Here is a 144,179-nt window from a genome sequence, read left to right on the forward strand (position 1 = left end):
CTTTATGATTTTTTTTTTAGATTATATTTTTCTACACTTATCAGTTACAGCTAATATTACGGGAAAAAAAAAACAGATCAAGCTTCTTTCGTGCGTCTTTTATAGTGCTATTTTCGATTACGATTATTCCACCTGTTTTTGTGTCAGTATCGCTGTCGAAATTCCAAAAGAAAAGGGGAAATTTCGATTTCTGTGTGCAGCCCTACGGAAATCTTCAAAAAAAAAAAAAAAAAAAAAAAACGGAGGTTTTCCTGTTCTGAGGTCTTACTGCGTGTCGCAACAGGAACTCCGTCTACGGCTCACCTATCTTCCAATAGCGGCTGCAGTGAGCATGCAAGCCACCCCCAAACTAGGAAACAGCATTCTGCTGACAACCGAACGATAACTGCATTCCATACAGTGAACGCTCTTTTTACTGTTCCCAAAACGGTCACTATGGCAACGTGTTCCTTCTACGCACTCGTCATCACCAGCATTAAGGTTGTCGATTCTTCTAGCATTGTTGCTTAAGTTGAATATTTCAGAATGCATGTACAGCCTGCGTAAGGAAAGTGGGTACGAGATAAGAAACTTAGTGTGGAATTGATAACGTTCTGGTCACGTATTCATAGTGATCTATTCGGTAGATGGACCAGCTGCTTATATATTTCGGGAAAAGAAAGAATCTAGAATTACTAATGAAGATAGAAATTGCGTTCTCTAGTTATTCATGGGTGTGCGAAGTCCTGAAAAATATTCACAAGAATTTCAGTGAGAAAAAGAAAGAGAGAATTAATTAATTAAATAAATAAAGATTTTAAGATAGACTTCGTGGCTTTAAAATTGGGCAATACCAAGGCAACTCCGATGCCAAAGGTTTTGTTCTGGGTCAATTTTGAAACTTTTTAAGTTTAAAATTATGAAAAATGACGGATTTACGATATTTTTTTTTAATTTCCATACAGAGTTTTTGAATTTTTAGACCCCCTTCCGGGCCGAATAAAAACTTCTAACTAGGGTGTGAGGCGCCTGCCTTCCCAGAAAAGTAATAATAGTATAAGATCAGCAAAATAATGCATTTGTTATTTTCATATTAATTGGATCATTGGATCCGTGTCTTCTTGGAAATAAAGTTTGCTATAAATTTTATTTATAGAATAAAAAGAGATTAGTTTCTTAAGTTATCCAGTTTATCATAAAGGGCCAATTTTTGCCAGCCATTTCATTTAAGCTGCTATCGAAAATAAACCATTTTCGTACATCATAACTGTTGGTTAACATCCGTATTCAACAGATATAAACATGCATGTTCATTATTAAATAGTTTCCAAACTTTAAATGTTTTAGCAATGCTATATTTTCAAATACATTAATAATGCTACCATTTAATTACTTTATGCATTCTCTGATTTTTGAATTACGATAACAATGACATAAGACACTAATCCCTCTTTCTCGCCCGGTTGAATTCGAGAGCTCCGCTAACTTTTGAGCAGAATTATGAGCAGAATTTGTAGCATGTGGACAATCTAAGTTTTCGTATAATAAGAACAGTATTAATTTTTAAAAGAAAAAAAAAAGTTGATTCGGCTAATCTTCAGAACTTCGTATGGAAAAATTCATTCCTTCATTTTATACACAGATTTGTTTTTAAGTGCGTTTCGATAAATGTTTTATTCGTCAGTCCATCCTTCTGTGTGCATATAAATAACTACGCTTAGCTAAGAGATTAGTTAAGCTTAGCTAAGAGAGAGATTTCATTAGCTGAAATCTCTCTCTCTCTCTCTCTCTCTTTCTTTCTTTCTTTTGGTTTATACTGGGCTATTTTATTATTAAAAAGATGGCGTAAATCACAGCAAATAAATTGTATAGTCCAGTATGTCATTTATCGAAAATGGCTAGGTTTCATTAATAATCATTATACAAGAAGATGTTGCAAAAGTCATTTTTTTAAAAATATAATCCCTCAGATAATTTCCATTCTTGTTAAAAGTGACAAAAACCTTACAAATGTGTTATTCTGCATTTTCCATAAAACGTTTATCACCATAGATTGCCAAAGGAAAGACTTAAGAGTTTCAGTTCTACTCACTGACTACAGAAACTATTTTTCTAAACCTTTATCCCCCCCCGCCAAGTCGGTTCTCAAGTTAGTCGATCTTTGATGTATCATGTGAATCTCCCTTCTCCAGGTTTTGAGTCCTGAAACTAGGCAAAATTAACCACACACACACACACACACACACACGATATGGGTGCAAGCACTATTAAGTAGGATTACTAACTAGAGATGGCAGCAGTGTTCAACCGTATTCTAGTCGTTCTACTAATATTCTGGCAGACATGCATTCATATGCCAAGACAGATGGTGTAGACCTGTCCACTACCGATTTTCAAGGTTGGAATTTCTTCTATGATGCGAGAGCCTTTATATGGACTTTTCAGTTGAAGATGAATTTAATTAGGTTAGTCGGTCTCATGGAAGTGGATGATTTCCCTCCGGGAAATTAAAGATTTTTATTCCATAGATAGGGAAACAAGGCAGAAGAACACACAATTAACAGACATTATACGCTGTCCTCATAGACAGTTACTTGGGGCGTAATTCAAACCACACGATCTATAGAGAATTTTATTCTTTTTTTAATTGCTTATTTTTAAATCAAAGTTTTCAGGAAAAAATAAATAAAATAAATTGTTTTTAAAGTTGTTCTTTTCTCTTGTAAAAGCATCTATTCTTACACATTGTAATAAATAAAAAACGAAATTATTTGGTATCAGCTGAACACCCTACACTTCATTTATAATATAAAATACAATTAGAAGAGCTTCAGAAATGTGAATATAATAATAGAATTATCAACAAAAAACATTAAAATTCGTTTATTTATTTAGTTTAGTTTAGTTTACTTTATTTATTTTTTCTTAGTAGAAATCATGTAGGCTGAACCATTTCGTATTTCATTGCATGCAAAATCTGCATAAAGAAGTTTAAAAGAAAAATAACTAATATAATTTTTGAATAATTTGTGTCAGAGGATTTACTGACTTACTCATACATCATTGTTAATATATTTTGTTTCAAGAGATAAAAACTGAAACGATGAAGACGGAGAAGCAGCATACTGTATAACTTCGTGTTTGACTAGCAGTTGATAGGTAATTTACGCATGCGTATCATAAATTTGCAAAGGATGATTAATGACAAGTATATTGCTATAATGCTTCGTGATAGCACGGCTCTACAGATAAAACGCTATATTGTCTTTATCGTTCGCTATTAACTTAAAAAAAAAAAAAAAGATTCCAGCGGAATCTTTTTTTGAAGTTTTATCAGAAAAACCGTTAGTTTTAGATTTTTAATTTTAGCAGCAAATTTATTTACCTACGAAACCAACCATTATTTTAAGAAATCTTTTTTTTATTTCTGCTGTTCTTATAATTCTCTAGTAAATCAGTGGCGCCGCCCTGGTGTGTGCATTTGTAAACTTTACACATATTTCCATGACCACAAATTCCAACGCTGCAATATAAATTCAGTAATTTAGGAAAAAGATAAAAAAAAATAATGGTTATAAGAATGCCAAGTATTTTTTTCAGTACTCTGTACATATATTAAAAATAAAATCTAAAAAGCTATTTTCTTACAAAATTCGTCCAATATGTCATTTATAAAACTGTCAAGATGTTACTTAAGAAAGAAGGAGGAATAAGACGATTTTCTCATACATCCTTGCTCAGCAAGAAATCACGTCAACTATCAAATAATTCCTAACCACTATTGTAACTTTCTGACAGACCACGCATGACAGAAACCCATCTAAGTGGAAGACATGTTTCTGTACGGTATATACTTTTTTTTTTTTTTATAAAAAAAAAAAAAAAAAAAAAAAAAAAACCCTAACGGAAGAGCTTCAGCGCTGCAAATCACATAAGCGTGGCGAAAAGAATTGAAAACAATGCGGAAGAAAGGGCAAAAAATAATCGAGAGACTGTCAGTTTAAATTAAAAACAATATATTTACTTCGAAACAGAGTATCGGATATTAGGTTTGAGAGGCCAGGTTTGAAGTATTGATCGTTACGGGAAAGTTGACAGATTATTTTCTTCCTCTTCGTGCACAAATAGGATCTCATCAATTTATAAGTCCGCACATAAAATTGTAATCACCATCGGTTGTCACATTCAATATTTCCACTGCTCTGTCTGCAACTCTGCACATAACACGTAGCGAAATATTTTTGAAAAAAAAAGTCTAAAATAAAATTATTGGGCTTTTCTATTCAAGTGCAATAGTTTTGGTTCTTCTTCGAGTTTTGTCTTCCAAAGTTTTTATAACTGCCCAAGTTTTTGATTCTGTGTATCAACATTCACGTCTGATGTGTAGAACTGAAGCGCCCTCTTAGTGATGTAACGAAATCATTTATTTAATTATTTATTACTTTTTTTTATAAATAAAGAAAAATGTAGATTACAATATGATTATTTACTGGAAAGATAGCGACAATTATTTTGTCTTGAATTTATTTCACTTAATCAGTGCAATAAGTTAAGATTTTTTTGTGTCATAAATTTTTAGAAAACGTTAGATTCTGACAAATAGTTTGAATATTAGAAATTTCTATTTCTGGTATTTCTTTTTCTTCTTTCATAAAAAGAATAAAATACTATTTAAAAATAGCTATAGGAAGTCATATCAGAAAAGTTCGTGAACTGATTTATTTATTTTTATTTTTATTTTCACTTGCCCTTCCCCAATCAGTAAACATTAAACTAATAGTTAGGGCTACTGTCTCTATATAATAAAATAGTTTTGTTTGATTGACTAAGACGGATGTCTTCATATAATATAATGCTTCAGTTTTATCATGACAACAATAGGTTCTACTATAAGGGTTTACATACGAAAGGATCCATTGGGTGAAGTTTTTGCTGTTCTTACTTGATTTGCCAGTAATGTAAGAAACACATCGAAAGGTTGTGTAGACTTTCGATGCGTGGAATAAATGAAGGATTTCTTATTTTTAAGAAGGTAAGCAGCTATTCCGGTTTGAAATTGCAGATGTATACTATTAAGATCATTGACTTTTAAAGAGTACGCTGAACTTCATGCACGATTAGTCCAAAAATAATTTACACCGATGCAAAAGAATTAAGAAACAGACACAGTAAACAAAAATGAACAAAGAGTATAAAAAATACATCGCATGTCATCACTTTTAAGCCAAATTAGTCGAAAGATTGCTTAGATTATTGCAATTCAAACGAAGAGTAGACAACCACTCCTTTTAAGGATGCAATGTTTCTCTCATCATTGGAAGATTGTTTGTATAATCATCCTTACCAGTTCCCTTATTTCAGAGAATATTATTATCTTACGGAGAGGGAGTGGGAGTATATACACAACACATGCAATGAAGGACAACCAAATTATCAATGACGACTGCTCGATAAAAAAAAAATAATAATAATAATAATAAAAAAAAACATTTTATGAATGTTGAATAAATGAAGAAAGTATGATCTCGAATAGAAGTAATTTAAAACAAACTTGAAATGTCTTTAGTTTTCAAACAAGTTTAATAACTTTTTTACTTCATTTCGATGGTCGCTTATCTGAAATATGCTACGCAGCTTCAATTTTGTTTGGAACTACGCAAATAATGTTCCCAGAAATAAAGACTGAAGCGATAGTTGGTTGTCCGTTTATCAAAAAGAAGTTTAAGCTTTGTGAAATACCGTACAAGAATCCGGGAATGATTGATCATGGTCATCCCACGCGACCCCTTTATAGACTCCACTTGCTGCTTCATTGTACCAAATCGATCAGTTGCTGTTGGACAAGCGATCAGAAGTTTACCGGTGGCCTAACGAATTCCAAGGCCATGCTTCATGGTTGATTTATCTTTCGAAAAGTAAGCAACGAGATAAATCCTATTACAATGAGATTTTTCTTTACAGGAATTCTTTATAAAAGTAAAAGGTAAAGGGAGTTTTATTTTAGTGAATATAACTTTAACTTAAGGTAAAATATGATCACTTGAAAATGAGGGCTTGAATACTATTGGTTTATAACCTTTAGTGAATGAAATTAACATAAAAATTACCTTCATGACAATTAACAAAAATTAAGTTATTTACACTGTCAAATCAGTTTCAAAAAATCCCATAGTTTATGTTAAAGATGCCAAGCTATTTTAAACCTGGTTTTTACTTCATTTCCCAAGTAAGCAAACAGACAAATAAGTCAAGTTTGCGCCTGCACGTAGTGTGAGTCTAAGTGACCCGTAAAGTAGTGCAAGTCTAGGCAACTCGTGGTAAAGGTGGAATAAGCTCTGATCACTATTTTTAATATTTACCCTTAATGCAAAGCCTATCTCCTTGAGGAGATGCATGATGCTATGCATTAAAGGCAAGAGGCCACTACCCAGACCGGTTTCGACCTTTATTGAGGTCTCATTAGTTTGTTTGTTATTTGGCATTTCTAAGCCAGGCTTAGAAATGCCAAGGTTGAGTAATATAGAGCTTATAAGTATTTACCAACAAAAGTTACCAAAAGGTGCTTTGACCTTATTAAATAAAAATCTCAGGATGAGAGATAGATATAGAAAGTTTTATACCCAAGGTAAAAAACTTTCTTAATCCCATAGTTGTTTTAGCTAATGCTATTACACAGTATATACCACACGATGTACTTAATTTATGGTAAATAAATTAAATACATAATGATAATTTGGTTATATTGTAACCAAAGTATCATTATTAAATAAAAATGATGACACTAGATTACAATTACTTGTTTCCCATCAGCATTACTAATTCCGAAAAATCCAGAAAGATCGCACATGCTACAAAATAAGATATTTTAAAAAGAAATTTTCCAAGGAAAAAAATCTGAAAAGATTTTCTATTTTGAAAGCAACCAATAATATAAATATTTATATAAATATTTCTCGACAAGGGTTTTTCTAATATTACTATTTAATGCGTTTAGAGATTAACTCCAAATCTATTTTCTCTCTCATCTTCTATATTTCATCATTTATACAGTCCGCGGAAGTCACTGTATGAAGGAAATTACTGGCGCCATCTTTTGGCCTCATATGAAACTTAACGTTGATATGAGGTTTTATATGTAAATATTCTGTACATTGCGTTTTTCATTTGCAGGTTAGTAATAGAAAATATAATGATGAATAATGTATAATGATTCATATAATGAAACGAGTAGATTTTCTTTTTCTTTTTTATTTTATTTCTTTTTTTTAACTTATTTCATTGTGCGTATGCCAATTAAAATATTAATTTAGGCCTGAAAAATATTAGAAGAAATATGAATTATTACCAGATTCAAAAGTATCTATATTCTACATAAACATTCTGCGAATATGTAAACATTTTGAATCTTTGACTATCTTAAAAGAACAGGTAGAAGATTAGATAATAATTGCCAAATTTCAAAAGTAATGCAAAAAATAAAAAATAAAAAAGGAAAGACTTTTAATTAACTTGAAAAAATAATAAAAGTACTTCCTTCTTATTTTAAATAAAATCTAAGATTTATATAATAATAGTAATACTACTACTACTAATAATAATAATGTTTCTCCATTCAGATGTGCTGTTAAGGTCACTCCAGGCCGCCTGTCGTTCTGGACGTTCTTATTTCCTGTCTTTAAATGTTGATTTTTCCAAATCCAACTTTCCTAATAGCAGAGATTTCCTTGCAGATTTTAATATTCATAGCTCTAGCTAGTTTTCATTTCCCACTGTACTAATCCAGCAAGTAGAGATTGGGATGTTTACGATCGTTGAGATATCTAGATATTAAGACATCTATCATTAATGTTCCTTCTAATTATACTATAGGTTAAAGTTATTTATCCTCCGGGCAATTTAGGACACAGGTTCATAAATTTCCCACCTCAATGGTTCCTTTTTATCTCTTTAAAATATTCAATCCCTTTAAAATATTCATATAATAAATGTAATCATGCCCTTACGACTTTTATTTCTGCCATAAATTAAACAAATATACAATGAAAGGTTGTAATGTATAATAATTTAATAGTTCTATAATAAATATTTAATTTACTCATGTTTATTAATGTTTGCTGCGACTCACGAAGGAATCGAGACCCACAATTTAAGAACCGCTGATTCAGATCACAGTCCGGATTTATCCTGTGAGAAAAACACAACCATTCTTATTAGCGTGTCGACTGGCAACATGTGGATGAGAGTGGGCATAGAAATGCAAGGTGGGATAATTGTAAAGATTTCTGTGCTTCATTTCTTGGTTGAATTATTATTCTTAGTATTCTGATACAAACATTTGTACTGAACTGAAAGAATTCCTTAAGTATAAAAATATTAATTCACCAATCGATTTGAAATTTTCATCCCATAACGAAGATTTTGTCCATCAAGAAGGGCGTCAAGGTTGTGCATAATTTCTCAGCTAGCTTCATCAAAATTTCTGTTTTCTGTTTATAACAAAACTCTAAATATAAAATAAATAAATCCTATAATGCCCTTAATTCCATAAAGGGAGTAGACAGAGCTAATTGCCCAAACTAACTTTTTGAAAATTGGTCATAGCTGGTATCCATCTCTTCAATCTTCACTGACAGATGAACCCGAAACTATCAGTGAATCAAATTTTCAGATAACAGAGTAATACATTCAAGTGAGTATTTTTTCTTTCTGAAATACAAAAAAGCTATATAAACACGCGCTTTGAAGTTAATAAATCGGAAATGGGCTAGAAGAATTTCCTCTTGTCTGTGATTAGAATAGAAGTTTTTCTTCTAACGACCTAAAGAATTCCTACGGAATTGTCTTTAGGTTGTTAGAAGAAAGACTTCTTTCTTCTAACAAAAAGACTACTCAGCCTCTCATCCCTAAAGAGCTGTGAGCAAATTACATACACATTCAAAAACACTTTGAAAGGATTAAAAGTGGAAATTCATCATTCCAAATGACAACTGTCATGCTTTCTGGCATCCTCCCACAACTGTTGACCATAACTTTTTTTTTTTTTTCAATCTCCTATTTCTTTTTTCACTTGAATGATTCTATTACTATCGACTCAGAAAAATTTATTTCCTGGCTTCTTACTTTTCATGAAATTCTTTCCAACGATCTGAGTAAATATCTTGATATCATTCTAAATACAATATTCACTATTCCTTTTATTATTCGCTAGATAAAGGATGAGAACAATATTGAATGATATTCATCCTTTTCTGTTCCACTAGTGCAGCTTGTAAGTTAACTCATATTAAATCCCTTACTGTGAAGGACGATAAATCTTTACCATTCAGTTAGTATTCAATTTTTCACAATGAAGTCAGAAAAATTTGGACAACAATAACACTGTACTATAAAATGTGTTTTCGAGAAGGTCTTTGAGAAAGGAGAAAATCATTCTCTTCAAACGAATCAGAGACTAACTCAGAGCTGGAGATTAAAAAAAAAAAAACATCAAAAGGTAGCCATGTACTGATTATCTAACTGACCAATTCTGCTTTCATTTTCATCCTTTCTTTCAATTTTCATTTTTTAATTTAAATACACGAAAAATATCAACATATTGTACTTTGATAGACCACACAAGTCTGTTCTGTTCATAGTTGATACAATTAGATATGAGCAATCATTTTTGCTAGATAACCAATCAATGCTGATTACTTATCAAACTAGGTAATCTCTTGGAATGTATATTAAATGTAAAGAAATAACAACAATGACAATAATAATAACTATCAATACTTAACAGTAATACCAACATATTCACTTCTAATAGTTGCACTGCTGAACAGTGGTAGTTTATCTTTACCTACAGCATTTTCTAATAGCTCTCAATAAACTGAACAGTAACAACTAATTCCATAACCATTGGTGTAAAATGCGATGAAGTGAAAAACATAAATATTCAAAGCAGTAGCGCACTCAGGATTTAATCGGGGGGGGGCACTCGTGATTTAATCTTGGGGGGGCCGAGTTGAGTAGGCGATTTGAGAATGCACACTACATTGCATACGACCTATGACTGGGCATCTGCAGTGATCGCCAATGCATGATACCCGTGATCTCCTCTGACCTGGTTAGAGCAAACGAAGTAGCGCTCTGTCCTCAAGAGCACTACTTCGTTCGCCTTGCGTTCACAGCAGACGTGATTCCCGAGAGCTATACGTTATTCCCACCTTATGTGGCCGCTAATTCATAAGTAATATAGAAATAGAAGACACAACATAAATAAAAAAAAAAAGAATTTTAATTAGGAAAAGCTTTTTTTGAAAAATTTTCTAGTGTTTTTTCCTTTTCCTTTTCCTTTTTTTTGGGGGTGGGGCCCTTTGCCCCCCCCTCCCTGGGTGCGCCACTGATTCAAAGTTGTTGTTTTGATTTCTAATTTCTGCTAAAAGCTGTGTCTTATGTACCGCAACATTTTATTATTTTTGAAAGATGTCTTTAGGACCTCTATCTATCATCACACTTCAATTTATGAACTTATATTAAAATACAAAACACTTCAAGTGGTTTTACCATAACTATTACTCTTAAATGCAAATAAATATCTACACGTACTTGCAATGTAATACTAAAATTTACTTAAAACCAGTTCAGTAGAGTTATACTAATTCAGAGCAGGATTAATAAATTGACCAGTTAGGATCGAGAAATAGAGTAAATCGGATTTGTCTTGTGTGTGCGCATCTCGCGTGCTCTATTTCTGAATCCAGTTTAAATTTAATGTGTCAAGTAACCTGAGAGCAATACGGATATTGTTTATTATGCGCTTAATCGTATTTCTAGGGTTATTGTAATTTCTCCTTAATTAGATATTTATTTTTAAAAGTGTTACTCACAGTGAGTTTTCGATAAGGCATAAGAACTAAGACAAATAGTATTATGCCGTATTTGATGTCTCTACATAAACATCATTTGTTTACCAACTATTAAAGATGTTATGAATTGTCATTTGCTTATTAGAAATCAGTTAAAGGTCAAATGTTTCGATAAAGATTTTTCTCTTATATCTACAAATTACTCTCAGGGGCGCACTTTAGTGAGTACGGCCGTGGCAAACCCGAGGTACCTGATGCTGGACCATGCCTTACTTCATGTAATATACATCTGTTATATTATCTGTAGACTGGTCCCTCCTCTTCCTTCCTTGCTTCTTTCTTTCTTCTCTTCTTGCTCCTTCCCCCGAATGCTATTAGAGTATTCGAGGGGAATCTTTCCTATTTTGCTGTGTCATTTCGTCTTGTGCTAACAGGACATTATCAAACACTGTAACATGATCAGGCCATCAAAAAATGTTCATACCGCATCGTCCGTCGCGCGGGTTACCAAGGGACGCGTTCGGGTTTTAGGCAGAGGGATACGTTCGAAAAATATGTTACAGTCTCCCTTAGACACCACTCCTCAGCACTCTGGTAGAGGAAACTCCATCAATGGGCCCGCTACCCGTTTGGGGGGGGGGTGTTTAGGGGAAGCGCAAAGAAATGGTTCTGCAAAAGGACGGAAATGGCAACGACAACGGCACCAGACTATGGCTTTAGGCAACTGGAACATCTTCTCTCTGACAGGGAAGGAGTTGGAACTGGTCGAGGAAGCCAAGCGCTACCGGCTAGACTTAGTCGGGCTTTCTGCGACCAAGAGGAGAGGCTCTGGAACTGTCGACCTGGATAAGGGGTGGAAGCTCTACTACTCTGGTGTGAGCCCGACAATGTCTGCTCAGACGGGTGCGGGGATAATCACAAGCCCCCAGCTGTCAGACTGTGTTGCTGAGTGGATCCCATTGGGGAGACGGGTATGTGTGTTAAGGCTTCAGATGAAAAACCATGATTTGGCTATGGTGCAAGCCTATGCACCTAATCTAGAGTCAGAATACTCTGCCTTCCTAGAGAAAGTGGATGCTGCTTTTGACAGGGTGGCAGACATGGAATCAGTCCTGCTAATGGGTGACTTCAATGCACATGTTGGAACAGATGACCAGACATGGAGGGGTGTGGTTTGGAGGAACGGCGCCCCTGGCCTTAATGGGTTGAAATTATTGGACTTCTGCTGTACTAACAGCTAGTCCATAATGAATACCTTCTTCCAGCACCGAGAAGTCCATAAGTATACCTGGTACAGGGTTACACTAGAACAAAGGTCTCTGATTGACTTCTTTATAGTCTCAGCAGACCTATTTTCCTCAGTGTTGGACATTCCTGTGAGAAGAGAGGCAGAACTGTCAACTGACCACCACTTTGTTGTGTGCACTCTACGGCTTCAGAAACCAGATGCTACCATCAACGCTGGTAGGCCTAAGCGGCTATACTGCGTGAAATGGGAGACATTGGAAAATGAGGCTGTGAGGAAGAATTTTGCAGATGACATTTCCTCAAATGTCATCTGCAAAATTCAAAGAGATTCCCAGGCATACTGCAGATGTTGAGGAGGAGTGGAAGCTGTTCAGAACAGCTGTCACTGCCTCTGCACTCTCATGCTGTGGCAGAAAGCGGCTCGGAGTGGCAATGGACAGTGAGAAAAGGACACCTTGGTGGAACCAAGAAATCCAAAAAACTGTCTGGGCAAAAAAGGAGTCCTACCTAACATGGCTTAGGATCAGGTCACCTGAGATGCGTTTGCAGTATGCTGAGGCATGAAAAGCTGCTGCTGAGTCAGTAAAGACAGCAAAACAGAAGGCTTTGGAATCCTTTGTAGAAAGATTAGACTCATCCTATGCAAATGCAAACAAAGTATTCTGGCAGACCATCCGCCACCTTCGAGGGAGGAGATCGTGCACAGCAAGGGCAATTAAGGCCTCTGATGGTACACTTTTAACAACCGAGAAGGATATCCTCTACAGATGGAGGGAATACTTTGAGAGCCTTCTTAACCCGGGTGACCCAGCAGTTGTAGACATCCAAGAGGTGCAGATCGGGGAAATGACTAGTCTCACAGCAGAAGAGGTCCATTAAGCAATAAAATCGCTAAAATCGGGCAAGGCTGCTGGCGATGATGAAATTCGGCCCGAAATGATAAAAGCCTTAAATCGAGATGGTGTTCTCTAGCTGACTCGAGTGTGTCAGACTGCTTGGATATCTGGGCGAGCACCAAAGCAATGGCAGACAGACATAATACTACAAGTCTTCAAGAAGGGAGACCAGAAGTATTGCAGTACCTATCGTGGCATCTCTCTGCTCAGCCTGCCTGGGAAAGTGTATGCTAAGTGCTTGAAAAGACGGTGCAGGAGCATAGTTGAGTCAAAGTGCCAGGAAGAACAATGTGGCTTTCATCCTGGTAGAAGCACAACTGACCAAATCTTCACTTTAAGGCAAATCTTTGAGAAATCTTGGGAATATGCCAAGAATGTCTACACATCTTTTGTGGAATTGGAGACGGCATATGACCGGGTTCCTCGGGATAAGCTTTGGCAAGTAGTACAGGAGTATGGAGTGGATGGCCAACTATTAGCTGCCATCAAGTCCCTGTATGAATGCCCAGAGTTTTGTGTCAGGGTAAATAGCACCAAGTCTGAACCTTTCACAGTCTCTGTTGGCCTCCACCAAGGGTGTGTTCTGTCACCCCTCCTTTTCATAATATTTGTGGACTGGATTGATAGGCACAGCCGAGGCAGTGAGTGTATCAAAATTGGAAGATGTAGCATTGGACGTCTGCTTTTTTGCAGATGACCTGGTTCAGCTTAGCTCTTCCACAGATGACCTCCAGCGGACCCTGGATAGGTTTGTAGCTGTTTGTGCAGACGCCGGGATGAAGATCAGTGTGGTCAAAACTGAAACATTTGTGGTCTCAAGACAACCATCCCAGTGTACTCTAAATGTGAGTGGAGTCCCAATGAGGCAGGTGGAGAAGTTTAAATACCTTGGGTCCATATTCACGAATGGTGAATTAGTTACATGAGGAGTGCAAAGAGCAAGCAAGGAAGATCACTTACTTGGTAAGGGTAGCAAAAGTACAGTATGAGCAACAGTTAGCAAATGACGCTAAAAGAAATCCTAGAAAGTGTTTTTGATATGTGATGTGGGTAGTAAAAGTAAGAATAATTATGGGAGGATGAGGTTGGCCAGTGATAATGGGAGAATGATAAGCACTAAGGGGGATATAGTAGAGGTGTTAAATGGGCAGTTCATTAAAGTATTCTATCCTTGTGATTGTAACATAATGCAGAATTCGAGAGCAGTGGGAATGGGGGGGGGGAATGAATGACGGTGAGTGAGCAGGAGGTATATAAGGAATTGAGTAATCTTAATGTCAAACTTCGTCCAGCAGTGGACAGAACCGAAGGTTGAAGAAGAATGTCAACACGGCCACGGGACTTGATGGTATATCTCGGCACCTTGAGGGAATGTTCCAGGGAATTAAGAATATCTTTAAGGTACTTTTTCAACACAAATATTAGATTAGCCCAGGTCTTAAAAGAATGGGAAGGTAGCCAAATTATTCCACTTCATAAAGGATGTGATAAGACTATGGCTTGGAATTATAGGTCAATCAGCTTGTCTGGAGTTGTAGTCAAGGTGTTGGATAAGTTAATGAGGACAAGGATTCAGACCTGGATTGACTGCAGTAGAATACCCTTTAACGAATAGCATGGCTTGCTAAAGGAAGGTCGTGCTTTAGCAATCTGCTTACAAAATGACAAATAACAAAGTGACAAATACATTGAACAAGGGGGGGGATGCATATACAGTAGTATATTCAGATTTTGCAAAGGCTTTCGATAGATTACCTCATGACAAACTAGTAGTTAAACTAGAACAGATAGGGTTGAATAGTAGATTACTGCACTGGATTGGAGATTGGCTGTCTTTTAGGTATCAGCAGGTTGTGTATGAGTAAGTGATATCACAGAATATGAGAATCACTAGTGGAGTGCCCCAGAGGCCAGTTTGGGGGCAATTGTTGTTTCATTTTTATATAAATCACATTAGAAATGGCTTAAATTGTTACATACAGTTGTTTGCAGATGATGAAAAGTTGGGGTGAGATGGCAAGTAGAGGAGATGTTGTTTGTAGCTTACTAAGAGGACCTAAATAAGCTATCTAAATTGTGTGTGTGTGTGTGTGTGTGTGTGTGTGTGTGTGTGTGTGTGTGTGTGTGTGTGTGTGTGTGTGTGCGTGCGTGCGTGCGTGCGTGCGTGCGTGCGCGTTACAAAGCGTAAAGCATTAAAATTTGGGAAGTAAAAATGGGATGGAGAGTATAGGATTGGTAGGGATATTTTGCAAGAGGTGCAGGAGATGAAATTGGAGAATCTGGTGGATAGAGACTTGAAATTTCGTGGATATTTTGTTAAGATTGCGAAGTCGACACAGTAGATTATGGGAATGATGCGGAGAACACTGACATATAGAAGTAAAAATGTTTTGATTCCATTAAAAGACTTTGATCAGGCCGCATATGAATTACTATGCACAGATTTGGTCGCCAGGTTAGGTTTTCAAAAGGATGATGAGATGCTGTAGATACAGACAACAACAATAAGAAAATAATAATAAAATTAACAATAAATAAATAAATCTGCTAACATATTTATTTTCTATTTGGAGTAGGCAAAGCCGTTTTAGACATATCTAACTTTTGGAGACTGAGGAGGAAGTTCAGTCTTCACTGGTAACAAATCACAAAAACTGGCCAAAGACTATCACTAATTATAAACGATATAATGAAGAGAGGAAGAACGGCTGCTATTATGTGGTTCTTATCCCTAACACAATATTATTTGTGTGAAATAGTGTGGGTTCTTTGGTCGACTTTCTTGAGTTTATGGAAAGAAAAACCTGAATTTCAGGGACAAAAGATCTTCTGGCCATGCGCGAGATTAATTAACTACCGGAAACCGGCAGTTAATTCTTCAATTTCTTCTATTGGAAACCGGTAGAAGAAAAGATTTGAAAAATGCCTTTAGTTGGAAAATAATTCGAATGACTTTCTATGGGCAACCTAGCGCTATGGATGCAATCACGGTCATCATCATCATCATCATCATCATCACCACCACCACCACCACCACCACCACTAATAATAATAATAAATTTGCCAAGCGCCTTTTATTACCCTATTAAGAGTAGGCAAAGTCATTTTAGCCCAATCTAACTTTTGGAGATTGAGGGGAGTTCAATCTGAGCCAATCAAAGATAGCTTTCCAAAGCTATCCATAATTAGACAAGAATTAGAAACATGGCTAAATGACATTAACAATCACACAAGAGTACTTGTCCATATATGAAGTTCCTTTTATTATATGGAGTTATTATGAAATTCATATTAAACAACTTAAACAATCGAGGTATAGAAATTTCCCGAAATAACAAAATAAATACGCTATGATTTGCAGATGATCAGGTAATAATATCAGATAAGGAAGACAATTTACAAAGAGTCATATATAATTTAAACATTATAGTAGAACAGTTTGGAATGAAAATTTTCATAGATAAAACTAAAACAATGGCATTTTGTGGACAAACTCCAGTTAGAAGCAAAATAGTTATTAATAATAAAATAATAGAACAGATTAATACTTTCAGTTATCTTGGATAACTGAAATATCATACGAAGGAAAAAAAGACATAAAATTAAAAACTTCAAACTTTTTACAGATTATAGGCCTGATAAATAGAACACTCAACCCAAATTAGTACAGGTATCCCTTGATTAACGCGATTAATTAATCCCTCGATGTTATCGCGTATATCAAAATCCCGTTAATCAAATATAATAATCAATGGTAATAATTCCAATTCGTCCATGATCGATTATTGTATTAATAATTCGCTTTATATGGTACTCTTTTAGGAAAGATAAAAAATGAATGCAAAGTAAATGTTTAATAAAGGCTTCTACCTGCATTAGTTACTACAGTTTTTTTTTATCAAAAAAAGTTATCAAGAGTCGTTTGAACAGTTTGAACTTTTTTTCTCATTAGCATAAATTCTACGATAACAAACAAAATGACTTTCCAGACCTCGGCAAACAAGCATTCTTCGATTAACATCTGGATCCATATCCATTAGCTTGTTGCTTAAAACCGCGCTACCGGCGAAGACGTCTATAGACGTCAAGTTATCCTGGATGCGAAGTGCATATTAAAATTGTAATACCGTTGCTATTACATTGAAATATATGATGGATGCGAAGCGTATAAGGATACGTATTTGATCCATAATGGATGGTAAGGTGGTTAAGCAATTCTAAACTGCGAAATATTCCATCTAGTTAATTGAATGTGGAGATGAGGTTCCAAAGAAGATAACAATCAAAGAACTAGATGGAATATTTTTCAAGAAGACCATTGTCACTGAAATCTTTTGAATTTGAATCTAATAATTCTTTAACATCTTCTGCATCAACACCATCAAAACCAAAGTCTTCAACAATTGCAACGATTCTTCAGCCACATTGTTCACAGGATTTTGAAAACCACCTAAGTCATTAACGCATTCTGGTAAAAGGTTTTTCCAAACAGCTCTCATGCAGCTAGAAGACAAGTGTCTTCTAGCTCCCAAGAGTCATGAATGTTTTCAATTGCGTGTTTAATGTTAAAATTTTTCCAAAATTCTTGGAGCGTAATCGCATTTTCTTCCGTTGTTGTTTCTACTACCTTTGAGAATGCCTTTTTTAAGAAAATAGGCTTTAAATATAGGCCAGGAAACACTCCTCGAGGATTGCATGTTTTTGTTGATTAAATTTAAAGGCGCGTTAATTAAAACTCTTGACGCGTATATAAAGGGATAAAAATCAGCTAACGCCTTTTATTCCCTTATAGGGAATTAAAGGCTAACGCCTTTTATTCCCTATAAGGGAATTAAATCAATCTCCATCGGTAGCCAATCAGAGATAGCTGGCCCATGTCTATCACTAATTATAGGCGTCTACTGATGAAGAGACTAGCAACCAAGTGCTGCCATCTCTTTGTGCCTAACCCTAACAGGATATGTTATTGTCTGAAATAATGTGGGTACTACGGTCGATTTTCTTGAGTTTAGGGGACGAAAAACCCGAGTTTCCGGGAGGAAAAACCCGCTTGCCCGTGCCAGAGATCGACTAACTCGGGAACCGGTCGAAGATAGGCTTAGAAAAAGTTCCTCCAGTCAGCGACTAGACTTGAACCTAGGTCTAACTTCGAGCGGCCAAGAGCAGAGGACGCAAGCACCACTTCCACTGAGCTACACAGGCAGTTATATAAAGGGAATGTCGCAATTAATTTCGCAGCGTTAAGCAAGGGATACCTGTACAAAAAGAAACACGCTTGAAAATATACAATACTTTAGCAGTGCCCACATTATTATATGGCAGTGATATTTGGGCAATAAACAAACAAGATAAACAAAGAATAAAAACAAGTGAAGTGAGATTTATGAGAAGAACTGCAAAATACACATTATTAGATCAAAAAAGGAACGAAGACATTTTAAAAGAACTAAAAACAAAATCAATAAAAGAAAACAATTATAAACAAAAATGGATTGAACATGTAAACCGAATGGCCAACATCCGACATTCTAAAAAATACTAAAATATAAGCCAATTGGAAAGAGAAGGCAGAGTAGATCTCAAAAAAGGATAGCGGATGGATAATGAGACCAGAACAGACCAATATAGTATATACCCGTAATTAGTGTTATGATGATGATATTATATTGTAAAGTCTATCATGACATATAGTCAAGTTAAAATGAAAAGTACCGTACTCATAAAATGCATAGTTTTAATATGTGATTTATTTGATTAAAATTGCAATAGTTATATTTACTTTGAATGAAACAAAAATAATCGAAAAAGTTTGGTGGACGAATTCTGTTATAAATCCGCTAACCGGATTTATTTTTTCAGATTGTACTGTTATTTTTATATGGTCCCCGAATGTTCTCTAATATTTGCCTAGTCAGGAGAATGAACGCTATTCGTAGATGCGTACGCCACAACTGCCGGTAGTCGGTTGTTTGGCTACTCGATCAAATGACAACGTGTTTCTTGCGTATTTTTCGTTCCATTGGCATTTAAAAGATATTCTGTAAAATGTCTCACCAGACAGGAATACAAGGTAATTATTACATGGTCTGAAATCAGCTTACATGTGCCTGGTCAAAGCGATAACGGTTATTAAAATGCATAGTGCATAGTGTTCCAATATCAACTCTGAATCATCGTTTATAGCGTTATGTCAGAAAAATTAATAATGTGTATTAAAAATTGAAGTTACGCTCATCGAATTATGAGTTGAATTCTATTGGGTTTATCAAAGATAAATTCCACCAAGAATTGGTATCTAAAAAGAAATTAAATATGAGTGAAGAAAACATTTCTGAATACTACTGTTATTCAGAGTAGAACAAATAGATTTAGATGTCGCGGTGATGCTATAAAAGTTGTACGCCAGTTATTCAGTTCACTTAGCTAAAATTAGCATTCAGCGTTTTCTTTAGACTCAGAGCAAATAAAAGAAAATATGTTAGTTTTGTTTACGTCGAAAAGTAATCATAATAAACATTGGCTAAAAGTTTATTTTTTTTTAATAAAAGTTTATTTCTTGGTATGTGTATCTGTGTATAGCACCTCTGAAACAGGCCGTTGTAAATCAAGACATATGTATGTACATGTATTTTTTAATTGGGAAAGAGTTCTCATTGTCAGTGTAATATTCCAAGGGATATCTTGTAGTTTCAATAATTATAGCTTGAAGAGTCCTGTAATGTTTAGGTGGTAAATTTAATTCTCTGGTGGAAGGGTCACAATCTTACTTATTGGATGCCAGAAATCATTTGAAAAGGTACCATTTGGCAGAGCAGGATTTTTTGAAATATGTGATATTTAATTCACCTTTGTACTAATATACAATAAAATATTTAACCTTTTTGTTAAAAAAAAAAAGACAGAAAGAAAATAATAACAAAAATCACCACTAACTAACAAAACGTCACACTGGTTACAACATATTAGTGGTTGTCTAATAGATATCAAAGGGTTGTGTATGGAGGGGCAATACTGGGGGAAAGGAAAGTTACTAGTGGAATTTCTAAAGGCTCTGTGTGGGACTACTTTTCAACCTTAGACTTGAATTTCAAGATATTTAGTTGTTTGCAGATGACATGAAGCTGGGGAAGGTTATTGAGAGTAGTGCTGATGTAGTGTTTTTTTTGGAGGATATGAATAAGCTGGGAAAGTGAGCAGATGAATGTTGCTGAATGTAAGGTTTTGAATTTTGGGAACTGTAGATGGGATACTGCATACTATATGTGTGGAAGTATGCTGCAGGAAGTTAAGGAGGCACGAGATCTTAGGGTTATAGCAGATGGAAATTTGAAATTTAAGGGGGCATGTTGCAAAGGTGATTAAGACAACTCAGAGGATTCTGCAATATTGAGATGAACATTAATCAGCAGAAATAAAATGGTAGTGATTCCACTGTATAAGGGCCCTGATCAGGCTGCATCTGGACTGAAATCTGGTCACTGGGGTTTAGAGGTGATGAAGATACCTTGGAGAGAGTGCAGAGGTAGTTGACAAAATGATTTCAGGACTGTGTAATGTTAGCTATAAGGATAGATTGAAGTCATGTAATCTGCAGAACTTGGCTGATATAAGGTGAAGGAGTGATATGATTGAGAAATTTAAGCTCCTGAGAGGTATTTATCGGATATGATATGAGAGAGATTTTTCAGATAGTGGAAAATAAGGAACGGGTGAGAACCAGAGGCCATCCCTGGAAATTATGCAAGGGAGTGGTGAATAAGAGGGTGAGAAATATTTTGCCTAAGTATGTTGTGAATGCTAAGAGTGTGAATGAGCTGAAGTGTGATATATATATATTGCTAGCAGGAGAGATTTTCCATAAGTCTCTGGACTCTTGTAATATGTGTATACTTATTTTGTATTGTAATGTAATATAATGTATATTTCTTATAATTATAATTTCGTATGTAATTGTTGATGGTATAAATATCCTTCTCCCTCTCTGAGTCTTTGACTCCATGAAAGTTGATGTAATAATAATATAAGGTCTTTCTATAACTTTGTTGAATAAATTTTGTTGATCTGCATCACCACAATAATATAATAATGCAAAGAAGGAATCCAAATATTTAAGACTTCTTTTCTCTTAGATGATATTATACTAAAATTGTACTGTCTGACAATTTAGATGCTTGCTTTTGTCTAAAGCAATTATTTTACTATGTATTTGAAATGATTTAGTATATGATTAAAATGTGTGTGAAGATGACTTGGAGCAATCATCTTCTCACACATTGTTTTGTGATATTAACATAATTCTATTACTCAGTAGATCTTAGATGGATCTTGAATACTTCTCTGTTGATTTTATTTTAATTATCTTAGGTGGCGAAGAGCTGCGAAATTTTCTTGGAAAATGCAGAAGCGGGAAAATCAGAGTAATCAAAGTTGGAATCCATGATGGTAAGCAAAATCATTTTTAATTTATTGTAACAAAATTTCAAACCTTAAAGTTAGATATTGCACTGGATATCTGAGTGGTTTACTCTCTGCTTATCTTGGTTTAAATGTTGATAAAGTATTATTAAGGTTTCCATTCTTTCAAAGATCATTAACAATATTAAGTAATTTAAGTGCCTCCATAGCGCAATTGAAAGAACGATAGTACATTGCACTCTACAGTTGGAAAAGGCCTAATTCGATTCTCATCATGACGAGAGGAATCTTTATATGGATTTTTTCAGTTGAAAGTGAGTTAGCCGATCTCATATGGAGGCAGCAGGATTTTTTCATCTAGGAACTCATTTTTTTCATCCCACATACAGACAAATTGGCCATGAGAACACATGCAATTTACAAACAAAAAATACTAGTTGTGATTGTGTAGTAGATGATGTTGTGTGTAGATGATAGGAGACAGAATTCTAGAGTAATGTGCCTTCCCTCAATGAGCCCTGGGAGTAGTCACGTAATAATAATATAATAATTATGTAATCACATAATAATAATTATGTAATCACATAATAATAATAATTTATTCCACATTTCAGAATTTGGTTTCTACAACAGGATTCCAGTATTTTCTAACCCTTAACCTCCCTACCGGCCCTAATAGTGATACCAAATTGCACTTCTTATCCATGTTATTCATGTATAAGATTCATGGGTGTTAGAGAATCATATCCAGATTTAGCTGGACACCTATAGACATCGTGGCTGGTTGGGAGGGGGGGTAATCCACACTGTGGCACTAATGATATTATAGATGGGATTTTCAGAAAAAAGAATAAGTGTTTTGTGTGAATTTAGACTATTTCAGCTCACTGTACAAATAATAATACTTAATTAAAAAGGAAAAGATATCCATAATTCTTAACCAAGCAAGTCAGACCAATATTTTCACTAATTAACCATTGTTTTTTCTGGAAGTGATGTCATACCCAGTGGGTTTGCAATTTTTGTAATGAATTTCATTGGTATTTTGCTTTTAATGACACATCTGAAGATCATTTTATTTATTTTCTGAAGTATTACAGTGACTTTTTATTTATTTATTTTTTAATAATCAGACATGGGTATCTTCTTCTTCTTCTGCAGCTTCTCCCACTTAAGTGGGGTCACTGTTTGTTATGAGTCTCCTCCACACCTTCCTGTCTTGGGCTGTCACCACATCCAAGTTCTTCAAGTCCTCTTCTACCAGCTCCCTTCATCTCTTCTTTGGCCGCCCACGCTTCCGCCTTCCTTGCACATCCATCTGCATGACCCTTCTTCCCACATATTCGTCCTCCCTCCTCATCACATGACCAAACCATCTCAACCTTGCCTCCTGTATTTTTGCTCCTAAGTTCGTAACTTTCACTGTTCCCCTGACATAGTCATTTCTCAGATGATCCTTTCTGGTCACACCGCACATCCACCTAAGCATTCTCATCTCTGCTACTTCCATCCTGCTGATGTTATTTTTCCTCAGGGCTACAGTTTCTATACATATGTCATAGCTGGCCTCACTACTGTCCTATAAATTTTGCCTTTCAGATTGATCGGCACCCTCTTATCGCATAACACTCCAGCCATCTCCCTCCAGTTCCTCCAACCCGCTTGTATCCTGCATCCCACTTCCTTCTCAGCTCCTCCATCTTCTTCCACTGTTGAACCTAAGTATCTAAAGTCTCTCACCTTCCTGGTGACATTTCCTTCCAGCTCCAGATCTGTCTCCTGGCCGCCGCCGAACTGCGCAACACATATACTCGGTCTTACTTCTGCTCAGTCTCATACCCATCTCTCTTCCAGTACTTTTCTCCATCGTTCCAGTTTAGTTCCCGCTTCTTCTCTTGAATCTACACACAACAAGATGTCATCTGCATACAACATTGTCCAAGGTGCATCTTCTCTCACCTCCTCTGTTACCACCTCCATCACAATATTAAACAGAAACAGACTTAATGCTGACCCTTGATGCAAGCCAGCTGTTACTTGAAAACTTTCTGTCTGTCCCAAACAGGTCCGAACACTTGTCTTCACATTTCTGTACATTTCCCGCACCAACCTGACATATTTCTCCGGCACCTTCTTCTCCCTCAGACACCTCCAGACTTCTTGCCTTGGCACTCTATCGTATGCTTTCTCCAGATCAATAAATACCAGATGTAGCTCCCTTTTGTTTCTCTCGATATTTTTCCATCATCTGCCGTAACCCAAAGATAGCATCTGTTGTTGATCTACCAGGCATGAATCCAAATTGTTCCTTTGCAATCTCCACCTCCTTCCTCAATCTACCATCAAGAACCCTTTCTAGGATCTTCGTTGTGTGGGACATCAACTTTATTCCTCTGTAATTTTTACAGTCTTCTGCATCCCCTTTACCCTTGTAGATGGGGACAAGAGTACTCTCCCTCCATTCCTCCGGTATATTTTCCTGTTGGCAAACTTTCATGAACAGGTCCCACAGCAGGTCAATTTCCTCTTCCCCCAGTGCCTCCCATGCCTCCACTGGAATTCTGTCATGGGTATAAATCTGAAATTTGCAGTTGTAGAGATTATAATTTTCTATTCACTGAGGATCAGAACTTATCTTGAAAGAAGAGCAATTAAAAATAAATAAATAAATAAGCTTGACAATTATATTAAGTTGAAATATCTATCATAACCAAGGTAATCAAACTGTTTATACTAAAATAATTATCCAAAACCTTATCCAAACCTGGTTTTCTAAAAAATATGTCCCTGTAGTCAATGATAAAAATGCAGCATATGTTCAATAGCTTGAATCAAAAACACCAGCTTCTCATTCAACTTGTACTACAATTCCAAAGCAGACTTCATAAGAAAGGAATACAATAAGCCTGCCCCCCACTCAGCTGGCAGTCTTCTGCCCTTTCTTGTTCCCACTCTCTTACATTCTGATAGTACTATTATAACCTCATCCAAGATTAAGGGAGAAACCTCTTGGCATCACTACATCTCCCACACTATCACAAACTACCCATTGTTTGATATTCATTTGGTATCTACCCAACAGCATAAGCAAGCCTTTATCCAGCTTATACTGGATAAAAGTCAGCTACCAAACTTTCATCCCATTACTCCCACCTCAATATTCTCAAAAGTGATAGAGAAGTTTATCAACAACAAGTTCTTTTACTACCTTGGAGACCTATCATTTCATTAGTAATCACTACTGTGAATTCTACCATTCTTATTGAGCAGACCTCCTTACTGACCATATCCACCTTTGGAAACAGGCGATGGAAAGATTTGGAGAAACCCCATGTGGTCATTCGTAATATTTCAAAGGCATCTTACTTTGTTTGGTATCAAGGCCTTCTGAAAACAAGCTATCTTATAGCCTTCTTCCTGTGCTTTATAAGTAGATTTCAGCTTTCTCACTGGTCATTCATTGTATTATGGTTGTTGGCTTCCTCTCATCAGATTTCTTTATTGATGTTGATTATGTTCCAAGTTTTGGCATTCTCATCCACTCTCTTCCTCCTTTACATCAATGACCTTCTCTCTCTCTGACTTCAAATCCTACTCATAGTTTGGCTGATGACGGTACTGTACTCTTCATTTTCTCGTTTGAGAAACCATGTAGTGCTCGAATTGAAGCTTCAGGGTCTTCCATTATCAGTGACTTAAATACTGATCTTTTCACCATTCTCAAATGGGGTGAAGACAACTTAGTGTTTTTCATTGCTATAAAAAGTCAGGCCTGTCCTATTATCCAAGACAGGTCCTACTTCACTCCCACTTATATTTTGATAATGTTCCATCATCCTTTCAAGATCAATTTTCTCTTCTTTGGCTGACTGTTGCTTGCAGTTTATCCTGGTATAAATGTATTATATCCATAACCTCCTCAGCTTTTAAAAAAACATGATGTTGTGTTTTCATTCAAAACATTACTTCTCTTCTGCTCAACTCTTAACACTTTATAAAAGTTTCAGATCTGATCTTCCTTGGAATGCTTTCTGTAGGTACTTTTATGGGCACTGCTCTGTTGAATTGGCAATTACCATTCTTCCACTTTCTTCTAACCATGAGTAGGATTTGATCTGTCAAACTTCTTTCTTTCTACTTAATCACTTATCCACACATGGCACTGTTGTGTTATAGGGCTTGCGACCATTAATATATGGGGTCATTATTAAAAAAAGAAGAAAAAATAGCAGTCACTTTATTTTGCATTCCCTGTGTCTTTTTTTGTGAACTAGTTTCAAGATACTACTGTCTTCAATAACATAAGCACCTGTTTTGCCAACCTTTCCTTTCCCATTCTGTTTAAGTGACCATATCACCTTAGATTTGTTCTGCTCACACATTCCTGAATGCCAACAATGTCGAGTTCCTTCTAATATCGTAATTTTTGTATGATTCTGCCATTGATGCCATCTTTTTTTTTTTTTTTTATCTGATCCACACACGAAAGGCCACAAGACCTATAGCACATTAGTACCATGTGTGGACAACAGGAATAGAAGAAAGTAGGAATCTGTTCATTTTGCTTGAGCAGCTGAGGATTGTGGCCAATTCAGCAGAGCACTGTCCATGAAAGTATCTGTAGAAGAGGCACAAACCAGAAACTGGACATCTGAGAGAGAGAGGGATCATTAATTAGCCGGACTGCCCTCTTTTGGATAGAATCGAGCAATCTTAGAGAGAATTTTGGTGCACCATCCTAAACATGGGAGCAATATTCCATGTCTGATGGATCTGGGCTGTGTATGTATAATCACAGTTGTTGTTTTTTTTTCTTTATATATATATATATATATATATATATTTAAACATGTTGCTCTCCAGCCCCATTTAATTTTGTAACCTAATAGATAATAATAGGACTCTAGCTTTGTAGTAAAGGATTTTTTTTTTTTTCACCAGAGGTCAGGCCAATAATTGTTGTAATGGTTAGTCAGTAACTTTAGCAAACCATGTAGATTGTAGTGCAGCCTGTTTCTCTGTATATGTATGCTCCAGATGATGACCTAGATATGATGGTCGAAACGTCGAGTGTTCATTTTGGTTTATATTAAACTAAAGTTTTGCTCTAACACACTAGTTGTCTCCATAATTTTCCATAATGTAAAGAAAGGGCTTTGTATAGAATTAGTGGTTGTGAAGGTGTGAAGTAGTGTCTTGTGTGAAAAAGTAAAAGTTTTTTTTGGTGGCTGCAGAAGCCTTAATGAAATGTGGTTGTGCCAGGGAGGTGCTTGTCAGCCCAAGAAGAGAAATCTGATTGTGTTTGGATACCTCACTACTACTGAAGGTGAGGGGGGGGTGGAGGAATGCGAGCTCTTTCTTGTGAGAGATCATATAGGACTGAGTTTTGGTGGCATGAAAGTGTACAAAGTTGTCCTTGCACTATTGGGATATAGCTAGGAGATCTGAGTTCAGGTTACTGGTTCTGGTAGATCTTGAGGATTTTATTACTTGAGCACTGCAAGGTTTGTTGAATGAAAAGGAGGAATGGAGTCTACTGTCGTCAAAGCTATGGATAGGAATGAAAGTCTGTGAGAGCAGGTCATTTATATACAAGAGGAAGGGAGTCAGTGGAAGAACAGAACCATGGGGTACTCCTGCATCTGTTTTCTCCTCTAATTTTTCTTGAAAATGTTATATCTGTATTCTCCAATTTTTGATCAAGTCTGTTTTATTTCTAACCTAGCTCTCAGATCCACAAGTTACAACTGGTTTGAACACTACATTTATATTGCTAGTTTACTGTTTTGAATAATTTCTCTCTTATTCCATAAAAATTTATTCAGTTGACTTCCCAATATATCAGCTTTATTTATTTATCTGTTTCTATATTTAATTGCCATCTTCACTAAAACTTGCCCAGATAGCTGAAATCTTTTACTTCTTCTATAAATTCTTCATGTTTCTGTCTATTTTCATAGTTTTGGTCATTTTTATTGCTGTATTTGATATTCATGCTGTATTTGTTACAGCAGTTATTCAACGTGGTTAAGGAATCCTGAAAACTTGTACTGAATTTTACAGGCTTTTTCATCTAGTGTATTCAGCCAGTTCCCTTTGGTTGGAAAGACTGGGTTTAAATCCTGTTTACAATCAAATAACCTTTATCAGGACTTTTCAACTAAAGGTGAGGTGGCAAGATTTTTCCTCCCAGAAACTTGAATTTTTCATCCCACACAACCGATAAACCAGCTAGCAGAATGCACATTTACAGACATAATATGCTGGTCTCATAGCCTTAGTTACTTCAGCCAAAAAATCTAAAACAACAACAGTAACAACACATATTGTAAAGATGCATTAAATAAACTGAATGTTCACGATATAGCCACAAATCCAACTCTATTATTTAGAAACATGTCACCTGTTTTCCACTGATTGTGGAAAACAGGTGGAGCTAGCAAAGAAATTACAGAAATGGTATTCTGACCATGGGAAGTGTTGATTGATCAGAAACTAGTTGGATCTATGCATTCCTTACAAGCTACATGGAGATCTCCTCCCACTTATGTAGCTTTGACCATATATGTAATTATTAGTTAACTATCTTCAGGCTATTTTTTCCTAGAATTCTATATAGCATTTGAGCACTGTGTAGTTTTTTTTTTTTTAATTTCCTACATGTTATCCATGAAAATTACTTGTGATGTTAATAATTTTTCAGATCAACATAGTTGCTGTATTGGTATTTTTTTTATTGTCTTAAAACAGAGGTTCCCAAACTGTGAGGTGTACCCAGAGTCCAGGGGAGATGTGAAGAACCTTTTAGCTGTATGTTATTACAATAAATCCATCTTTCCCAAAATACTAGTTTCAAGCGAGTAACGTGGTAGTGGAAGAGGCACAAACATTGCTTTTGCTTATAGCCAGCTTGGCAAAGTCATACACCTACAAATCAATTTGGATTTGATGGATGATCAACCTGATAAGAAGAGGGATGAGCTCATTGAACTACAGAGAAAATCTTTGCTAAGGCAAAATTTCGTTGATCAAAATCTTAATGAATTGCTCATTGAACTACAGAGAAAATCTTTGCTAAGGCAAAATTTCGTTAATCAAAATCTTAATGAATTCTGGTCTTCCCAAATGGCTGCATACCAAGTTTTGGCAAGTAATGCTCTTTTATCCTTAATCTCATTTACTACAATTATCTATGCAAATCTGGATTTTCAGTATTGGTCAGTGTGAAGACACAATTTAGAAATCGATTGAGTGCTGGACATGATATTCCCCTACCTCTGTCAAAGACTGCTTCTTGATTTTCTATCCTAACTGGTCCAACATCCATTTCATTAAAGTGGTTATGAAAAATTAATATAACTATTTTATTATTATTTTTTTTTAAATATTTTTATTAGAAATAAAGTTCATTGTATTGTTTTCATTGATCATTTATGTTCATTTTAGTATTTGGATTTTCAAGAGAGGTGTCTACCTTAAGATTACAATAAAGGGAAGTGTGACAGGAAAAAGTTTGGGAACCATTGTCTTAAGAGAACTATTTGCTTTACTCTTTCAATGTAAGCAGAAATCTGTGTAGACATTTAATAATTCATTTCAAGTGATGAACAATGGAAGTGTTTGTATTGCACTGCACTGTCAGTGCTGTTTTAAGACCAAGGACTAAGATATTTATAAAGAAACACGAATACTGTACCTGTTCATTTCTTGTTAAGTAATCATCAGTTGAGGCTTCTGTATTATGTCCTAATTACATGTATTCTCTGGCCAGTAGGCAGAAGTTTTTCCCTCCTGTGAAAACTAGGGAGTTTCATTCCCTAGAATAGGCAAACTGGCCAGTGGAACATACACAATATAAAGACATCAGACATAATACACTGGCCTCATATCCTTAGTTTCTTTGACCCATAATTCCAAAGTACAGTCCTCTGTTTAGTTTGCTTGTTTTTGCTGGATTGAAACTCTAAATTTCCAAGAAAAAAATTCTTCATATAAGACTAGTTAATCACCATCAGTTGAAAAGCTCTTATGAAGTTTCTTTGCAACCAGAGATGGGATTCAAATCCATGTCTTTCGAACTGAAGGGCATCATTGCCACCAATCTATTTTGTTGATTAATACACAAATTCTGTTGAACACAGAATGGAAGATGTAAAAATGTTACCAATTAATTGTTTGTATATTTTAATCAATTAAGTTACTATTTAATGAACGATTACATGAAATTAAATTATGTTGAATAAAATAGTAAAAATCTATTAAAATAGAGAATACGGATTTAGTCATATTTTATAGCTAGATATAAACAATTTAATTTAAAAAATGTATTTTAGTAATAAAAAGTTCTTTTTAAATCAAAGAAAATTAATATTTTTTAAACTATATTATTTTTTGTGAATGGATGATTTAAGTCGTTTACATAAGAAATATGGATGATGGAAATATGCTGAAATGTCCTTGAGATGCCCCTCTATGGAACTCAAAATTCATATGTGATTGGTGGATTGAGTGCTGGAGATGGAGAGTTGTAGAGTAAGTTCCCTCCCTCGATGAGTCTTTGGAATCCCTAGTGTCACATAATAATAATATAATTTAGAACTTTCCAGAGGTTAATTTTTAAGTTTTGCAGTTTAGAAATCCTGTAATATATAATGTCAGTTAGAATATAATACTGCTGTGTAACACACACACACACACACGCGCACGCACGCACACACACACACACACACAAACCATATTTCTTTGAAAAAGTGCATGTTTTAGAATTGCATTTTAATGTCCCTGAATCAGATTGCATCTTACATTTAGTGTGATGTCAGAGTTACCAATTGTTAGTGTGAGAAGCAAGGATCAAGCACCAAACAAGAAAGGTAGAGGGTCACCAGCAGGAGGCATATAACTGTTACAATCATTACGTGTATACACTTTCTTAGTATCTGTTCATCCTATTGTTACTTCATTTTTGTGTTTTTGTTAACTTAACTAAAAATGTGGATTCCCAATTGCCATTTAAAACATCTTTAAAAAGAGCACACTGTGATACCACATTGAAAAGGTTGTCCCCATATTTAATTTTAAACTGGAAAATAATTCCTAAGAATAAGTTCTTCTCCAAATATGTTGCTAATGTGAGAAGATAAATAGAGCTAAAGCATCCAGGATCACTACATAACTTGGTATGTTATTTCTAAATCACTTAGGAAATTGAACAATGTAGATAAGAATATAAATTAAATTATACTTTAATAAATATCTCCGATATTTCGGCAACGTTACGTTGCTATTTTCAAAAGGAACTTACAAAAAAGGCACGTGCGCGCAGGCACTACAACACAGTAACTGAGAATGAAGATATGAAGCTATCGTTCTCCTAGAAATCCTAATGGTGCCCTCTAGCAGTCTAATAGGTGTTCTTGGCCATTGGGCTGAAGGTCTGCTGATGTATGCCTCCCAAATTTGGGGCAGTCGCATACAACCAAATTTGTTGAGGTTTGGGGAGTTTCTTAGGGCTAAGGCTGATTCCATAAATAGTCTTTCGAATTTGTATTTGCTACGGTGTATTACTGTAGCTTTCTTCCACCATATTCTGTGGCGTGTATATCCACAGCATGGTCTGTAAGACCAGAATGGCTGTACTTGTGAAACTGGATGTAGTCCTTGTGTTCAGAAATTCTGATATTCGTTGTCCTGCCTGTTTGGCCAAAGTACAACAGTTTACAACTGCAAGGGACCTGGCATACACCAGGTAGGTCTAGGGAAAGTGGTTGGTCTTTGGTGGAGCGGATAAGGGATGCCAATTTTCTGTAAGGCTTGTAACAGGAGGTGAAGTCATGTTTTTTTAAAATTTTGGTAATTTTTTCCGAGGTGCCTCGGATGTAGGGAATGGTGATGGATTTAGAGTAATCTTTGTTGTGGAGGGGGGGGGGCTGTGGTTTGTGGGTTTTAATATTTTTTGGATTTTGGGGGGGGGGGGTAGCCATTGGCTGAGAAAGTGTTGATGTGATTTGGTTCAATGTTTAGGGCCATGTCGTTAGAACAGATTAGTTTAGCCCTGTTGTATAGTGTTTTCACCACTCCATATTGTTGTGAAGGGGGTGGTGGGATTGTTGGTGAATGTATCTGCCTGTACAGGTGGGTTTTCTATAAACTGAGAAAACCACGGTTCCATCAGGCTGGCGGGTGACTAGTGTGTCTAGGAAAGGGAGGCTGTTGTTTTCCTCTTTTTCCAGGGTGAACTTGATTCTGGAGTGTTGGTTGTTTAAGTGTGTAAGGAAGGAGAGGAGTGTTTCAGAGCCATGTGGCCAAATAGCAAACACATCATCAACGTAGCAGAGCCATATGGTTGGTTTTTGTGGGGCAGAGGCTAAGGCTTTTTTTTTCAAAGGTCTCCATAAAGAAATTGACCAAGGGTGGGGAGAGTGGTGAACCCATGGCTGTCCCCTCTATTTGTTTGTAGAATTTTCCCTGCCAAACGAAATAGCCTGAGTTCATTGTGAACTGAAATAGGGCTGAGATATCGGGAGAAAATTTAGCTTGGATTAGCTTTAAAGTTTCCTTGAGTGGGACATTTGTGAATAAGGAGGAGACGTCAAAGCTGACCATTATGTCAGTATGTTGGAGTATAAGGTTTTCTATGATGGCTTTGAAAGTGGGCTGAGTTTTTTATGTGTGATGGCGAGTTGCCAGTATAGTGTGTGAGCTCTTTGGCCAAATGTTTAGTTAATTTGTATGTGGGGGGAATCAATGCCATCCACTATGCGACGTAATAGCACATTTTCTTTATGTATTTTTGGGAGTCCTTAAATACGGGGGGGGGTATAGAGTTAAACGGCTTTAATCTGTTGGTAACTTCTACATGCCAAGAAGTAACTTTCTTAAGGAGCCTGTGAAGTTTTCTGATTTGTGAGTTGGTGGGATTATATTCGATAGGGAGGTAAGTAGCCCGATCTAATAGAAGAGCATTAAGCTTACCTTTGTAGTCCTTTTGGTTAAGTACTACAGTTGCATTTCCCTTATCTGCTTTGGTGATAACTAATTCCTTATTATTCTTGATTTCCTGTAGAGCTTTAAATTCCTTGTTGGATATGTTGGTTTTTGGTGGTCTTGCTTTGGAAAGGACACAAGCTACATCCAGTCTTACACTGTTGGCGATTTGATGTGGAAGGTGACGAATTCCCCTTTCGATCTGGATCATGATATCCTCACTGGGTATTTTTCTGGGAGCAATGGCGACATTCTGGCTACGTGCAAGCGCGTTGAGTGCTTCAGGGTGACTGAAGAAAGGTTGATTACGGTGATGGTAGCAAGTTTTGGATTGACGGTAGAATTCTTTTTTAATTTTTCGAATTTTTTCATCTGTCGACCTCTTATTTTTTCAAATTCTTTGTCTGCAATGGTACACGAGATGTCATGTAAAATAGACCACAGTTCATGATTTAAAGTGCACAAAAGTTCATCTTCGAAAGCACGAATAGCTTACTTAATTTCTGCTAAGAGAAACCCCGTGGCGGTGATTTGTTCGTGAAGCAACGCGTAGCTAGCCCGGTTATATATATACGGAGAGCTTTTTGCGAGACAAAACGGTGCTTGAATTTTACACAGTTCGGGATTACTTTATTATCCCAGCAGCGTTTCAGGAAAGTTAGACGATTTAATTGTCTAGACAGCTTCAACTTCATTTTACCATATTGGTGAGCCTTCTGTGCGATAGTATCTCCATGGATAATGTTGATTCTCGTAGACAGGCTTATACGTTGGTTATGTATTTCTAAATCACTTAGGGAATTGAACAACGTAGATCAGAATATAAATTAAATTATACTTTAATAAATATCTCTGATATTTCGGCAACGTCACGTTGCCATTTTCAAAAGGAACTTACAAAAAAGGCACGTGCATGCAGGCACTACAACACAGTAACTGAGAATGAAGATATGAAGCTATCGTTCTCCTAGAAGTCCTGATGGTGCCCTCTAGCGGGCTACGCGTCAATCCAAAACTTGCTATCAACACCGTAATCAACCTTTCTTCAGTCAGCCTGAAGCACTCAGCGCGCTTGCATGTGGCCACAGCGTCGCCATTGCTCCCAGAAAAATACCCAGTGAGGATATTATGGTCCAGATCGAAAGGAGAATTCGCCACCTTCCACATCAAATCGCCAACAGTGTAAGACTGGATGTAGCTTGTGCCATTTTCAAAGCAAGACCACCAAAAACCAACATATCCAACAAGGAATTTAAAGCTCTACAGGAAATGAAGAATAATAAAGAATTAGTTATCACTAAAGCAGATAAGGGAAACAACTGTAGTACTTAACCAATAGGACTACAAAGGTAAGCTTAATGCTCTTCTATTAGATCGGGCTACTTACCTCCCTATCGAATATAATCCCACCAACTCACAAATCAGAAAACTTCACAGGCTCCTAAAGAAAGTTTCTTCTTGGCCTGTAGAAGTTACCAACAGATTAAAGCCGTTTAACTCTATATCCCCCCCGTATTTACGGACTCCCAAAAATACATAAAGAAAATGTGCCATTACGTCCCATAGTGGATGGCATTGATTCCCCCACATACAAATTAGCTAAACATTTGGCCAAAGAGCTCACACACTATACTGGCAACACACCATCACACATAAAAAAACTCAGCCCACTTCAAAGCCAGCATAGAAAACCTTACACGTCAACATACTGACATAATGGTCAGCTTTGACGTCTCCTCCTTATTCACAAATGTCCCACCCAAGGAAACTTTAAAGCTAATCCAAGCTAAATTTTCTCCCAATATCTCGGCCCTATTTCAGTTCACAATGAACTCAGGCTATTTCGTTTGGCAGGGAAAATTCTACAAACAAATAGAGGGGACAGCCATGGGTTCACCACTCTCCCCACCCTTGGCCAATTTCTTTATGGAGACCTTTGAAAAAAAAAGCCTTAGCCTCTGCCCCACAAAAACCAACCATGTGGCTCTGCTACGTTGATGATGTGTTCGCTATTTGGCCAAATGGCTCTGAAACACTCCTCTCCTTCCTTACACACTTAAACAACCAACACTCCAGAATCAAGTTCACCCTGGAAAAAGAGGAAAACAACAGCCTCCCTTTCCTAGACACACTAGTCACCCCCCAGCCAGATGGCTGGGGGGTGTACGGGTGGGTTTTCTATAAACTGAGAAAACCCACCCGTACAGGCAGATACATTCACCAACAATTCCCCCCCCCCTCCTCACAACAATATGGAGTGGTGAAAACACTATACAACAGGGCTAAACTAATCTGTTCTAACGACATGGCCCTAAACACTGAACTATATCACATCCTCAACACTTTCTCAGCCAATGGCTACCCCTCTCCAAAAAAAAAAATCCCAAAAGTATTAAAACCTACAAACCACAGCCCCCCCTCCACAACAAAGATTACTCTAAATCCATCACCATTCCCTACATCCGAGGCACCTCGGAAGAAATTACCAAAATTTTAAAAAACATGACCTCACCTCCTGTTATAAGCCTTACAGAAAATTGGTATCCCTTATCCGCTCCACCAAAGACCAACCACTTCCCCCTAGACCTACCTGGTGTATACCAGGTCCCTTGCAGTTGTAAACTGTTGTACTTTGGTCAAACAGGCAGGACAGCGAATATCAGAATTTCTGAACACAAGGACTACATTCGGTTTCAGAAGTACAGCCATTCTGTATAATAAATTTAGTTTAATCCTTTATCCAAGTGTGAGCAAACAAAGTTTGTGCCTGAAAGTATCTTCAGGATTAAACTAAATTTATTATACTCTAACCAAGTGAAAAATAAACTTTCTACAGCCATTCTGGTCTTGCAGACCATGCTCTGGATACATGCCACAGAATACGGTGGAAGAAAGCTGCAGTAATACACCGTAGCAAATATAAATTCGAAAGACTATTTATGGAATCAGCCTCAGCCCTAAGAAAACTCCCCAAACCTCAACAAATTTGGTTGTATGTGACTGCCCCAAATTTGGGAGGCATACATCAGCAGACCTTCAGCCCAACGGTTAAGAACACCTACTTAGCCCGCTAGAGGGCACCATCAGTACTTCTAGGAGAACGATAGCTTCATATCTTCATTCTCAGTTACTGTGTTGTAGTGCCTGCGTGCACGTGCCTTTTTTGTAAGTTCCTTTTGAAAATGGCAATGTGACGTTGCCAAAATATCGGAGATATTTATTAAAGTATAATTTAATTTATATTCTGATCTACGTTGTTCAATTCCCTAAGTGATTTAGAAATGCATAACCAACGTATAAGCTTGTCTACGAGAATCAACTTGGTATGTTAGTTCTTGATGCATTTTGTGGACATTTATCTGTGTAGTTAAAGAATACGCATGCCAAAAAGACTTGACTCGGTTGTTATTCCTAATAGCACGAATAGTCAACAAGCCTTTTAAGGAAGGAGCATGAGTCCTGATTATTGTCAGAAAATCTTTCTTTGACAGATTGAATGCTAACTGCTTGTTAAAAAAAAAAATAGAAACATTAGTGAAGCACTCATTTGAAAAATGCTCTGTCATCAATGCTTTGGATTTCACAGAGGGTGATATTTTTTATGAAGACATCAGCAACAAATTTAAAAGTGGATTCAGAAAAATCAAACTGAATGAACATGCTTTGGACTCTGATAGTGATACTATAGAAAAATGTGGAGTATAATATATACAAGGTCTATTCAAAACGTTTTGGACAATTATTATTATAAAGAAACTGGGAATACTAGCATATTGTTCTGTAAGCAGACATGTATATTATTATTATTACGGGCAACTCCAAGGAGTCCTTAGACTCATCGAGGGAGGCCCTAACATCATGTCAAGAACAACTATTCAACATTCACACAGTATCTATCATACTTTGCCTTGAACTCATTCACAGTCATGGCACCCACAACAGACTCTGGTAGCTTATTCCACTCATTTACCACTCTCCAAGTAAAAAACCTAGCTCTAACACCCCTGCTAACCACACTCTTGCCCAGTTTCCATGGATGGCCCCTAGTCCTCCCACCACCAGTCCTGTTCTCAAAAATATCCTCTGAATTAATCTTATAGAAACCCCTTCAGTAATTTGAATGTCTCAATCACATCATCCCTTTTCTGCCTATCAACCAATTTCTGCAATCCACAAATCTTCAACCTATTCTCATAAGGTTCATTCCATAGACCTGCTATCATCTTGGTCAGTCGCCTCTGGATCCTCTTCACCTACTCCCATCAAGAAGAAACCCTGGCACCCAAATCTGGGCACAGTAGTCAAGATGGGGTCTTATCAAGGCTCGATATGGAGGAACAATAACTTGCTTGTCTCTGCTCGTCAAAGTATTCTTCAGTAACCAAGTGATTTGATGAGCTGATTTAGCCACTTTTGCAATGTGTCCCCCTAAACGTCAACTGCCTATCCACCAACACTCCCAAATGTGGTATAAATGCAACTCCCTATCCACCAATGTGGTATACTACTGCTAATCTTTTCTCCCCAAAATGCATAACCTTACATTTTGCCACATTAAATTGACATCCATTCTCCTTAGCCCAGTCCTCCAATCTATCCAAATCATCCTGCATATATATATATATATATATATATATATATATATATATATATATATAGACATATCATTACATGATGAAACAAGCACGATATCATTGTATCACCTCAGTTACCTGCAGTGCTTCAATGAATGAATCCAAATTTTTTGAGTGACTTCATATTAGGAATTAAAACAATGCATGTGCATCAAACTTGCATTAAAATTGGCAAGAAAGCTATAGCAACTTATCAAATGCTTCATTTTGATTTCTGGAATAATGCCTTAAGCTGCTCAAAGATATTCAGTTCAAAAGATTTAAAGCTAGTGAACTTCAATTAAAGATGACTCTCACTCTGGATGAGAGTTAAGAGCTCAATTAGTTCTTTCAACTTGTGAGTTTCTGATTCAAAAGAACATTACAGTTGTACATCAACTATCCCATTTATCAGATTTCATCATCAAATTCCTGACATGCACCCTCAAGGGGTGTACAGGATATGATAGTACTACATGAAAAATTTACATCATTACTAACTTCCTACCTACAATTTTCTTCCAAATCAGTCTATTCCTTGTCAAGACTCCAGCATTATCAGATCTTATATTTCTATCGTCTAAGGCACTTTGTACCGTATCAATCCACATATATCTTGGTCTTCCTCTGGGTCATTTTCCTGCCAACCTGGCAGAGAACACTTGTTTTGCTAATCTTTCCTCGCCCATTCTGTTTAAGTGACCTGAGATTAGATCTGCTAATGCATTCCTGGATGCTGACAATGTCAAGTTCTTTCCTAATTTTTAATATGATATTGCCATTGATGCCATGTGTTCAGGACTCTCATGTCTACGGTCTCTAGTCTTTAGTCAAGTGTTTTACTTCTGATCAGATCCATAAGTTAAAACTGGTTTGAACACTGTCTTGTATACAGCTAATTTAGTGTTCTGACTAATTTCTCTCTTATTCTATATGAATTTATTCAGTTGACTTCCTACCATACAGCTTTGTTGATTCTATTGTCTATTTCCATATTTAATTTACTATCTTCAGTAAAAATCGTGCCTAAGTAGCTGAAATGTTTTACTTGTTCCACAGGTTCCCCGTTCACAACACAGTTGACATTTTCAATGATTCTACCTATTTTCATTGTCTTTGTCTTTTTAATGCTGACCTTCATACCAAATCTATTACAATAGTTATTCAATTTAGTCAGGGAATCTTGCAAACTTGTAGCGGATTTATTTAGAAGTATAACATCGTCTTCATAAAGCAAAGAGCTGACATTAACATCTCCAATTCTGATATCCTGTTTAATACCACTTTCCTTCATAATGTGATCCATATAGATAATGAATAACAGAGGGGATAATGGACATCCTTGTCTCACACCAGATTTAACGTTAAACATCTTCCTGTACTTCAATTCTAACTGCTGACTTACAACTCAAATAAAGACTTAAGTATTGCTTGATATAATGTCCCATTGACACCATATAACTGTAATGTATTGAATAGCTTCTCTCTTGGCACCTTGTCACATGCCTTTTCCAGATTGACAAAACTTAAATACAGATCTTTGTTATATTCCCATGCTTTCTCGACTATTTGTCGTAAAGTGAAGATCTGATCCTGACAATCTCTATTTGGCCTGAATCCAGCTTTTTTCTTCACCAAGCTTTTCTTCCATAATTCTTCTCAACCGTTTCTCAAGTATACTTGCATAGATCTTGCCAGGAACACTTAGTAGGGAAATACCTCTGTAATTCTCACATTCAGTTTTATTTCCCTTTTTATATATGGTTATTGTTAGAGCTCTACTCCAGCCATTAGGAATTCATTCCTCTATCCAGGCTTTATGAACGATGCAGTGTAGCCACTGTAACACTTTTATACCACCATACTTTGGCATTTCTGGTCGAATATCATCTACTCCTGTTGCCTTTCCACATTTTAAGCCTTTGATGGCTTTTTCTACTTAAAGTATGGATATGTATTCCTGACTATATGCCTGTTGAATGTTTTTTACCACTGCTATCACTGCTTGTTTCATTTAGCAATTATTCAAAGTAATTACTTCAAGGATATCTTTTTCTCCCATTTTCATGTCACTTTATCATCTCTAACTCCTTTTACAGCACTCTTTCCTCCATTTCTAAGCTTCAACAACCTCCAGAATATCTTACCACCTTATGGATATTTATTTTCTATGTTCTTGCCAAAGTCTTCCCATGACTTGTTTAGCTAGTTTTACACACTGTTTAGCTTTCTTACATTTGCCACTGTATTCTCTAAGAGCACAAGCTGACTTATTTGCCAGGAACTTTTGATATGCTTTCTTCTTTTCCTGCACTGCCTCTTTAACTTCCTGTATCCACCATGGAGTTATTTTAAATGCGATATGTTTCCATAGCTTATAAGCTTTGGAATATATTTTAAATATATTCAGTTTAAATGGCCAGCCTTGTTGGGCATGAATGTTTGTGATTGTCTTTCGATGGGAGATGAATTTCATCACCCAGTGTGAGATCACTGCCTTGCTTATTGGAGGCCTGAAGTGACGTGAAAAAGTTACATATTTGATCTCTAGAGTGGACCATGGAAAAAAACAAAATCTTTAGCCCACCCATGGTACAAAATATACTAGAGGTTTGCAAATAATCTTTCATGGATAGGAACAACATAAAAATAAAATAAATTATGTCCTAGAAAATGTATTTATGAACATAGTGTATGGTTAAATCTTTTCTGTTTTTTTTTTTCTTTGTTAGCAATACTAAAAATAATGGCCTATCTTAGAATCGAAGAATGTGTGTGGTGTATTCATAGTAAATCTTCATATAAGTGAATTATTCTATATGTAATTGTTCTAGGTGTCAAATGACATGCCCATTCAAGGATTGGTTTACTGAAGGTTGGGTAGTTGATGTCACTGTGTTTATAAATAAAGTGGTACTAAAATAATAGTTTGTAATTTTCAACCTCACATTAATGCAGCAGTCTAGTTTTATATTTAATGCTGAATATTTTGTTTTCTGCAATTTCTACAGAACAACTATGCTTAGATGAACATAAAGATGCAGATGGAACTTGGGAAGCTGGTATCCTTAAGTTTTTCCATGTATAATTTTTATTTTTTAGTACTGTTTTAAAATGCTTTATAAGTTATCATAAAAATTATTCAGATAATGTGCTAATTTAAAACACCTTGATAAATTATTATTATTATTTGTATGAGTACTCCATGGAGTCAAAAGACTCATCACTGGAGATATACACTATCCATTAATACAATACCTATCGTACATCTTAAACTTGTTCACTGTTGGGTTGTTCACAACCACCTCTGGCAATCCATGTCATTCATTCACCACTGTCCAAGTAAAGAACCTAGTCTGCACACCCTTACTAACCACACTCTAAGACAACTTACAAGTGTGGCCTCTTGTCCCCCCCCCCATGTATTGAAAAATTTATTTTGTGTCAGTTTTATAGAATTCTTTTAGTACCTTATAAGTTTCTATCATATCCTCTCTCCCTCTGCTTGTGAGCTAAATTCTACAACCCAGACATCTTCAATATATCCTCATAGGGTACTTTCCACAGACCTCTCACGAACTTTGCCACTTCCCTCTGAATCCTCTTCACCACCTCCCTATCCCCAAGAAACACAGGTGACCAAATCTTAGCATAGTAAACAACATTTGGTCAAATCATAGTCTTATAAAGAGGGATAATAACCTCCCTATCTTTATTTGTCAGTGCATTCTTCAACATTCAAGTAATCTGAGCTATTTTGCAATATGTCCTTTGAATTTCACATCTCTATCCCCCATTATCCCCAGATTCCTGGCCTCATCAATATGATACATCTAGTACTGTCATTAGCAAACAACTGAATACCTCCCCCCTCTCAAATCTTCTGCTATATCATTAATGTACAAATTAAAGAGTAGTGGCCCTATTACAAAGCCCTGGCACTCTACTAGTCATCCTCATTCACCTTGATTCCACTTCACCATATACCACCCTCTGATGTCTGTCTATCAGCCATCACTCCTGTCTACTCGTATGCCACCAACTTCATATCAATTCCCATTTGCTCTAACTTATATAATAATTTTCTATGCAGTATTCTGTCAAATGCCTTTGCAAAGTCCAGCAGTATCATAGTGTAGCCATTTCCTTTATCCAAGTCCACTATCACCTTATTATAAAATGTGAATAAATTACTAAGATAGGACCTACCTTTTACAAAGCATGCTACTATTCTCTATAATGAGTATCATATTCCTATACACCCATTCCTGAATTTTACTTTTACCTAACTTTTCCAATACTCTTTAACCACTGCTCCAGAGATACTAATTGATCTGTAATTTCTACTTCTGTCTTGGAGCCATCTTTATGTAATGGAACTATCTTTCACTCTTTTCACTCCCTTGGAACCTTGTCAGAGGCACTGCCATTTCACTTGCACATTCTCATAGTACATTAGATGACATACTGTCCAGGTCCACTGCTGTATTTGCATTGATATTTTTCAATATTCTGAATACCTCCAGTTCATCTACCTCACTTCTCACATCAGTCTCTGTCATGTCAGTAACTACAGAATCACCACCTCGATGATATACTTTTGCAAAGTGATAGTAACTAAACTATTTCTTTTGCTTCTGTCACTTTCCTACCATCAGCACTGAGTAAAGTTATTTTTCCATAATCATTCTTTCTCTTATTTACTGCATGGTAAAAAAGCTCTTTTGGATTTACTTTAGCCTGCTTAGCTAGAAAAGGCCAAAATCTGATTTGGCCTTTCTTACCATACTAGTTACCCTTGTTTGTGCTTTATATTGCTCGTGAGCATGCTGATCACTTTTTTGTTTATATTCCTTTTACAATTTTTTTATTTTTTTTTTGCAGCCCCAGCTTGATATTTGTTATTCATTCACTTTATACCTACTCGGTTTATTCTCCTTAACCTTGGTATGCAGTCTGATACTGCCTTGCTCAAACAATTCCTGACAGCTTCCCATGCACTAATGAATTCCATGTAGTTATACCATGGAACTGTTCCAAGTTGCCTCCTAAGTTTGTTGTAATCACCAGCTTTGTCATAAACCATTTCTTGACTGAAAATTCCACGCATTGAGCAACCTCCCAGGACAAAGACTGCATGATAACTTCCCCAATTGGAGATAGAGTTGCTACTGTAGTTATAGATAGATCTTCTGATGCCATTACCAGATCCAATACTCTCAAACCTCTGGTTCCTTCCATCTCATGCTGTTTCAGGTAATTATCCTTAGTAACTGTATAAATTTCATTTTGTCATGTGCTCTTTTCTCCTTTTAATCTATATCTCCATAGTTAGTCTGCCATGATAATTGCTTGGTCTGCATTCATTGTGCTAATCTGTTGATGCATGTCATCCACATTTTTTTTTTCCCTTCTTCTGGGCCACTCCAAGTCTATAGCAGCAACCAACAATATATTTTATCCTGTTGGCCTCAATCTCGCACCATATAGACTCAAATGAACAATTTCCCTTAGATCTACAATCTTCCTTAACTTCTATTTTTGTTGCTTGAAGTTCTTCAGCTATAATTAAAAGCACATTTCCTTTTATTTTTAACAACATATGCAAATAAAGTCGCTTTTGCTGCTAAATAAGAATTGCTATTATAAAACTACATGAGTATGCTAATATTAATAGCCAATAAGGAAAGAAATATGATAAAAATAAATAAAAGTTCATTTGTCAGTATAATTTCAGTTCTTGGAGATTATTCCAACATTATTCTAGATATTGCTCAATAGCAAAGTTGTGAACTATGGAGGATATCCTTCTATAACTAAATATTTCTGTGGTGAATTATCCAAGCATAATGTATGCTTGGGTCACTCAAGAGTCAAATCTAAATAACTGGGAAGAGACCTGCATATCACCCTTTAAGGAAAATGGAGAATCGGCCAGAGCTTCTGATCTAATGTCCATTTCTCACAGTCTTGTGGTGCAATCAATTAGTAGGTATCTACCTAGAATGAATGATAGGCTGACAATTTGGGATTTGGCCAACTAAATTTTATTGTATTAAACCAAAACAAAATGATGGGGCATTGCCCATTTAAACAAGGCACGTACTGTTTTCATCAGGGAACCATCAAAACATTAATTACTAGAACAAACTCCAAATTACCATCAGTGTAATTTGAATGACCCAACAGAAATTAAGTAAATAGGCAGAAGAATGAGAAGCATCAGGTCAGCATAATTATGTAAAACAAAACAAAAACAGGTGAGATTCTTTTAAATACAAGATGTTATATTCAGGCAGTAATGGTCAGAGAAAGGAAGGAATAGATATAATATCCAACACTAAACACGAAGATAATCTTGAATGGCAGGCAGCATCAACTAGTGATGTAGGCAAGTATCAAAATGGAGAATTGAATAATGAGACTTGTTTGTGGCTATGGAAGTATGTTAGTATAACCTTCCCACAGAAGGTTATACTAAGGAAGATGAGAATATTTTGAGTCATTAGAAAAATCAGCTAACAAAAGAAAAGGAATTAAAGATGCCAAGAAATTATATTCTTGGTTTCACCCTTTATTCAAGTGTAAGTAAATAAAGTTTGTGCATGAAGTAACTTCACAACCGGCTTACTTGTATATAGAGGCTAATGATCATCACTTGTCTTAGTATCCCATAATGCAAGTCACAAATCCTTACAGACATTTATAATGCATAGCATTATACAGTACATGTTTGAAAGAATATGTCTTCAGACTTGATGGGTATTTTGACAAAAAAAAAAAAAAAGTTCAAAAATGACTGATAGGGGAAATATGGCATTGTGAGCGCAAGAAAATTACATTAACGTGAACCTGATGGTACGTGATTGAGAAATGATTCAGAGTCAGTGACGAAGTTATTTGATGATGTCTCTTTCTCTCATTTCATAAAATAATGTGATACAAAAAACATCACATAGAGCTCACATGTTGCAAGGAGCTGTCAAGGAGATTTGGATGATCAATGGAAGTGACATTGAATGTGTTGACCTTTGTGCAGGACCAGTAGTTGATACTGCCAAAGCATTGTCTACAGAGTAACACAACTGATCCGTCGAAAGGTTTCATACATAATATGTGATTTTGTCTTTCAAATCTGCCAGGTGAAGAACTTTTCTCAGATACACTATTCGAGATGATGCCCCAAAGCAAAAAGTCATGGGGGTAGGGGGTATGAGGAATGTGATGGCCATTTCATAGAAAATGAGTGATTGATTAAGGATTATGTGAATTGCTGATGCAATAATTGTTGAACAAAAATTCTCTCACAGAAATCAAATTACATTTCTTTCATTTGGAGAGAGATGTGATTTGAAGAAAATTAATTGTTCAGAGGCAGAAGTATTTGTAATATGTTTATGCTAAGAAAAGAATCTCATCTTGTTTAGAATTTATAAATTATATATCAAGAAATTATATTATCAATAAATTTATTGATTATAAATTAAAGATGCCAAAGAATTTATATTCTTGGTTTCATCCTTTATCCAAGTGAAAGCAAACCTTGACTGGGTTACTTGTATATAGAGGCTAATGACTTCACATCATTTGCCTTAGTATCCCATAATGCAATGCACATATCCTTACGGACATGTATTATGCTGTGCATTATGGGAAGGGTCACTACCCAGCCAGTTTCAACATCCATCGAGGTCACTGGATCTGGTAGGAGCCAGACCCAGAAGTGATGCCAAGTGATACTGTTAACTTTTATGGCAAGATGGATGAAAATCCCTTGGATTTTTATCCTTTCAATCCTAAGGAGTTAATTAAATGAAGAAAAGATTATCGAGCACCTCGCTCGCCCAATTTAGGGCCGTGTGAGAGTGCTTGTACCGATGAGCAGCTGCCTTTGGGCATTTGTGTTTCCATCTCTCGTTCTCATCGTAGTTGGATGACTGTTGAATGAGTTGATTGGAGTGGAGAGCCGCCTGAGCGAAGTATGTAGAAGCTGTATCATGAAGTACCGTGGGTATATCTGGTATGTTAGCATCTCGATGGAGGAGAACATTTCTGACAAACCACAAACTCGTGAAAGAGGATTATATCTCCTTGTTTCCAGTGAGTGGGAAAATAATTGAATCTGAGCATTGCGTTTATAATGGCTACTAGATGCATAGCTGCTTTATGTGGGAGCGCCTTTATAGTTTTATTGGTAATCTCGTGGTCATGGAACCTTTTTATTGTTGAGTTTTTGATGATAGAATAAACTTTCCTAGGCAAAGTATGACAAATATTTTCACAGCTACAGGGCTGATGGAGTGCGCAGCAAACACCCCAGTAGATTTTTTTGATGAAAAGCAAATCCACATTCATGTAATTCAAACTACATTGTAGCCCCAAGGCGTCCACTAAAGCTTCTGCCTTTTTATTATCTCTGTAAGTTATGCCTCTTTATCCTTGAATGGGCTATATGTTGGAACAATCCGTGCAGAGAGCTTTAGCCAATTTCCACAGTGAGTTATCCTTGGCTTTAGGGAACACAGCTTCCTTTCCCACTGTTGGTTCCTGTGATCTTTGAGTGCATAGCAAACTAAATTGGTTGACTTTTTAGCTCTTGACGGTCCTGGGAAGATAATATTTTGTGATAACGGCGTCTGATTCTGTTTTTATTACAAATTAGATTTAGAATTTCTTCTGGAAGCAGGTTGGCTTGAGCTGGGGTGGTAACGGTGGAGGCTGCTGCCAAGCCAGCATGAATTGTATTTTCTAGATCATTGACCACTGCGTCTATTTCTTCACAGGCGGAGATAGTTGGTACAGAGCCTATAAGAGTGTGGAGTGTGACATTGAGTTTAGTGAAGCTTGTGCAGGTCTGATTGGGGATGAGTTCAGGATCCCCTCCTTGGCTTAGTAATACTGGGTTGTGGTCAGAACTAAGATCGTTAATCACCTGTAACTGGAATTGATGAGAGGTGTTCTTGAAAATGGCTATATCCAGTACATCAGGTCTGCCTTGCGGTCCATAGTGTGTTGGTTTAATCGGACCTGCAATGGCAATGTTTCTTAGCATAGCAAAGTTGTAAAGAATCATCCCATTATTATTGAAATTTTTACTGTTCCATAAGGGATGTTTTGAGTTGAGATCTCCTGCAATGATTGTTGCTTCATTAATATCAAGCAGTTGAGAGAGAGATCAGAGGGTAGGAGAGGTTTGCCAGGAGGGTTATAAACTGAGTATAGTTTTATGCTGCCTGTGTTATTGGTATGGATTTCAATACCAGTTTCTTCCAGATTTGTTGTAGTGGTCTTCTTGATTTCGTTATAACGTATGTTTTTCTTGACAAAAATAGCTGTGCCACCACCTCTGGCATTCAGCCTATCATTTCTGAGTAGTGAATAATATCTAAGTTTAGGGTTGTCGCAGGGCTGAAGATGCGTCTCACTAATTAAGAGAATATCAATTCTGAAGTGGTCTGCAAATTCTTGTTGCTCCAGGAGTTTGTTATTGAGACCATTATCATTCCGGAATGCAATCTGGAATTAATTGAGATAGTTGGGTATTTTTCAGGAATTTGTATCACTCTGGTTGGGGTTGGTTTTACTGAAAGCAGTTAGCATCTCCCCTAAGGTAGCAGCTAGAATAGCAGCAGAGTTTTGATTGCTTGGAGTGGCAGCTGCTGATTTTTTGCACGAGGCAACTGCTTCGGCAAATGACCTGTGAGTTGTAGTCCACAGAGGTCTTTTTGCTGCAGGAAGTGTTGTACGCTTCTGTGATGTTGGAACTCCTGATTTTCTAGCTTTCAGCAGGTTAGCTGGGTGTAGTGTGCAGCCTTTGCAGTTTGCCAGATGCAGACCACCACAATTTGTGCACATAGCAGGAGTAGTATGTGGTTTGGAACATGTATGAGAGAGGTGTTTGCCTCTGCATTTTACGCATCTGTACTCTGCTCTACAGTGCTTCTGCACATGCTCGTATTTCTGGCAGCGGTGACATTGACCTGCAGATGTTTTCCTTCTGAGTGGTTTAGTCTTTATCACTAGATTACAAACAGTCTTTAGATCATAGATCTCTCTCTCTCTGATCCTTGCTGATTTCCACTTGAACCAGAGGCATGGGACGTTTGTCTGCCTGATACATTTGCGAGACTTTTATCGGCTCTAGGCCTTGTGATTTTAGGTCATTGGCGATCTCTTCTGATGTTATTGTTTCCACTAGACCTCTGATAACAACCTTTAAGTTTTTCTCGCTCTTTAGCTGAAATGTATATTTATGGAATTTCCATAATTTCCATTTCGTCCATGAGTTTAGTAAGGCGATAGTAGTCCGATACTCCTTCAAGTTGAATACGAACTCCTTCATCGAAGTTTTTAGCTGAAGTGAACTTAATTTCAGAGTTCTTCATGACCTCCACAACTGTTGACCATTGTGATTTTGCTGTTAGAATTACCATTGGGACTCGCTCTCTGATCTGTGCCGCTGTGTTCATCGGTGATTCTGGCTCTACGGCTGGAGCCTCTTTCTGTCGCTTTTTGACTACCTGGTAGTTGTTAGGGTCTTCCAAGGACTGTGCATCAATTGTTGAGGCATTTTCTTTCCAGTTGTCTTGAGAAGTGCTGGTGAGAGGGTCAGAGGGGAGATATTCCTCTGATTCAATTGCCAGGATCTTATGGAGCTCTACTCTGCCCGGCCATTTGGTATGCTGCAATATTCCGACTTTTCTGAATACTGCGAACAGTTGTTTAAAGCTAGATCTTTGAACAGAAAGTCCATGTCTAGGCCTGACCTGTGATTTAATGGGTGGGTTTTGCATGGTTCAGGACCTGCCTTGTCCCTTTCTGCCACAAGTGTAGTCCGGCAATCAAAATCTCCTTCTAGAGGCGGAAGATTACTGATAGGCAGGGAGCAGGAGAGGGCCTGGGAGAGTTGCAATAAAAGTCATAATCTTACCTTGCACTGAACAATTACTGAAAAGAACCTACACTCACTCACTCTCTCAGTCAGTCACCATAGATCTCCTCTCACTACCACCAAGTGATACATAGAAGTAATGCAAATGTCATATTTCCATAATATACAATTAGCCAAGAAGTATCACACCTTATTACTAAAATACTCCTTCAGGATTAGAGATAGATGTTGGAAGTTATTTTCACTTGCTTATACTATAAATTATAAATACCAAGAAATTATATTCTTGGTTTCATCCTTTATCCAAGGATGAAAGGGTAAACAAATAAATTTGTGCATGAAGTCACTTCACAACCGGTTTATTGATTGAAACTTAAGGTTGTAGAATTTCAGGTGTTTTCATGAATATCAGTTCATGAAAATTTTTAAAAAATATCAGTATCTGTGTGAGGATTAAATGAGAAATAGGAGTGCAGTATGTTGTCATTAGCATAGCTGTATATTGAACTAGTAGCCAACTGGAGAAGGTTATCGATATGTATATAAAGGAATAGAGTAGGTGAAAGAACTGCACTTTCTGGAACAATCACAGCATTAGTTGTGACTATTTAAACAATCTTCTTCTTCTTCTTCTTTAGCCTGTTTTTCGCTGCTGGACATAGACATCCCCCTGCCAACCAACTGCATTCACCAAAGTTTAGTATATATGTACTCCACATTGTGAGTAAAGCAAACCTACACACTCATACAGATTTTACCTAGTTATGTGCTCATTTTGTGGTTAAATTTCTACAGAGTATTAATATTTCTAATTGTATATTGTGTGAGTAAGTTTTTATTTATAGAATGCACATATTGTATATGGATCAGATATTTTTAAATACTGAGTTTTATATCCAGTTGTTTTTTGATACATCTTTTTTCTTACACTTGTTTTTATGTACTATTTTTATAGTTATCTCACATGTTTCATCATGTTTCACACTCTAAAAATGAGTTTATAGTTTGTTTGTTTTTTTTGCTTAACTTTTGTTCAGATTTCGATAAATGTATTCTTCCTCTTGTTGAAGATAGACAGCCATGCTATTTATTCTATCGTTTAGATAGCATGAATGATACTGGATATGAATGGATTTTTATTAGTTGGTCACCAGACAATTCTCCGGTAAGAAATGAGACGTTTTGTTTGTACTTAATGTGTGCAATAATTATTTTAAATGTTCACTGTTGATATCCTGCTTGCATAGATTTTAACCAAATATAATAAATATTAGTGTATGCTGTGGTATAGGTAATGGACAAAAAAAAAAAAAAAATGGTAACACTGAGGCTATCTGGTCGCATTATTGGAAGTTACAATACAGTGTCTACGATGCATCAAACACAGATGTGATTGATGTGCAAATATTCTCCCGACATTCTGGGGACGTGTGTATAAGGCAAATGGAGGCCTGCTGCTGCTGTTTGGTGCATGTTAGAATAGAATCCAGAGAGAGGTGACTTTGAAATGGGTGTGATTGTTGGAGCCAGGCTCACAAGTGCATCTGTGACCAGAACAGCTGAAATTGCACATGTAAGTTGAGGAACAGTCTCGTGTCAGCATGGCAGTTAACAGGACAAACGTCATCAGTGAAATGCAATAGTGGATGAAAACTTACTGTAAGAGAGGGGGCATTCAAGCATTAGTGTGCTGTACCACAAAAAATAGGTGGGCTACTGCTGAGAAGTTGTGTGAAAAATTCAACACCAGTCATGAGAAACCCATTTCAACAAAAACTCTATGCAGGGAACTACACAGAGTTGGATATCACGGTCAGGTTGCTTTATAAGCCTTTGTTCACTCCCATCAACCATGTCATCTTGTCCAATGGTGCAAAGATCACAGGCAGTGGACTACAGTAGTGGAGGGATATGATATGATATTGTCTGATGAATTCACATTCACCCTTTTTGCTGCAAACAGATGAATATGGAGAGAAGCTACCAAAAAATGGATGAATATGTGGAAGATAAGCTACCAAAGGAAGCTTACCAGCCAGAGTGTTTCCAACTGTCAAAGGTTTTGATGGTTCTGTAATGGTCTGGGTGCATTCTCATGGCATGGTTTGAGTCCACTTGTTGTATTGGAAGGCAACGTGGATGCTGCACATTATCTTTTGATCATAAGTGATCATTTTCATTCCACGTTGACACACTTTTCTTCTATGCAGCCAGCTCAATGAATGGGAGCATTATCCTGTTGAAACATTATCATGTTTCAACAGGATAATGCTCCCATTCATTGAGCAAATGTAGTCACCCAGTGTTTTGCAGAACATGACTGTGAGGAGTTCTGCCATGGCCATCCCAATCACCAGACTTAAATCCTATAGAACATTTATGGGACATTTTGGAGTGAGCTCTCAGGCAATGTTTCCCACCTCCAAAGAACAAAGGCAAATTGATCCACTTTCTGTGGTGTAAAATTCCTTATGTTGATTTCCAAGTACTGATAGAATCTCTTCCTTGAAGAATACTGGCTGTACTAGACACCACGGCAGACCAGCATCATATTAATCAAAATGTGTCACGGTTTCCATTTTTTTTATCCATTACCTGTACATCATTCAAGTATGGTCCTTTATAATATACAAATTCTATTATTAGGTGAGAGAAAAAATGCTGTATGCTTCAACAAAAGCAACTTTAAAAAAAGAATTTGGTGGTGGGCAGATAAAGCATGACATGTTTGCCACAACAAAGGTAAGAATTATAGGTTTTTTTGTAAAGCTAAAATATTTTTAAAAGTTATTATAATACTGATGTTCCTTCATTCTTTTTTTTCCACAGAATGGCCTGTTTGTCCAAAGTATGTTAAATTACATTCACACGGTATCTGGTAAATGCCAGCTAATGATAGAGGTGACAGTTTGTCTTTTGTAGATGGCAACGAGTGAGAAATTTTGGTGATAGGAAAATATGTGGGAGTGAGATGATACTTCTTCAAAATTCTGCCGATCGGTTCTGAGATAACAGAAATATAAGGGATTGGAACTCTGCAGTCTGTTGAAAAATCCTGAGGTGTTGGAACATAGGAGTTAATTATCTGCTGGATTTGATTAGGATTGTAACCATTAAATTCTATTAACTTTTTGATAGTGAAAAGTTATTGTAAGCTTGAAGGAGAGGAGCACAATTTATGTGCTCTATTAATTAAAGACTTGATAACACCAATTTTTTGAGAGGTGTGATGAGCAGACTTTTGATGAATGTGTCTGCCAGTAAAGGTAGATTTTTGATAAATACTGGTTGATAAATTCCCAGAGGATGTGCGTGTACGAGGGAGTCCAAGAATGGTCAACTACCAGCCTTTTCTTTTTCCATTGTGAACTGAATGTGTGGGTGAAGGCTATTGATCTGTTGTAGGAATGAAGTAAGTTCCTCTTCAACATGCGGCCAAATAGCAAAGACATCATCGACATAATGAAACCAAAGAGAGGGTTGGGGATGAATGGATGAGAAGGTGTCTTCCAGATGGTTCAAAACATAGTTTGCCAAAGGTGGAGACAGAGAGTTACCCATGGCAGTATCTTCAACTTGTTTATAGATCTTGTTTTTCCATTGAAATATCCTGAATGTACAAGATCTGTAAACAAGTTGAAGGTACTGCCATGGTAGCCCTCTGTCTCCACCTTTGGCAAACTATGTTTTGAACCATCTGGAAGACATCTTCTTCTCATCCGTTTATCCCCAACCCTCCCTTTGGTTTCATTATGTCTATGATGTCTTTGCTATTTGGCCGCATGCCGAAGAGGAACTTACTACATTCTTACAACAGATCAATAACCTTCACCCATGCATTCGGTTCACCATGGAAAAAGAAAAGGCTAGTAGGTTACCATTCTTGGACATCCTTTTACATGCACAGCCTCTGGTAATTTATCAACCAGTGTTTATCGAAAACCTATGTTTACTGGCAGACACATTCATCAAAAGTCTGCTCATCACACCTCTCAAAAAATTGGTGTTATCAAGTCTTTAATTAATAGAGCACATAAAGTGTGCTCCTCTCCTTCAAGCTTACAACAAGAACTTTTAACTATCAAAATGTTAATAGAATTTAATGGTTATAACCTTAATCAAATCCAGCAGATAATTGACCCCTATGTTCCAATCCCTTATATTTCTGGCATCTCAGAACCGATTGGCAGAATTTTGAAGAAGTATCATCTTATTCCCACATATTTTCCTATCAACAAAATTTCTCACTCTTTGCCATCTACAAAAGACAAACTGGCACCTCTGTCATTAGGCTGGCATTAACCAGATACCGTGTGAATGTAATTTAACATATTTTGGACAAACAGTCCATTCTGTGGAAAAAATTAATGAAGGAACATCAGTATTATATCGAATACATGAAACCTCAAAAGTCTGGTCTGGCACAACATGGTATTGACACTAAACACAATATCCAGTAGGATAAAGCTTGTCTTCTCCATATGTGCAAGTTTAAATACGAAGAAAGTTGCGAAGCCCTTTTACATTGGTCAAATTTGAATCGAAATTATTGTCTCTCTCTCTCCCAAAATTTTGGGAAATCCTTATCTTATGTAACCATCAAAGAAATAGTTTTTAAGAATTATTTAATAATATTTTATTAATACTAATTTCTAGCACGCAGCAACAGTTTTTAATTTTTAATCCCCTGACTGTTATATACTTTGTATTCCATTTCTTTGAACTGTTTGTTGTCTACACTGATGTACTGTTAATTTCAGTACAAAATATTTTTAATATTTGTACTCATATATAAAAAGGGAAATAAAACCGAATGTGAGAATTACGAATTACAGAGGTATTTCCCTACTCAGTGTTCCTGGCAAGGTCTATGCAAGTATACTTGAGAAATGGTTGAGAAGAATTGTGGAAGAAAAGCTTGGTGAAGAACAAACTGGATTCAAGCCAAATAGAGGCTATCAAGATCAGATCTTCACTTTATGACAAATAGTTGAGAAATCATGGGAATATAACAAAGATCTGTATTTAAGTTTTGTAGATCTGGAAAAGGCATATGACAAGGTGCCAAGAGAGAAGCTATTCAAAATGCTACAGTTGTATGGTGTCGGTGGATCATTATATCAAGCAATACTTAGTCTTTATTCAAGTTGAAAGTCAGCAGTTAGAATTGAAGGAAATACAGGGAGATGGTTTAATGTTAAATCTGGTGTCAGACAAGGATGTCTATTATCACCTCTGTTATTCATTATCTATATGGATTACATTATGAAGGAAAGTGGTATTAAACCTGATATCAAAATTGGAGATGTTAATGTCAGCTCCTTGCTTTATGCAGATGATGTTATACTTCTAAATGAATCTGCTACAAGTCTGCAAGATTCCCTGACTAAATTGAATAACTGTTGTGATAGATATGGTATGAAAGTCAGCAATAACAGGACAAAGATAATGAAAATAGGCAGAAGCATTGAAAATATCAGCTGCATTGTGAATGGAGAACCTATAGAACAAGTAAAACATTTCAGCTACTTAAGCACGATTTTTAGTGAAGATGGTAAATTAAATATGGAAATAGACAACAGAATCAACAAAGCTGGTATGGTAGGAAGTCAACTGAATAAATTTATATGGAATAAGAAAGAAATTAGTCAAAACACTAAATTAGCGGTATACAATATATACAGTATACTTTCAAACCAGTTTTAACTTATGGATCCGAGAGCTGGGTCACAAGTAAAACACTTGACCAAAGTATAATAAATTTAGTTTAATCCTTTATCCAAGTGTGAGCAAACAAAGTTTGCACCTGAAAGTATCTTCAGGACTAGGGTAAGGTGGTACAACACTGGGAAACTCGTTGCAAAGGTGGAGCAAGCTAATATCACTCCTCTCTTAGTATCTCCCGTAATGCAAAACACATCTCCTTGAGGATGTGTATAATGGTCTCTTCAGTGGGAGCCAGGCCCAAGTGGAGATACAGTGTGCCACCTTACCCCAGTCCTGAAGATACTTTCAGGTGCAAACCTTGTTTGCTCACACTTGGATAAAGGATTAAACTGAATTTATTATAGTCTAACCAAGTGAAAAATAAACTTTCAACATCTTTCTCTAAATCCAGAGTAATTTAATAAAAAGGTGGCACACCGTTTGGCAACTTCTATAGGTAGAGATGACCTTGCTAATGCTTCTGCCTGGTATCTTCACTTGGGCCTGGCTCCCACTGAAGAGACCTCAATAAAGGTCGAAACTAGTCTGGGTAGTGGCCCTTCCATTAATGCATAACATTATACATATCCTCAAGGAGATGTGTTTTGCATTAATGGGAGATACAACACCGGGCAACTCGTTGCAAAGGTGGAGCAAGCTAATATCACTCCTCTCTCAGTATCTCCCATAATGCAAAACACATCTCCTTGAGGATGTGTATAATGGTCTCTTCAGTGGGAGCCAGGCCCAAGTGGAGATACAGTGTGCCACCTTACCCCAGTCCTGAAGATACTTTCAGGCGCAAACCTTGTTTGCTCACACTTGGATAAAGGATTAAACTGAATTTATTATAGTCTAACCAAGTGAAAAATAAACTTTCAACATCTTTCTCTAAATCCAGAGTAATTTAATAAAAAGGTGGCACACCGTTTGGCAACTTCTATAGGTAGAGATGACCTTGCTAATGCTTCTGCCTGGTATCTTCACTTGGGCCTGGCTCCCACTGAAGAGACCTCAATAAAGGTCGAAACTAGTCTGGGTAGTGGCCCTTCCATTAATGCATAACATTATACATATCCTCAAGGAGATGTGTTTTGCATTAATGGGAGATACAACTCGTTGCAAAGGTGGAGCAAGCTAATATCACTCCTCTCTCAGTATCTCCCATAATGCAAAACGCATCTCCTTGAGGATGTGTATAATGGTCTCTTCAGTGGGAGCCAGGCCCAAGTGGAGATACAGTGTGCCACCTTACCCCAGTCCTGAAGATACTTTCAGGCGCAAACCTTGTTTGCTCACACTTGGATAAAGGATTAAACTGAATTTATTATAGTCTAACCAATTGAAAAATAAACTTTCAACATCTTTCTCTAAATCCAGAGTAATTTAATAAAAAGGTGGCACACCGTTTGGCAACTTCTATAGGTAGAGATGACCTTGCTAATGCTTCTGCCTGGTATCTTCACTTGGGCTTGGCTCCCACTGAAGAGACCTCAATAAAGGTCGAAACTAGTCTGGGTAGTGGCCCTTCCATTAATGCATAACATTATACATATCCTCAAGGAGATGTGTTTTGCATTAATGGGAGATACTGAGAGAGGAGTGATATTAGCTTGCGCCACCTTTGCAACGAGTTGCCCGGTGTTGTACCACCTCACCCCAGTCCTGAAGATACTTTCAGGTATAAACCTTGTTTGCTCACACTTGGATAAAGGATTAAACTGAATTTATTATAGTCTAACCAAGTGAAAAATAAACTTTCAACATCTTTCTCTAAATCCAGAGTAATTTAATAAAAAGGTGGCACACCGTTTGGCAACTTCTATAGGTAAAGATGACCTTGCTAATGCTTCTGCCTGGTATCTTCACTTGGGCCTGGCTCCCACTGAAGAGACCTCAATAAAGGTCGAAACTAGTCTGGGTAGTGGCCATTCCATTAATGCATAACATTATACATATCCTCAAGGAGATGTGTTTTGCATTAATGGGAGATACTGAGAGAGGAGTGATATTAGCTTGCGCCACCTTTGCAACGAGTTACCCGGTGTTGTACCACCTTACCCCAGTCCTGAAGATACTTTCAGGTACAAACTTTGTTTGCTCACACTTGGATAAAGGATTAAACTAAATTTATTATAGTCTAACCAAGTGAAAAATAAACTTTCAACTTGACCAAAGACTAGAGACCGCAGACATAAGAGTCCTGAGAAAGATTAGGGGCGTGAACAGATGGCATCAATGGCAATATCATATTAAAAACGAGGATGTTAGGAAAGAACTTGACATTGTCAGCATCCAGGAATGCATTAGCAGAGCTAATCTCAGGTGGTATGGTCACTTTAATAGAATGGACAAGGAAAGATTAGCCAAACAAGTGTTCTCTGCCAGGTTGGCAGGAAAAAGACCCAGAGGAAGACCAAGATATAGGTGGATTGATACGGTAAAAAGTGCCTTAGAAGATAGATATATAAATATAAGATCTGACAATGTTGTAGCTTTGACAAATAACAGATTGATTTGGCAGATAATTGTAGGTAGGAAGTTAGTAATGATGTAAGTTTTTCATGTAGTATTATCATATCCTGTACACCCCCTTGAGGGTAAATGTCAGGAATTTGATGATGATGAATATTTGTACCTTTGATTTCTTTAAAGTTAATTACTGTTGTTGTCGTGTAATTTATTATTTATAAATTATTGTTTTTCATGTTGTTTATACTGAGAAGTAAGTACTGTTATGTATAATCATCAATAGCTTATCTCTAAATATGAGAGAGAGTAATAGATGTGGATCAGAGAGGATGAGGGGAGGGTATCATGTGTCAATTTGATTGCTGTCTTTTTGATAGCATCAAGCCTTCTTAGGAAAGTTTTAGGTGCCACCCCAAATATGTAAGCGGTATGTCAAAGTTGGATAGATTTGGTATTTATTCAGTGGTAGCATTTGTACTGATTGAAAATAATGCATTGCAGAAAAGTACACCTATTTTTTTTGGCTGAGATGGGTTTGTGTTGGGAAATACTAGAAGAGTAAGTCAACTGAAGAAGATAAATCTGATTATGTTCAGAAATCTGGGTATATTGTCAAGAGTTAGAAGTGAAGTAAGATTTTGTTTGCAAGAAATAAGAGACTATGTTTTGGTAGCATCAGAGTTCACTATATTATCCTTGTCTTACTGTACAGTATCAAGATTACAGTTTAAGCATTTGGCAATTGAAGAAGAGGAAGAGTACTGTCATCTGCAAAAACTAAGGATAGGATTTGAAGTCATTTAGTGGATGTCATTTATGTACAGGAAGAAGAGAGTGACTGAAAGTACAGAGTCCTAGGATACTCCAGCAGTGGTGGAGAAATAGAGGAAGCTGTTTACCGTGATATGTAGTAATTAGCTGTTGAGCAATATTCACCATTGAAGATGATATTAAAGTATAAATTCTGCAGCACTAGTTTATTTAGCACAGTAGATGACAGATGACTTATTGGTGTTTAAGCTGTTCAGGATTCTAATGATTTGTGTGTTAATGATTTCTTTCTGATTAAATACTGATGGAGGTATGCAGTGAACAGTTCTTAATACTGAAGGGCACTTCTCTTTGGTCATCGGTAATGGGAGTTGGAGAAGAATGATACCAGTAGGTTATCTTTGTGTTTGCTGATGTTACAAAAATAGTGTCATCTGGATGTGAGAGAAGTGGAAACATGGATGGACAAAAGTTACTCTCAGTGGCCTTGGCAAGGGACCAGAAGACTTGAGTGCCATTTGAACAGGAGGCAAGTTTCTTTGGTCCTTTCAAAATCTGACTTTTTTTTTTAAGCTGTTGCAAGTTGAGTATACATCTAGAGATTTTGTTATAAGCCACTTGTGTGACTCAAGTGCTGAATTTTTTTTCTTTGAGTACCTTGGCACACACTGGTGAACCAAAGCTTGTGTAATGGTCAGGAATTTTGAGTGAAATGAAGGCCTTCATCTAGAAAGAAAGAAAGAGAGACCATCCTATTTGGCATGCTCCTAATGACAAAGAACACAGGACTGAGAATAGCTGGGTGATGGGTGTTCCATAGTAAAGGAATTTGGATGAGGTTATGGCAGAGTTACAGAGAATGACTGATATCTATGTATTTGGAAGAAAAGCTTGTTAAGAGATGGTCAAGGATGTTAGTAGGATGGTGAGGATTTTCTTGTATTTTGGTGGATAGACGGACTGTCTGCGTTAAGTCATTGTTAACAGTAGACATCTTGGTATTCCCTGTCAGCTTGATCAGTGAAATTAGAAAGGAGAAGTTGGTTTGAGCTGTGGACATTGAAGTTCCCAAGGAAGACAACTTCAGTGTTTTGGTATTTGGACTGCAGAAAATTAAACTTTAGAAATAGATAACACTGGCCAACAAAAAAAAAAAATTTTTTCTGCTGATTATGATCTCACACTTGTTTTTTTACTAATTTGGGTGCGCTGATTTCAAATATCAAACCCATTTTTCTCTATCACGTCAAGTTTTTCCTCTATGGCATTTTCTTTTTGCTAATTTGTAAGTTTTTGATAGTTTAAGGAGGCAGTACTATTTAGAGGATCAAAAAAATCGATTTTTTAATAATATTATCTAAAAGTATGTACTTTTAAAAATCTGTTCCTAACTTTTTTTCATGAAATTAGAAAAATTCCCGAAGATATAGCCTATTATTCAAAGCGGTGCGCAGATCAGAATCGGAGCGCTCACCGCTCTCGCTTGTTAGTAAACGAATAAATGCGTAAGAACCTGCAACGGCATGTACTGGCACTTTGAATGCGAGAGAGGCCGATAACCGACCTAATACATTTAGGTGATGAAAAGTAGGCGATGACAACTGCCTAAAACAAATGAATACTGTATGCGTCATAGCAGACAAAGAACGATTGAAATCAGTCAATCGTTAATCGATAGTGAAAGTATGATGAGCGCTTATAACGTTTCAATAAAGTCTCTGGTTTTTTTTGTCTTGTTAATTGCATGTTAGTCGGCAGTGAAGAAAATACGTCATGTCTACTACTCGAAATTGTGTCAATAGTGTAGATTCCTTCTGCTACATTTGTGGCAGCTTTACTGTTCCCAGTCAAAGGACAAATATCACTGATTTCGTTAAGAAAGTGTACTTTGCATACTTTAACGTCAAAATTGCAGATCAGGACAAGTCATGGGCTCCAAATAAAGTGTGTAAGTCATGTGTAGAAAATTTACGACAGTGGAGCAAGGGAAAACGCCAAAAATTAGCTTTTGGCATTCCAATGATTTGCCGTGAACCAAAAAATCACGTAGATGATTGCTATTTTTGTTTAGTTCAGACTTCTGGTTATAATAAGAAGAATAAGAAAAAAATTGTGTATCCAAATCTCGACTCAGCATTTCGGCCAGTTGCTCATTCCAATGAAATAGCCATGCCAATTTATAAAGGACTTCCTTTACTTGAGAATGAGCATGATCGGGATATGCCAGATGTTCTTGAGGAGTAAGACCCAGATGTTGATTTAGACAATGAAAATTTAATTTCTAGTTCTGGACCACAACGTTTTACTCAAGCGGAATTGAATGACTTAGTAAGAGATTTGGGCCTATCAAAGAAATCATCGGAATTGTTAGCTTCGAGATTAAATGAAAAAAACTTACTGGAGCAAGATATGAAGATAACTTTTTATCGTAGCAGGGAAAGTAATCTTATACAATATTTTAAACACGAGCGTGGGTTTGTTTACTATAACAATGTGTCAGGTTTACTAACTGAAATGAGTGTTGTACAATATCATCCAAATGAGTGGTGTTTATTTATCGACAGTTCAAGCAGAAGTCTCAATGGGAATGTATATGGCTCAATTCCTATTGGCTATTCAGTCCACTTGAAGGAAACATATGAGGACATTAAAAAGGTTCTGAAGTTATTAAAATATACAGACCATAACTGGATCATCTGTGTGGATCTTAAAATTGTGAACTTTTTACTTGGCTTTCAAAGAGGATATACAAAGTTTCCGTGTTTTCTATGCTTCTGGGATAGTCGAGCTAGAAACCAACACTGGAGTCAGAAACATTGGCCTCTTAGAATATCCTTAAATGTTGGAGAACAGAATGTTATAAATCAACCTTTAATCGACAGAGAAAAAATCATTTTTCCACCTCTACACATCAAACCAGGTCTTATGAAGCAGTATGTTAAAGCTTTAGATTTACAAGGTGACTGTTTCCAATACATATGTGAAAAATTTCCATGGCTTAGTTATGAAAAAATTAAAGCCAGTGTATTTGATGGACCGCAAATTAGAACTTTAATGAGAGACCCAAATTTCATCAACTCTATGAACAAAATTGAGAAAGAGGCCTGGACTTCATTTACAATGGTTGCGAATAATTTTCTTGGAAACAAAAAAGCGTGCAATTACAAAGATCTAATGGAAACAATGCTTGAAAATTTCCAGCGCCTAGGTTGCAACATGCAACATGAACATAAAGCTTCATTTCCTATACAGTCATCTTGATAGATTTCCTGAGAATTTAGGTGCTGTAAGCGATGAACAAGGCAAAAGATTTCATCAAGACTTAAAAACTATGGAAGATCGGTACCAAGGAAGATGCGATTCTCACATGATGGCCGACTACTGTTGGAGTATTCAAAGGGATTGCCAAAACAGAACACACAGCAGAAATTGCTACAAACAAAAATTTATTCCCTGAAACTCGTGTAAGTAAAATTGTTATTTTTTTATAAATATTCTTGTAATTTCTGAATATTGTTAAGTAGTTATGTATCTAATTATCGGCCTCTCTCACATTCAAAGCACCAGCACGTGCCGTTGCAGGTTCTTACACATTTATTCGTTTACTTACAAGCAAGAGCGGTGAGTGCTCCGATTCTGATCTGCACACCGCTTTGAATAATAGGCTATATCTTTGGGAATTTTTCGAATTTCTTGATAAAAAGTTAGGAACAGATTTTTAAAAGTACATACTTTTAGAAAATAATATTAAAAAATCGATTTTTTTTGATCCTCTAAATAGTACTGCCTCCTTAAAACTATCAAAAACTTACAAATTAGCAAAAAGAAAATGCCATAGAGGAAAAACCTGACGTGATAGAGAAAAAAGGGTTTGGTATTTGAAATCAGCGCACCCAAATTAGTAAAAAACGCCTCATATAAAAGTCAGCAAAAATTGTGTTGGACTGTATAATCAGAGAGGTTAGAGTGGTTATCAGAATTTGGAGAGTGATAGATACAACAGTGAATACAATAAACTTTGGTAAGCATATGTTGAGCCAAAGAAGACCAAATGAATGATTTGATATTTGGCATTCTATGATATGGGATATCAATTCTGATAAATGCCCAAGTGCAGCCCTTGGTGGAAGGAGTTTTGACAATGGAATGGATGATAGTGGTTCCATTAAGAATAACATATCTAGTTTGGATTGGTTTAAGTGGCTATGCACACAATTTACACAGTGTGCCCGTTAAGTAATGAAATTGATTTTTTATAGGACAGTCCTTTGAATAAAAGTGACAAATGTGTTTATAGTTTTGACAACTAGAGCGTGTTGTAATCGCAGATGCAACAGTTTTCGTGTGGCAACCGTTGAAGTAAAAGTGTATGAGGGGAGTGTGTTAGAAATTGCATCATGAAGCAAAGAGCTGTAATAAAATTTTGCTATAAATTAGGAAAAACTGTTGCAGAAGTGTACCAAGACCTAAAAAAAAGTTTACAGAGATGACTGTCTGAGCCCTGCACAGATGTTCCACTGGTTTTCATTGTTTAAAGAGGGGAGGTAGTCTCTGGAGGATGAATGACACTGTGGACTGCCAGTTTCTGCACAGACAAATGAAATTGTGCTGAAAGCTAGAGAAATTGTTGATATGACAAGCAAATAACCACTAGTCTACTTGCTGTATGACTTGGTTCGGTAAGGAAAGGGCCAGATTAACCTTAGAAAGAGATTTACATAAGAGGAAGATATGTTTGAGGTTTGTATACAAATTTGTTTGTGAACAGAGAGAGCACACTGGGTTACATGTTATCAAAATTTCATTCATGGAGTTGATCAAAATCATGATGTATTGCAAAGAATTTTCATCAGGGGTGAAAGTTGATGTTTTCAGTATGATCTGGAAATGAAATTCCAGAGCATGGAATGACATGAAACATCTTCTCTCCAGCAGAAGAAAGTCAGGTTGCAAAAATCCTGTGTCAAGACAATGATCATTGTTTTTTTTTTTGACACTGCTGGAATTATTCACTGCGAATTTGTTCCTGAGGACACTAGTGAACAGTGAACATTATTTAGGAGTAATGCAACGTCTGTATGCCTGCATTGCCATGTCAGGAAAGAACTGTTCCACAGCAACAATTGGTTTCTGATGCACAACAATGTGCCCATGCACTGTGTCACTGCATATGAAGCAGTTTCAGGCATCAAAGTCAATTTGTGTGATTGAATCAAACATCCTCCCCCTTCTCCTGATTTCGCTCCCACAGACTTTTTCCTCTTCCCAAAGATCAAAGTGTGCCCTGAAAGGAGGCAAAGTGAAAGTTTGCCTTCAATGACATTGAGGACATCCTATGCAGAGTGACCCAGATACTGAAGGAGGTTATGACAGATGTAAATGTTGTGTGAAGTTGAAGGGAGATTATTTTAAATCTGTATAATTGACAATTCCAAATATAGTTCTTTGTTTTGATATTATAATTGTTGTCAGATTACTTAATGTGCACACTATATGTATTGCTGTTAAGGAAATGAATGCCAGTAAATTGGATTTTTTCATTTTGACTGCATGTGAGAAGGTAGAGAGAGTAACCAGAGCCCTTACTGGAAATCAAACATGGCAGCATGCCACAGCAGGCATCTAATAAGATAGTGATGGTGTATTTGGTATAGCCATCATTTGCAGAAATGGCTATACCAAATCTGTTAAAAATGCCGTATTGCAATGTGATTGCAATGAAATGTGCAGTATTTAGCTTCTTTTCACCGTGTACTTGATAATATATCTACTACCTGATTTTAATTGATAAAGTTCTTTTCTGTAATTTGTTTCCTTTTCTCTTCTCATTGCTGTGTATTGCTGAAAAAGTAGAAATACATTCTATTTACTGATGACTGCAATGCTTATGTTTAGCCTTTTTTATTTTAAAATCACTCCATAGATTTTAACATTGCATGTAGGCATACTGTGCTGAGAAGGAACATAGATATTATGAACAACTTCATTGTACATAAAGGCAAGAAATAAAATTAGGAAAACTTTTTTAAAAAAGTTATATGATTGCAAAGAAAGCCTAAAAGTTTTTTTTAGCGTTTCTACTCAAAAAAATCTTTTCCTAATCATCAGGAGTACCTCTTTGGCATGTTGAAAAAAAATGCATTTTTCTTAGTTGGAAAGAACTGGATTCAGATCCTATCACCGTTTTATTTTTCAGCTTTTCAAAACTCTTGGAAACTGATTTTTCTTATCATAAACAGACATTCCGACCTGAAAATGCATGTAGTTGACAGATATACATAATGTGCGGTTTAACATTTGGCCTTGGTTAACAAATTACTTTGTTGCTAATCCCGGCCACAGCTACAGTTGCATCATTAACATGTTCATGTCGGGACGATCAGAACTCTCTCACTGCTGTCTTGACCTTCTAGTGGGGCGAGAGAAAACACTGTGCCCTGCCACAGTTTCATGTGTGTGTCTGCAGATGCATCACATATTGTGACAGATTCTTTGATTGTAACCAAACCTGTCTAGAATTCATCACAATATGTGTGTAATGAATTTGAATTTCTAAATGAGTTTGAATTACTGAAAGTTGTAAATATTTGAATCATCATTAACAGGCCATGTAAGAATGGCAAATATAAGGGACAGAAGAGAAAGATTTGCATTTATGATGGGTATAATTAAAAAGAAAAAAAATGAGGAGAGGGGAAAAAGATTCATATGCAAAATATAAATAACTAATGAATAATATACAGCAGCTGTATGCATTTGGTAGTTTAGTAAATAACTCTAGGGAGGATCTAATCCAGTGAACTAATAATGTTGATCAATTGATTCAAATTAGGCATGCCAAGAATATGTGTGGGTTGATGAAGCAGCAAATCACTTTGTAGAATTTGTTTATGATTATTATAGGCTATTCCATGGAGTCTTAGACTCATCAAGGGAGCCCCTAAACATCTGCCAAGCACTATCCAACATTTGTGCAGTATCTATCATACTTTGCTTTGAACTCATTCACAGTCATAGCACCAACAGCAGACTTTGGTAACCTCTCCCACTCATTCACCACTCTCCAAGCAAAAAACCTAGTTCTAACACCCTTGCTAACCACACTCTTGCTCAGTTTCCAAGGACGGGCCCCTAGTTCTGTCACAACCAAACCTGTTCTGAAAAATTTCCTCTATATTAATCTTGTAAAAACCCTTCAATAATTTATATGTCTCAATCATATCACCCCTTTTATCACAGGCCTCTGTGACAAGTGGTGTGCCTTCTTCTGGACTCTACTCCTGAATAAGCTACTCTCTGATATCTCTCCATCAATCACCCTCCTATCCACTTCACCAACCCTGTATTCATCCCTATGTGCTGCAGTTTACTGATTAGAATTCCATGTGGTAACCAGAGATGTCATGAGAAATTTTGGTGCCTATGGCCAGGAAAGAAAATTGCACCATTCTAAAAAAAAAACTTTAAAAATCTCAATTTTTTATGTATGTAAAATTAGTGCCTATGGCCGGGGCCAGATTAGCCATAGCCCCACTACCTTTTCCTACTGTCAATGGCTTTTGCAAAGTCCAGCAGTATCATTGTAAACCTATTACCTTTTTCCAACTTGGCTTTCACTATATTATAAAACGTGAGCAAGTTACTGAGGCATGACCTACCCTTCACAAAACTATGTTGCCCCCCCATACTGTATTCCATTTCTGAATTTTGCTCTTGACCTACTTCTCCAGTACCTTGACAACAACAAGTCAGTAATTTGCTGCATCAGTCTTGGAGCCTCCTTGATGTAATGGAACTACATAAAATAGTTCCCACTAATTCCCACTTTTTACTATTTCCCACTCTTTCCCAAAGAGTGGAAAGAGGGGGGAAATAGTTCCATTTTCCCCTCTTTCCACCCTTTGGGACTAACCTAGAGCTGAGACTTAGATTAAACAGTGTGGTCAATGGCACTGATAATTCCCTAGCACCTTCACTTAGGCGTATTTATTTCTATGTTTTATTTATATTTGCTTTGTTTTTTAAGAATTTTATTTTATTCAGTGATGATTAGTATACACTTTTTACATAGTAATATATACATAAATAATTTCTGATTATCATCAGAATTATTCACCCTTTCACAGATCCTATGTTCATTACATAACTTTTTTTTTTTTTTTTTTGTCAGCATCTCTTGTGCCTTTTCCCATTTATTTGGGGTTGGCCTTTGTTTTTTACATGATGTGACTTTACGCATGCGATCCCAACCGACTTATCACAGAGCCTGATTGGGGGGGGGGGTTGTAGAAATGTATGTACAGGGCTGGTTTGCCTGTTCTAGGGGATGAAAAACCAGAGTTCCCAGGAGAAACTCCCCCTCCCCCCCTGTATGAGACCAGCTAACTCACCTTTAATCAAAAGAGACCAGATATAAAGCTCATGTCATGGATGAGAATTAAACTCAGGTCTTTCTGACCAGAGGGGCTCTGCAGAAGCAAGAAAAAAGTAGGTTTCATTGTGATGGAAGTTTTTTCCCTTGGCTATGCTACTAATTATATATTTGGTTTAATCCTTTATCCAAGTGTAAGCAAACAAAGTTTGCACCTGAAGTATTTTCAGGACTGGGGCAACTCGTGGCAAAGGTGATATAACTTCTCATCACTTTCCTTAGTATCCCATAATGCAAAGCACATCTCCTTGCAGATTACTTCCACCTTAGTATCACCACCTCTGGGTCTGGCTCCCACCAATAAAGATCGAAACCGGTCTGGGTAGTGACCCTTCCCTTAATGCATAGCATTATACATGTCCGCAAGGAGATGTGCTTTGCATTATGGGATACTAAGGCAAGTGATGAGAAGTTATACCACCTTTTCCACAAGTTACCCCAGTCCTGAAAATACTTCAGGTGCAAACTTTGTTTTCTTACACTTGAATAAAGGATTAAACCAAATATATAATTGGTAGGTTTCATTGTATCACTGAGTACAGTACAGAGACATTTATAGTCTTGTGTATCTAGGCGGAGGTGCTGGTTTACACTTATAATTAAATTTAATTAAATAAATACAGCACAGAGAAATTTACAATTAAACAACAAGTTTAATCACCACCTATTCTGTAAAAACTATAACATAATCATTATTAAAGATGACAAAGGTGATGCTACTGTTGTCCTCAATAACAATGATTATAATCACAAAGTGAATGTGCTGCTGAGAGACTGCACTACTTATCAACCACTAGATTTCTCAGAAAAAAAAAACATGAAAAAGGTCCTTAATAAATGTCACTTCTTGGCTCCCATTTCCATAAGTTGTTTAAAAAAATTCAAACCTTTAATCAATTTGAATTGCAATTGTCATTAAGATGGTTCAGTTCTTATTTAATTAAGACAGAAAATGCTAATTTCATAAATAAAATTCTACTGGAAAAGTTGCATCTAATGTATAAATTTGTGAAAATGCACCTATGCTATGTGGAAGCAGGATACATATGGTAAAACTAGTTCTCATGGGTGACGTCTGCATGTGCAGACACTGCCTGGTGTTAAACATCTTAAGTAAAATTAAGAAAATTTTAGTATGTGTATTTCATTACTTCCATATGGAAATGCTGATAGGAAAGATCTGTTCTTAAGAAAATGTTTCATGTACAAGCATCTGAAAATGATCCAACACAATCATACAAAAGGTATGCATTGTGATTGTATTTTTAGATAGTGATGTCATTCATTATCACAACAATTAGACTTATAGTTATTAAGGCTTATGTACTATAAACAGTTGGTTTATTGTCATTGTAATAAAAAAAAGGTTTTGCTTTGTTTCAGATTCTGTCACCTTTGTTACTAAAAATGGTTAGTGAAATCCAAATTGAGATGTGAGAAACTTTAGTAAATATCTCAGATACAAATTTACATAATTTATGCAAATACTTACACATTTTTCAAAATCCACCAAAAAAACAATTTATTTTAAAATTTTCCATAATTTTTTGCATGATAGGGATGTGATTACATGGCTCATGATTGTAGTTTACACATGTTCTTTAAACTATCATTGATTTTGCAGGAAGAAGTCAGTCTTCAGGGATACCAAAGATTATTAAAAGAAGACAGAGTACCAGCTCCTCTTACATTTGCAGAAGAGGAATTACAGATGATTAAAATGAATGAAGTGAGTTTGGTTAGAGTATTTGGTATTTATAAATCTAGTAGTTTATTAATGATACATATAATAACTTGACATTTATTCTTTCATTTTGATTAGCTTATCATATTTCTGTAGATCCTCAAAAATTAGAGAATGGAACCATCGCACAGATTTAGTCACCTGGTTTTCAAAGGACAAAGAGATGAGGAAAGGTTGAGAAGATGCAATTTACAGAGTCTGGTGGATAGGAGGAAGAGGGGTTGATATGATAGAGATCTACAAGTTAATAAGGGATTGTTATAGGATCATTGTTGAAGAGGTTTTGCAGCAAATGGTGGAAGATCAGGGAAGAATCAGAGGACATACCTGGAAGCTGTATAAGGAGGGTGTGAAGCAGGTTTTTTGCATGCAGAGTTGTGAATGATTGGAATGCCTTGCCTGAGAGTGTGGTGTATGCCATTTGATTGTGTTAAAGGCACGGTATGATGAGCTGTGCGTATGACAAAAGGACCTCCTAGATGAGTCTTGAACTCCATGGGGTATTGGAACAATAATAATAATGTTAGGGTAGATTCATTCTAATGATTTATAAGGAGCCTTTCTTTGTCAGAAGTAAATTCTGCCTAAAGGGGAAAAAAAATATGAAATTATAAATCATATTATTAATAACATTTGGAATGTTATAAATAATATAAGATACATTAATATTAGTGCTTCAAAATGCATGTTTTGCTAATTTTTGTATTCTTCAATGCTTACATAGCAACTTAGATGAAGTCTGTTTACATGGGTTTAAAAATGAATATGAACTCTGCAGTTTTATGTGATTCTGCAATTGTAATTTATTCAGCAGAGTTCTGATTTCTGAATATCAAATTGAACACTGCAGAGTTCATATTCATTTTAAAAATGAATATGAACTCTGCAGTTTTATGTGGTTCTGCAATTGTAATTTATTCAGCACTGTAATTTTTTTCAGAACCAGTAATCCCATTATTAACACATTTCATCCAGGAACGTGTTACTAGAGCTAATCTCAGGTGGTATGGTCACTTGAACAGAATGGGAGAAGAAAGATTAGTAAAACAAGTGTTTTCTGCCAGATTGGCAGGAAAAAAACCAAGATATAGTTGGATTGATACAGTATATTTCTATCTTCTAAGTAAAAAACTTAGAAGATAGAAATATAAAATCTGATAATGTTGGTATCTTGACAGGTAACAGATTGATTTGGAGGAAAGTTGTGGATAGGAAGTTAATGATGTAAATTTTTCATGTAGTACTATCATATCCTGTACATCCCTTGATGGTACATGTCAGGAATTTGATGATTTTTTCCAGAACCAATAATCCCATGATTATCCACTTACATTAAGAAATCAGTTTTATGATTCTTTAACTAAGATTTGTTAAACTGAAGTAACTTACGCTGAAGAAAGCAGCAGTTTTATGATAATAAATGTGATTTGACCTAATTTTCTGGATAGTAAATACTCACTGTAGAGACCATCACTGTAACAAAATGATGCACTATAACAGAACTATGGAAAAGTCTTAATCTGAATCCCATAGAATCAATGCTATTTTAAACTTGCTGCTGTAAACAATCAAAGTTAAAACCATCACAAAGCATTGAATTTCCTGGTGAATATCACAGTCTACACTTGGAGATTTTCCTTTACTAAGCACATGCATATTTTTTTAACTTCATCTACCCAGAACAACAGCAGTATGCAATATCTACATTGGCATGGCAATGGATGTAAAAGAAAGTCACCATAAGTTCTGCTTATTGTTTATGCTGATTGGCTACTTAAAACTATTTGATCATAATATAGCTCTTGGGAGTAATATTGTGGGAGGCACTGCATAAAATTTATTAGCATTTTGTATTAAAACTAGAGAATGTATTGACAAAATCTAAATGAAATTCATTTTGTGAATCAACTCTAAATACACGGATGAAAATTTTGTTAGCTATACCAAAACGGGGGGGGGGGGGGATTAAGAGAATAATTCAAGATTTAGCTACCACAATTTTACAAAATTTAACTACTGATATTTTATCATGAAACCACTTAACCTTCTAAGTGTGATAAATTTGTCAATAAACAAAGGAAATAGCAGAAACAGAACAAAGGAAATGGTGAATCATATGATGACAGAACAGAAAGGATTGGCATGAACCAAACATAAAGTGATACATACACAAAATGGTATGTATATACCATTTTGTGTATATACATACACATAAGTATGTAGACTGCCAATAACATGAAAAAGTAAAAAATTCAAACAATAATGAGACAGAATGAACTAGAGAAGTATGAAATTTTAAAAATGAAAATCCAGAATTAATGTTTAAATTTTGAAATACTGTGATAGCTTTAAATTAATTTTTTACTGGAAACCTTCAGTAATGAACTACATATGTATGGTCTCTATTATTAAAATTAAAAATGATCTGAAAACTTTGGCAGATCAGTCAACTTTATAATTAATTAACTCCAATTACAAAGAGGGGATGCAGCTGCTGAATGGCTAGCTTGTCATCAGCCTAAACTAATATTAACTCTTTTCAGCTTCCTAATTGGACCTAAATGAACACCTGATATAAGGTGGTACTGTTCTCTCAAATCTGTATTTTGAAGTTTAAAATTTATGTTTAATAACTTATATAGAATCTTTTAAATAATAATGTACAGTTGAATCAAAAGTTTAATTTAAAAAAGAACTATGTTGTGCTGTCTTCATTACAGTATTTCTGTTTTCAACTAAATGTAGTATATTGTACTTTCGGTTTTTTTTTTTTTAGTACTATAAAAAACAAATTAAACAGTTATTGTTACTTCTTGTAGATAAGAATATAAATTAAATTACACTTTAATAAATATTTCCGATATTTCGGCAGCGTCACATTGCCATCTTCAAAAGGAACTTACATAAAAGGCACGTACACGTAGGCACTACAACACAGTAACTGAGAATGAAGTGATGAAGCTATGAAGCTATTGTTCTCCTAAAAGTCCTGATGCCCCCCCCCCCCCAGTGGGCTATGTAGGTGTTCTTGGCCTTTGGGCTGAAGGTCTGCTGATGTAAGCCTCCCAAATTTGTTGAGGTTTAGAGAGTTTCTTAGGGCTGAGGTTGATTCCATGAATAGTCTTTCAAATTTGTATTTGCTACAGTGTATTACTGTAGCTTTCTTTCACCATATTCTGTGGCGTGTATACAGAGTCAATTCCTTAAGTGATTTAGTAATTTATTGTTACTCTAAAATAAATAGTATTTATTTTAAACTCTTTGTTTAGCCAACAGATATTATGGAATCAATTAATTCTCCATTGTAATTCCATCCCCCCCCTCCCCATGTACTCTTCTCTTACCACGGTAAAGACCACAATGTATAGTAGCATTAATTTGTGTAGGAAAATGCACAAGTTTTCTTGTGCATTTCTCACATCTTCACACATCAGTCTATCAAAAGACCAAGCTTATTTGTGTCAAGGTAACTGTTTGCATTGTAACATTTTACAATATTTCATGTTATAATCTTAAAAGTTGTATTGTACTTTTCACATTTCTTATCGTATATGTCATTATTTTTTTTTATTTCTGGCTTGCTTATTGTCATGTTCAATTACTGATCATTTGAAGTGAAGCAAGCTAATGCATTTATACATCATATAATATCTTCAGCTTAAAACTTTTAATTTAACACTTCTAGTTAAGAAATACTGTGCATTGTATCATATTTTGCCAGCCATTCATCATTATGTCTGTTCATTTAGGAAGTTGACTTATTCATACTTAACTGTGCCAATTACTTTCCTTTCAGGTGGACTTATGCAGTCTAGCTTTTCATCACTTATGTGTTTTCTCTTTTTGTAATTGGTGGTGACCAGTTATAAAGTTGACTGACTGCCAAAGTTTTTGTTAACTTTATCTACCATTATTATAAGAGACCTTAGAACCAGGCAAGATAGACTGTAGATTTAAGTATATGGAAAAAAAATCCAGGAAGTAACACAAATGACAGGAGCATCAGAATTTACAGAATTAAAAAAATAATTAGTTCCTCTCCCATTCCTTGGCCATCCCTTCAGAAGGATTTCAAAATTGCCATCACCATCCCCTACATCCTGGGCACATCAGAAAAAACAGCCAAATCTTTAAAAAAATACAATATCTACACAGCTTTAAAGTCCCATTGAAAACTTGCTACCCTTATCCATTCCATTAAAGATTAGCTCCCTCCCCCTCTCAGTGCCTGGAGTATATAAAGTGCTGTTCCTACAAATTGGCTTGCTTTGGACAGAGGTAGATCAGTGACCTTCTGTTTAGAAGAACACAAATCGTATACATCTTCAATCACAGTTATGGTCAGTCTGGCCTTGCAGACCATGTATTGGATACAACCCACAAGATCTCCTGGAAGAAAACCACCATGTGCTCCACCATAGTAAATTTAGAAAGGAAACACTGTTTTTAGAATCTGCAGCAGCACTAAGAAATCAACCGAATTTAAAAAATATGGATGCATAAAACTTCCCAAAATTTGGGAAACAATAATTGTCATAGGTCCCACTTTACATCTCATGCCACTTACAAACACCCATAGAGGGTGTGCACCACCTAGATAGGACTTTAGAGTCATCCATGTGTTTCATTTAGTATTGTGTGTGTGTTACAAGAGTTATTTGTAAGCCATGAAGATGTCTCAGTGACTAAGATGAAATATTGGAAGCATTAAAATTAGTTTTTAATCCTTTCCTAGTGCTGTAAATATTCCATTAAACCTCCAACATGATGTCCTCCCAGTGCTTAAACCTTAACACATGTGTACAGTAATGATTATGCATTGCCGAATGGGATTTCATAGGTTTCCGATTTGAATGGGTTGGTAATGACATTACATAAGGGTAACTATGGGTCCAAAAGGATGTTGAATGCATATATTTACACAAACGCAACAAGTATTAGGATGAGGAGTTTTTGGCATCGTTCCGCTCGACTTGGGCAAAAGTTATTGGCATCAGTGAGACCTGGTTGACTGAAAAATGATATAGTTACAGGGATAGAATGTAAAGGGTATTGTATTTTCAGGAGTATAGAAGGAACAGGACAGGATGTGGGATATTGCTGATGATAGCTGAAGAACTGCAACTAACAAGATTAGAAGTTAAAGCAGAATTTAGGTCTGAAGGAGATAGTTCATTTGGGGCTGTCTGGTGTGAGATAGAGGCAAATAGGACAAAATATGTTTTGGATGATATTATAGACTTTTAGAGTTTTTTTGACTTTTTTAGACTATTAGAGAGCAATAGAGTCGATAAAGGTGATGTAGGTATCCTGCAGGATGATTTTAATAAATTGGCATCATGGGCGAAGGATAATGATTGTCAATTTAATGTTGCAAAATGTAAGATTATGCACTTCAGATTGAAAAGGTTGCATATAGTGTATCATATCGATGGTATTGGATTGCAGGATATTGATAAGGCTAGGTACTTGGGAACAATGGCAGACAAAGAGTTGAAGTTCAGAGGATATATTGCAAAAGTTGATAAAATTGCTCAAAGGATTATTTGGATGTTGAAAAATAAGTAACAAGTAAAGGTAAGTTATTATCCCTCTTTATAAGGCTATTATTTGGCCACAGCTTGACTATTGCACACAGATTTGGTCACCTGGGTTTCTCGAGAACCAGGAGGTGGGAGAGAGAATTCAGAGACAAATGACCAACATGGTGATGAGTCTGTGGAAAACCTTTAACCTATCCTCTATGAGGATAGGTTAAAGGTTTGTGGTTACAAAGTTTAATTGATAGGCAGACATGATAGAAACTTTTAAGATATTGATATTAACGGAATTTTATAAAATTGATGCAAGTGAAATTTTTCAATATATGACAAAATAGTCAGAGGACTAAGGGACCATCCATAGAAGTTGTGTAAGAGTGTAGTTAGTAGGGGTGTGTGTGCAGACCAGATTTTTTGCATGGAGAGTCATGAGTGAGTGGAATGGATTGCCAGAATTGGTTGTGAATTCCTTGAAGTGAATGGGTTCAAGGAGAGGTATGATAGGATTTGTGTGTATAATGGTTAATTTAAGCTGTTTATATTTGTTTGTTGCATCAATCTGAAGAAGTATACAATAGATGTATGATACTTGTCATTACTTTATTAAATTGTTTTACTTTTTTATGTGGTTTTTTTGCCAGTATTAATGTAAATGTATGGATACTACAAGCCACCAGAATATAATCTCCAGAATGTATGACATTTCTGTTTTACAAGGATGTGCAAAAACTGATGTAACTCCCAATGTATCAGTATCTTCAGGATGGTTGTGAAGATTTTAGAGAAGTTGGAAAGAACTGGCATTCAGAAATAGGTCGACTGGCAAGCTATGCTTTGCAAAGAACAGCACAAGTTTGCTAAAGAGAGGTCATGTTTGCACAATTTGCTCACATTTTATAATAATGTTACAATAGGCATACAAAGTGTGCATGTGAAAATGAAAAGTATCTAGACTAGTTATGTATAGAGGCTGTTGACTTCACATCAGTTACCTTAGTATCACATAAGGCAAAGTGCACAGCTATATACACATCCAGAAGGATGTGTATATAGCTGTGCATTATGGGAAGGTTACCATGACCAGTCTGAGTAGTGATCCAGACCAGTCACATTGTCCAGTTTCTTTCTCCCCCTCCTCTCTCTCTCTCTCTCTGTCATTTTAATGTACAAGATGTGTACTTTTTGATTTCTCATTTCAGACAATTTTTTTTCAAGCAACATGCCTTAAGTATTCTGAGTACTCAATTTTTTCTAATTCCCTAGGTTCAATCCAGAAGTCTGATTTTTGTGTGTGTGTGTGTGTGTGTGTGTGTGTGTGTGTGTGTGTGTGTGTGTGTGTGTGTGTGTGTGTTGTTTATATGTGTAGCAGAAATATGTATGCTCCAATTTTTCTATGAAAAATATGCCTTAAAATTTGTAAAAATATTGAGAATAGCTATGAAATTTTTGAGCGATACTCTTGATGACTATAAAGTAAAATTGGTCTCATTATGTTATTTTCATCCCTTCTACCTGGATTAGCCTTTTGAAAATGAAGAATTTTTGCATCTTTCAAGTTAGTATATCCAGTTATCAAGGTTTTTTAAGCATCATGAGTAGCATGCCATGCGACAAATAACAAATGGGAGAATAAAAAGTAAATGAATGAATGCTCAAAAAAAAGAAAAAAAGACATTTTAGCATTTTTTGTAGAGGTACATAAAGTGTTGAATGTCAAACTAGTGGAACTCTAATCTCTAATTTCTGTTTTTATAATTCACTCCATTTCATTTTCAAAAGGGAATAGCATTTCGATGACTAAAGTGATAAAAACGTTGTTGAGGGTTATATGGCCTCTGTCTGGTTTTTGAATTACATATGATAATAATTTAATCAAGAATAGGATATGAACAGGAATTATATAAAACACTAAAATTCCCATGCCTTAACCTATAAGCATTGTGGAGGTTTTAGAACAGGCAAGTTTGAATATGTGTGTCTGACTTATCAAACAGCATGTTGATGTAGGTTGTAAGGGCTCTAGAAATAAAACCTATACTATATGTCTCTTCAGTCTTTCCTACTTGACTAGCTTCTATCTTACAGTAAGTACTCATTCATAGTAGCAGTTCATAGGGCATGAAAGGTTATACTGCATATTAAGAGTGGTAGGATTGAGCATAAGAAAATTTTGTTGGTTGTTGATGAAAAAGTTAATCTTAATCGCATTTACAAGCCTTCAAATAGGGTTGAGAAACATTGAATCTCATTTAAGCAACATGTTATTTATACTGTTGTTAATTTGGAATATAAACATGATATAAGTTAGAATATATTTATTGTTACTGTATCAGTTTCTTGAAAATACAAAGACAAGTTTTTTTTTTATAAGTTTTATGTTTCAGATTGCAAAACTTTTCTTGTATGAAAATGTATGGATTAATGAACCATCTCTATTTATTACCTTTAAATTAGTAGCGACATTAAAATTTTCATAACTGCAATCCTCTAGCCAGCAAAGGTTGGTCAATTGGTAGACCTTATGCTACTAATGGCTCACACAAAAAGTTAAGCAAGTTTCAGCATGGTTAGTAGTTGGAAAGAGTTCAATCGTTCGATGCTGTTGGTACACTGCTCCTTCAATGAGCCTTTGGACTCCATAATAATAATAATAATAATAATAAAGCATTTGCTTTATAGAGGATTACAGTACTCAGAATTATTTCTAAAAATTGTCTGTACTCAGAATTATTTTTAAAGCAAATTGAGATTAATTTGACCAAATTGAGTACATGGGAAAATATAAGTTTCTTTTACAATTCAGTTTTATTTCTTCATTTTATTTATATATTTAATTTGTACTTTGAGCTTCAAGTAGTGGAAATTAGTATCAGTTTTGTATTCCTTTTAGTCAGGTGTAGATATAGGAGTGGACACAAAACAGCAAACTATGCGAGGAATTGTATTTCCTATTACGGATGATGCCATGTCAGCACTGTTAGATTTGAAAAATGGAGAAGTAAACTATGTGCAGTTAGTAAGTATGTTATGTAGTAATTTATTTCCTGAATATCTATCTGAAGAATCTTCTTTCACTGCATCAATCTACTCTCGTTTCAATTATTCCAAATCAAACCATAAAATGTACAACAAACATTGCTAGTTATTTATTTTCATGGTATTGATGTCAACACAGAATGATAAAAAAATCATATTTATTATCTTATTGCTGATATATCGACTGGTATTATATCGAGCATCTTCAGAGCTAAAAAACAGTTTGTCACAGTATGCAAAACAACAACAATTTGTATAACAGTGGAACTAGTTTAAAAAAATTGTAACAGATAACAGACAACACAAGGAACTAAAGTACTCATTAGGTGTCATCTGTGTTGGGGAAAAAAAGAGAAAACAAATATTAATTAGATCTTAAAATGACTGTCTCCCAGATTTTTGGAAAATTTATACAGCCATACTTGTTGAGGTTTGGAGTATGTTTTAAACCTTCTGCTGATTCCAAAAACAATCTCTGACTTATAATGACTTCTGTGTAGTACTTTTGTTTTCTTCCAATTGATCCTGTGCAAAGTGGTATCTAAGGCTAGACCGACTTGCGATAACGATAGTGTCGAATGTATTTTTTATGTTCACCAGGGCAGATGTCAACAGTTCTTCCTGTCTGTTCATAGTAAGCCTGGTCACAAGAACAGAGCACTTTATAAACTCCTGGATGTAATACAGAAGAGAGTTTGTTCTTAGGTGAACAGATGAGAGTTGTCAATTTGACATAAAGTTTAAATACGGTGCTTAGCTGATATTTGTTGAGCACGCTAGATATCTTCCCAGATCTGCCTTGAATGTATAAGATGATAACAGTTTTTATTATTATTATTATTATTATTATTAATAATATTATTATTATTATTAAGAGAGACCTCCAGGGAGTCAGAGACTCATCAGAGGAAGCCACATACTACACACTAGCTATCATACTTATTCTTGAATTCACTCACAACATCCAATGGCAATCCATTCCAATCACACACCACTCTCTGAGAGAAAAATCTAGCCCTGACCCCTTCTTAGCGGTTCATTCTCAGCTTCCAAGGATGCCCTCTTGTCCTTTCCCCATCCTTCATAAATTGAAAAATTCAATCAATTGAAATCCTCTATGACCCTTTCAGAAGTTTGTAAGTCTCAACCATATTACCCCTCTTTCTCCTGTTTGCTAGTGTCTGCAGTCGACAAATTCTCAGTCTGTCTTCATAATCAGTATTCCACAATCCTGATATCATTTTTAACACTCTCCTTTGTACTCTCTCCTATATATATATCAGAATCACAATGGGATCCAGACATGCACACAATAGTCCAAGTGAGGTCTTATCAAGGCCTTGTAAAGAGGCAAAATGACATCCTTATCTTTACATGTGAACGTTTTGCTGTGATCTTGTGTGATAGGCAATGGAGGGGATTTCTAGGGAGCATTTAGTATTTTTTTTTCTATCCTATGGAGATTATAGCCATTAGCTAAGAAGGTGTGATGTAAATGAGTGAGTTCAGCAGTAAGAGCATTGTCATTGGAACATATAGCTCTAGCTCTGTAAGTTAGTGCTTTTAGGATACCATACTGTTGAGCTGGATGATGGCATGACTGCTTGTGGAAATATCTCCCTGTATGTGTGGGCTTTCTATAAACAGGGTGTTAGCTATTTAATTTTATAGTAATTTAATTAATTGGATACATTTTTAGTAATTTAAGCTATTAAATTACTAAAAATGTATCCAATGTGTCTGGACCATGTGGGCCAAATAGTAAACACATCATCAACATAGCATAGCCAAACCACTGGTTTGAGAGTGGCTGTATTCATAACTATGTAGAAATTGGCTAAAGGGGGGAGCTCATTTCTGTCCCATCTAGTTGTTTGTATATCTTCCCTTTCTATGTGAAATAAACTGCATGTACTGTAAATTTAAAGAGTTCAAATATATCAGGAGAAAAATGTGACTTTAGGGTTTCAATTAACTGTACATTTGTAAATAGTGAAGTGATATCAAAACTAATTATTATGTCTGAACTTTTTAAGTTATAGTTTTTTAAAATGCTTTTTATGTGAACAGAATTTTTAACATAGGAGGGTGAATTATTTGTGAGGTTGGCTAGTAATTTAACTGAATGTTTAGCAAGTTTGTATGTGGGGCTGTTTATACTATTCGCAATTGGATGTAAGGGGTGTACCTTGTTTGTCAAGTAGACACTAGAGAAATATGCCTCTGCAGCAGTTTACCCACATGGCACTGACTAAAAGTAACTAATCAGAATATATAAAGTTTTTTTTTTTTTAGGTGCTCCATATATTCTGGGTGTTTTAACACGAAAAGGCTAGTTTGTTAACTGTTTCTTTTAGCCAGGAAGTGACTTTTTGTCAATAATTTGCAAACTTTATTCTTTTGAGAGTTAGTGGGATCACAATCTATAATTTGGTATGTAGACTGGTCTTGTAAAAGTATGTGCATTTTGTTTTCGTATTCAGCTAATTCGTCACCACAGTTGCATTACCTTTTGTCTGCTTTAGTTATAACAATATGATTATTACTGTATAGTTCTTTTAAAGCACTGATTTCCTTTTGTGGAATATTGGTTTTTGGGAGACTTGAATGGATTAGGATTTGGCCACATCCAAATGAATGTTACTGGCTATTACTGGAGGCAGATCATATATTCCTTGTTCAACAGAAGCCATTATTTTGGCTTTTGGAACTTGCCTGGGAGTAACAGCAAAATTATGTCTTCAACTTAACCATCAACAGTTTCATCCATTAGGGCTACCGATGATAAATTTCCAACAACACAATCTTGTAATTGTGGTCGTTTCATAACACTCTGATGCTGGAGGATTTTTCTGGTGCCGGTTTTTAACTTTGAATTCTTTATTAGCTGTTTCATCGGAGATGCTGTCTCGGATATCCCACAGTTCTGAGTTTAAAACATCACACAGTTCGTAGAGCATTGATAGTTTCATTTATTTTTGAGAGTTCCATATGAGTAGTGTTAATCTGTTCATGTAATAGTGCTAAACTTGCCCATTTGTAAATACACTGGGCTTTGGTTGAGTGGAACTGGCTTTTAATTCTGACAACAGTTTGGTATTGTATTAGTGTCTTGGCACCTCTTTAAGAAGGCTAACCTATTTAGCTGCCATGCCAATTTTAACTTCCACTTACTGAATTATCGTATCTTGTGTATGATATTGTCTCTGTGAACAATTCTCAAATGCATGGAAAGGCTTATGTGTTCACAGTACATGTTATTTATTTTCATGGTATTGGTGACAACACAGAATGATTTATTAATTTATTTGTTGCTATTTCTCTGGCATTATATCCAGCAATATAATACTGCTGGATATAATACAAGAGTGTCCAAACTATTCAAAATTCTTCTGATATATTTCTGCTGAAAGACTCGAGGAGACATGCAGCGAGTTGTTCTTAGTAAAGTTGGGAAATATATTGCATTAGTCATCAGTTGCCCAATGGCTTGAGAGACCAGAAGACTCAATTGCAATTTGAATAGGATGCAGGTTTTCTGCACTTAGTCTATTCAAGGTCTAATTTGAATTTGCTGATGATCTTTTTACATCTGTTGTTTTCAGCAGTGTAGACTGAGGATGAAGCTGGAGGTTTAGTTTTCAGCCACTTTTGACATGTGAAGTTTTTTCTTGGATTGCCTTGGCATCCTTTTTTTTTTTGGAAACCCAAGGTTTGAATAATTGTGTGACATTTTGAATAGAATTAGGAATGAACATGCCTTCATTCCAGTAACAATTCTTTTCAGTTATTTGGTTGAAGAAGATGTTTGGATCAGAAAACTAAAACCATAAGCTGTCCACAAAAAGAACAAGTATAATTTAGAATTCACCATTTAGCACTATGATAATTCCAGAGGACACAAAATTTTACAATAGTTGGTGAAAGATGTTCTATAGAAAAAGAAATTTGAAGGAGGTTATGATATCAGTTACCAATAGGAAAATTGATATGTTCATTATATTTGAAAGAAGAATTGGTCAAGAAAAGATTGTGGATAAGTTTGGCGAGTGGAGAAGATTATTTGATATTCAGGTGGGCAAGTGGACAATTTCTGAAAGATAATTGTTGAATATAAATATCTTGTATCTCTTCCAGCTTGGTCATTGTAATCAGAGGAGTAAAGTTGCTTGGAATTTTGAATGTTGAAGTCCTCAAGGAAGGCAACTTCACTGTTTGGGTATTTGGTCTACAGAACATCAAGCTACAAAAACAAATAAAGAAAAAGTCTAGAATGGTTTTCAGAATTTGGAGAGCTATGGAGATAACAAATGAATACAACTTAATGAATAAAAATAAAAATTGTAGCTAGAACATATAAAAAAGAGATGATTCAAGGCTTGGCATTCTTTAATGCACTATCAGATCTGACAAATGCACAGTTAGTAGTGTGTTCATCTTAAGTTGGCATAGTGTATCCAGTCATGGTTGCATGTTTGTAAGTGGTGGTGAACATTGTTTATTTAGGAATAATTCCTATAAATGTTGGTTATGGAGGCTTTTTTTTTTTTGGAATGATGTTAGTCACTTTTTTTATGCTTTATTTTTGTTTATTTTTTTTGTGTGTGGGGGGGGGGGGGGGTGTAGAGTTCAAAGTTTTTTTTTTGTTGTTGTTTTAGTATTATTTTTTAATGGAAATTTTTATCTGAAGTGTTATCAGAATTGTGTATGATTGCTTCAATAGTTGAGAATTGAGGAGGGGGGGGGGGGTATTGTATGAGCATGCAGTGTGAAGTGAAAGGATTGCAGACATACTTCCCATAGAGTACACCCAATGTGGAATGGACTTGGCAATATGCTGCTCGCAACCAACTCATTAGTGGTCTCAGTTTAAACTACTTATTTTATAAATTAATTGCATTAATACATTCATTATACAAAGAAGCTGTAGAGTTAGCTGTACAAAAATGCAAAGTTTAATTCATGCTACTATTTAAAAATCTTATAAATGGAATTTTGTACCCTATGTTTGACAGGATTTTAACATAAACTGAACTTCATACATCATTATTTTTAAATGTATGATCCAACACAAAATACATTAAAGAAAACATTTGTTACATAACAGCTTTAAAAAGAAAATTGCAGATTCATGAAGAAAAAAGATTCTATCCTCAGAATAATAATAATAATTAAAAAAAAATGCTTTATAGAGTTTTAATTGGAATCAGTATATATTATTATTATTCAGGCCTCCATGGAGCCAAAAGACTCATCATGGGAGATCCTTCCTAAGAAACACAAAGTCTATCAAGACTCATCATGGGAGGTCCCTCCTAGGAAACACAAAGTCTATCATACCACTCCTTAAACTCATTGACCGTTCTCGCTCTCACCACTCTATTAGGCAATGCATTCCATGGTTCAACCATCCTCCATGCAAAGAAACCACTCCTCACCCACTTGTTCCCAGTTTCCTTCCGTAACTTCCAGGGATGGTCCCTTGTCATCACTCCTTCCCGCTGTTCAACCAAGCAAAAGAACTCCCCAGTGTTAACCCTGTAACCACCTCTCAACAGTTTAAAAGTCTCAGTGGAATTTCTCTCTAGAAATTTCACCAAACTCTGCAGTCCACATTCCCTTAGCCGATCCTCATAACTAACATTGTACAGTCTGAAACCATCTTTGTTATCTGCCTTTGTACCCTTTACACAGTAAATTTATCCCCCTTCAAACCTGAGTACCAAATCTGAGAACAATAGTCTAAGTGTGGTCTGATCAGAGACTTATACAATGGAATGATAACTCTTTTATCTCTGCAGGTCAGCACCCTTCTCATTATTGCAGCAATCCTCTGTATTACCTTCACCACCTTTGCAATATGTCCCCTAAATTTCAGGTTTCTATCAATCATCAACCCCAGATCTCTTGTCTCCCCTACTTCCTCCAGTATAGCTCCTCCCATAGAGTATGCAGCGTCCCATCGATGTGTCCCAAACCTCCAGACCTTACATTTTGCTGCATTAAACCGATACCCCATTCCAAGTCAAAATTGCCCATCTGTCTAGCTTATTCAAATCCTCTTGCAGGACTACCACATCTGCACTATTACTAATAACCCTTCCCAGCTTCTCATCTGCAAACAACTGAATATCCCCCTGCAATCCACTGACAATGTCATTGATATAAAGGTCAAACAATATAGGTCCCAGTACTGAGCCCTATGGGACCCCACTTGTAACCCTCTGCCTCCTTGAAACTGCCCCACCATACACAACTCTCTGATACCTATCGGACAGCCAATCCCGCATCCAGTTGACCAACCTGACATCCAGACCCATGTGCTGCAACTTAAATATAAGCTTATCATGTAGCACTCTGTCAAATGCCTTCGCTAAGTCCAAGAAAATGGCAGTATATGCCTTTCCCTCATCTACTGCTCTTGTAACTTTATTATAAAAGGCTAGCATATTGCTAAAACAAGAGCACCTCCCTTCACAAATCCATGTTGACTCTCACAGATGACATTACCCTCATCTGACCAATGCTGTATACGGTCCCTCACTAATTTCTCCAAGATCTTAACAACTATTGATGACACACAAACTAGCCTATAATTAGACACTTTCAGCCTGCTACCACTCTTATGCAATGGTACTATCTTACCTTCCTTCCATTCCTTGGGCACCTTTCCCGTAGCCAGACCTTCATTGAAAAACCAAGTCAAAAGCGCTGTCAGTTCTTTAGCACATTCTCTCAAAACCCATGGTGAAATACCATCCAGTCCACTGCTTTACTGACATCCAGAGTACTCAGTATTTGGAACACACTCTCCTCCTGCACCTCTAAACCTCAAACCTGCCCTATCCCTCTAGTATTAAAATTTACTCCTCCAGAATGAAATACTCTAATAAAATGTTCATTGAACAATTCCACTATGTCCTCTGCATCAGTCACTCTATTCCCATTTTTATCCCACAATGTCATTCTTCCACAGTCATTTCTCCTCTTATTGTCCACATAGCTAAAAAATTCCCTAGGATTTTCTTTGGATCTTAGGGCCAATCTCTTCTCATATTCCAGTTTCACCTTCCTTACCATACTAGTCATTCTCCTGGCCTGTGTGTTATATTCTTCACGCATCTTCTCTTCACCTGTCTCCTTATATCTCTTCCATAGCCTCTGTTTCGCATGCAGTTCCTGTTTAATATTGTTTGTCATCCACTTTACTCCAAATTGTGTCCTCTTCTTCACTCGTGGAATATAGCTTACTATTGCTGCTAACAAATATTCCTTCACAATTTCCCAAGCACTAATGATATCCCATCCTTCCAATTCCTCCCTCCATGAAACTTCTCCAAGTGACGTCTAAGACTATTATAATCACCTCCCTTATAGTTCAACATATGTTCCCATCTCTTTGATACTCCTGCATGTCTATTCATCTTCCAAGTCAAAACCATATGGCCACTCTCCAACTGGTGGGAGAGATGGCATCTCAGTTATTATCAACTCTTCTGATGCTATGACCAAATCTAAAACTCTTGAACCGCTTGTTCTCTCTATTACATGTTGCCTAAGACATTTGTCCCTCAAGAATTCTAGAAATTCCATTCCATTATTGCTACATGCATCTTCCTCTCCCCAATTTATATCTCTTTTTGAGATAGGTACAATTCTCTAGAGGTGGGTACAAGAATTGTACCCACTTCTACCTCACACCATATGCTTTCAAAATCATTAGTGTCACTGCCTTCCAAAGCCTCCACTCTTAGAGGACATAAGTCGTCACTTATCATAAGCAGTACTCCACCACCACACTTTGTCCTGCTGAAAAATGCTGTACCCAGCTACTTCTATTCCTGTTATATCCTCTTCTATCAACCACGTCTCAGTGAACGCAGTAATCTTTGGACAGGCTGATGCTATTATATATATAAAAGAGATCACCAGTTCACTCAGAAATCATTTTAATCTTGTTTGTTGAATGACGAATATTTCAAAAGGGGGAATAGCAGTTAGATGATTTGAGGAAAATGTCTGCATATGCTGTACAGCAATTAGCAAAAGCATTTCTCAGTCCACATGTGACATCATGCTGAAGAAATGAAAGTCTGTACGTGACACTGAGCACAAGATATGACCTGAAGTATTATTTGACAGGCGTTGATGCTCCTTGAGAAGGCTGGTTACTTTATCTCAGCATCAGATCCTGAAAATTTGTTTGAGAGATATGAGCAGTAATATTTTGAGTGGTTCCATGATAAATCTTTATGGCATAAAGAGCCATAAATTTTCATGGAAGGCTGCACTGCACAAGTTTCTTAATAAATAAGTTCACATTATCAATTAGTATGGACCAAGGTATGCAGAACTGGAACTACAGAACAAAGGAAATTGGTTCACTGGCATGACTAGTAGTCATGCTTTTTTATCTAGGTATGTGTTGTCCCAATGGTGAAGTTTATAGATAGCGTAATGAAATGAGATTACTTCTTGTGATGTGGGTCAGATCTGCAGGTTGGGCATGGAATCATAACTTTTAAGCCCTACAGTGAGGTTCTGGACAAGTATGTCTTGCACTATGTCAGTTTATGGTAATGACTTTATGCTTTCCAACATAGTAACATTCCACACACACAAAGCAGGGATCTGTGGAATGAGTAACAAGGTAAATTAGACCATGACAAGACAGTTCTCTTCATTAGTATTACTTGCTATTAAAGGGAGAGCAGAGAAAAATACCATTAACTTTGTAACATTAGAAACAGTCTTCATAGTGCTTGGAATCAATTATTACAACTACAGTCAAGTCAAAGTTATTAGTTTCTATATATTTTAGTTATAACTGCACATTAATTGATTATTCCAGTTATTTACACTTATCATAGTCATATTGCATGTAATGAGTTTCCAAGTTTTCATTATTAAATTATTTCTGTTTCAGAGCATAGATATTGAAAATGAAGAAATTAATTTAGCAACCAAAGAAAATACAGACATTCATAATCTTTCTCAACAAGTACCTGTTGATCATGCACGCTATCATGTATTTTGCTTTCCACACTCTCATGATGGTGATTATTTAGTTAGTGTTGGTAAGTACTAATTAAAAATGTTTATAAGTTAGTCTGTAGTCTAATTAAAAATGTCTATAGGGAAATTAATTAGTAAAAGCACAGTTCAAAATAAATAAATAATTTCTGGTTTAACAGCATAGCACAGAATCCATCGCTATGTCAAAGTGAGCAGAGCATTTTAATAATCTTTTGAACATTAGTCAGTCTTGATGAACCCAGTTGTCCTTAGCAGACTAGATCTGCTTCCCAGTTAGATATACTCTATATGAAGTTACATAAATCACCAGAATGTGATAAGATTAGCAGAAATGTTAGAAGCAAGTGGAGAAAATGTAATGACTTAACTGAGATCCTAAACATTTTCTACGTGATAAAAGAAACTTCAGAAGCATAATGCAGTAGACATGCACTATAGTGAATACCACTATAATGAAATCATGCACTATGGGAACTATGGGAAAAGTCTTGGCCTAGGTTCTGTAGGACCAGTGCTATTTTAAGCTTACTGTTACAAACAGTAAAAGCTTCACTATGGCAGATTCTTGCAAATAATGTCATAGTCAGGAGAGAAAGGAAATGGGTGGGAAATATAACAAAAGAAAATGGCAGGACATGAAACAGAAAATGTTAAATTGTGGGAAATCATACATTGAGGATAGAACACAAAGGATTGGCAGGAATCATACATAAAGCACACATAATAACATGAAAAAAGTATGAATGCAAATAATAATAAGAGACATAAGAAAGAACTAGAAGAGCATGAAATTATAGAAATGTAGAATTACTGTTTACATTTCAAAAGGTTACAATTAGCATGGACCAAGGTATGCAGAATTAACTTCAGATAAGTTAATATCACTTACCTGAATTCTTCATAATGTATTATTGCTGTAAATATGCACAGATGGAAAAATTTAGGTCTTTAAAATAAAAATAAATTTTTGAGTTAAAAATTCTAAATCAGAAATTTAGAATTTTTTACCTTATAGTCTTACAAACACAAAATGAGCTGTTATTCAAATAAATTTCATAACTTTTACTTTAACTTCAAATTATACAAATACTTCATAAATAATGATAATAAATAATAAGCTAATGCCTTTTATTTCCTTATAGGGAGTAGGTGAGGCCTTTAAACCCTATGTAGCCTTTTGGAGACTGATTGGGCAGTTCAACCTCCGCTAGTAGCCAATCAGAGATAGCTAGCCCATGTCTGTCACTAATTATAGATAGCCACCGATGAAGAGACTGGCAAACAAGTGCTGGCCATCTCTTGGTACCTAATCCTAACAAGACATGTTACTGTCTCTGAAATAATGTGGGTTCTATTGTTGATTTTCTTGAGTTTACGGGATGAAAAACCCGAGTTTCCAGGAGAAAAAACCTGCTTGCCCGTGCCAGAGATCGACTAACTCGGGAACCGGTCGAAGAAAGGCTTAGAAAAAGTTCCTCCATTCGGCAACTAGATTTGAACTATAAGTCTATCTTCATGCGGCCTAGCATAGAGAATGCAAGCACCACTTCTACTGAGCTACACTGTGCAATATTTCTTTAATTTGCAGATGTCAGCTGTATGTCATTGGATCTCTGTCCATTCAGGAAGCTGACATTCACACAAGCTATCACTTTTCCTCTCCTCTTGGAATGACTAATGTTCACCACTTAGGTTTCCTTCCTCTCTCATTGAAGTAACTAGGTTGATTGACCACTGAAGTTTTCAGATTATTTTTGATTTTAATGGTACTGAATTCATATAGTGCATTATGAAGATTTAAGGTAAGTGCCATTAAAATATGTAAGAATTAATGTTTGAAATTTAAACATTAATTCTGGATTTTCATTTTTATAATTTCATACTTGTGTAGTTTTTTTCCTGTTTATCATTAATATTCACATTTGTACTTTTTTTATGTTGTCATTTTATGTGTTTTATTGTGGTTCTTTGCCAGTCTTTTGTTTTCATCGGTGTATAATTTCCACCGATTTTTTTTCTATTTCTTGTGATTTCTAGTGATTTCCTTTGTTATGTTTCTCAGTTTCTTTTGTAAATGAAAGATGCAAAGAGATTATGTTCTTGGTTTCATCCTTTATCCAAGGAAACAAACAAAGTAATCATGACTAAGCTACTTATATATGGAGGCTAATGGTGTTACTTCGGTTGCCTTGGTATCCCATAATGCAAGGCACATATCCTTATGTATAATACTATGCATTATGGCAAGGTCCACTACCCAGACCAATTTCACCTTTTATTAAGGTGAAAAAGTAAAGGGGTGTTCATCATAGGCCTAGAGTTGAAAGTTTTTCCACTTGGTTATACTATAAATTAAAGATAAAGATGCCAAGACGTTATATTCTTAGTTTAATCCTTTATCCAAGTGTAAGCAAAACAAAATTTGTGTGTGAAGTATCTTCATGACTGGACTACTTATATATAGAGGCTAATTACTACCCATCACTTATCTTAGTATTCCATAGTGCAATGCACATATCCTTACGGACATATATATATCATGCTATACGTTATGGGAAGGGCCACTATCCAGACAGGTTTCAACCTTTATTGAGGGCTCAATATTTTTAGCAATGATAAACAGGATAGGAAAGTAGGAAGTGTACTATTAATGCTATCAGAGGATTTGCATCTTGATCAGGATAGAAAGTTCTGAATTTAATGTTAGTAACAATGTTTCATGTGGCAGTGAGTTTGAAGCTACATGTGTCAGGTAGTCTAACAAGATGAAATACGTGGTGGAGTATTGTCACCGACCTGGTGGATCAGTTGCTGGTGTAAATGAAGTGCATTGCCAAATTAGCCTGATGGATGTAAACACTTAATTATCATGGGACACTTTAATTATATGAAGATTGGGTGGCAGTGAAATCTCATGAGAAGAAGGAAAAGTTGAATTTATTGAGCTATTGCAAGACTGCTTCCTCAAGTAACACACGACTAGAAGGAACTCAAGGTCAGAGTGTGATTGATAGAGAGGCATGTGTTAAATGCTAGGAGGAACTCATGTAGGAGGTGGAGTAAAACAGCACTGAGAAAGGATTAAAAATAATATTTAATTCTTCCAATATTTTGTCTCACAGAGACATCTTCTGGGAGACAATATGAGACTTGTAACGCGCATGCAAAGGCAACACAAAACTAAGTGAAACACATGGATGAAAGACTAGTCCTAACTAGGTGCCCTCCCCCCTGTGTGGCACCTATTGGCAACCTCTGATGTAAACTAGGATTTCAAAGTATTTGTGTTTTTTGTATTTTAGGAAGTTTTATGCAACGACATTTATTACAAGAGACCACCAGTAACTCATTGAGGGATTTATTACATTTATTGAGGGAGGCAGCATATCACTCACACCACATGCCATACCTTCTCTTGGGTTGATTCACACTATCTGCCCTCACGACCTCCAAAAGTAAGCCATTCTAGTCATGCACCGCTATGAGAGAAAAATGTAGTTCTCATCCTTTTCTTGACTGCATTCATTCTCAACTTCCATTGATGCCCTCTTATTGTCTGCCTACCTTCCATAAACTGAAAAATTCCATCTACTGGTATGCTCTGTGATCCTTTCACAAGTTTGTCTCTATCATATTATCCATGTTCTCATTCTGTTCTCATAATCAGAATTTCATAGTCCTAATATCATCTTTAATACTCTTCTTTGCATCCTCCTTACTCTTTCTGCATCACCCTGGAAATCAGGAGACCAGATCTCTACACAGTGTTCCAGATGAGGCTCTATCAAAGCCTTGTAAAGAAGTAAAATGACTTCCTTATTCTGATATCAATGTTCATTTCTGCATTGCAATTATCCTCTGTGTAGGCTATGTAATCTACAGATACTGGCCAATATATACACATAAACTCTTATCACTGCCAAACAAAAACTAGGTGTCATTAACACACTAAAAGATGGGGGCTTTCAAGATTTGCTCCAGTGAGCAAGCACTTAGGCCTGAATTTAAAATTATCAATTTTTTAATGGCTACAGCAAAAATACTATGAACAGAATTCTTAACAAGACTTCACCTAATAATAAAAATAAACTAGATTACAATAAAACTGTAGCCATTTCATATGGGATATCAGATAAAATAAACAGAATACTACACAAATACAACCTTAATAATGCTACCTTTAAACCTCCTGCAAAATTAATGAGCTTATGCAACTTTCCTGACCCACCCTGGAGTATATTATATTCAGTGCTTTTGTACCCTGCCTTATATAGGTGAAATCGAATGTACAATTCTTATCCAGAAAAAGGAACATAAATGACACACGCCCAGGATCAGGAAGATATATTATGGGAGTTAAATTGATGAATAACATCATTAAGCAGGAGCTGCAAAACAAGAAAAGGTTGAGGAGGGAATATGAAATGAAATGTAATTAGTAAAAATATCCACTTGACCATTTCCTGTGCACTACTGACATTTTTCCCTTGTAGTATCTTATGTCATATCACCCAAATTTGTTGTCATATCACCCACATGCTTAGCCCTCTCCCAGATCAAGACTGCATGATCACTCTCTTCCTCTCATAGGTAATGTTTGCTATCTTCATTATGGGCAACCTCTGGTGCCGTCCTAGATTCAGCATTGTCAGATCTCAAGTTCCTTCCATCATACAATGTATTAGGTACTCCCTTAGTAGAAGAGAGGAGCTTCCATTACCTCCTCCCATGGAAGATCCTCTTTTTTTTTTTTCACTTTATGTTTCCATAGTTGAAATTCCTCCATTAAGAACTACTTACCTTACACTCATTGAGCTAATTTGCTGACACATGCTCTCTGTATTGTTATCCACACTCCCTAGTTTGTAGCAGTAATCTAATGTATGTTTTGCCCTTGGTTTCTGGTCAGTGTAGCCTCAGTTGCACTGTCTCTCATGTCTTTGATTTAATTTAATATAATTTGGTATTTATGATACATTTAGTGCATTTTTATTGGAGATATTGATAGCGACTGATTAAAACAAATTTCAGCAGTATCTAAGGATCTTTATTAACATTTCAAATCATTTAATTTTCTTATCAGTCAGACCATATAGCAGAATTAGATAGAATGACATTATGTCTAGAATGCATCAATTTGGCACATTCATTAGATTTTTACAAGAATACCATCACTCAGTAGAATTCTTTAAATAATTTTGTCACAGATGTGACTCTCTCAAAACTGACAGAAATATCAACAATCCAAATTCAATTGCTGATCATGAATGCTTGAACAAAAAGTGTTTTTTACTTGAAGTGGGCTATTGTAGTGGCAGAATCAGGTTTTATATATATATATATATATATCAAGCGGATATTAGATCCGGCATTATTTCAAAGCCGAATGTAGAAACTGTGAAAGTTTTCGTAAAAAGAGTTAACCAGAGAGCTTATGGGAATACACTTGCTGACATTCATGAGTTCCCCTAGTACAGACCACTTAGAAGACATGAATGCTTGCCCAAGCGTCCATATATTTGCCTTCTAATGGTTCATTTTGATAAGGTTTCTATGGCCTGACAGCTGTTTCGAACTGGTTGGTTCTCCTCAGAGACCAGGCAGAAACCTCAAGAGAGCAAAAACTCTCTTTCAGTACTAAGGAACTTGAAATATCAGAGAGGTGTATTTTTTGTAAGCGAACTCTCAGTTGGTAGAAAAGGCTTCAGTTCAGCAATACAAAATTATATAACATCCAGATATTAGGTCCGCACTAGGGCAACTTGTGAATGCCGGTGAGTGTATTCCCGTAAGCTCTCTGGTCAACTCTTTTTATGAAACTTTCATTGTTTCTACATTTGGTTTTAAAATAATGCTGGACCTAATATCCACTTGATTTATATAATTCTGCATCATCGAACTGAAGCCTTTTGGCTCTTCATTTTAGTAAATACTTCATGCACCAACCGAGAGTTTGCTTATGAAAAATACACCTCTTCAACATTCTAAGTTCCTTAGCACTGAATGAGAGTTTTTGCTCTCTTAAGGTTTCTGCCTAGTCTCTGAGGAGAACCAACCAGTTTGAAACAGCTGTTAGGCCAGTGAAACTTTATCAAAATGGATCAAATAGGTGAATATATGGATGCTTGGGCAAGCGCTCATGTCTTCTAAGTGGTCTGTGCTAGGGCAACTCATGAATGCTGTGTGTATTTTGGCTAGTGTATTCCCATAAGCTCTCTGGTTAACTCTTTTTATGAAACTTTCATAGTTTCTACATTCACCTTTGAAATAATGAAGGATCTAATATCTACTTGATTTATATAATTTGGCATCATTGAACTGAAGCCTTTTGGCTTTTTATTTTAGTAAAAAAAAAATTTCTATAGTGTAGTACACATGCAACAAAATGGCTCTAGATTCAAGAGCAATTTTTTTGGCATCCATTATTAATGTTACTAATAAGAATGCAGTTACAAAATGCATATTTATGCTTGTATAATGATTTCCATTTGTTATCTCATTCTCTATCTAAAGTGCATTTTAATGGCAGTGTTTACAGGGATGATGCAACTTAGATTTGTGTATATCACATGTTCACATTTATGTTGAGTTCTGTTACTCAGGAAAGTTTTAATTTCTTAAAAGGAACTTTGATTAATATAATGACGTTGCAAAGATATTTAGGTTTTTTTTTGTTTTTTTTTTAGTATTCATTTATTCTATTCCTGGCTGTAATTGTTCCATTAAGGAAAGAATGCTATATTCAAGCTGCAAAAGTCCATTATTAAGTTCAATAGAGAATAAAATTGGTATTGATATTTCAAAAAAGGTGAGGTTTTTTTTTTTGCATATATTATTTTTAAATTTTATTAATTATAGATGATTGATTTCTATGGTAGATACTTTAATAATAAATGTTTATGTGCATGCACTGTTATAATAGATTTATAAAGTATATTGTTACATGTCACTAACAACTGCTGTAAAGCCATATGAAACCCTATAGCAATAATGCTATTTTTGCTTGTTATTGTGACCAGTGGGGAATTCATTACAGTGAACTGCATTCCAGCAAATCTCATGAAAATCCATATACCAAAATTGTTCATTTACTGAATGCTACCACTTTTTTTTTTTTTTTTTTCATTGAATCTTCAGCACAATTGCTATATCAAAGGGGTATTATCATGATGTCAGTGTGAATGTGTCAATCTAATATTTTGGCCATTGGCTTTTAAAAATTAGTAGCTCAAAAAAAAAGAAAAAAAAGTTTGTTTATGGTTGGATGACTTTCTGACATTGTATTATATTTTTATGGAGCAGAATGCTATTGCTGTAATGTTCTGTTTCAAGTTGATAAACAACTAGAATGCAATTTTATGTTCTAAAATTACAAATAAGTCAGAAAGTAGCTGCAATATAGTGAAAGAAACAAAAAAGTATTGCATATCTACAGTGACATATGTTATCTAGTAAATGGGTTTATTAACAAAGAAATATATGTTTATACATGATGATATGTACATCTACAACTATAAATGGAATCTTGGTCGAATAAATCATTAAGGACAGTAAATTATGCGCTCGAAATGGGCACCTTGTTCAAGATTCTCTATCATCTTGGAGAACAAGATTTGGGACATCTGCTGGACCTATCATATAATTTTATCACTTAGTTCATCAAGGTTTGAAGGTGGGTCATGGTGGAATGCCCATTCCTTGAACATACTCCCAAATGAAGGGTATGGAAATTCTTTGAACTTCAATATGAACTTCCCCAGGAAAGTGTTCTGATAAATAGGCTCTAGAACCATTTGATGTGTGACAGGTTGCTCTGTCCTGTTGGAATATCTGTGCAAGAAATGGAATGTTTTTTGCACAACACATCTTATGCAAATCCTAGGTGAATGTAACTAGCATATTCTTGATGCAGTGTTTGCTATTCAAGGTGACGGTCACACTACCCTCTTCAATGAAGTAGGGCCCAATTATGCCATGACTGGAAACCGCACACCATGCAGTGACCTTCTCGCTGTGAAGAGGTTTCTCTTGGAGAAAATTCATCTCAAGAAGCCAATAAACCGGTAGGTTCTTCTCTTTACATGACTGCTTAGATGGAAATGCACTTCGTCCAAGAACCAGACATTATGAAGGAAGGATGGATCTTCATAGACATTGGCCAGCACACGTGCACAGTATTCCTGTCATGCAGAGCAATCCATTGCTGTTAAACACTTATCCACCTGAATGACATTCGGAAAGGCACCAAGCTCCTTAAGGATTTTCTGTAGTGACAACCTTGATACCTAAGTTTTACTGCTGTTGGGCATTGATTGTGTTTCAGAGACTGTAACATTTGCTCCTGCACACACCCACGATTCCCATTTGTGTTAACAGTTTGTGGTCTCCCTGAATGCTCTTAGTAACATTGTATCAGAACACTCCCAGTATGTTAGAACCTCTTGATTAAAGGCAATGATGACATTATTGCTTGGGACATGCTTACGGAAATGACGAACAAATCACTCACAAACATGTCGTAGGCTTAGACCACTTACTCTACTAGCTCCATATGAATGAAAATATTGCTGAACAATAAATGTTTTTTCTTTCAACGTCAACACCATTGCTACAGCTAAATGTAGCAATGACAGTTACTACATTTAGCTGTAGACTCTACATGCGCTCTTCTATTAATGTGCATGCCGTTGAATGGTATATCTCATAGTGCAGTGGTGTTCAACCTTTTTTACTATGCGAGCTACTTTTCTATAAAAAGTTATTTGCCAATCTACTCTCTTATATAGATCACGTTCCCCCAACCTCATATCTGATTACATGCAAATAAACAACTAAAAAAAATACACAACTAAAAACTTTTTGCGTATTTAAAAATTTATTTATCACTTTTAATTATTTTAATACAACAAAAATAAATATATTAGAATAAAATATTTATTTCTCTATTTTCGAAAACCAAAGTTAGAAAAAAACAACAGATTGATTACAAACTCACAAGCTACAGGAAATGCTGGTTAATTAAAAAAAAAGGAAAGAAAAAAAGTTAATGTGAAATTTGGCATTATTTGGACCTCACAATATTTTCAGAGTCAAGTTGATATGAAGAAGTGGCCAATCGTAGACAATCATCCAAATGATCATTTGTAATTTGGTTTCTTAATTGATTTTTTATGACGGTCATATTTGAAAAAGTGGATTCTGACAAGTATGTCGATCCGAAACACAACAGAATTTTTCGCGCAATATCAGTTAATATTGGGAATTTTTCATGTGCATACTTCCAAATGACTTCATTGTTTATTGATTTTAAATGTAAACTATTCTGAATGTTTATTATCTCAAGTTCTACTTCAGCTTGGTTTATATCAAACACCCCCCTAATTTTATTTGAAATTTCTGTGATGTTCAAGTTTTCTTGAAATGGATTATTGGTACAATCATTACAATTTTATTAAAATCTTTAAATCTTGAATTGATTTCTTCCTCAACTAATACTATTTCTCGAATAAATTTTTTAAATCATAGCGAAGCATTTCTTGATTTTGTTCAAAAAATTTTAATAAATATGGGAGATGTCTAAATTCGTGGTCATTTATATTTTTCTTTAATAAAAGTAAGTATTGTTGGAAAGTTTAACTGACATGTTATTGAACTTAACATGTCAGTTAAATTTTTATCTCTACCTTATAACTCTAAATTTAAATTTCTTAATTTCGTATAGAAATCTACTAAAAATGATAAGTGTAACAACCATCTTTTATCACTCAATTGTGGATAAATATCTCCTTTTTCATCAAGAAAAAATGTTATATGGTTAATTAATACAAGAAATCTTTCTAAAAATTAACTTCTGCTGAGCCAGCGAACATTATTGTACAACAGAAGTTCCCTATCATCATCTGCCTGTAATTTAAATAACCGCCATTGCAGGGCTTTTCCTTGAACAGAATTTACAATTTTAAATGTAATATCCAAAATATCTTTTGTGTTTAATCTTTTACTACACAGTACTTGTTGGTAAATAATACGGTGGTATGTTAAAAAATCTGGATTTTCATCATCGTTTTTACATAATGAAATGAAGCCTGATTTATTACCTATCATTGCAGGAGCACCATCAATAGTAATAGACACAAGTTTAAAAAGCAAAAGTTTGTGTTGTTTCACAAATTCATCAAATGCCGAAAAAATTTCTTCTCCCCTCGTCCTTCCCAATAATGGTATAATTTTCAAAAGTTCTTCTTTACTTGAATAATCTTGAAATACCATGCGAATAAATTCCATTAACTGAGCAATATCAGTGAAGTCATTTGATTCATCAAATTGTAATAAAAATGCAACACACTGGTGAATGTCTGACATTAACCTGGCCTGGAAACTTTTTTCCGCCAATTGGAACTCTTCCTTTTGGCAATTTGAAACCTTGTCTGCGGCCTAGAAGTAGTCCTCTCTTGCGACGTCTCGAGAGAAGCTCCTTTCTGGAGGCGGGAAACTCCTCTCTCAAGCAACGTGGATCCGGGCAGTCTCTCTCTGACGGTGACTCTGCACCGGGCGGCCTCCTCTCTGATAGCAATTCTGGAACCGGGACCCCTTCTGCTTGCTTCAGTCCCCTCTTTATTAGGCCTCCTCTGAGACCTCGCATGAAGTTTGGCAACCCCCAAAGAATTGGTATCAGTCTTTCATCTTAAGTTTCAAGTTTGGCACGCCTTTTGTTCTCCTCTGCTTTCTTTTGATTGTAAGTTGCCGGCCATCGGAAAGTTGTTTGAACTCTTTATGACTGAATTTGGAGATGTTTTCGCTTAGAGCCTGCAAGCCTTTCTCATACATACAAGTTTCAATAACAATATTTCTAATGTCGCCATGTACAGCTTCTGCAACAAAAACATTGCCTTTGTTTTTAACATTCTAACATATTCTTATTAAAGCAGTATATACAGTTAGCTTCAAAAGAGTTATTTACAAAAACATCTGATGCAAACTATACCAAGACAAACAAAGTTTATTTTTTTACAATATTCACATGGGACTTAACCTGAGTAAAAAAAATCGATGTAATGTGCTTTGGAATATTTAATATTTATGCTACAATCGAGTTTTTACACTTTGCTTATAATCGTATCTTTGACTTCCACTGATCCAAATTAATTATTTTACCCAGACTTATAAGAAAATTACTGATTTGACAATTTTCACGAAAATTAAACAATAGCAATACACTTAAAGCGAATTAAAAATAATACAAAATAATGATAAATAAAATATTATGTTTTCAGTTTTAATTAAATTTGTAAGTAAGGAGGAATACACAAGAGATCGACCAAAAATCGCTCTGCGATCGATGGGTCGAACACCTCTGTCATAGCGCATGTATTGAAGGGAGTGTCGAAGTTAAGTACTAGTTTATTTATTTATTTTTTTTTGGGGCCATACTGTATTTATTAAAATTAGCATAGCATAACAGCAAAATGGAACATGCAGGAATTTTTAATGGAACAAATGCTATTTCAACATTCGTTATACACACTTATTCACAAGAATATAGTAATTTTATTACTGCAAATATTTCACCCAGAAACTTACTGGTCATCATCAGTGCATCAGCCTAATCACAAGATAATTGTGTAATTGTTGATGGTGATATCCTTTTTGCTGGTTCAGGATACAAGACTGTACAGAGGATTTGAAATTGGAAGTGACCATCACTTTCTATGTAGGATAAAAATGAATATCACACTGAAAAGAACAATATGTAAGAAAGTTTTAAAATTAAAGTTGAGCAACTTTTACAAGTAAACTGTAAACTGAACTATACAAACATTGAAGAAAAAGTGAGACAGTTTGAAAACAAGAACCAAACCTTGGAGTCTCAGTGGCAAACTCTGAAGAAAACATTGATTGATTCAGCTAGGAAGTTATGTGGCGAAGTTGTCTGCAGATATAGAAAAATAACACTGCCATGGTGGACACAAGATGTTAAAGATGAAGTCCTGGATGAGAAGAAAGCATATTGAAAGTTCCTAGCAAATAAATTGGCAGGTGCCTTTTAAAACCTACAGAGAAAAATGTAAAGAGAACTAAGCTATGCATACAAATAGCTAAACAAAAAGTCATGGGAAGACTTTGGTAAGAATATAGAAAATAAATATCAGGAGGGTGGCACAATGTTCTTGGGGCTATTGAAAAAAGCTTAGAAATGGAGGAAAGAGTACCATAAAAGGAACCAAAGATGATAAAGATGTCATGTAAACTGAAGATGAGGGTATTCTAGCTGTCTGGAGTAATTACTTTGAAAGACTATTAAATGAAACAGAATAGTAAACAGTTTTCAAGAGGAATGCAAACAGGAGTACATATCAAAAACTTGAAAGACAGCTGGAATAGATGGCATTTGACTAGAAATGTTTAAATTTGAAGGTATAAAATTTTTAGTGTCTGCACTTCATATTTCAGATGGCTTGGTCAGTTGTAGGATCAAATTACAGATGATTGGAGTAGATCTCTCTCAATAGTACCATCATTAGAAACAGAAATAAAATTGAATGTGAGAATTATAGAGGAATTTCTTTATTAAATATTTTTTTACCAGGTAAGATTTATGGTAAGCATACTTGAATTCAAAAAAAGTTGCAAAAAATTGTGAAAGAGAAACTTGGAAAAGAACCTGGGTTCTGGCCAAATTTGACAAGTACAGATTCTTGTCAAATCAGATTTTCACTTTATGGCAAATAGTTGAGAAATCATTAGAATATGACAAGGATCTGTACTTTAGTTTTGTAGATCTGGAAAAGGCATAAAGATGCCCAGAGAAAAGGTTTTCAAAACATAATTATATTACACATTTAAATATAGAATATATATTGCATTTATGTTGTAAGTCAGCAGTTAGAATTGAAGGAAATACAGGAAGATGGTTTGATGTAAAATCTGGGTAAGATGAGATGGCAGATTATCTCCACTCTATTCATCATCTGCATGGATCATGTTATTAAGGAAAGTGGCATTAAATAAATTGGATATTAGAATTTCAGATATCAAACTTATCTCTTTGCTTTATGCAGATGAAGTTGTACTCCTAAAGAGTCTCCAGGGTTCTCTAACTAAATTGCATAACAGCCGTAACAAATTTTGCATGAAAATCAGCAATGTTGCATACCCATAAGGATGTTTTGCATTATGGGATACTAAGGCAAGTTGTGAAGTCATACACCTTTACCACGAGTTTCCGCAGTCCTGAAAATAGTTCAGGCACAAACTTGTTTTCTTACACTTGAATAAAGGATATATAATTTTTTGGTATCTTTAATTTATAGTATAACCAAGTGGAAACACTTTCAATTAGTAAGTACTCATTGAAGTTTGCAGCTGTAATAAAGTCTTGTCACTTATCACTTAACATAAGAAGTATTGTTGTATCATACTTCTTGCTCAATTATGTTTTATCGTCTTATAACTCTCTCTTGTTAGTATTTAACTAGTTGTAGGCTGATATATCAATTGAATATGAAGAAAATTTATATTATACTGCACCACTCCATATTCTGAATTACAAGAGCAATTTAGATAAATCAACCTTCAACTGTATTAGGTTATCATAAGCTGATTTTAGGCCGAGGTTTTTATTCTTACTACATAGGGTTCCTGCTGAGATTCGTATTATTTTAATGAGCAGTGCAATGAAACAATCAGGCAAATACAAGATTCAATTCAAACAAAATTATCGAATGCAGTGTCACATAAATTACATCATAACACAGCATTCCAACAGGGACATTACAATTAAACAAATACAAAACTCTCATTAAGATTCTAGTATACCACTCAACTGAGCTCAAACTTTATAATTAAAGATTATATTTAACAGATCTTATCCTTCTTGTTACAAAGGACTTCTATCATAACTTTACTCTGATCAAAGTTATATTTCAAAACATTTAAATATCAAATCAATTCAAGGTATTCAGAATGAATACAACTCATGAACCATCAAACATTCATTTGTACTTCTCTAAGCTCAGTCAATCAATTTTAGTTCTTGTAAGTTCGAGATTCCTAAATTACAACAAATAGGCTTCTCAGTATTCTCATTCAGTCAATGAACACCTAATTCAATAATATAGCATTTATCACTTGAAGAGGGGAAAAGTCTTAGCACATCACACATTAAATCTTGACCCGCTGAATACAGCAACTAGGAACAATATACTATCGGCGGAATTAATTTTTGTTACTTCTCACTAAGTATAGCAAAGGTAATCTTACCAGGATATAGCATAGGGAGATCGAACAACATTTTAAAAGTCCTTGCTGACTTTTACTTTGTAATAACACAGACTTAAAAGAATCTTCCACTTCCACGACTGATTTATAGACTCGGGAGAATATAACCTTTATGCACTTGGTTTAAATTATCTACCTATTTCTTCTTTTTCATATACGTATTATCCTATTTCCTGCACTATTCCATTGTTAGGCGTTAGGATGTTTTGGTATAAATCCAACTCAGAAAAAAGGTAAGATAAATACCAAGTGATTCCCGGTCCTTTAAATACCGTTTCCGGCATGTCAAAATTCCCTTCCAGTCTCCAGCTACCGTTTCTCTATACTTCCCTATTCGATTCTCCTTTTTATTTTAGTTTTTGTATCCACTCCTTCCTTTTTCCTGCCAATAACTGGTTCTCACCGGTGTTTGGCTCACGTCAAACTTGTTTTTCTCTTCGTATATAGTAGTTCACTCTCCAACACGTGCTAGGAGAAATTTGCATGTTTTCTCACAACAACCAATCAAACGATATCACAAAGAATCTTCTGGATATATTAAAATTACATACATTACAGTTTCTAATATTATTGAAAGAATAAAGCAAATAAAATAAATGACACTTTAATATAGAGGCTTTTCATGTCTATAATATATTTAAAAATTACATAAATAAAATTAACTAACAAAACTAAAAAGGAATTACATGAATAACATTTTATAAGCAAGAAACTAACAAAATAAATTTAAATAAGTTCTGCTTATGATATGGTAGATGATGTTAATTATGAATGAAGTATTATGAATGAATTATTACTTGGGGTGCTTAAGGGTCAAAGCTGTATAACTGAGAGGAGACCTCCACATAGCCTCTAAAGGAATGCGGAGAACCGACCAGGGCTTCTGACCTAATGTCCAATCCTCACCTTCTCGTGGTGCACCCTGTTGGGTATCTACTTTGATACTGAACGAACGAGGATGGGCTGGCAATTTGGGATTTAGCCGACCAAAGTGTATTCTTATTGGTTAAACCAAAATAAAAAATGATGGTACAACATGACAAAATTTCATGCCGGCTGGGGCGTCGCCCGGTTAAACAAGGCCCCCGTTGTTTTCGCCAGGGAACCAGGGCGAACAGCGAAAAGTCAGCTACTGGAACAAATCTGAAAACAAACCCCAACTCAACATCACCAGAGTTAAAGATCGGTACTATCAACGTAAGAAGCCTGAATGGCAAAGAAATGGAGCTAGCTGAGGAATTAGATAAGTACCAGATCGACATAATAGGGGTGACTGAAACAAAAAAGACCAAAACTGGTGAGATCTTTCTGAGCAATAAATACAAAATGTTATATTCAGGCAATAACAATCAAGGAAAAGAAGGAGTAGCCATAGTATTCAACACAAAATACGAGGCTAATCTTCTTGAATGGCAGTCAGTCTCAAGTAGAGTAATGTGGGCAAATATGAGAATTGGGAACTGGACAATGAGACTTATTTGTGCCTATGGTCCCACAGAAGGTTCTACTAAGGTAGAAGTGGAGGAATTTTTTGAGGCTTTAGAAAAAGCAACTGACACAATGAAAAAGGAAAAGTTGGTCCTTGTTGGGGATCTAAATAGTAGAGTAGGAAATGATTGTGAGACATACAAAAATATTTTGGGAAAATTTGGAGAAAAGAGCAAAGCTAATAATAATGGCAAATATCTGTTGGATTTCTGCTCAGGACATGGACTGGTTATTACTAACACCATGTTCCAACATAAAAATGTGCACAAATTCACATGGAGAGAAGAGGCTAGGAATAAGAAAAGTCTCATTGACTATGTTATTGTTGATAGTGATGTTTTCTCCCTGGTGCAGGACACCAGAGTGTACAGAGGATTTGAAATTGGAAGTGATCACTATTTAGTCTTGAGCAGGATAAAATTGAATTTCATATTGAAAAGAATAACATGTAAGAAAGTTTTAAAGCGAATAAAAGTTGAGCAGCTCTCAGATGTGAACTGTAGACTAAAATACAGAAATATTATTGAAAAGAAAATGAAAGAGTTTGAGAACAGGAATCAAACCTTGGAGATTCAGTGGCAAACTCTGAAGGAAACATTGATTGATTCTGCCAGAGAGGCATGTGGTGAGGTTGTGTGCAAAGATAAAAAAATCAGAACTCCCTGGTGGACACAGGAAGTTAAAGAGGCAGTGAAGGAAAAGAAGAAAGCATATCAAAAGTTCCTGGCAAATAAGTCAGCTTTTACTCTTACAGAATACAGAGACAAATGTAAGAAAGTTAAACAGTGTGTAAAACTAGCTAAACAAAAGTCATGGGAGGACTTTGGCAAGAATATAGAAAATAAATATCAAGAAGGTGGCAAAATATTCTGGAGGTTGTTGAAGAAGCTTAGGAATGGAGGAAAGAGTGCTGTAAAAGGAATTAGAGATGATAAAGGTGAAATGAAAACAGGAGAAAAAGATATCCTTGAAGTATGGAGTAATTACTTTGAAAAACTGCTAAATGAAACAAGCAGTGATGACAGCACAGTGATAAAAAAACACTGACCAGGCATGCAGTCAGGAATACATATCCATACTTGAAGTCGAAAAAGCCATCAAAGGCTTGAAATGTGGAAAGGCAGCAGGAGTAGATGATATTCGACCAGAAATGCTGAAGTATGGTGGTATAAGAGTCTTACAGTGGCTGCACTGCATATTTCAGAAAGCCTGGACAGAGGGACGAATTCCCGATGATTGGAGTAGAGCTCTCATAGTACCCATATATAAAAAGGGAAATAAAACTGAATGTGAGAATTACAGAGGTATTTCCCTACTGAGTGTTCCTGGCAAGATCTATGCAAGTATACTTGAGAAACGGTTGAGAAGAATTGTGGAAGAAAAGCTTGGTGAAGAACAAGCTGGATTCAGGCCAAATAGAGGCTGTCAGGATCAGATCTTCACTTTACGACAAATAGTCGAGAAAGCATGGGAATATAACAAAGATCTGTATTTAAGTTTTGTCGATTTGGAAAAGGCATATGACAAGGTGCCAAGAGAGAAGCTATTCAATACGCTAAAGTTATATGGTGTCAATGGGGCATTATATCAAGCAATACTTAGTCTTTATTTGAGTTGTGAGTCAGCAATTAGAATTGAAGGAAGTACAGGAAGATGGTTTAATGTTAAATCTGGTGTGAGACAAGGATGTACATTATCCCCTCTGTTATTCATTATCTATATGGATCACATTATGAAGGAATGTGGTATTAAACCTGATATCAAAATTGGAGATGTTAATGTCAGCTCTTTGCTTTATGCAGATGATGTTATACTTCTAAATAAATCCGCTACAAGTCTGCAAGATTCTCTGACTAAATTGAATAGCTGTTGTAATAGATATGGTATGAAGGTCAGCAATAAAAAGACAAAGACAATGAAAATAGGCAGATTCATTGAAAATCTCAACTGTGTTGTGAATGGAGAACCTGTGGAACAAGTAAAACGTTTCAGCTACTTAGGCACAATTTTTACTGAAGATGGTAAACTAAATATAGAAATAGACAACAGAATCAGCAAAGCTGGTATGGTGGGAAGTCAATTGAATAAATTCATATGGAATAAGAAAGAAATTAGTCGGAACACTAAATTAGCTGTATACAAGACTGTGTTCAAACCAATTTTAACTTATGGATCTGAGAGCTGAGTCAGAAGTAAAACACTTGACCAAAGACTAGAAACCGCAGATATGAGAGTCCTGAGAAAGATTAGAGGCGTGAACAGATGGCATCAATGGCAATATCATATTAAAAATGAGGATATTAGGAAAGAACTTGACATTGTCAGCATCCAGGAATGCGTTAGCAGAGCTAATCTCAGATGGTATGGTCACTTAAATAGAATGGGAGAGGAAAGATTAGCAAAACAAGTGTTCTCTGCCAGGTTGGCAGGAAAACGACCCAGAGGAAGACCAAGATATAGGTGGATTGATACGGTACAAAGTGCCTTAGACGATAGAAATATAAGATCTGATAATGTTGGAGTCTTGACAAGTAACAGACTGATTTGGAGGAAAATTGTAGATAGGAAGTTAGTAATGATGTAATTTTTTCGTGTAGTACTGTCATATCCTGTACACCCCTTGAGGGTACATGGCAGGAATTTGATGATGATGATGATGATGATGATGTATTATTACTTATAAATATCTTCATTCACAATTTAACAGTATGAATATGCTTCTTATGTTCATTCTCATTGAATATAGAATATTCAGCTTTATTATTATTATTTTTTTTTTTTAATTACTGGGAAAAGCAATAAACATATTATCTTTTTTCCTTATGTTATGCACAAGTTTATCTAAAATAAAAATAACAAATTACTCTTGCTGCACAATACAACAGATTTCAGTTTTGTTCTTTTCTCAAAATATCTGCTATTCAGTTTGTTCATTTTTCTAGATTGAAATTGATGATCCTTCAGAATTAACAGAAGAGTTTCTTTTAAACGAGCTTCATCCAAAAATAAGTATCTTTAAGCAGAAGTTTGCCAAACCAAAGGGTCCTGGACACAGAGGAGCAAGGCGACTTATTAGGACACCAAAGACAGAGGGAGAAGATGAGGAGGAAGAAGAGTAAAGTAACATATGTCATGACTTTTAATCATGCCTAATACTTAGGAGGATAAATTTAATCTACTAGTTGAAGTGCCTGGACAGTCTTCCACTGTATTACAGTATTTTTCTTATGATGAATTCTTTTAATTCTAAAAATTTAGTGCAGTTATTAAAAAAAAAACTTCTTGTTTACATAATATTAGTAATTTACATTAGTGATGTGAATTACTAATAAAGTAAAATATCTTTCAAAAAATTAAGTGCATTCAAAACACGAGTCGTGAAGATAATCTTTTTTGCATAATTCATTATGTATAGTTTCATAAAGCTCATTCCTTTATGGCTTCATTTCAGTGCTGTAAAATAAATAGGAATAGGGGATATTAAAGATTCATCTAATTTCAAAGGTTGGATCTTTAATATATATGTAGAATATATGTAGAAAATTTGACCAGAGAGCTTATGAGACTACATTCCTTGGCATTAAAGTTATCTTTGCTTGCACTACCTGAAAGACAACGAGTGCTGCTTTATAAAACATTTATCAAAAGCACTAATAAAATATGATTATATGGATGCCTGGGTAGTGCTTGTGTCTTTTAAGTCGTACAAGCTGGTAACTTAATGCTAAGGCTTTTATTCTCATAAACCCTCTGGTCAATTAAAACTTTCAAAGTCTCTCCATATATTTGCCTTTGAAATAAGGTTGGATCTTTAACATTCCCTATTTCTACTCATTTATTTAATTCAGATATTTATTTTAATTTAATTATGTTTACTGATGTTTGTTTTTTAAACTTGTTAGTTTCTCCTTTATATTTAATTAGATTAAAAACTTATGCACGTCTTTGTTATCAGGCAAGTGAGACCTGTCCATAATAACATCAGAAAATCAACTGTATCAGTTGATTTTTACTTGCTTACTTACTTTCTTCTACTCTGATACCTTCACATGATAAATATAGCACACTTTTCAATGCTTAATGAAATTGAATAGAATAGCAATTTTGCAAGTTTAGTCAAGGATGTAATCCTAACTGTTGATTTCATTCATGTAGTAATATTTGTTGAATGTTTATTATTTTTTTTTTTTGATAATGTATGTATTACTTCCAGTATGAACCACAATGAAATAAACACTGAAAAAAATTGTTTTAATTCTAATAGTTTCCTATATTCTGTGGTATACTGCATCAGCGATAAAATGTTTTCATTTGAAGAACTTATATTAACAGATTGATTCCTAATACATAAACTGATATAGATAGAATTATTGTTAGATTGTTAGTGCATATCATTCTGAGATTTCAAACATGTAGTTCATTGTTGAGCTGTCAACCATAGTTGGTTTAAAATACGTTGTCTTGATTTTTGTTAGACTGTGTTGGCCAACGTCATTTCAGCAGTTTCTTTGAATTTGTGGATATAGCTGATAAATTCAATATATAGCATTCTTGTCAAAGTACCTTAGAATGTTTTTTTGTTAAGAAAAGCTAGACCAGATTTGCAAACTCGCTTTTTCTCTACATTCCTCATGGGAATCTCTCTCAAGGGTCTTAACTGTCTGACATAACAGATATTACACATGCAGAAAATTTTATATACACTTAGTCTCATTTAAGTTGTAAATGAGATTGTTTTGGTAACCTCAGCATCATGATGAATTTTGTCATCAACATGGCAACAACTTTTAAGTTGTTCTGCTTTATTACATTAGCATTTTATCTGTGATTTATGTAAGAAGATTAAGAAGTTCTGTCCTATGTTTGCTAAGACATTAGATGTTCTTTTGAAAGATATTATTGATAGCCTTTTTAGTTTTTCATGTATAATGAGACCTGTGGAGTATCCATAATTATAGAATCATACTTGTACCACAGTAAAAAATTAATTTATTATGCAGGTATTTCGTCTTACTTATCATATGACATCGTCAGCGTGAGCAGAGCACAAAAATAAGGAATTTGAATAAAAAATACATTGGAATCTCTCTCTCTCATATATATATATATATATATATATATATATATATATATATATATATATATATATATATACTCCCGCCTTTACGAATTAATTTGTTCCTGGCAACTGTTCATAAAGCGGGAGTTTATTTGACTTAGAAATAATGCTATAAGTGAGAGTTACGTTCATAAGGAATATATAAAATGAATATTAAATGATAAGACTTTACTAGCCAAAGATTTACATATTTTAAAAATAACATGAAAAAAACTTTTAATTAAAAAAGATTCTTTGAAAAAAAAAACTAGCTCATTTCTATATTACCAAGTGAATCGACAGCCGTCGAGGTAGTAGGAGATATATTATGAAGCTTTGGCACATCTTTTTTTTCAAAGAAGGCCTCGAGTGTCATCTGCTTCATTGACTTTCAGTTCTTTTCGTTTAAAATAGCTCGATAGCAAGCAGAAGCATTATTCATTTTATGGGAAAAATTTACTAAATCATTCAAAGTCTGAATCTTGTGATTCAAGGATTGCTTGAGTTTTTTGAGAAGTTTAAATGCTTCTTCTAGGCCTTTTAAAGTGAAAAACCAAGTTAGAGCTTCATATTCTTCATCTTCTTTGTCCTTTTCTTCTTCATTTCTTTCTTGTTCCTCTAATTCAAGGAGATCATTGGGTGAGAGTTTCACAATGTGAGATTGAAGTAGGCCATTAACATCACCTTCCTAAACTTCCATTTGCAACTAGTTTTGCAGATTTTGTAGCTTAACCTTGTACTTTAATGTTATGCCAACCAGTTTTCGCTTTTTATAGTGGTCAAACCACCCACTATTTGCAGCAAAAGTCTCTTTGCAGTCATCCCCTTTTTGGTCTTTCAGCATTTTAAAAATGGCTAATGCTTTAGAGCAAATTGTTGCATGGGTAATAGGCATGTTTATCGTTGCGTTTGGTCACTTATCCCAGCAGTTAAGTTTTTCCATATGAGGAATTATACTGCCTGTTTCTTTATTCTATGTATTATGTAACCATTTAGACTATGTACTATGTAACCATGTAGACTGCATAGATTGCACATTTTTTACTTCTTTCAAATATTTTCTTTATTCTTTAAAATGGTGCCAACTGTAAAAGCGGCAAGAGAAAATTTCTCAGAAAGAGCTTTAACAGTGCTACCCACTTGATGGCTGGTAATAATTTTGTATTTTTTCTCTAACGTAATTGTTTTTCTTGGTTTCTTTTGCTCATTTTCTGGTTTTGTACTGTTGCTTCTTTTTGACATTGTTGGAAAAGTGAAAGGGTTATAGTTAAAAAGAAAACAAAATAAAAAATAAGGTGTAATTGAAGAAAACTACGAATAACACTCATGTTGCCAAGGCTCGTGAGTGACTGGGGTTCATTCTAACTCATCATCATTATGTCATTACATACTGCATAATTCCCTGTACACACCCCTAATTGCCTTCACTGCACACAATTTAAAATAAAAATTCCAATCCAAAAAATATTCATAAAGTGAGAACTACCTGTATATATATAATTCTTCTGATGCCATTGACCATCAGTCCACTGTATACTCGGTAAACAGGGATAGATCCAAAATCATTTACAAATACTGTGATTAACTTGAAAGAAAAATCTTAGAATCAACAGAAATTGCACTAAATTCTGTTCACCTTAATGTCAACCTCAGCCACAAACTTTCTGATTGCTATTCAGCTGTGGCAGCCACGAGATCATATCCTCATGCATGAGAACAATAATGCTAGTCCACAAATTTATTTTAATGTGAGCAATCTGTTATTAATTTAGAACTTTGGCATACCCAAGTAATGTTTTTATGTATCTTCTATGTATTATGCACCCAACCATGCCTTCTAGTAACATGAAACTAGTAGTTCCTTTGGAAATAAATTATTTTCTATTTTATCATTCAGCTATATAGTCATATAAGTTCTTTTTATTAACCAATGATCACACAGCATGTTCATTGGTTAAAAACTACTGTGCTGAAAATAAAATTAAAGTAGATAATTTTACTTTAAAAAATAAAAAACTTGAATACAGTTAAAGATGACGATTTTCACACTTTAAAAATAGTAAGGCAGCCATTGTGATTGAATTTAGGTCAATGAATTAGGGGTTTAGCACTTTCTTTGTATAAACATGAATGCTTATACAAACAAAGTGCTAAATGTATAGTGATATGTAATAGTTTTTGCATTGTCCCACTGGATTCTGTGCTTATTGTTTTCAGTTCTGTGTTGTGATAGGTAAGATTTGTGAGGTTTGATGACCGAGATGTGATGTTGATGTTCAGAGATATGTTTATTGACAGATCTTCCTGCTTGTATTTAGTAGCAGAAACATGGTATTCTCATCACTGACGTTGTTCCAACAAGAATGAGAGTTTATCTTTTGGAGAAGGTAACAGGTAATGAATTTGGTTGATAGGTTTGTAGGTAGTGATGAGCTTATATTTTCTCATAATTTTTGCCACCAATTTAGAAATGTCTTTAATATATGGTAGAACTAGAGCTGAAACCATCTTCTTGGACCACCTTAGTGTTATATTTTATGGTTGTCATCTGTGCCATTGTAAAATTTTTCTTACTTATTCTTATTGTCTTGTATCTTAATTTCAACTGCACCTTGGTTAATCCTATACGTGCTGTACTCCCTTCACCTTATGTCTTAGCTAACTCTATGCTACCTTAATCTGCTTAACATATATCTCACTGTTAATCCTTCTTAATCTTATTCCCTGTTCCCACCGCTAGTAAACAGACTTTAATTTATCAGCCTATCTAAGTTATACAGGTCACCAATTCTCACACTAATCAATCAGAAAAATTTATTTTAATTAACGACTGCATCATTCTAATTGAATTTTATGTAGTTTGAAAATTAAGGTAAAGAACACAGGCAAGATCTTAGTTAAATACACATAAATTCCTATAGCAAGTCTTGGCAATTCTCAAGCAGGCGCTAAGTTTTTTTAGAGATAGTGCATTGACAAGGTAGATCAGGCAAGATAGTTAAACAAACAAAACATTTTATTTTAAACTAATAAGAAAGTACAATACACACATCTTAGAACTTTGCACATAACAGTTACTTTATTCCATCACAATGCTAACATCTATAATAAGCAGGTAACTATTCTCTAAGTTACATCTTAACTTAATTCCTTCCATTAAATGTGCAAATTTTACTAACAAATACTTGTAAGCACCTTCATTACACATGCTAATTCCAATTGTACTATTTAGAAACATTAACAAAATGTGCTTACTTACAGTAACCTTTCACATATGCAGTGCAGACAATTGAGCAAAACTTCAGATATGTCTTCATTATGGGTTACAATTGTTGCTTGGACATGTTGTGGCAATTCTCGCTCTGGGAATTGTCGGAAAAGGTCGCCGTGATTCTTCTGTCAGTACTGCCGCTGCAATTTCCCATTGGTAACTGGAAAGGAACTGCCAAAGTTTCCATTATGGCTGCGGATAGTAGCACTCTCCTAGCATGTCCATACATTCAAACAGGACCTCCATCGATAACGGCCTTGCCTCCACACACACCTGGAACGTCGTTCTCTGAGAAAGGAGAAAACTTAGAACCGAAAAATCGAGAACCCTGCTGGTCTGTCTCAGTCCTCTTTTATATCTTCTCTAATCCTTTGTTACTACGCTATAGTTTCCAGGATTACCCACTAGCATGATGACGTCACTTCGGCTCCCTCCACTTGCGTGTCTCTATCGTGGGTGCATATTTTTATGTTTGCAAGGCATTGCGAACATTTGTTTTTGCCTAGTCATCATTCTAATCTCTGTTAATCCCCTCTTTTCCGTTTTACATATAACTTAATGGAAATTATTTTATGCATTTTACAGAAAATTTATTACATTTATTTAATTGCCACATAAATTCTATTTTATATATGTTTGGAAACCTCTGTAAAATCGAACTTGATGAGTTAATGAATTTAACGAATTGTGAGAGATTTTACATTAGCCTCTTTACCAAAATCAGTCACATTTAAGTCAATTTTTTTTAGCCAATGTAGCTTCATCCTTAACAATCAACAGAGCTTTCTGCACATCCTCCAAACCCAACCTCTTCCCCTAGAACACAAAAAATTGCACTCATTCTTAAAAGGTATAACACAGACCTCCCCCCCCCCTTCAGTCACCAAAAATTAGCTACCCTTATCTTCTCACCCTGATCAATATCTGTCTAGAAGAACACAAACTATGTCTACCATCTGCACTATAGTCATTTGGAGTGACAGACTGTACCATGAATGCAGATCATTGGAAGAAAATCTCCCACTTATGCATAATCAAATTTAAATTAGAGAGACTATTTTTGCAATCTACCACAACACTACAACATTCTCCAGACTTATTCAGCTGCATTACCCTGCCAAAACTATTTGATCATCATTTTGAGACAGAAAAATCATCACTGCACCCACAGAAGGTACCTGTTAGACTATAGAAGTCTGTCTACCTTTTACATGAGTCTGCATTTGCTTCTTGCTGGTGTGCCTGTGTGTACATGCTTATATATGTCTTTGTACCCATGAAGATGCCTTGGTGACTGAGGCAAAATATTGACTTAGTAACCTAATTAGCTAAATAAATAAATTTAGTTAGTTAATTATCTTTAGATGTGTTTTCTCCATTAAAAACATCAGCATGAAGTACCATATCAAGTAGCAACAATAAAAAAGGAAAATGAAATGGATTACCTAAAAGGAAGTTCTAAAAATGGCCACAACCTAGAGCCTGTCAGTAACATTTTAAAGCCATGAAATTCCTTGGAGACATTTGTCATCAGTGTGAAAACACTATAAGGTGAGGTTTCTTTACCTTACATAAAAAACATCATCAATAAAATTGCCAATGTGTTAAGCAGTATTACTTAGATTGTTTTCATGCTGATGACATGAAAAACCTAATTCACCATTTAAGAGACCAGGTGTATATAAAATTTTTTGGCCTTGCAGTATCTGTTACATCATATAGAATAGGATTTTCAGGAGAGATTTGCATGAAAGAACATATTATGAATATAGGAAAAGAGGGAGCTTACAAATCTGTCCTAACTTTTCATGCTACCAATGAAAAATTAGGTATGTTGGCAGCTCACAAGAATGAAATATATTGAATTTAACAGATGTATCTCAAATTCAAAGAAGCTGTTGAAATATGTTCAACACAGTGCAACAAAAATCAAGGCCATTTTAATTAATTGCGGTTAGCATACATAAAAGACCGAAGAAGCTAAGAACTAAATTATATGGACATTAGAAAGCATATCTCAACAATGAACCGTATGTTTGAAATCTTAGAACAATATGTACTAACAATTTAATAACAATTCTTTCTATGTCTATTTATGTATTAGGAGTGAATCTTGTTGCTGTAAGTTTTTCAAATTAAATTTTTTTTATTCCTGATGAAATGTACTATAGAGCATAGAAAACAGAACTAAGCATTTTTATTGTTTTTTTCATTGTTGTTCATTCCAGAAGTAATATGGCGAATAATACCAACCACAGAAGCTTATTATCTATTGCTAATTTTTTAATCAAATTGCAATGATATGTGGTGTTGTGTGATGAAAGAACACAAAGGAGAAGAAAAGTTTTCTCAATAAAAATTTATAAGTAACAAAATACAAATAAAAGGTATTTGCTGATCAGCTTCAAAAAATCCTTACTTATAATATGGTTGGTGATATTAAAAGATTAGACTCTTCATTTTTATCTCAGAAGCAAAGAAAGAAATTCCTCTATCTTCTGAGAAACATTATATATGGGATATCTGATAAATTGAACTAAAACTAGTATTGTAGTAACTAAGTGCTACAGATTAAAAGTAAGAATATCATGGAAGAGTGGCTTAAAATAAATAAAAAAAAATGCTACTAAATTAAAAAGTAGTGTATAAGTGATTAAAATAATAAAATATATAGTTACGGAAATAAAAAATGCTAGACAGAAAGATAAATAAAATTACATCAGAATTATGACAGGAAACATGTAGTTTTTTTGTCAAACAGTTGATCAGTAATGAAGGCTACAACCTCATGAAATAAAGCTTGGAGAGTAGTTCCATGATATTACATATATTATACATCACTAAAAATAAGTTAAACAGAACCTGCAAGATGTTGCACCATTTATAGTTGTGAAACATTTTCAGACATACAGAGCTAAACTAAATATTGATATATGTAACTTATGTACCAATATATATGCAGCAATATTGTTGTGTATATTTTCAGGAGGGGAAAAAATGCCTTTTTACTAGGAAAGTCTAGATTTAAATTTCTTCTTGGACATGAGGGATGATTAGGATCCTGAATCCTGAAAGCATGTTCCTCAAAGAAAATCATATAAGATTATTATGCATTATGCCATGTGAGTTTGACTTAACCTATTTTGAGGTGGGATTGGTAAGGTTTCTTGTCCTTAATTGCATCTCTCTATCAGTATGCTATTTCTAAACAACGTAACCCCAGAAAATATCATTTGAATATTAGTTATGTCTTTTATGCTACAATAGAACTGCTTCCTTCTTCTCTGTTTTGACATAGTCACTGTTTATTAAGATATCACTGCATCTGAAATTGCTGAAGTTCTCTCTCTTCCCCCCCCCTTTTTTAAAGCTAATATTAGTATATGATTATTGATGATGTTCATTTATCATTCATTTCCCATGAGCCCCTTTTACAGAGGGGTACGGCACCACCTCAATCCCCACTATTTTTATCCGGGCTTGGGACCGGCATAGCTGACAATTCAGACCTATGGCTGGAGGGATTGTCTTAAGTATTCTTGACTGTATCCGTGTGTGTTCACGGATTTATGATGTATTGTATCTTAATTATATATATGAAGTTTCTATGCTCCTTGAACCAGTAATTTGCATGAGTGGTTCAAGGAGCATAGAAACATATAAAATTAGTGTTAGCCTTTATTACTCCTTAGTCACAGTGAATTCAGTATGAGTTGTTGTTTAATGTCTTGTTCTCTTTGAAGGATGATTATTGCTTGTGATAGGATAGTTAATATTATTTTTTCTTCCAACCTGTTTTGCAGGATGAAAAAACCAAAGTTTCTGATATTGTGAATTGTGATAGGTTAACATAATATTTCATGAATAGTTTCTGCTCAGCAAATTCTTTTTTTTTTTTTTTTTCCCCACGATTATGTGTTGGGTCTCTGATTTGATCAGCTCTTACATTCCTGTCATTTAAAGCACTCCTAACTGCATCATCTCACCTATATCTTGGTTTTCTTTGACTTTTTTCCTTGCTATTTTTGCCTTAAACTCATTTTTCTAATCTTTCATCTCCCATTCTGTTTAAGTGATCATATCACCTTAATTAGGTTTGTCCACACATTCTTGAATGCTAATGATGTTAAGTTCCATATCTATCTTCATTGTTAACCTAATCTTGCAGGTGATGCCATCTGTGAGTGTTTTCAGACCGATCTCTGGTCATTGATCAAATATTTCTAACCCAGTCATCAGATCAGTTAGTTAAAATTAGTTTGAAGATAGAATTAACTAATTTTTATCTTCCTCCATTATAAATTTATTCATCTGGCTCCTCACCTTATCAGCTTTGCTTGCTCCATTACCTTTCCATATCTAATGTGCTATTCACTAAAATTGTACCCAAGTAGCTGAAATTATTTACTTATTCTTATTACTTATTTGCTTTCCAGATGCCAGACAAGACATGCTGTCTTGTCTGGCATCTGGAAAGCTATGGAAGGAGGGATTTGTTAGTTTATCAGCAAGGAGAAAGTCTTTGCATTATGTTGGAAAGAAAAACAAATGTTTTTCTGCTGCCCTGCACAGTCCATATGGAATCTGTAGCAAAGCATGGTTTCAAGAAAGACAAATTGCTATATATACACATAATGACACTATGAGATGAAGTTGACAGGTGTGATCAGTGGCTGTTTTAGCTAATTTTACTTTCTGATGAGGAAACTTCACAAAAATATTTCAAAAAAAGTGTTTCTTCTAATATATTGGATTTTATCATTTGGAACAATTTCCTCCTGTACAAGAGAGAGAAAAAAGTCTACCATAAATTCTCCAGATTACAGAATAGAAATTGCAAAAGCATGCTCCTTCTCCAGCAAGCAGGATAACATACAATGTTATCCTGTTTGCAACCACACCTCTGAGATTGAGTACTTGCAACTCTGTTTCCAGAACCTTTACCACTCGCATTTCTTAAAACATTAGGCAGATATCATGTCTGCTTGGGAGGGAATCAGAAAGAGAAAAGAAACAACAATTTAGTGTCATCAATGCTGAACTGTTCTGTGTATCCATCCTTGTTTCAAGATATATCAATTTCGAACATTATGGAACTAATTGAATTGCCCTTAAGGACAGTTTCAAAACAGTCCTTTCGAGGGCTACAAATATTGATTAGAGAGGGATTACTGTACTAATTCTAGCTCTTCTCTTAAAGTGGATTTTTTTGTTTTTTTAAAAAAAGTTATCTTTATAGCACATACAAATAAAACAGCATTATTTTTGTTCCTTTGAATTAGCTAATAGGACATTTTTTCAGGGTCAAAAATACAAACAGGGAGAGCCTACAGGGTACTAATGCTTTCTGGGTGTAAACACTTTTTTTTTTTTTTTTTAATGTTCATTCCAACCACAAAGTCTGAAAATGTGTAATATATTAGATATACATACATAAGAAATATATAATACACTGGAGAACTTCAGTTGTTTGCTGATGATGCAAAATTGGGGAGAATTATAAGTAGTACTGATGAAGTTAATTCCCTTCAGGAAGATTTGAATAGACTTTTGACTTGGACAAAGGAGTGGGGTTATAGTTTTAATGTTAATAAGTGCAAGGTGTTGTATTTTAGAGTGCAGAAATATAAGGCTGTGTACTATATTGATGGTGTTGTACTGCAGGAAGTGGATGAGATTCAAGATTTGGGAGTGATGGTTGACAGTAGATTGAAGTTTAAGGAGAATATTGTGAGTGTCGCAAAGACTGTTCGTCATATTGCTGCTACGATAAGAAGTACTTTAACATGTAGGGATACGGAAGTGGTTGTGCCACTGTATAAAGCACTGGTCAGACCACACTTAGACTGCTGTGCTCAAATTTGGTCACCTGGTTATCAGTGTCATGTGGAAACATGACACTAAAGAGGGTCAGAGATGAGTGACTAAGACAATATCAGGACTTTGAAATTATTATTATTACGTGACACCTCCAGAGAGTCCAAAGACTCATCGAAGGAGGGCTTATTCTACAACTCTGTCTCCACCACTCAATCCACTAACTGCAACTACACCAACGCCATCTACCGCTCGCCACCGCTACTAGTATTTCCACAGACAATCGCAAACATCCATGCCCATGGCAGGATTCGAACCCACAGCCTTTTGGCTGGAGAGCGGATACACTAACCACTTGGCCAACCAGGTTGGCTATGGAGGGAGGTTGAAGAAATGTGGCTTGCAAAGTTTGGTGGATAGGAGGAAAAGAGATGATATGATAGAGACATTTAAGTTAGGTGGAGGATTTTATTGGATTAATCCAGATGGGATTATAAAAAGTGTAGAAGGTGAGAGAGGAAAAACTAGAAGTCATCCCTGGAAGTTATGTAAGAGTGTGAGGAGTAGATTTTTTAAATGGAGAATTTGTCATTGAATGGAACTCATTATCAGAATGTGTTGTTATTGCAAGGCGTGTTACTGATTTTAAGATTCGTTATGATAAATATGTTGTCAGTTGAATGAACCTCCCATGATGAGTCTGCCAACTCCATGGAAGGTGCAGTAAAAATAACAATAATTAGTACTACATATGGACTAAATAATGATGTCAGAGACAAGACTAAACATGTTTTTTCAAGCTTTCAGTTAACCAGGTAGTGGTGTCTTGAATCACTCTATTTACAGAATGAAATTCATCTACCACTTAAACATATGTGTCATATGGGAATTGAAATTCACAGTCATTTTGTAAAATAGTAGTAATGGTATCCATTTGAGTTACACAGGCTTAGTTGTCTCAGTCAGGAAAATGATTGAGACTGTTATGGTCATGATTTAGTTTTGGTAGGAATTATGGTAGAAACAACTATGAAGCCAGTGCATGCTGATATTCTTGTTTTGCATGATGAAAAATGAGACTTTCTGGTAGAGAAATCCACCATTTCACTATAAGACTAACTTATCTACACATTAACAGCCCCGATAAAGGTTCTCTAAGTCCTAGATAGGTTTCAAACTGAAGTTTTTCTGTAAATTGTGCATGTCCTACTGGCTGATTTTTCTGTTTTGCAGGGATGGGGAGAAGTAAACCTTAATATCTAAAAGGGAAACACTCAGAATTCTTCTTTTAGCAGTTTTTTTTTTTTTTTATTAAATCCTCATGGTCATAGTTACTGAGCAACATGTTTTGATACAGCTGTGAAATCCTCAGTTTTCCAGTTATGAAATGTAAAAGTAATATTAAGAATATGTGAAATCTCTGCACCCAAGAATAGGATTTGTTTATGGGGGGGGGATATCTAAAAATGCCATTTTCATCCACATTTTTATCATGGTCTGAAAGCATACTTTGTCATTCTAAATAAGATGTAAAGCAGTTTTCATTAGAACGTGTGTGAAGGCAAGTGCTGAATAAATTTTGTTACATGGCCTGAAGACGTTTGAAAATATTGATTATTTGTAGGGAATGAATATTCTAAAGTCTGCTTCTGGATAAATAGTTTCCACTGTTTGTCCTAGAAGCACACACCAGATTTTAAGTTTTACATCATTTGAAAGGAAAACAAGAACTATGGCATTATTCAGTGATATATAAAAAAGCATACCTAAGATGTCATAACTTCAAACACTTCTTTTGAATATGTCTCATAAAATAGCAAATCAGAAAAAAAAAAAAGTGGTGTTAAAGCATATTCAAAGAAAAACAAAATGTTGCTTTGTAAATTGAAGTAACAAATTATTTCATAATTACTTGGCTTCCTTCCTTCCTTCAAAATCTAATTTTCATGCTATAAAGATAACTTTTTTATGTAGGGAAAATAACAGTTAATCTATTTGTAAAAATTAGAATAATTTCAGCTATTTGCTATTCCCTGAATGACTGAATACCATGACCAGAAAGAAAAGAAATTAATGTAATAAGCAAATTGCTACAAAAAATAGTATTTATAAATAAGATCTTGTATAATTATCTATTTCATTTCTTGCCAGGTGAAATGAAGTAACGGGTTTTGAATACTGAAATGTTAAATATATGCCTGCAAAAATTTTCAGTGTGTATTTCACATCTAACTTCTTTTTATTATTACTTCATTTTTTTCAAATTTCCAAAAGGAAATTAGAAAAAAAGTAGTAATGATGAAAAAAATTTGAATCAACAACAATCAGTGAAATATGTTAAATTTTGCCATATATTTTACAATGGTTAACAGATATTACTGAAATAGCATTATATAAAAAAGAAAAGAAATAAAAAAAAAAAGAAACTGTTGCTTGAAGTTCTTCTGAAATATTACTGAATATAATTTATAATTTATTACGTACTAACTAAGATTTTATGTAAAATGCAATTCTGACAGGATTGCTTTGGTATGGAATGAGAGTTTTTGCCCTCTAAAGGTTTCTGTCTGGTCTCTGACCAACCAGTTTGAAGCAGCTGTCAGGCCACTGAAACAAACCATTATCAAAAGCACTAATAAAAGGCAAATATATGGATGCCTGGGTAGAGCTCATATTTTTCAAGTAGTGAAAGCTAAGGCAATTCTGATGTTGACTGTATTCTCACGAGCTGTCTGGTCAAATTTTTGAAACATTCAGTTTCTACGTATATTTGAAATTGAAATAAAGACAGATCTTAAATATTCCCTATTTCTATTTAAGTTACTGAATTTGTGATATTTTGAACTCTCAAAATACGAATGCAATGTAACATGATTAGTTGTTTGTAACAGCAACAACACTTTAAAACTGTGAGCTCACAGTTTTATGCTCACACTCTAAAACTGTGAGCATAACAACATGGACATATCCACATATTGGAATTTTGCAAAGAAGGGGTAAAAAGCAATATTCAAGACATTTATTTCAATAAATGTTACACGATAACACTATTTTTTCACAAATTTTTAACATAAAGCATTAACTCAAGCTTTTGAAAATAGCATGAAAATAATTTCCACGATATTTTTGGTAATATATCTTCTTAAATGAAATTCATTTTTATATCACTTGCAACCAAATGAAAGTTTAGGAAATTCCATTTAACACAGTTCATTCTATGCCCCTGTAGTGCTACAGTTAATCCATAAATGGCTTTAAGAGTAAGGGATTAATGGTGGAGTAAGGTAATTGCAAAATGAAAAAAAAAAAAAAAAAAGAAAGCTACTCATAAATTTATCCTAGAAAAATTGTAAATTGATTATTATATTTGATCCACTTCAGCCAGTAAAAGGGGTTCTTTTTAAATTCAAGTCCTGCTCACAAAAAGTTGTAAACCTAGAGTACATTAGTATCATGTGTGGGCTAAGGATTTTTCTGTTTTTATTAATTTTTATAATTTTTTGATTAATTAATTTTTGTTCAATATTGATAATTATTTTGATTACATTGCATATATATTATTTCTGCTAGTAAAATTTTTCTCTTAAATATGAGGGATTCTTTGAATGTCCCATTACTTCTGGGCCACTCTGTATGTGCTTACACACACACAGGCTATATCTTGTTCAAACCAGTGTACTAAAATGTTACTAATTTGGTCAAGCATTATTGCTCCTAATCTTTACCTTGTGGTGGAAAGAAGCGTGTATAATTTATATGGTGTGTGTAGACTAGTACATATACAATATACTTACATACATACACACAGTAATATCATCATCTTTTATTTACCTTAAGTTTTACATAAAGCAAACAGAGAGACAAGGGAGTCAATGAGTAAAATATATAAGTGATGTGGTTATTTCTCGCCATAGAGTCCTATTTTGTGCAAGTATGTAAATGTCCTTGACGGTTAGTGGGTTGTTGAGAGATATGATATGACTAATAGTATAACATATATATATGTTAGACTCTTGAAACACAAGTTATGTAAATTGAGTGTGGGCTGCCCATATTGTTGAAATTAAAGTAATCTGGCAGACTTTTTTTAAATTTACATTTGTACTAGGTTTTGGTACGACTAAGAATCTCATACTTTTCTAGTCAATTATAGGAAATCATGCCTTTTTGATCATGCTCCAGATATATTTCAGAATAGATTTTTGCCATAACCAGTATTTACAAATTTTACATGTATGTTGAAAAGTTATGTAGGGGGTGAAGAGGAGAAAGCAAACACAGAGAATCAGAATATTTATCCACCTGTGCATTGACCAGACATGTAGGAGTGAATAGTTTAATATAGCATTCTGTCTACCACATTAAGTTCAACTTGATATGGAATTTGAAAATTTGGTTAATGTGAGCTAGCATATTGTATTATTCTAGAACTGCCATATATTCACTATCATGGTCAGTAATAGTATGTTGAAAATAACATTTTAGTATGTTTATTTTCATTTTATTTATCCTGCTCTGTTGAATTAATGTTATTCTTTATAAGGTTGATTTTTCCAATATGTACCACATTAAGTTCAATATAGCAATCTGTTATGTATGTATACAGCCAATGAATATGTGGCTGTGTATACTAAGAGAGTGGAATTGTCTATAGTGAGTATTTTTTATAATCACTTTATAATGTTGAACTTTCATTGTAAGAATGTCTACATATTTCATCGATTTAACTATATAATGTGTTCTTTTGGTATCAAAAGAAAGAATATTAAAATTCTTTCTGAAAAAGAAAGAAGACGTGAATTTGAATATTCTTTCAGTAAACAATGAGTTTCATCAGCAGTTTTCGCTCATTAGATTGAGAATACAGCAACATACTGTGAGATAACTTACATAATTATAGAATTGCAAATGTACCACAGTAAAAGTTAATTTATTGTACAGATATTTCATTGTATGTATTGTAAGGCTTCATCAATATGAACCGAGAACAAGGAATGGCAAAGAATTTGAATAAAAGAAACAGTAGAGTCTATGTGTTACAAATAAATCCTTCTATAAATATAAAAACTATTGGACTAAAAATAAAATTGGCTTAAGATTACTTTTTAATTCCTAAGATTAAAAAGTAATCTTAAAAATGCAAATTTATTTAATACAGTTGAGGACTGCCTTACCATTCCTGAAATGTGGGAAATTTTATTACACTGTATTAAATAAAATAAAATTAAATTAAAATGAGATAAAATACAAAAAAATTTGTATTCGACTTTTTTTTTTTAAACTCAAATTATCTAATTTAAATTTTATCTTCAGTCCAATAGTTTTTAACCAATGAGCATGTGGTTGCCTATAGAGGCATTCTACCTAAGGCATGTGTTCTACTGTTTAAATGTGTTTTTCAGATTCCTTACTGGTGTCTTATATGTAAGATGAAATGAAGAGCTTATTTCCAAAATGACTTATCTCCATCCATCAAATACAAAATTGCAGAAAACAACAACTTTTGATAATGAGCTTCAATATCAAGAAAAATAATTTTTTTTTGTATATTTTTTAATTGTAAATAAATGTGTAATAATGAAAAAAATCCTGGAGCAATATAATCAGAGAAATTGCAATTCCAAACAGTGGAATTAAGTAAAAAAAAAAAAAAGTCATTTTTTAAAATAAAAAACAAGACAATGTATTCTTGCAATTTTATTGTATCAAAGAAAGTGCATTCAGTTACAGTAAACTCTGTGCATGTCAATAATAATAGTACTTGTATGATTCTTAAAATACAAACAGATTTAATTCTAACCTAAAGAGTAATCACTACATTCATAATTTGAATATAATCGTGCTGAACAGTCATGTCATTTAAATATCATTACTTGCTGATGAAGAAAATACATTTGCATAAAATTTCATTGCAGGATGCCCACCATTTACTCCAAGTTTGTTTAAAAGACCCTTTATGTCATCAATCTTTTCCTTCTTTAATGCATAACCTAATGATAATGGCTTAGCCAAGGCAGGACCACTTTTTTACCCTGTTTTAACAAAGCATGTTTGCACATCTCAAGTAAAATTAGAGTAATGTGGTTTACAACTTTGAGTTAATTCTAATGACTTTCATTTCAGAAATTTTGAAATTCAACTTTATTTTATTTTTTGTCATGTTGTACCATCATTTTTTATTTTGGAGGAAATTTGGAGGACTGATTTGGAGGAAAATTGTAGATAGGAAGTTAGTAATGATGTAATTTTTTCATGTAGTACTGTCATATCCTGTACATCCCTTGAGGGTACATGGCAGGAATTTGATGATGATGACTTTATTTTAGTGCATGAATTGATTGTGAGCTTCTAATCAAAAAGTTGCCAGTCATTACCAAGAACATGCATTTGTCCCACTCTTTCATAAATATTATTATAATCTTCTGGAAGAAGAAGAAGCAGTTCAATCTTCCTTATCATCTTTTCAACTCTTCCAAAGGCTCAATCAACAGGCAAATAGCTGTGACTGCAGACTGGATAGGTAATCTCAAATATGACATTAAACAGATCAGAAAGCTTACTAAGCATTGCTAATAAAACATAGTTCTTATTTTGAGCACTGCACCCATTACAAAAGATATTGATTCTGCAAGTATATGGATTATTCAAGTTATACATTTTTGGTCGTTTTTATAGATAGAAATATACTTTTATTAATACAGACCAGTATTTTACAAATAAACATTTATTAAAACCTACCAGTTTCGCCAGCAAACTGTCTGGCTTTTTCAAGGTATTACGGAGATATGAAAGTAAATGCAAATTAAAAGGAACATAAAAAGCGTTGTAAACCAAACTAGTATCTATGGTTACACGTTTCGCGTGACAAAGATGGCTTATTGTTCTTATTCATTATCACGCATGCGTGTTTGTTGTAGACTTGTAATGTGATTACTGGCTAGCTGTAGTTCAGATTGATTGAGAGAGAGGATCAAGTTTTTCCACGAACTTTTGAGAATTATACCCTGATTTCTGTTGAGGTTTCTGCCGGTTATTAGTACTATTGTGGCTTCCTTAAATACACGATGCCTGTAGTCGTCATCGAGATATGGCATGGAGCTGTTTTGCCAATCTATCGTGTGGTTAGACGTGCAGAAATGATGTGCTAAGCCGGAAGAAATGCTTCTGTTGTGGTTTACATCACCAACATGTTCTTTTTGTCTAATTTCTAAACTTCGTGAAGTTTGTCCAATGTAGGCAAGACCACAGGAGCAGGGAATGTAATATACTCCTGGATATTTGTAGAATGGAACTTTATCTTTTGGAGATCCTAAAACTTGTCTGATGTTGGTAGTTGGTTTGAAGACCACTCTGATGTTGTTGGCTCTTAGTATTCTTGCTATTTGATAAGAAATCGACTTGATGAAAGGTATCACTACAGTAGAAACGTGCTGACAGTGGGATTCTTCTTGTCTGGGGTTGTCATTGTATAGATATTTTTTGATGATGTTTTGAGGGTATCCATTTTGTGATAGTGTGTTGGCTATTAGTGAGAGTTCATTCTGTGTATCCTCCTCTTCTGATATAAACTTTTTGGCTCTATGTTTCAACATGTGGATAATACTCAGTTTGTGTGACTTGTGATGGTTTGAAGTATAGTGAAGATATCTTCCAGTATCTGTGGGCTTTCTGTAAATGGATAATTTGACACTGTTAGGTTGTTTTTTTATCAAAATATCTAAAAAATGCAGTTGGTTGTTGTTTTCTACTTCCAGAGTGAATTTTATCTTGCTATGCTATCTTGAAGATACTGGAAGATATCTTCACTATACTTCAAACCATCACAAGTCACACAAACTGAGTATTATACACATGTTGAAACATAGAGCCAAAAAGTTTATATCAGAAGAGGAGGATACACAGAATGAACTCTCACTAATAGCCAACACACTATCACAAAATGGATACCCTCAAAACATCATCAAAAAATATCTATACAATGACAACCCCAGACAAGAAGAATCCCACCGTCAGCACGTTTCTACCATAGTGATACCTTTCATCAAGTCAATTTCTTATCAAATAGCAAGAATACTAAGAGCCAACAACATCAGAGTGGTCTTCAAACCAACCACCAACATCAGACAAGTTTTAGGATCTCCAAAAGATAAAGTTCCGTTCTACAAATATCCAGGAGTATATTACATTCCCTGCTCCTGTGGTCTTGCCTACGTTGGACAAACTTCACGAAGTTTAGAAATTAGACAAAAAAGAACATGTTGGTGATGTAAACCACAACAGAAGCATTTCTTCCGGCTTAGCACATCATTTCTGCACGTCTAACCACACGATAGATTGGCAAAACAGCTCCATGCCATATCTCGATGACGACTACAGGCATCGTGTATTTAAGGAAGCCACAATAGTACTAATAACCGGCAGAAACCTCAACAGAAATCAGGGTATAATTCTCAACAGTTCGTGGAAAAACTTGATCCTCTCTCTCAATCAATCTGAACTACAGCTAGCCAGTAATCACATTACAAGTCTACAACAAACACGCATGCGTGATAATGAATAAGAACAATAAGCCATCTTTGTCACGCGAAACGTGTAACCATAGATACTAGTTTGGTTTACAACGTTTTTTATGTTCCTTTTAATTTGCATTTACTTTCATATCTCCGTAATGCCTTGAAAAAGCCAGACAGTTTGCTGGCGAAACTGGTAGGTTTTAATAAATGTTTATTTGTAAAATACTGGTCTGTATTAATAAAAGTATATTTCTAAGTATATGGATTATTACTACAAAAATTTTAGATGGTAGAAAACTGCACTAGCAACCTCTGAACTAGCTCTTTTGGTATCAGATTCAGATCAAGTATAAAAATGTGAATGATGCCCAAATAATGCTGCCATATCTGACTGATGTGCATAAAATGCCTCATCCAGAGAAGTATGGAGCAACAGTTGGCTCTGCATTATATCAAAGATGAAACATCCACTGTTATCAGGTAGTGACTCACTCATTAAATAGTAGAACTGTTTTGTTCTCTGTTTATGAACTAAGAGTTCACACACCAGTTTCTTCTTCATCAACTTCATTTTTTAAGTTGCTGGTTATGTTTTTCACAGTAGCTCCAAATATTGGTCTGAGGAGTGCCAAACCCTAGGTTGAATTCTACTGTGAAGATTTTGTAGTAGAAATGATAATTGCAGGTCTTGGCTTCAGCTCTTAAGGCAGATATTTTCTATGTGGGGTCTGAAAATATAAAATAAGTATAATTTAAAATGTGATCTTTTGATTAAGTAGTTGACCTATACTAGGCCTGAACATATTTAAATTATGGCATAGTGACTGGTGATTAAAATTAAACTAATATATCAATTTATTATTAATTTTAAAAGAAACATTAGTATGCTATCCCTAAAATTATTATTACTGTGATTATTTAGATCTACACATTAAATGTTTTTCCTTTCTTCAGAATTTTAAATAATTCAGAAATTAATATAAAAATAATACTGTAATGTCTACCTTCTCTCAGCCATAATGTCCTGAGGTACATTTGAAGCTCTTGATGTGCTCCCATATCAGCTGTCTGATTAGTTCAGTCCTTTGATGAACTCTTTTTATCCACCTCTTCTTTCTTCCCTTGCAACATCATTAGAATAATAAAATATTGCAAGATGTACTCTTTTAGGGTTGATTCTGAGAATACTACAGAATGTTGCACAACACACTTTCACGTTATTCCCATCACGAGTTTAGATAAAATATGTCACAGAAAACTGTCGCTGTTCTTGATCATTCCCTCTATTTCTTTTTTTTTTTTTTCAGCAATATTGCATTTGTGATGAAAGAATCTTGTTTCACTTTAGTTGTCAGATCATAAAACAGTTTATGAAACTTCTCAAAATCTGAGTCTTGTAATATGAGTGCTTTACATCATCCATCGTGTTTACATGAAAGTACTGGCTTACCACCACTAGAACATCTCCAGGCTTTTTCTTTCTTTCTTTTTTTTTTTGACACTGATGGTGGACTTTGTCTTCTTCTTGCATATTAGCTTGATATTTGTTCAACTTTTTCTTCAAATGACAACATTATTGGAAAAAACACTGAATAAACACAAAATAATTGCAGTCAAGTAGTCATGTGACAGAAAGAAGCTTTGCCATTGGCAGCCTGGAAATATGACTGTTTGGAAATAAACACAACTTCAAAATGCATCACATTGGACATAAAATCAACTTTTTCATTCTGTTTTCTTGGGAAAACAGAATGAAAATTTTAACGATTTTGGGGAAAAAAAAAAAAAAGCTGGACAACATAAAGCAGCCTTTTAGCAGTGTGATGATGTAGTCAGCTCAAAAAATTAACAGAGATACATCACTTTGGAAATAAGCTCTTCAAATATGTCTATGATAAATTAATTTTGAATGTGGTACATGTGATTTTCTATAATTATGGATACTCCACAGGCCTCATTATACAAGAAATATGTGCAAAACAGTTTCAGAAAGCTGGCTAATTTAAATATTCATAATGGTTGTTTATTTTTATAATATTATAGATTATATATATCACATATTTAAAATTTATTTTAGAAATTTTAATAGCTTTTCTAATTGCTTTAGACAAAAATGGTATACTCTTAACTGTTAAAACTGAATTTAGCTGAAGAATTTTTATATGTATAAGACATGTTTTAAATATTTGTTCTTCATTGTAGAATAGCTGAACAAAGGGAGGAAATATTTTTGAATTTCAGAATATATTTTTTTACACTACCCACTTAAATTTTTAACTTTTAGATACTTTAAACTTTTGATTATATGAAGTCCTGTTACAGCCCTTTAAAAATGATTTCCTCATCATGTTTTTGCATATATATGTCTTTGTGTAAATTTTAAATATATATATATATATATTTGTGTATAAATTATAAATTATTTAGTAGTTTTAATCAGTGATATATATCAGTGATCGCCAGCTGGAGTTGTTACTTTCCTTCATTTAAAATGGTTGTATTTTAAAATTAAAAAAGCGAAAATTGCATCTGGTGGGAGGGGGATTCAAACGTTTTTTCTAAGGAATACTAATTATTGAACAATTTTTCTTCCTTTAACACATTTCAGTCATCCATTAACAAACACTAATTTGAAGTTAAAATATTTTTTAAAGAATTAAAAAAAAAGAGGAGCAATTCCTTAATAAAAAACATTTAACAAGTTTTTTTTTGCTTGGTTATAAAGTAACTTATAATTGACAAGAAATTTGTTTTAATTTTTTACCCAATCATAAGCAAACAAAAGTTTGCATGTGAAGAATTGTCATGACTAAGTGTCACGAATTATTCATGGGGTGGCAATATACACATCTGAAAGGAGATGGTGTGCATAATGGAATTTTGAGTCAACTTGCTGTGAAGTCAGCAGCCTCTCTACACAAGAAGCCTAGCTGTGAAGATTCTTTGTGCACAAATTTTTGTTTGCTTGGGTAAAAGATTAAAACAAGTATAGTTTCTTGTCAAAAATAATTGTTATGCAAAATGCAAAGATTTTCCATGGGCCAGATAAAATTACATTGTGGGTCTTCAGTTGGCCATCACAATTATGTATAATGTAAACACAGCAATACACATCAAACTGCTCAAATAGTGAATTATTCTGTATTTGATAATTCCAGAATCTGTCCTTTGTAATTGTTTTATTTTTTCTATGAGTCTGTTGTGATACTTACATCAGTGTTGACCCTTCTTCTGTAAACAGTTAACCAGATATCATTTAAAAGAAAATATAGGAATAACTGGGTCAGTTTTTATAGTTGAGTTCTTATTTGTAGAGCCTGCCATTTCTTCACTTCATTGTAACTTAGGATCTTATATCTTATAAATTGGTGCCTTAAAATGAGGGGCATCAAGAAGAAGTAGCTGTATGGATGAATTTTATATGTGTATATAATATTTTACATGGGGAAAGGGTATTTATTATTGTATTTATTATATTTTGCCTTGAATTTTGGGTATGGATTTTTAACATTCATTGTATATATTTTTCTTATAATGAAAAATGTTGTGTGGATTTTAGTGTGTGATATATGAAGTCTGTTTGTTTGCAATTGAATCAAGAAGAAAATAAAACTAATCTTCTATTATCACTATTTAAAGAGAATTTTATGACTTCTAAATTATAATTACATATCAGATATCAGAGAATAAGAATTGTAACTGCTTCAGGTTATATTTTAGATTATATAATTAAATCAGTCATAGTGTCATTGTGAAATGTGATTCTACTTATTGTCAGTCTTAAGAGCTGCATGTATTCATAGTTTCATTCCTCAAAAATGGTTTGTTTATAGTATGCTGCATTTCACAAACATGAATTTCAATCTTCTATATATAAAAGTTGAATATTATTTTTGAACAATTTTATATAAATGAAAAATATTCTTCAAAATTCCATGGTTAATAAGCCTTCTTGGGTTAAATGCAGTATGTTGAAGTTTCAGCTTGCATTATCAATTTCAAAGATAAAATGGTTGTCATAAACATTGAAACACAGTTTCCATAAAGTATTGGTGTTTGCTAAAGCTGTTTAAAGGAATAATGACTTCTTCGATGTAGACAAATATGCAATTAGAATACCAATTTGTTTATGGTACACAAAGTCAAAGCATGCATTTCTAAACATCTTTTTTCCTTTCTCACAGGCCATTTTCCTTCTGAAAAGCAATTTTTGTTCTCCCCTTCATCTGCCTTCAGTATATAAAGGATGCTACTTATCAAATGAAGGAGACTGTATAAAAATCCTAGATATATTGGCCTTTCCCAACAGCCAGGTTTTTTTATTTTCATCCTAGGAGTTTCAGCTTCCAAGTGTAAATGCAAATCTATACAAAATTTCATAAATTACATTTAGTTTCTGAACTAAATAAACCAGGTGAATAGGAACTGCAAAGGAGCAGTGATCCTTTCTTTTATCCAACATGTAGTAAAGAAAATTCTAAAGATACTTTGACAATAAGAAATAAAAGTAACCTTCACCCCCTTCTGTGTAAGATCTTAAGATTTTTACATCTGCCAAAACCTATCGATCCTCTTCTTAAAAAACTAGACATCTGCATATCCACTGTGCTTTTTATCATATATTCCACAAGACAAACATGCTGATCTAGCAAGATTCATATGTCTGAACACACATCAGAGATATTGAAAAGGAACAGAAATCTGGTTTAGCGTTTCATACAAATCAAATATTTGTATGAAATACAAATCAAATATCGAACAATAAAAATCAAGTATAATAAATTTAGTTTAATCCTTTATCCAAGTGTAAGCAAACAAAGTTTGTGCCTGAAAATATCTTCAGGACTGAGGTAAGGTGGTGCAACTCCGAGCAAAGGTGGACCTCTCATCACTCCTTGTCTCAGTATTGTCACAAAGCTCTCATCACTCCTTGTCTCAGTATTTGGCAGCAAACAGAAATGCCCTGTACTGACCACAATTTGGTTGGGTTGTGGTTGATATAGGGTCATTTCTGTTTGCCTTATCTAAGGTATTATATTCATTTAAAAATGGGCAATAATATCCATACATTTGAATATTGATAATGCCAGTTTTTTCTGATATCTTTATTTTTAATATGGTTCTGCTATTAATGCCATAGTCCTGATTTCATTGTGAACTTGCATATGTGATAGTCTTTGATCATCCATTTTCTTTTGTAACCCATTTCTCGGATCCATGTGTTAACATTTGTTTGAATACTGATTTCTCTCTTTACACGTGTGTGTATTTTATTATTCAACTGCTTGCACTATACCAATCTTACTTATTCAGTTATAAATTTCTATATATATCTAGTTAGCCATTTTCATTAAAATCATGCCTAGATAGTTAAATGTGTTACTTGGTGTTGGAAGTTTTTCCACTTGGTTATACTATAAATTAAAGATGCCAAGAAATTATATTCTTGGTTTAATCCTTTATCCAAGTGTAATTAAACAAAGTTTTGTGCATGAAGTAATTTCAGAACTGGGCAACTCATATATAGAAGCTAATGACTTCACATCGCTCGTACTAAGGCAAGTGATGTGATGACTTCACATCACTTGCCTTGGTACGATTTACCCAGTCCTGAAATTACTTCAGGTGCAAACTGTGTTTGCTTACACTTGGATAAAGGATTAAACCAAAAATATAATTTCTTAGCATCGTTAATTTATACTGTTACTTGGTGTAGGTTCAGTTCGTCCATTCTTGTTCCGCTTTTTTTTTTTAAGTGTTTCTTTGTCAGACCAGTTACTCAGTTTTGTTCAAGGCTCCTTGAATGATTTGTAACAGATTTATAATATATATATATATATTCAAGGTGTGAGACTGCTTGAGGCCTTCAATAAATGGGGAAGTGGTGTCACACATGTGATGAAACTCATTTCTCACCTAAAAAAATAATCACAAATACCCATGCCCATGGGATGATTCTAATTAACACCCTGTTTCTTGGAAATTGGATACATTAATCCCTTGGCAACCATCCTGGCAAACAGCATAATAGAATCTGCATTTATTTTTTTTTATATTGGATATTAAAAACAAGTTTGTAAAACATATAGCATTTATTGCTACATGCTGACTAGTGTTTAAGATGAGAGAAAGAACTTGTGAATATTTTCTTGAGCAGCTGAAAGTTACAGTACTTGGGGAACATGATGTAAGAAAGCCTGTTCTAGAGGAGGACAAGAAGTTGGTTCGTTAAGTTTAAAATTGTACTTTTGAATTGATGTTGATCCTAAGGTGTTCATGTTTTACAAGGTTAGAGGAAAGTAAAGGAATGACAAAAGCCAGTCTAGTAGATTTGATCTAAAAATTCCTCTAGGAAAAAACATAAGACAGAAACAAATCTGAGAGGGAGAGTAATCAGCAGTTCACAGAATTTCGTAACTACCTGTCTTCTGGAACAAGCTTCCTTACATCATATTCTGCAGACTACAACTTGCAAATACTGAAGAGAAACATTCACAAGACCAGCAAAATTGTGTATGAAAATTCCTATGGAAAAAAAAAACATGGCAGAAATAGGATGTTGTAAGAGAAAGGTATCAACAATTAATCAAATTGCCTTTTCTCGGAGTGCATCATGAATTTTGATGAGATTTCTGGTCCAACATCCATGTGCGAGAATATTAAGTTTGAGCAAATTTGGGGTATATACTGTGTGTGTGTGTGTGTGTGTGTGTGTGTGTGTGTGTGTGTGTGTGTGTACAGCAGTTTTTTTTTTTTTTTTATAAAACAGTTGGTGGTGGTAGTATTCATTTATTTGCAGGAAAAGTTGAAAATTAAAACGATGTCATGTGTCACTGTTAATAAAGGTGCCAGTATATACCATACTGTTGCATGCTATCCTAGAAAAGCACTGTATGTATAATACGAGGGTGATTCCATAAGTTTATGGTCTGACTGACTTTTAGAGTGATAGAAAGAAAACAACTGTGTCACTTTTCAACACAATCTCGCTTTACTTCAACACACTTTTCACATCTTTGAATTAACATTTCTATGCCCTTGAAAAAATATTCCGTACTTTTGTCTGCAAAATGACCTAAAACTGCATCTTTCACCTCATTGTCATCTGCAAATTTTCTTCCTCTTCTCAATAAGAGGTAGTAGTCACTGGTTGCTAGATCTGGGCTGTAAGGTGGGTGTTCAACCTCTTGGAAGCCACAGTCTTTCACTGTAGCATTAGCTGTATGGACGAGCATTGTTGTGAAGCAGGAGAACCCCATGACTCAGCATTCCTCATCTCTTCTCCTTTATGGTGTCGCACAGTTTATGCAGGAGTGAAGCATAATATTCTGCATTCACGATGGTATTCCTTTCCTTGAAGTCGATCAAGAGAATTCCCCGGCAATCCTAAAAGATTGTTGCCATGATCTTCTTAGTAAACTGAGTGACCTTGGCTTTTCTGTGTGGTGCTTTGCCTGGTTTGCACCACTCCATGGATTCCTTTTGGAAAGAGGATCAAGGACCATGGTTTCATCCATGGTGACAATGGATTTCAGCACTTCTCTCTGATTCTCTTGGTAAAGCTCTAAAAATTTGTTTGAACAGGTCACATGATGCTGCTCCTAAATTGAAGAGAGAAGTCGGGCACCCACCTTTCACTGACCTCTTCTTGTGAATGAAGCAAAAGATGGTTGTTATAGAAAGCCCCAGCCTTGCTGAAATTTCTTTGAGCTTCAGCCATATGTCATTGAGCAGTTTCTCCTCAACAAGAGAGACATTTTCCTCAGTCATCACTTCCACAGACCGACCATCACAAGGATCATCTTCGATGCCCTCTTTCTAGGTGAACCTGTTTAGTTCATTCCTTCATAGTGGAATATGAATGAGAAGCCCCATAAACACCATCCAATCACTGTTTGATAGCACTTAGAGAAAGTCCTTCTTTAATGTAAAGTTTTATCACAGTATACCCCATATGTGGTACTAAAGTACTATAGGTTGACCAGCCAACCTCTCGTATATGGGCCCAACATAAAAAAAAAAAAAAAAAAAGTGCGGTACTCAATTCTTAGCATTACAGCCACTTAGCGTGCCACATATTAGTCAAACAAGTGCCACTAACTGACTGGTGCGAGTAGAGAGTTGAAACTGATAAACTAACCTCCCCATAGATGGTGCTATCTGCCATGCATGGCATTTTAAAATTGGTGTGAATTTTGTATGTCAGGCTGGAAACTTTTGGAACTTACCTTCATATATAGGATGAGGTGTTTATGCAGAAAAGACCAAAGTACATACAATCCCCACCTCAAGAAGAAAAATCTGATCTAAGGGCTTAAATTTTGCCTTGGCTTCTAAAAATATCTTGAAGGTGGATGTCATTACTGACACACACAGAGGGAGGGAGAGAGAGAGAGAGAGAGAGAAACAGGCAGCTTGAGGAAATTACCCAGTGACTTAGCAAACTCCATTCAGACAGATGTAAATATTACCAAGGCAGAATTAGAGGACCTTTTGGAGTATCCATCACAATGAGGGCAATTATTGTGTGCAAAATCAACAAAGGCAACTCCAGTGGTTATGGATAGTAATACATATGAGAGAGAGAGAGAGAAAGAGAGAAACAGGCAATTGAGGAAATTACCCAGTGACTTAGCAAACTCCATTCAGACAGATGTATATATTACCAAGGCAGAATTAGAGGACCTTTTGGAGTATCCATCACAATGAGGGCAATTATTGTGTGCAAAATCAACAAAGGCAACTCCAGTGGTTATGGATAGTAATACATATGAGAGAGAAACAGGCAGCTTGAGGAAATTACCCAGTGACTTACCAAACTCCATTCAGACAGATGTAAATATTACCAAGGCAGAATTAGAGGACCTTTTGGAGTATCCATCACAATGAGGGCAATTATTGTGTGCAAAATCAACAAAGGCAACTCCAGTGGTTATGGATAGTAATGCATATTTGTCTAAAATGGATTCATTTCAGACAAATTATGGAGACTGCAACTGTGTTAGAAATAATTACTTTAATTTCCAAGATGTTTTGATCTTCATATTAAGGTCATCATCTGGAATATACACATTCAGAGAACCATATAACACTAAAGGAACTGTTTGAAATGTAATATAGCTTGTCTCTGTATATATATATATATATATATATATATATGGGTATACTCCAGATGGTGACTTTAATATGAATGTCAAAACCTTGGGAAATTAAAGTAATTATTTCTAACACAATTGTAGTCTCCATAATTTGTCTGAAATCAATGCTGATCACCTTGTAACACAAAAGGAAAGGATATCAAAAATGGATGATTTCCTGTGACTCAGGATTGTGGTTTGCTCTGTCAACATTCGAAGATATACCTCTCTTTTGAGTGTTGGCTTGTGTATAATAAAGCTAATGACCGATAAGAAAACTCCAACTGGCTATGTTATTACTGTCATTGGACTAAGGGTTGGATAATCTGGAAACCCAGATCAACAGACCAAACACAAGTTTTAAGTCATTTTAGGCCTCCAATAAGCATGGTGGTGGTACTTTCACTCATGCTGACCTGTGAAATTCAGAGGATTTACCATCCAAAGAGTCTCTCATTATCTGTTTTCGTTAACCCATTTCTCAGATACATGTATTAAAATTTGTTTGAACACTGATTTCTATTTCTTTACAGACAAACTTGTGTGTGTGAAAAATTTCTGCTGACCGTGAGATTCAGATCTGTAGCCTACCTTGTGGAAAGTAGTAATATTATTTATGTAAGCTAACGGATTTACAACTGTCTTTTTTTTTTTTTTATTCCTAATTGTTTTTTTTTGTTTGCTGAATGTTTATTTAGTTCGTCATACTGGAGTGGTGGCTGAACAAATATTTAACACACAAAAAAATTCATTTTTAGAATAATTTAAATTTTCGGAATTAACCAGTTGGCTTGAATTCATCTAGCTGATGTAGTATTTCTATGGAATACTACATCATCTAGCTGATGTAGTATTTCTATGGAATAATGAATTGTTTTAGCGATGTTGATATTAATATAGAATTATGATTGGATGAGATAATTTTGCTTTTCTGTGCTGCAGAAATGAAACCATAGCATTCATTATGCCCCTTCAGGTTATCTTGAATGTACTGAAAATACCGCAAGCTTTTATATGCTCAGCTGGTCATGATGGATGAAATATATCAACCATCTTACACTCTGTATCCATGTTATTTCAGTTTTCAAGGTATACTCACTTCCATATTTTAGTTGATGGGATATATGAATTTGAATTCATGGCCTGTAGAGTGGCAGCTATTATACTTCCTTTCTTTCTCTTTGTGCCATCTCTTTTATTTATTTATTTTTTTATCTAGTCACTTACTGATCAGCATAGGAAGAAGCATCCTTTTATACCACACAGTTTTTCTTCAAATGATTTTAATTTTAGCCATAACAAAAATAGATATACCTTGTTATCAGACTACATGTCGATTTCCTACAATTCTTCACAAAGGTAATTGCTAAATAGATCTTTTAGTAGATATTTAAGCTGCTAGTGATACCTGTGAAAGACAGTTCACATTCTTTTAGCATAAATATTAATAAAATCTGTGATTTTTATTTTATTTACTAGAATAAATAATTTAGGTTGGTACTCATTCATGAGATATAATTTTTGAAACTAGTTTGTGTAGTTTGAAAAGTATTCCTTCCTTAGCAGCATAGTTGTATTTCTTAAAACGTAACATGAAGTAAAAATGCAGTAAGTGAGAAAATTTCTCTACGAAATTATATTCACATAACAGTGGGGGGGGGGAGAACAAGTACAATATGTATTACATTAGAAATACCAAGGAAAATTATTATATTAAGAAAAATAAAATTGTGTGTATAATATGTACTGTATATAATAATACTAATTTTTAATCTAAATTTCTCTATATGCATTAAGTAAATGATTAAACTTGTAAAATTGACAAAAATTTATATATAATGTCATTTAAAAAACAAAAGTAATGTTAAGAAGGAAGCATGCAAGATGCTTTATAAAATCAATTAGTACAAGGGGGGGGGAGAAAATCCTGAATAGATGAGCTGCCTTGCATAAAGCAGTCATCTTGCTCCCTCTGATATATCGCATCACATTTGTATGTAGATTTCTTAAATATTAAATGCTCTGTTAATGAATGAATTATAACTGAAAGTATGTTTCAGATTAGTAGTCACATGGCTTGATGTGTAAAATAATATATCAACAGTATCCTTATACATTTCATGCTTTGGATAAAGATCTGTTAAAATTGTGAATAATTGCATTTTGTTCTGTGATATTCTACACTTGTTTATTATCTACAAGTGTAGCTGATTGAATGATGTTTTGGTTTTAACTTACTGTATGTAAATACCTGTACATTAGTACTTCCTGGATATAAACCTTTTATGTTTCTTGAAGCTAATATAGTAAATATTAGCCCAATTGTTTAGAAACTTCAGCTCAAGCAGTATATGTAAATAATTTTTATGAAAATGTACTTAAAACTGGATTGCAGTAAAATTTATTTATGACTACTCAACATGCCTGATATTTTTAATGAAGAATTCTATTTACACAAACATAACATTTTTGAGACTTTGATAATTTTGACAAGAACTACTGTAATTGTATTGAAATTGTAAATAATACTTGACATACGTGAGGGATAATTGGCTAACTACATGTGGAGCATATCCATTTTCAATTTAATTTCAATAACATTGATGTTATGCTATGGGGAGGGGGGGGGATGAACCTATTCACGTGCCCAAGGTGGCAATGCAAGATTTTCTTCACATTCAGTGTACATTGCTACTACTGATCTTTTATATATAGATATATCTAGCAGTCACAAAAAAAAAAAAAAGAAAATTAAGTTAGCAGTGTTGAGCATCTCTCCGAGAAATCTTTGAGTTCTCATATACCTAGCAAATGATCCATGCTAAAACATAGTTTTGGAATTGTGGTACTATTGTACATGATTGCATCAACATGCAAGTTGTGTTGTTATTATTTGGGTAATGACAAGAATAAGCAGTAATCAGTGGTTCTGTTCTGCTGATATACTTTCCTGTGAAGGAATATTTTGTTTTGAGTTGAACATTAGCTTATATACTGCTGTGAGGGTACTGTTTGTATAAAAAATAAACACCTTTATAGATTGTTTTAAATATTTGAAGAACATTATATTCAGTGTGATTTCTTAAAGTAACCAACCTTATGCAAGGCCTATGTACATTTGTTCCTTACGGTGTGATATTTACTAAGTATATTTTAGAATAAGTTTAGAATAACAGCCACTGGAGGGTCACTGCATACTTTCGTTGGCAAAGAGCTCTGGACAAGATAAATGCTATTTTGTGTAATTCATGATATTGATTGCATTTTAGTTTAATGTTATTTATTTTTGACAGCCTAGTATACCTGTATGATTGTTGACTTTGTTAATGAATTTTTTTTTTTTTTATTATTGAATTTTTGAATCATGCCTTGAATGGAACACAATGGCAGTACACATGAGGTTTGTACAGCATGCAATGTAAAGATCAAACTGTTAATGGCATAGACTTTAAAATAGTTTCATGTTGTGAGTGTAACATGTATGCATGGCAAAATGTGAAAGATGCGCTTGTGGAGAGAACTGAACAGGAGACAAAGTATGGATTTGTAGATAGAAAGTGTGATATTTTGTTAGATTGTGCGTTATTGGCAAATGCAAAACAGACTGAAGGGATGAAAGCGTAAATGAAAGAAGCATAAACAGATTGAAAGCTTGCACAAATGAAGAAATGAGAGATATGGAAGTGAAAGGAAAGGAAAGAGGAAAAGTACAGGAGAAGAAGAGGTACTGAGACTATGGGAGTGACAGAGTGAATTTTCTGGAATGCGAGATTTGAAGAAAGAGTTGTTCAAAATGAAAAATGAAGAATATGCAGAATGATATTGGACATTTAGTGGAAACAAATGAAAGAGTGCAAATAATAGAATGAAAGAAAAAAGAGGTAACAAATGACTTGAGAATAGCAGTGTATGGGGATTCCATTGTTAGAAGATTGGTTAATGATAGTCTATAAGGTCTGCTATCCAGGAGGGAAGGATGAACAAGATAATTCATGCTTTGGATATGAGGAGAAAACAAGCAGCAGAATTAGTGGTAGTTGTGGGAACAATTGATTTAGTCAGACATAAGGAGAATATAAGGGTGGATATCAAGAGGTTATTGAAGAGAGTGAGAATCATGAATGCCATGCTGATAGAGCTACATGAGAAGGGAGTGCAATTTGTGGATTTCCCTCAATGTATCTGAGGGAAAAATGGAATTATACAGAAGTGTCAGATTGTTATTGAATGGCTTGGAGTGAGTGAACTGGAGAAACTGTTGCTACAGAACCTATAAGGCTTTGATGGATTACTGCACACATATTTGGTCCCCTGGTTTTCATGGTGGTGATATATTTGAAAGGGTCCAGAGAAGACTGACCATGGGAGTAAATGGTCTTTTGGAATGTGGGATATGAAGGCAGATTGAGAATGTGTAGTTTCCAAAGTCTTGTGAATAGGAGGAAGAGAGAGGATATGATTAAGACATTTAAGTTGGTAAAGAGTTGTTACTAGTTTAATGTGGGAGAAATTTTTAAAAGAAAGGGGATAGAACAAGGGGACATCCTTGGAGGGTGTGAGAGCAGGGGCATAAGAAGCAGGTTCTTTGAATAAAGAGTGGTTGGCGAGTGGAATGTATTGTGGTGAATGCAGATACATTGAATGAGTTTAAAACATGGTTTGATGGACTTTGTGTGTGTGTACATTGTCTTTGACTCTATACACCAGAGTTTAAATTAACACCAGATCTCTATGGAGATCTGGTGTTAATTTAAAAAAAAAGATAGAAAAAGTAAAAACTATAAAATGGAACCTTTATTTTTTAGATAGTGTATTTTTACTATAGCACTGTAATTTTTACTGTATTCAGTACATTTGCTAATACATCTTGCTAATTTAAGATAGTTTTTAAAAATGGCACCAAAAAACCTAGCCAAACAAATAAGAATCCATATATTGATGACACAAATGAAAAATTAATATGAAATTTCAAGATTAAAAGGAATTATTTGAAAATCAACCAGGGAATTTGAGAAGGCAGAAAAACGTTTACAAGAACTAAGACAGGAAAAAGAAAACTAAGGAGAACAATAGAAAGGAAAGTGCAAAAATTCATAAGTTATCCATGAATATTATTACAAATGATAATAACAAGTCAATTAAAATACAAAAAGAAATCTTATGGTATGGTGATTCATTAATTAAATTTGTGCTTGATAATGTAGTCACTATATTATTATTATTACGTGACACCTCCAGGGAGTCCAAAGACTCGTCAAAGGAGGGCACCCACTCTACAACTCTTTCTTCACCACTCAATCCACCAACCACCACCATCATCATCTACACCAACTCCATCTATTGTCCACTACCACCACCACCAGTATTTTTCACAATCACAAACATCCTTGCCCACGGTTGGATTCGAACCCGCAGCCTTTTGGCTGGAGAGCGGATACGCTAACCACTTGGAACTAATAATTAAGTGGTGATAAATTTATTATTATTCACACGGTACCTATCACGCCTCTCCTTAAACTCATTCACTGATGAAGCATTCACCACCCTCCAAGCAAAAAATCTAGTCCTAACACCCTTGCTAACTACATTCTTAAACAATTTCCATGGGTGATCATTCATTCTCTCCCTTTCCACCATGTACTGAAAAAAAAAGTCCTTGGTATCAATCCTGTAAAACCTCTTCAATAATTATATGCTCCTATCATGTCTCCTCTTTTTTTGCCCATCAACTGGTCTTTGAAGCCCACATGACCCTCAATCAGTTCTCATAAGGAGCATTCCATAGACTTTCCACAATCTTTTTACTTACTTTTGGATCTTCTCATCCACAGATAATCTGGGTGACCAGATGTGGCCTTATAAAGAGGAACAATAGCTTGTTAGTGTATTCTTCACCAACTATGTAATCTGATTTGCTGTTTTTGGTTACCTTTCCAATGTGCCCTCTAAACTTCAACTTCCCAGCCTCATCAGTTTCTTGCAATTCAGTTCCATCAATATAGTACATAGCTTGTGATCTTTTCTTCTCAAAGTGCATCACCTTATACTTGGCCACATTAAACTGATAACCATTTATTTTTGCCCATACTGATAGGTCTGTCATAAAGCAGGATATCTACATAAGATACATTTAGCATTGCTCTGTCCACTTTTGCATCATCAGCAAACAAATGAATATTTCGTATCAGTTCATTTCCTATATTATTAATGTACAAATTAAACAACAGACAACCAAGTAATGAGCCCTGCAGTACATCAATAGTCACCTGCCTTCTTCTGGGCTCAACTCCATAAACCATTAATGGATATCTGCCCATCACCCATCCTCTAATCCAAATCACCAGATTCATATCCCTTACTATTTACTCCAATTTTATGCAAGGTCTATGTGATAGTGGATTATTATTATTATATAGAGGATATTCATAGATATTATCTTAATATTAATCTTACCATAGAGATGATCTCTGTTTCTAACAATTTTTTTTTTTTTTATTTCCGAGTGTACTATGTTATTATATGCACAAGGGTTCACTCCAATTGGTGCAATGACCTTAACTCTTTCTTTCAGAATCCAAATAATCACTGACTCAAGACCAAAATACAAAATAAACACATTTAATAAAACAAAAACAATATATATACACTTCAAACAATATTACATAACTAACTACAAATTAATTGGATCCAAGGCCTTTTAAAAATAAACTTACAGTTAAGACTAGACTAAACACTTTGTTTTCAGAATGACAAAATGTTCATAGCTAGTTTCTTTCTCTGTCAAGGCCCTTTTCCGAAGATATATAACTTTATTCTTCAATTTTACAGGATCCTTTCTCATCACTTATGTAGCATACATTAAATCTTTCTAACTTAATTCTATCTCTTTTCTTCAGTAGAAATAATGGTCAGATCCGGCATCCTTAATACAGATGAAACTTCCTAATCAGAGTTTTCTCGAACATTCCTTTAGAACGTAAATAGCAAATTCTTCTTTTATTCACTAAATGCTTATTGACAGTCTTAACTCTTCCAATTAAAAAAAACTTAGTTCTACGATTTCCTTTTCGGAATCCCCTATAAATCTTCCAATTAGCGTTTCCTCCAATATTCCTTTTAAAACGCCTATAGCAATATTTCCCTTTTATTTATCAATACTTATTCCACTTTGAAACTTAATAGTTCCACGATTCCTTTTTCGGAATATACTATTAATTTTCCTCCGACTGTCACATAAAAAAAACTCAAGTTCCTCTGAATCTAAATATCTGCCAGCCTGTGTTCTAAATTCCTTCCGAACACTCTCCTTTTTTACTCTCCCGTTGCTTCGATATCGAACTTGTCAGCTGTCAATCACACATCAAACCTCTCGGCGAGCATATGCACTCCGCAAAACTGGTAAGCAAGAAGTTAGGTATAAATAATGGCTGACACATCTCCTTTAGCGACAAGAGAGAATGTCTTCATAAAAACACAACTTAATATTTTAAATTACAATAAAAATTCCTTAAGTAATACAAATATCAAATCCAGTAAGTACATCAATTTTTTAACTTCTTTACATATCATTTTTGACAAAACAATTTCAATAACAGGCACATCGCAAGTGCCGACAATGCATGTTATGAAACTAAAACTAATAAACAGACTAACATAAACAATATGTAAAAATATTCAGAATTTTATTATGATTATTTTTAGAGTATCCCATAATGCAAAGCACATATCCTTATGGGTATGTATAATGCTATGCGTTATGGAAAGGATCATTACCCAGACCAGTTTCGACCTTTATTGAGGTCTCGTCAGCGGGAGCTAGACCCCAGAGGTGGTGATACTAAGGTGGAAGCAATGCAAAAGTCATATCACCATATACCAGTTGCCAGAAGGTGTCAACACCTTATTATTAAAATTCTCTGGATTAGAGATAGTTGATGGAAGTTTTTTCACTTGGCTATTCTACCAATTACATATTTGGTTTAATCCTTTATCCAAGTGTAAGCAAACAAAGTTTGTGCCTGAAATATTTTCAGGACTGGGGCAACTCGTGGTAAAGATGGTATAAGTTCTGATCACTTTCCTTAATATCCCATAATGCAAAAGCACATATCCTTATGGGTATGTATAATGCCTATGCATTATGGAAAGGATCACTACCCAGACCGGTTCTGACCTTTATTGAGGTCTCGTCAGTGAGAGCTAGACCCACTGGGAGTTGTCCCAGTACTGAAAATATTTCGGGTGCAAACTTTGTTTGCTTACACTTGGATAAAGGATTAAACCAAATATGTAATTGGTAGCATAGCCAAGTGAAAAAACTTTCATCAAGTATCTCTAATCCAGAGAATTTTAATAATAAGTTGTTGGCACCTTTTGGCAACTGGTATATGGTGATATGACTTTTACATTACTTCCACCTTAGTATCACCACCACCTCTGGGTCTAGCTCCCACTGACAAGACCTCAATAAAGGTCAAAACCGGTCTGGGTAGTGATCCTTTCCCTAATGCATAGCATTATACATATCCATAAGGATATGTGCTTTGCGTTATGGGATACTAAGGCAAGTGATCAGAACTTATACCACCTTTACCACGAGTTGTCCCAGTCCTGAAAATATTTCAGGCGCAAACTTTGTTTGCTTACACTTGGATAAAGGATTAAATCAAATATGTAATTGGTAGCATAGACAAGTAAAAAAAATTCCATCTTCTATGTGGAATACTGTTAAATGCTTTTGCAAAGTTGAGCAGTATTACTGATCAATCATTTCCCTTATCTAACTCCATTGTCATTTGATTATAAAAAGTAAGCAGATTAGTAAGGCATGTCCTACCTTTCACAGAAAAATGTTGCCCCTTATAAAGTATCATATTTCTATCCATCCAGTTCTGAATTCTCTTTTATCAATTTCTTCAATACTTTAACCACTATTCCTGAGATGCTGATTGGCCTATAATTTGCTATTTGTTTTGGAGCCTCCTTTATGGTGGGACTATTTTGTCCTCTTTTCACTCCATTGGCACCTTCTCAGTACTGAGACTTAAATTAAACAGATTAGTCAGTGGAGCTGATAATTCCTTTTCACATTCTTGTAATACACAGGCTGATATGCCATCTAATCTCATGGCTGTGTTCACATTGAGCTTCTGCAATCTTCTAAGCACCTCCATTTCTTCAACCTCTGGTTCTCCTATCAGTCAATGTCACATCCAGCATTGCAACATCACCAACTAGATAGATGATATACCCTTGCAAAACATTCACTCAGTAATTCGACTATGTTTTGCTTCTGTTACTTTTCCACCATTAGCACTTTTTAAAGTCATTATTTCATAGTTATTCCTCCTTTTACATGCTATATAGCAAAATAACTGTTGAGGATATTTTGGCCTCATCAGTTAGCTTTCTTTCATAATTAGCTTTGGCATTCCTGTACCTTATACTGCTTATGGGCATACTGAGCATCTTTTTCGTTATCTGCCACTCCTGCATAATAATCTGATTACTACTTTCTTCAATCACCACTTGACTACCTCCTATCCACAACCATATCTCTCCTCTCCAAATTCATGCACCTTGGCACTGTGAAAGCTGACTCCTCAGCTTGTCATAATCACCTACCCTCTTTAATAGAAAATTTCTACATTTTATGGCAATCTTCCAGATCAAGACTACATGATTACTTTATCCAAGTGGAGGTAGCATAGCTAGATTGGTTACTGTTAAGTTCTCTGATGCTCTGACTAGATCTAACACACTTGAACTTCATGACCCTCCATTACATGCTGTCTCAGGTAATTATCTCTCAGCAGCTGTATAAGTGCCATTTCCTTCCTTCCTTTCCTGTGACCATTCCTCCTCTCAATCAATATCCTCATAGTTGAAATTCCCCATAATAATTACTTGACCTGCACTCATGCTAATTTGCCAAAGCATGTCATCTGTATTCTCTCTTATATCTCTTAGATTCCAGCAGCAACCAGTTATTATTATTATTATTATGTAACATCTCCAGGAAGTCCAAGGACTTATCTATAGAGGGCACCTGGGCTTCAACTCTGTCTCCACACTCAATCCACCGACTACAACGAATCGCAACTACCATCATCTACACCAACACCATCAACCACCCATAACCACCACTATTATTTTCATAGACAATCACAAACATCCATGCCCATGTCTGGATTCGAACCTGCAGCCTTTTGGGTGGAGAGCAGATATGCTGACCACTCGGCAACCAGGCTGGCAATATATATTTTGTCCTGTTGGCCTCACACCAGTTGTACTGCTATTCTTCTTGGCTTCAATTCTTCTTCTTCTGCTATCATTAGCAAACCTTCCCCCCCCCCAAAAAAAAACTCCTTGCTCTTATTCTGAATACTTCTGGCACTAGTATACATGAACTGCGATACCCCATTCATCCCACAACACCTCCCTTTGCACCTTATGTTGCTTAGTCCATTAAAGTTAAGAACCTGGGGAGCTACATTCAGCATCGTGTGATCATGCTCCCATTTACTTATCTCTAGATTGTCGTGACTGCCCCCACCTACCTAAACATTCTAGCTTCCTTGGCTATGCACTTCCAAACTGAAGTGCCAAGGAAACTAGAATGCACTTCAGCAAGGGGATTCATTCATAAGAAGATGATGTAGAAGGAATAGCATGAGAATAAGAGTGAGAGGAGTTATGAGATATATATAATATAGCTCAGGCCAAAAAAAACTTATGGGTATATTGTACAGAAAGCTGGATTAGAGCATGAAAAGAAATTGGCTGCACAGGCTAAAGGCATTTTGAACTATTTTGAAATTTGAACTATTATGCAATAGTTCAAATGATGAGTATGCACTTGGCTAAGATCTATCTATGTAACACAGTGCTCTCACTACATTGGATAAAGAAATAGAAATGTATGCGAAGGACATTCTAGAGCTATTGCATAACCTGAATAAGAATTCAGCAATAGGGACAGATGGGATATGATCACATATGCTGAAGGAATGTTCAGCTTAACTGGCTAGGCCTTTGACATTGTGTAATTTGAGTCTTATGTCAGGAAAAATCCCACAAGAATGTATGATAATCCAAATTACACAAGGGTAATGCAAAGACTAACGTGTCTATCGAAGTATCAGTATCTCTGAAGTGACTGTGAAGATTTTAGAGCAATTGGTAAGAACTCATACAGAAATGGGTGAACAAACAAGCTATACTTTGTAAGGAACAGCATGGTTTTACTTAAGGGAGGTCATATCTGAGCAATTTGCTCATATTACAGTTGAATTGGATAAAGGGAAAGGATACTGTTGGACTTTGCTTTGCTAAGGCATTTGATAGGATGCCACATGAAAGACAGCTGCATAAACTGGAAAATATGGGATTGGAATATAAACTATTGGCTTGGATAAGTAGGTGGCATATAGGGAATGTGAATCTGCCAGATTTAAAGTGACCAATGGTGTGCCCCTGGAATCAGTCCTTGGATCATTGTTGTTTAATCTATATATTAATGATATTGGAAAGTGCCTGACATGAGATCTTCAATTATTTGCTGAAGATGAAAAGTTAGGCAAGGCAATCAGAGATGATGCTGATATACAGCATTTACAAGAGGATTTGAATAGGTCAGAAGTGTGGGCAAAACAATAATGACTGTCAATTTAGTCTTAGTTGTGTGTGTGTGCAACGTTATGCCCTTTGGAGTGATGAAATAGCCAACAGCATATTATATTGGTGGGATCATGCATGGTGTAACTGACAAAGCTAAAAATCTTGGAATTATGATGGATAGAAAGTTGAAGCTCAAACATCACACAGCAAAAATTGCAAATACAACTCCAGGGATAATTGCAATGTTGAAATGAATACTGACATGTAAGAATATGGAAGTCATTTTGCCTCTTTACACGGTCTTGATCCGACTGCACCTGTTACCAGATTTTGTCTGCTCAATTCCAA

At 35.1% G+C, this 144,179-nt stretch overlaps 1 protein-coding gene across 1 annotated transcript; it reads left to right on the top strand.

Annotated features, from left to right (window-relative positions):
* Window positions 1-18,940: 18,940 nt before the first annotated feature.
* LOC150110127 (twinfilin-2-like) lies at window positions 18,941-103,572 on the top strand. The gene is made up of 10 exons (XM_090391600.1): window positions 18,941-19,043; window positions 21,338-21,415; window positions 39,996-40,046; window positions 48,913-49,040; window positions 50,522-50,617; window positions 66,880-66,984; window positions 75,430-75,555; window positions 84,502-84,652; window positions 91,298-91,419; window positions 103,319-103,572. The coding sequence occupies exons 1-10, from the start codon at window positions 19,019-19,021 to the stop codon at window positions 103,493-103,495; spliced, it is 1,059 nt and encodes a 352-aa protein (XP_090247726.1). The 5' UTR covers window positions 18,941-19,018; the 3' UTR covers window positions 103,496-103,572.
* Window positions 103,573-144,179: the final 40,607 nt, after the last annotated feature.

Source organism: Typopeltis vanoorti, chromosome 1, assembly GCF_054136105.1.
Source record: "Typopeltis vanoorti isolate ZY-2024b chromosome 1, IOZ_Tvanoo_1.0, whole genome shotgun sequence".
In the NCBI taxonomy this organism is placed as follows: Eukaryota; Metazoa; Arthropoda; class Arachnida; order Uropygi; family Thelyphonidae; genus Typopeltis; species Typopeltis vanoorti.

Bases quoted from the DNA above. Each gene is read 5' to 3' on its own strand.
- LOC150110127 (XM_090391600.1), top strand. From the start codon at position 19,019: ATGTCTCACCAGACAGGAATACAAG. The intron at 19,044-21,337 runs GTAATTATTACA...TAATTATCTTAG, and splicing joins TCACCAGACAGGAATACAAG to GTGGCGAAGAGCTGCGAAAT. The intron at 66,985-75,429 runs GTGAGTTTGGTT...TATTCCTTTTAG, and splicing joins AGATGATTAAAATGAATGAA to TCAGGTGTAGATATAGGAGT.